Source organism: Pteronotus mesoamericanus, unplaced genomic scaffold (assembly GCF_021234165.1).
Source record: "Pteronotus mesoamericanus isolate MK-2021 breed Mesoamerican mustached bat unplaced genomic scaffold, CSHL_Meso_final contig_347, whole genome shotgun sequence".
Taxonomy (NCBI): Eukaryota; Metazoa; Chordata; class Mammalia; order Chiroptera; family Mormoopidae; genus Pteronotus; species Pteronotus mesoamericanus.
In genome coordinates this window covers 800,106-924,771 of record NW_026555137.1, presented here as the reverse complement: position 1 = coordinate 924,771, position 124,666 = coordinate 800,106, and the positions used below count along the sequence as shown (strand labels likewise).

General features: G+C 67.9%; 6 protein-coding genes across 6 annotated transcripts; 2 read left to right on the top strand and 4 right to left on the bottom strand.

Annotated features, from left to right (window-relative positions):
- Nucleotides 1-7,976: 7,976 nt before the first annotated feature.
- Nucleotides 7,977-30,851, top strand: IGFN1 (immunoglobulin like and fibronectin type III domain containing 1). Its single transcript, XM_054576427.1, has 26 exons — nt 7,977-8,056; nt 9,957-10,003; nt 10,325-10,438; nt 11,303-11,442; nt 12,124-12,223; nt 12,715-12,756; nt 12,975-13,014; nt 13,476-13,653; nt 14,276-14,389; nt 15,381-15,549; nt 16,479-16,751; nt 17,356-17,405; nt 18,458-18,462; nt 21,635-21,747; nt 22,126-22,250; nt 22,858-22,999; nt 23,348-23,647; nt 24,051-24,350; nt 24,758-24,931; nt 25,505-25,633; nt 26,374-26,676; nt 27,332-27,420; nt 27,679-27,874; nt 28,414-28,713; nt 29,359-29,685; nt 30,562-30,851. The coding sequence occupies exons 2-26, from the start codon at nt 9,997-9,999 to the stop codon at nt 30,573-30,575; spliced, it is 3,744 nt and encodes a 1,247-aa protein (XP_054432402.1). The 5' UTR covers nt 7,977-8,056; nt 9,957-9,996; the 3' UTR covers nt 30,576-30,851.
- Nucleotides 30,852-48,236: 17,385 nt separating this feature from the next.
- On the top strand, nt 48,237-76,437 carry PKP1 (plakophilin 1). Its single transcript, XM_054576426.1, has 14 exons — nt 48,237-48,438; nt 54,299-54,405; nt 65,271-65,653; nt 69,309-69,453; nt 70,265-70,472; nt 71,092-71,269; nt 72,274-72,388; nt 73,064-73,219; nt 73,323-73,499; nt 73,866-74,019; nt 74,291-74,477; nt 74,922-75,006; nt 75,170-75,276; nt 76,292-76,437. The coding sequence occupies exons 1-13, from the start codon at nt 48,237-48,239 to the stop codon at nt 75,242-75,244; spliced, it is 2,172 nt and encodes a 723-aa protein (XP_054432401.1). The 3' UTR covers nt 75,245-75,276; nt 76,292-76,437.
- A 5,967-nt stretch (nt 76,438-82,404) lies between these two features.
- Nucleotides 82,405-89,123, bottom strand: TNNT2 (troponin T2, cardiac type). The gene is given in 13 exon segments (XM_054576424.1): nt 82,405-82,615; nt 82,805-82,845; nt 83,570-83,660; nt 84,059-84,168; nt 84,460-84,468; nt 85,144-85,254; nt 85,630-85,707; nt 86,270-86,386; nt 86,569-86,629; nt 87,225-87,258; nt 87,894-87,929; nt 88,292-88,379; nt 89,082-89,123. Coding segments are annotated over 13 exon segments (864 nt in total). The 3' UTR covers nt 82,405-82,569.
- A 5,032-nt stretch (nt 89,124-94,155) lies between these two features.
- On the bottom strand, nt 94,156-103,853 carry LAD1 (ladinin 1). Its single transcript, XM_054576493.1, has 10 exons — nt 103,757-103,853; nt 99,413-99,553; nt 97,808-98,813; nt 97,307-97,411; nt 96,538-96,581; nt 95,359-95,422; nt 95,109-95,246; nt 94,814-94,900; nt 94,467-94,541; nt 94,156-94,161 (listed from the first exon to the last, which is right to left on the bottom strand). Exons 1-10 carry the CDS (start codon nt 103,789-103,791, stop codon nt 94,156-94,158), a joined length of 1,701 nt encoding a protein of 566 aa, XP_054432468.1. The 5' UTR covers nt 103,792-103,853.
- Nucleotides 103,854-110,181: 6,328 nt separating this feature from the next.
- LOC129072859 (troponin I, slow skeletal muscle) lies at nt 110,182-111,644 on the bottom strand. Its single transcript, XM_054576423.1, has 5 exons — nt 111,612-111,644; nt 111,177-111,308; nt 111,011-111,100; nt 110,567-110,743; nt 110,182-110,289 (listed from the first exon to the last, which is right to left on the bottom strand). The coding sequence occupies exons 2-5, from the start codon at nt 111,300-111,302 to the stop codon at nt 110,182-110,184; spliced, it is 501 nt and encodes a 166-aa protein (XP_054432398.1). The 5' UTR covers nt 111,303-111,308; nt 111,612-111,644.
- Nucleotides 111,645-120,679: 9,035 nt separating this feature from the next.
- Nucleotides 120,680-123,415, bottom strand: LOC129072941 (troponin I, slow skeletal muscle-like). The gene is made up of 5 exons (XM_054576539.1): nt 123,339-123,415; nt 122,783-122,914; nt 121,982-122,071; nt 121,068-121,244; nt 120,680-120,787 (listed from the first exon to the last, which is right to left on the bottom strand). Exons 2-5 carry the CDS (start codon nt 122,906-122,908, stop codon nt 120,680-120,682), a joined length of 501 nt encoding a protein of 166 aa, XP_054432514.1. The 5' UTR covers nt 122,909-122,914; nt 123,339-123,415.
- Between the last annotated feature and the right edge of the window lie 1,251 nt (nt 123,416-124,666).

The window sequence follows — 124,666 nt, the reverse complement described above, 5'->3', positions numbered from 1 at the left end:
CGTGCGGGGCCGGGGAAGGACTGGAGACGGATCTCATGGGGACGTCCGGGCTCAGACGCTGGCCCCGGGCCCGGGGCCGGGCGAGAAGCAAAAGGCTGCAGAAAGGGAGCTGCGGCGGCGGCGGCCTGGCCCCTGGGCTCCAGGCGCCGGCCGAGGCCTGAGGTCACCGCGGGCGTCCTCGCCAGCCGCCCCGGGCCGGCCGGTCCCAGGAGATAGAGTGGCGCAGAAACGCTAATCCACCTTTCATGCATGCTCACTTCACACTTGCGTAGCGCACACTGCACTCAGCTGGAGGGGCCGGCGGTTTGGGAGGCTTGATGCTTGGTGGCCTGGGCCCTTGAGGGTCTGAGCCACGGGCGGGGAGGCGGGGGGGGCCTGGCGGCCCGCGGACCCCAGAGCTGCCACTCACCCTACGCCACAGCCTCTCCGCCCCTCGGTTTCCCCACCTGGAAAATGGGTTCCACGAAGCCGCCCTCTGAAGGGCACACGGGAAACCCCAGGGAGCGTGCGGAAGGCAGACGCGGGTCGCGGCAGAAGCACAGCGGTTCCTTCCGTCCGAGAACCTCACACGCTCTCGGGGTGCACATGTGCCCACCCAGCCATGCCACGTTCATTAGTTACCCTCCCCTGGGGACACTTTTTCCTGGCTTCTAGAGAGAAGGAGGAAGGGAGAGACAAGCATCGATGGGAGAGAGAAACGTCGATCGGCTGCCTCCTTGCACGCGCCCCGACCGGGACGCGGACCCGCAACCCTTCAGGGACGAGACAACGCTCCGACCAACGGAGCCACACCGGACAGGGCGCAAGGTTGATTTTTTCAAAAAGCCTATCCCTGACTCGAAGGAAACCCACCTCATCACTTGGTCAGGAGGGTGGGAGGCCCACGGGGCCACGGGAGCGAGGGCCGCGGGATTCTCCCAGGGAAGCGGGGCCCGGGGGAGGCCTGCTGACCGGAGCGGGAGGCCAGGCGTCGTTCTGAGCTGAACCCCTGGATAACAGAGAAGGACGCTGGGGCCCCAACGGGCCGTGCTGCAGCCCAGGGTCAGCTCAGGGTCCCCCCTCTGAGGCTCGCGGGGCTCCGTCCTGCCTCCCCCGCCCCCACCCCCAAGGGAAACCAGGACCCAGGAGTTGGACCTTTTCTCCAAAGCGTCCTGAGCGCATCCTGAGTGCGTCCTGCCTCCAGGGAGTGCGGCCGCCGCTGGGAAAGCCACGCCTCCTGATGCGGTGTCCTCCAGGCCGCGGAGGCAGGTGTCGGGGTTCTGGGGCGCCCCCTGCTCTGGGCACTGCCCTGGCTTTACCACCCGCCCTAACTAAAGGCCACTAACCCCAGCAGCTGCAGTGGGCTCAGCCTGGGACCGTTCCCAGTAAAACTTTATTTACAAAAACGGACCACGTCCAGCGGGCCCCAGGGTGCTGAGCCTGGGGAGCGGTTCCGCCCCACCCTTCCCTTCGGGGCTAGATGGCAACGGTCAGTCATAGCCGCGGGCAGCGCCAGGCCTGGGACTGCCCAGCCGCGCTCAGGGTTCCAGGCTTTCGTGCCTTTGAGAGGATAACCTCTGAGAAATTCTCTTGGGGGGTCACTGGAACGAGCCTGTCTGCCGCTCAGCCAGGCCCAGGTTACGAGAAGGTCATGTGGATGGGACAGTAAAAATAGATTGCAAACAAATACATTGTCCCCTTTGCATTCCTGGCCTTTTGCCTCCGGTCTCTCCTCCCGGGGCCCTTGAGACAAGGGCTCGACAGGCCCAGATCCCCGTCGAGGCTGGGGTCTCTCTGATGCCCCGCCACAGGCGGCTGGCCACCGTCCACACTGGTCGCGGTCCCGCTCCTCCCCAGGGGCGGCCCCCGCAGGGGAGCCGGCAAAGCCGTGAACAGCCTGGCGGCTCATGAAACGCTGGAGCTGAGAGGTGCTAAGTCTTCCCCAATCCGTCAAGGGCACCCGCCCATAGACCCGTCAGCAGGCGAGGGCTGTGTCAGGCTCTGGCTTTGGCCTCGGTGGGTGAGGGGTTTAGGGCCAGCGCCCCCGGGTCCAAAACAGACGCCTCTTCCCATCCCGCCCAACCTGGGGTCACATGTGAGTGGGTGATGGGAATGGGGTGCTCAGGCCTCTGCCAAAGGGTCCCACCTCCCGGCAAAACCCCCCAGGGTGAGTTGTTCCCGGGCAGCACCAAGGGGGGGTCGCTACGGGGTCAGCCAGCGGGAGCGGGAGAAGGTGCTGTCCTGAGGGAGCTCCTAGGGCCCTGTGAGTGCGAGGGGACAGGGGACAGGGCACAGGGCACAGGGCACAGGGACGAGCCTCAGGCCTGAGCCCTGCCCGGCCTCCGCGCGCGTGTTTGCGCAGTAGCCGATGTGGGGGAAAGGCGGGGAGTCCCGAGGGCTGACCAGGAGGCTTCCCAGCAGAGAAGGGCCTTCATCAAGCAGCGGACGACGGCGCTCGGTGGAGAGCGGGCTGGCGAGGGCCCTCGGGGCCAGGGTGGGACGGGCCAGGGCCGAGGGGGCTCGGCCTGGGTGAAAACACAGCCGCGGAACCTCCTCCCCCAGGGAAGGCCTAGGGCCGGAAGGACTTCTGCTCTGAGGACAGAGCTCCTGGTGCCCCGGGGGTGTGGCCCCAGCAGGGGCTGACCCCTCGCCTCTCTAGCGGTCCCCCGCCCGCCCTCTGCCCGAGCCCCCCGGGCTCCCGGCCTCCAGTAGTGGACGTGGCATGTCCGCCAGGCCCCCGATCCGGGCGTCCACCCTGCTAACGTCGCCATCCCCTTCTGCAAATGAGGACACCGACGGCCTAGAGATTCAAGACGAGGCTACAGGCACACGACTCGGAAATGGGACTGGAAGTGCTCGTTGCTCGCGACTGTCTGCGCATTTGCAGACCCCAGGATAGTGGCCCCGCCTCCCTTGCCCCTTTACCTGGAGGGTCCCGGTCGTCCCGGAGGGTAGCCCAGACAACCAGATCGTTGGCGGTTCACGTCGCTCCCACCCGGTGCCCCTCGATTTTATTTCTACTCGGCCTGTGGTCTTGGTCCCTTGGGCCCACGTTCACTCTAAACTGATGTCGGAAAGCCAGCCAGGAACCGACAACCTGTCTTCCTTTAAACTCTCACGCTCCCTGTGCCCAAGGCCAGGCCATCTTCCATCCCCATGGTTTCTGTGAATCAGCCGAGGACGACCCCGCGGGAGGCCGGAGCCCAGGACGGGGCCTGCCCTTCTTGGGCTCCGGCCTCCCGCTGAGAGGTAAGCCAGGGCCAGGCCCGCGACGGGGAGGCCGTGGCAGAGCTCCTTGTGTCTCCGGGGAAGCACCGCGGGGGACAGAGGGCTGCCCTGGAGGGCACCAAGGGGCCAGCGCGGCAGCCACCGCTCACGGGGGGCGGGCAGAGCGTCCCCAGGCCGCGGGGAGAGGCGGGCCAGAGGGTCGCAGAGGATGTTCTGCAGCGCGGACAGGCCCGCCCAATCGCCTCCTCCAGGACGGAGGGACACAGAGTGGACTGGGAACGGCCCCAGGTGTCCAGGTCCCCGTCCCGTGGGGCTGCCACGCTGGAGCCCTGGCAACAGCTCCCTAACCGAGTCCAGGGGCCCAAGTCAGTCACTAGACAGCAAAGCCCTTTTCCGCCCGGGGCCTTAATGAGGCTCAGCCGCCCCTGTCAATCTCCCCAGAGCCAGCGCCCAGCTAACTACCTCGGCTGACAGGTGGCCCCTGGGACGGGCGAGAGGTCTCTGGGGGAGCCCGGCGCTGCTGCCGCCGGGCATTTTCCAGACGTCGCTGCGGGGCCGGCAGGCGCGGGAGTTTCCGAAGGGAAGTGGGGGTGGGGAGGCCGTGCCCTGGGTCCCAGACCCCTCACGGATGCTGGTGGGGCCGCTGGACGGTGTCGCTGAGCTCACACACCAGCAGGGCTTGCCACCTTGCTCCCTGCCTGGTGCGACCGGTGGTTCCCTGGTGGACTCCTCCCTTGCTCTCGCTCTCGCTCTCGCTCGCTCCCTTTCTTCCTCCCTTTCTTCCTCCCTTTCTTCCTCCTTCCTTCCTCCCTTCCTCCCTTCCTTCTCTCCCTCCCTCCTTCCTCCCTCCCTCCCTCCCTCCCTCCCTGCCTCCCTTCCTTCCCGTCTTTCTATCTTTCTCTCTTTCCTTCTTGGTGGGGTCTTCCCCCTCCTTTCTCGCTCCCTCCCTCCTGCCCTTCTGTGTCACGCTCTCCAGGGGGAGCCCAGCTCCCAGGGGACAGGGGACAGAACTGCAGTCGAGCGGACGCGCTCCCTCTCGTTTCACAAATGGGAGACACCCAAGTGGGGAGAGGCGCGCAGACCATCGGCCTGACCCCCCGCCCAGCTCTGCCAGCGTCAGGGCGGCCCGTGACCTAACGTCACCTCGCCGCTCGCTGTGTCCGGCTCCGGCTCCCTCTGCGGAAGCGGAGGGGCCCCCCGCGGCCGGCGGCTGTGGGAGTGAAGGGGCTCCGCCCGCGCGTGCCCAGCGCGGGGGGGCTGGCACCCGGCCAGGGCTCTCGGCTCTTCTGCTCGTAAAGGTCTCCATGTCCGCCTGACCGTTCCATCGTTCGCTGGAATCCGACCACAGCTCACACCTCCCGGAATGTGGAATTTAATCTTTGGACAAGAAAGGGACATTCATCTGGAGCCACGTTGAGAAATCAAACGGGTGGGAATCTGTTGCAGTGCAAACATTTGGAGGAGGTCAGAGAAGGGATGTTTATCTGGGACCAGAAGTCCTGGCAGGCTTGGCCTCTGCGCCCACGAGGGGACACCGAGCGGACGCCTCCCACAGGGCAGGGGCGGAGACCACCGACGGGCGGTCTGCGGCTGCTCCCGCGTCTCTGGGCGAGAACATTCGATCAATGGGCGGACCTCTGGGCACCGTGCGCCTCAAACCCTGGCTGGGCCGCCGAACCCCTGATTGCTCTTTCTGTACCAAAACCAATGGAAAGAAGCTCATTTGACCATTGGCCACGGTTCCCTTCCGCCTTCAGGTGTTAACCAACCCTCTCTCCGTGCGGAGCTGGGGGCAGGTGATCTGTGTGACCGTTTGGTGGCCCTGTAGTTCATGCTGACACCAGGAAGGGTCCCCCGGTCCATCCTCCATCTTGACCCTTGACCTCAGCCCCTGGCTTTGACTATGGCCAACCACGCTTCCAACAAGTTGCTTCCAATGGGCTGTGCGAGTTCCATTCCGGGTCTCATTGTCCCTTTTCTATGTCTGGGACCTCTCCCTGCTGTCCTATCACAGAGAGAACCACAGGCACACTGCAGCCTCCAGGCGGAGGCGGGGGACCTTCGTCCTGCCCCGGAGTTAGAGTCAGGGGTCAGGCACTCAAGCAGGGAGTGCCAAACCCTGTCCTCAGCTCAGTAAACAAAACAGAATCTCTCCCATGGGGTTGGCATTTCAGACTGAGGAGAGAACCAACAAACAAATAGAGGGAGGGAGCCCTTCGGTGCCAGCAAGTGGCAGCCACGCTACGCTGGATCGGTCGCAGAAGCTCCCCACCCAGCGACGAGGAGTCCGCGAGCAGAGGCAGGCGCCGACTCCCCCCCACACCCAGCGGAGGCAGTAAAGGAGGTCATTCAGCGACACAACCCCGCCAAGGGCCCAGCAACGTCGCCCACACTGGATGCGCACCGGGCGCCGCCTCGCTCGCCGCAGACAGCGGCAGGCCCACGGCCACAGCAACGGCGAACGCCATTTACGTGGGCACCACGTCCTCCGTGTCACAGAGCTGTCCCCGAGCGCTGGGGCGGTGCCTCGGTGGCCGTGGGAAAGCGGGGCTGGTCCCCATCAGAGGAGGGGACCCGGAGCCCCCGGGAGGGCCCGGTCCTTGCCTTTCTGAGGCGGGAGCCCGACGGTCCGCTCCCTTCCCCGGGGCTGGGCCTCCTCCCAAGGACGCGCTGCGCCCGGCGGCCGCAGCCCAGCCCCCTCCCAGCCCAGCCTGGGCTCCGCTGTGGTGCTCGCTCTGGCGCGGGGCCCCGGCCGGGCCGTGGGCAGGGATGGGGTTTCAGCCTGATCTTTGCCACCAGCTGTGTGCGGCCAGGCTGCTGGGAACCCGAGAAGCCGGTGCCAGAGGGAGGACAGCTGAGCCGAGGGGAGGAGACACTGTGCCCTCCAACCCGGGGCGGGGGAGCGCGGTGTCCCCGGGGTCCCGGTCTCTGCCGGCCCCTGGGAGCCGGGGGTCCCAAGAGCAAGTCCTGTCCACCCCGGGTGATGAAGGCAGGGGCCTGCCCTTCTCCCTCCCAAGGGAAACGCCCCACGGGGGCCGTGACGAGGCCCGGCCGCAGGGAGAGGCGGCCTGCGGGTGCCGCCGCCGGTCCAGACTGCGCCCTGGGAGGGATCACTGGAGGACAGTCAGGGCACCTGTCGTCGGCTCGAGTGGTAGCCTGGAGATTTCCGAAAAAGGCCGGGCACCCCCTTCCAGCGCCCCCCCCCCGGACCTGCCGCCCATCGTAGGCGCGACGCGGGCATCTGACCAGCACCCGCCACCCCGCTGAAGATGCCACCTTGGCACAGCGCGCATCCCATGTCCCCGAGGATGGGCGGGGGACAGAGGCGCATGAGAGCCACTTGACGCATCTCAGTTCCTAGAGGCCTGCGGCTTCCATCTATGGCAAAGCCTGGGACCCCAGCGTGGGGCGGGGCTGGGGGCAGGCCCCCTGGGGGCCGGGGGGCACCTCAGGACGTCCCCTGGAGCCAGTGCCCCACTGTGAGAAGGACAGCGGGGCCCCCGGGCCGCCCTGTGGGGAGCGGCCTCTCCCCCCGCCCCCCCCTCCCCTGCCCCGCGCCAGGGCGAGCCTTCACAGAGTGGATGGGACCCTGTCACCCCTCCAGCCGAGCCGGCCTCCTCGGTGCTGAGCCCGGGGACTGGAATTTCCGGGGGGCCTCTGCCTGGACCTGCCTGCCCCCGCGCCCTCACCCCCCGCACTCTGTAACTGGCCACTTGACATCTGTCGGCCCCAGAAGGGGCCGGGGTTTGGCCGCCTTTGCAGATGCAAGGTCCCGGGGTCTGATGCAGGGCAGACGCTCCGCGCACATTTTCTGAATCAGCTGAAACACCAGCGTCCGACACGCAGTGTTAGAAACACTCAGGGACACCCCAAACCCACGTGTGCGTGTGCACACCCCGCCCCCCTGAGCTCACACACAGCTCTGTGCTTACGAGGACGGGGGCCCCTCCTCGGCCCCCTGAAGGCAGCACTGGCCCCATTTTACTTCATTGAATCCTTTGTTGAGCCTGGTTTGTGGGCGGCGACACCCAGGTCTCCGTCCGTAAGGAGAGGGCAGATGGCCTTAGCCCCTCGGCCCCTTCTGGGCTGCCCCTGGCCTTCACGCTCATTAAGACGGTCCGTTACCGGCCATCTTGTCCCCAGTCCCCACTTTCCCTCCACACAGACAACCGTCTGCCCTGCTGGCCGGGCCACCCCTCTGTCCTGGGAAAGCTCACCTCCTCCCGGAAGGCCTCCCGGCTGCACGCAGCCCCAGGGGCGCTTTCCGGGGAGCGCGCCCCCTCAGAGCCTGTGGGGTTGTGCCCTCTGGTCTGGGTCTGTGACTAGGTCTCGGAATGGGCTGTCTGTTTGGTGACACTTTGGGTTGTGATTCCCAGAGGGGCAGGATCTTTACTGCGGCCCGTGGGCCGGCCGGTGTGCTGGGCCCCGGGGGCCGCTCCGCTGGGGAGCCGAGACCTCGGATAACACGCCGCCCCCGCTAGGAGGGCTCATCCCCGCGGCGCGGCCGGCAGCAGGCGTAACTGAGCCAGCCTGGTTCAGAGCTTAAAGCTTCACAAGATGAGGCGTCGGAGGTGCCAAATGTCACAGGGCCCTTCCATCTCCGACCTCCAGGAGGCTGGACATTGACCCCAGGGGCCCGGCCGTGCCAAGCTGGAGGAGGAGGAGGAAGGGGGCGGGGCAAGTGGGCGGGGCCGTGGAGACCAAAAAGGCCGCGGCGACCTACATCTGCCCCAGCACCGCCTGTCCACTGCAGTTCCTCCGGAGGCCCCGGCAGGCAGGACGCAGCAGCTGGAGGCAGGGAGGAGGGGGTCGACGGAGGCCGGAGGCCGGAGGCCGGCAGTGTGCCCAGGTGAGTGGGCGCCGAGCCCCGGGCTGCCCTCCCGGGGCCAGGGTGGGGCACAGAGGGAGATACCTGAACGCCCCCCGACTCGCCCACTCCAGAGGGGCCGGCAGGGGGTGAGGTCCGCCCAGGGCGCCCCCTGGGGCCGGCCACGCCCTGGGGTGCATGGCGCCCTGGGGACAACTGCAAGACACCGGAGGGGAGGACCTCAGTGACCCAGCCGGGCGCTCTGTCCCAGCTCGGCTTTTCCGGGCCGCGCGCGGCTTGGAGCATGTGACGGTGACCAGGTCACAGATCCAAGGAGCTGTCCAGAATGAGTCCTCGGGGCTGGACTCGGGGCATCTCAGCGCCCCCGAGAGGCTCCCCAGTGGAGGAGCACGAGGCAGCAGGCGCCTGGACCCGTGGGCTGAGGCCCCGGGAGGGCGGGGAAGGGGGCCGCCGCCGCCGCCGCCGCCGCCGCCGCCGCGCCAGGGGAGGCTGAAGCGAGGACACCGTGCCGAGCAGGATCGGGCCCTCTTGCTGGGAAACAGGGCGTGCAGACGAGGGTCCCTCCTGTCCTCCCACCGCCCGGCTGGGACCGCAGTCCCCGGTCTCCAGCCTGGCCCAGCTCTCGCCCACCCGTCGTGGACCTTGCACAGACCTGGCTCCTCCCTGAGGAGCGCGGGGGTCCTGCGGGTGACGGGGCTTCCCTGGGACCCTGCGGCCCCGTAGGTGGGGCTCCGCGCCGCTCCCTTGCAGTGGGGACCCGCAGGCAGGGGACTTGCAGACAGGACCTTGTGAGCATTACCTCCCCAAGGTGACAAATGGCCGTGTGAGTGACTGAGCTGGTGGCGATGATGACAGGTGATGAAGGTGACAACTAGGAGACCCGCGTGGCACGGCTGCAGGGTGGGGCTGTGGACAGGCGCCCGGTGGCTGCCCCGGGCGCGGGGGGTACCGGGGCCCCTCAGCCAGCTGGGCAGCTGCCCTCGCCCGCCCCGCTGCTCCCTCCTGACTCCCTGCTGCCCGGTGGCGATGCCGTGACCGCTCCAGACCGCTCCAGAACGCCGCGGCGCATGTGGCATTCCAGCGTGTCGGGGGGCAGCTGGGACGGGGCACATGGACAGGACCGTGCTCTGTCACGTGAGCCCACTTGGCGCGTAGGGCTCTTTGGGCAGGAAGCAGAGTCCCCGAAACAGAGCGCCGTGGCCGCGGGCCAACCGCGCTGGACGTGGGGTGGCTGGATGTCCCTCCGCTCCTGTTCAGGGGTCTCCTCCAGGGCCTCTCGCCGCCTCGAGCCCGCGCCCGCTCCTGGGGGCGCTCCCCGGCGGCCACAGCGGACAGACGCCCCGAGGGTGCGGGAGACAGCGGTGGTGGCTGCAGGAGGCTCGACGACGCTCATCTACCAGACATCACAGTTCGCTGGTCTCCCGGGGTGGGGGTGGGGGGCAGGCGGGGCTGTTCTCCTGCAGACCTGGCGTTCAGAAGGATCCGGACTGGCTGAGGGAGGGGGGCCAGGGCCGCTGGGAGCCGCTGCAAAGCCTGCGATCGGTCCCGGGACAGTCACGTCCGAAGTCAAGGGGGCCAGGCCGTGAGAGCTGGAAGGATCTGGGGTGGCCTCCTGAACTTAGGGACCCCCCGCCGCCCTCTGAGTGGCCCGGCTGCCAGCGCAGTGTGCAGGCTCAGCCCCTGGTGTCTCCTTCGCCTGGGCAAGGGCGGCGCCCGACCCCCGACCCCCGGCCCGGTCTCTGGCACATGGGTTGTGCTGGGGCCGCGGAACAGCAGGAAGCCAGTCAGCGTCCTCAGCTGGGGTTAGAGAAGCTCTTGGAGGGGGGTGGCGACTGTATCTGGGCCCCCCAAGATACGTTGGCCGATGCCCTGATGCTAAGGCAGCCGGCCTCCCAGGAGCAACTCCACCTTCTGTTCTCAGGGTCCTTCGCCACCTTCAGGAGCCGAAGCGGAGCCAGACCATGGCCGGTGAGCGGAGGGAAGGGCGGCATCTCTGTCCCCCGGGAGCCCGCCTGTCTCTGCTGTTTCTGGTTTCGGCTTCGGGTTTGGGGCCGTTTGTTGAGAAAAGGGGTCCGAGGCCCCCAGGCAGGTCCCGATTCCTGGGGAGAAGCCCCTCCCCCTGTCTTCCTCCAGCTCCTCCCCAGGGTCACTGCAGGGCTCCGTCCTGGCAGGAGCTTGAGCCTCTGTCCCGCCCAGTGCGGGGACAGGAGGGGCCCTCGCTCCTGCGAACAGTGGGTCAGAGCTGCACCGTGCTGAGGGTCACCCTCTCCCGCCTTCCCGTGCCCCCAGGGAAGCCCCTCAGGAAGCACGGGGTGACCGTCCGGCAGCTGGTGGAGGAAGTCCCCGAAGGGTGCAGCCTGCCGGACTTTGAGCAGAAGCCCGTCACCATGGCGCTGGCCGAGGGTGAGGCCGGGGTGCGGGCGGGGCGCTGCTGAGGGACCCCAAGTCTGTCACCAGCTGCACCACCTCTGCCTGTAGGGGGGGGCCTGCCTGGGTCCCCAGAAGGGCAGAGTGGGCCCAAGCAGTGAACACACGCCACGGTGACCGAGAGACGCCAGCCTGGGCGCAGGGAGAGGCTGTGCTGTGTCCGGCCGCCCGGCCTCCAAGCGGCCGAGGGGGCGCCGTTCCAACGGGATGCCTTCCCTTGGGCACCTGCACCCCCGCGTCCAGACGCCCCGGCACCCGGGCCCCTGAGCTCCCGGCTGGGCTGGGGCTGCCCTTCCTAAGAGACCCTTCCGGAGAAATGCCCAGAGGGGTGCGGGGACCAGGCCACCTGGCTGGGGTGCCAGCCGGTGCGTCCCCAGCCACACAATACATTTCAGTCTACGACCTCAAGAGCAGGAACCATGACAGGTTATTTCCCCAAATCCGACTCCACGTCCTCCCTCCACAAGGTCACGGGGAGGCCCTCTCGCCTTTGGGCGGGGCCCCGGAAGCGTACGCCCCTACGGAGCAGTTCCGGGGGGCCAGGTGGCCGAGCTCGGGCTCTTTCCGAGGCTGGAGCCATGTCGTTCTGGAGCTGCCACCCCTGCACAGAGGGTGACAGGAGACGCACAAAAGACGCGCCCTCTTCCGAGTCTTGGGACACTTGCAAAGAAAACCCCTCCCTCCCACGCCCTGCTCCCCGCGGACACCCCTCCCTCAAGGGCCCTGCCGTGCAAAACCCGGCGGCCGCCCCTGAGCCCTGAGCCGGCGGCGGGGTGACACGCACTGACGTCGACGCAGTCAAGTGTGCACTCACCCTTCCGCCCGCCTCTCCCACCGCAGGGAGAAATGCCATCTTCCGGGCGGTGGTCTGCGGGGACCCCAGCCCCGAGGTGCGCTGGGAGTGCAGCAAGGGGGGCCTCAGCAACTCCAGCAAGTACCAGATCTTGTCCGCGCCCGGCAGCAAGGACCACGCGCTGCAGGTAGGAGCCCCCGGCGTCCCCAGCGACCGGGCCCCCCGCCCTTCCGTCCCGCCGGCTCGGGAGCTGGGCTGCGGGGTGGCAATCCCCGGCCCACCGTCCTGGATGGAAAAGTTGTTTTCTTCTCTGTACCGGTCCTTCCTCATCGGGGACGTGCGGTAAAAGCCCCTGGCTCGGGGTCTCCACGGGCGTCGCAGGTTTAGGTAAAGGGACAGGTGGCGCCTTGACCGCCAGTGGGCCTCCGTCGGTGCCGGTCAGTATGAGTGATGTTTGTCACTGCCGGTCACGGGATGCCTACTCTGGGCGGTAAGCCCTCGGCATAGGTGGCGATGCCATTTAATCCTGGCCATTCCCTGCTTTTTGAGGCGTTGCTATCCTCGCCTTAGAAGGACAGAAACGAAGGTTCGCCGAGGTGAGGCACCTCGCCCAAGGTCACACACATGACAGAGGACATTGGACCCCGGGTCTGCCCGAGCTGGAACGCGCGCGGTCTTCCTCCGTGGAGGGAGCCGGCTAGTCCGCGCTCCGCTGTGGTCTGGGCCGGGCCGGGCTGTCTTTCCTGAGGGAGGCCGCCAGCTCTCTGAGCACGAGGACAGGTCTTTGCGTCCCGGGCCCATAGCCAGGTCCAGCGACGGAGGAGGGGAGAGGGCCAGCCCCACACCCCCGCCCTCGGCCTCTCTGCAGATCAACAAGCTGATCGGCGAGGACACGGACGTGTACCGCTGCATGGCCGTGAACCCGTACGGGGAGGCCCTGTGCTCGGTGAGGCTCACCGTCATCGAAGGTAGGCTCGGCCCCCGCCCGCCGGGAGCCCAGGGGGCAGGAGACCTGCGTGGGGGGGCGGGGAGGGAGCGCTGCGGAGGGCGTCGGCGATGGGGCGGGGCGGGGGGGTTACGATGGTTGCAGGACCAGCCAAACAGCTGTGGGGTGCGTTTGGCTAAACAGGGCAGCTGCCCCTTCAGAGGTGGGTCAGCTGTGGTCCCCGGGGACACGTCGCTCATGTGGGCCACCCCGCCCCTGTAGACCGGGGGGTGGCCGCTCCTGCGTGAGCTGCGGTGCAGGCGGGCGCCGTCTTAGTCTGCCAAGGCTCTGGGGCGTCGCCGTGTGGAAGGGACAGACCCTGCACCCTGCCCACCCCTGTGGCTGGGCTGTCCCCGCGCCTTGGGGGACGGGGAGGCCGGGCCCCGCGCCCGTGGTTCTCAGGGAGACCGTCGGGGTGCCGGGCTTCGCCCCGGCCCGTCCACACTGACTGCCTCCTCTCCCCCGGCGGCCCAGTCGGCTTTCGGAAGAAACGGAAGAGGGAGGAGCCCCAGCTGGGTAGGTGGAAGGACTGTCAGCTGCCGCCCTGGGCCTTTCGCGGCCGGGGGGCGGGGGGCGGGGGACGGCTCCTTGCCTGGTGCTCCCCACTTGGCCAGGCCCCCACGGAGGACTCCTGGGCCCGCAACCCCCACCCCCGCGGCTTCCTCGGGGAGAGCCCCGCCCCGGCCCGTGGACGCCCGCCCTCGGGCGGGGCCTCACTCCAGACCCTTCTGCAGACCTCAGGCAGGAGCTGATGGATTTGCGGAACATGCTCAGGTGGGTGTGGGCCTGGCGGTGGGGGCGCCGGTGCCAAGGCCCTCGTCCCTTGTCCTGGGTCCCCTGCGGCTTCCGCCCCCGAATCCGCCCTGAGCACAGGCGGGAGGGCCGGCTGCAGGTGCAGGTGGGGAGAGGGCGCAGGGAAGGGGGTGCTCTGGGTGCAACTCCGTCCCAAGTGAATCATCGCTCCCCTCTGGGGCCTCGCTTGCTCCCCAGTAAGATGGGGCGCTCCGCTCACACGGGGATTTTAAAGCATGTTTTAAGCAACAGGACAATTGCCCCCGGGGATACCTTGCTCGGAAACCCACGATACAAGCTGTTAGGCGCCAAGTTTCTCCTGCGGAGCTGGGGCCGGGCTTTGTGCTCCTTTCCCCGAGGAAGAAAGGGCAGCCCCCGCCAGCCCCTCGGGGTGTCAGCTCCTGCGGCCCCCGGGCCTCTGACCTCCCGGCCCTGCTCCCCAGGACCCCGCCGCCCTCCGTCCGGCAAACCATAGACCCGCAGCAGGTGTGGCAGCTGCTGCTGACGGCCGACCGCAAGGACTACGAGAGGCTGTGCCTCAAGTACGGCATCGTGGACTTCCGCGGCATGCTGCGCAAGCTGGAGAAGCTGCGCAAGGAGCAGGAGGAGAGGATGGCGCAGGTACCCCACCCCGCCTGCGCCCCGCCCGGGAGCCGGGCCTGGGGACACGCCCGCCATCACGCTAACCGCCAGCACCGTCGTCAACGTCCGCCATCACCGCAGACCGTGGGGACCTGCCTTGTTTCCAGAGGCTCCCAGTGAAGGGGTTCCACGGTCCCCGCTCTCATTCTAGTGTCGTACAAGCTGCTCAGGAAGTTCTTTCCTGGACTGAACCTAATGACAGCCTAAATCTAACTTTTGCTCTGGAAACACAGAACAGCTAGCTTCCGCCGTCCTGAAAATGGCATTTCCCCTCCCTCCCCGGGCCCTGCTCTCTCCCCCGGGCTTTCTCGTCCGCCTTGACACGGACCCGGCACGGGGCTTCCCGTGCAGCAGGTGCTCAGCCCGCTGCGGTGGGGTGAACGCGAGCCTCCCTGTGTTCTTGGAGCTCCCGGACGCCCGGGCTCTTTCTTGCTCCCCCTCCCAACCTCATGTCTCATCTTGGAGAATGTCTTCCTCTTCACAGGGCTTACGCCTCCCGCTTGTACAGGGGGGGGATGCGTGTTGGGCTGGGTTTGGGGGACCTGGGGCCGGAGGGGGTGCAGTGCCCGGAGTGAGCTCCCCTGGGGGTTTTCTTCTCTAGTACATCCACAGCATCTCCAACATGACGCAGATTGAAGTCGACAAGGCCGGGGTGGCGTTCTTCGATATGGAGCTGGACCTCAAGGATCCTAAGAGCAAGATTTCCCTGTCCAAGGTGAGGCTAGAGGGGCGCGGCAGGTGGGCTCCCCGGGGCCCCCTGCGGGGACCTCAGCCAGCAGGGCAGGCGAGCCCCGCGCCCCGGCTGCAGTCGGGTCGGGCGCTGGAGCGGATGCGCCTGGGGGCCCCCCGCCCTCACGGAGCCGCCAGGTTCTCCGCAGGAGGGAAGGGGCTCTGAGAAAACGCCCCTTCTCGCTGGGCTCTCTCCCCAGAGACTGGAGCACCCTGCTTGGGCTCCAGGAGTAGTCACCCCTCCATGGGGCAGGGCGAAGGGGCGGCAAAGCACAACCCCGGTCCTGTGGGCAAACTCGTCCTGGCTCTGCCACTTCCTGGCACTGCCTCAGTTTCCCTGTTTGTGGCAGGAGGGAACCGTAGGACCTATCGCAAGGCATCCACGCTGAGCTAACATGTGATGGGCCCCCTGTTACCCTGCCCCAGCCTCTCCCTGTTCCTGGGCTCGGCGAGCACCCCCCCGCCCCCGCCGCCTGCCACGCTCGTCCCTGACGCCCGCAGGGCCGTGTCCTGGCCGCCCTGTGGACACCGGCCCCCAGCCCCACCCTGGCACCCCTGAATCCCTCCCCTCCTCTCTCTCCTTCGCCCCTAGTTCTATCGTTTTGACGCCCCTTATACTGCTTCCTTCAGTTGTTTAGCAGGTGTCTGTCCGCCCGTGGGCTTCTAGCTCCCGGGAGAGGGGTCCTTGTCTGTCTCATTCCCTGATGTGTCTGTCCCAAGGAGCGACAAGAGAGCCCAGCCCACCGTGGGCATCTAAGTGTCCGGCAAGGACTCTGTGGTCGGAGTCGTGTGCGTCCCGAGAGAGATTGTTTCCCTCCGGGCCTGCTCTCCGCGCCCCTACCTCCGGGAAGGCCCAGGGGCAGGTGGCCCGGAGCCCGCGCCAGGGGAGACGACAGCTGGCTGCTGCCGGCGTGGGGCCGGGGCCGCAGGTTCTGAGGCCCCGCGGAGGCCCTGACCCCTCTCTTCCCCGGGCCCAGGACGGAGAGGCCGTCTCCTTCAGCTCCGACAGCCAGGCCAAGCGCAGTTTGCAGCAGCTGGGGAAGCACTACCACTTCCAGATCCAGGACCTGTGCCCCGAGGACGCGGGCTTCTACGAGGTCAAGGTGGAGGACGTAGAGGTCTTCTCCACTGCGCTGGAGGCCGAGGGTGCGGGGCCGCCCTGCGGGGGCTGCGGGTGGGCCCAGGGGTGCAGGAAGGTGGGCGTGATGACGCCAGCGGGGAGGGGAGCCCATGTCCCAGGGATTCCGTGGTGGCGACCCCTTTTCTGAAGTCTCCGCCAAGGTCGGCGTTCTTGACCTCGAGCGCCGGGCTGCGCTGGGCTGTACGGAGCCTCAGCGGGCACGCCTGCCTGGCCTCGCTCTGGACTTTCCAGCCGCGGACACCTTCCTCTGGAGCTCACTCCCTCCTGGTGCCCGGCCTCCTCTCCGCGCTCCTTACGGGGACGCTCTGCAGGGCCGCACTTGGCGCCTGTGCCCGCCGCCCGCCGGGGCCTCTCCCCGCTCCCCCATCACCTCCGGCCCCTCCCTCACCAGCAGCCGCGCGCCCGCAGCCTCTGAGGCCCTGACCGCCGCTGGGGCCGGAGGGGAGCAGAGGTCTGGGAAGGAAGCTGAGCTGGGCGGAGGGGGAAGAGGGGGCGAGGCCCGTCGCAGGCCAGGGGGTGAACACCAGCAGGGCCTCCTCTTAGCTGGATGAGACAGGCAGGTCCTTCAGCCTTTGAAGCCACTATTTATTTACCTGGAAAAGTGACGATGTCGTGCCTGCCTCGGAGGCGCCTGTGGGGGCCGATAGGGTGAAGCGCGTAAAGCACCAGCACGCGCCCCCTGCCGCGGGCCAGTGTCCTCAGGCCCCCACGTTGCCCCCCGACCCGCCTCGGGGTCTGGAGTAGCAGGGCTCCAGAGCTGCACACGGCCCCCCTGTCCGTAGCCTGATTAGCTCCCCCTCACCGACACGGGTAAGAGGGGACCCGCCCGGGGTGGCGCGGGGCTTGTGGCTGGGCTGGTCGGGACTGGGTTTCCGGCCGGCCGGTCGCCCCGCCGGGCCCCCTGCGGGCTGACGCCGTGCCCGCTTGCCCACAGACATCCCGCCCAGCGTGGTGGCCCCGCTGGCCGACGTCCACTGTGCGGAGGGCGGCGACGCCGTCTTCGAATGCGTCCTCTCCAGCTCCTGCCCTGGCGCCACCTGGCGCTTCCAGCACCGGCCACTGCAGCCCGGCGACAAATACGAGGTGTCTGTGTCCCCCGACGGCCTGACCCACCAGCTGGTGGTGAAGGCGGCCTGCGTCTCGGACACGGGCCCCTACTCCCTGGACACCGGGCTCCACGCCTCCACCGCCTGGCTGGTGGTTGAAGGTGAGTGGACCCCCGTGGCCCTGCCTCCGCCAAGGCCAGACGTCAGGCTGAGGGTGGCCCTCGGCCGCATGGGCTCTGGGCGGCGCCTCCACTCCCGAGGCCTGTCCTGCCCACTGCGCGAGGGGTCTTCACCGCCATCTCTGTGCCCCTCAGCGGCCTCTGCTCCACGGGGCCCATGGGACGGCCCCGGACACACAGGTCCAAGACGGCCCCGGGGTCCCGGTCAGGGCTTGGGACAGCAGCTCAGGTTCAGTCTATGAGAAGCCCTGGATCAGGCCAAAGGACCCCTTGAACCCCCAGGCTTGGGGCTCAAGGTGGTCCCAGGAGACAGGGCAAGGCGATCTCAGAGAAAACCACGCAGCCCTGGTGGCCTTTCGATAAGCACGTGACGGACCCACGTACTCCCTGCTGAAGTCGACCGGGGCCCCGCGGCGGGTGGGGGCGCGAGGGTGCAGGCCGGCTCCCCACCCCGGCGGTCAGCTCGCGTCTGGCCTGTGGACCCAGAGGGGCAGGAGGAGCATCTGGGTTTGGGCAACTAGCAGCCAGCCTGACCTCGCGGCTCTTTTCTCTGTCTCTCCCTGGGGGCGGCGACCTGTGACCGAAGCCGGGAAGGACAAAGGCCTTCTGCCCCCAGGCGCCGACCACCCAGCTCAGGCACCAGGAGCCCCAGTCGCTGCCGCTGCCGTGGAAGAGCCCAGCAGCCCCCGGGGCCGGGGCGGGGGGCCCAGAGAGCAGGGGGACATGAGGGTTGCCCTCGAGGGGGCCGGGCTGGCCTCTGGGCATCAGCTCCCGGCCGGCCTGCACGGAGGCAGCCTCGGGGCGCGCGGCCACTCCTTGGCAGGGGACGAGGGGACCGCTGACGCGGCCCGGGGCCCGGGGCAGGCGGGAAAGGGCTTCCTGGAAGCCGATGGGTCCGGGCCCACTGTTCTTGGGAAGGACCAGCTCCACGGGGAGGGGGGCTGGGGCACAAGCCTCGGGGGGGCGCCCCGTCCACCGGGAGAGGGCGAGGGGGCCGGGCTGGGCCGCGCAGAAGGTCACCGGCCAGACCAGGGCAGAGGTGGTGATGGGGACCGACGCGGGGGGGCGGCAGGCGGCTGGGAGGCCGGGTCCCGGGCCAGTGTGGTCGGGGGACCAGGGGGCAGCGGGGAAAGGCAGGGGCACAGTGAGGACAGTGGGAGCCAGCTGGACAGAGACAGCCAGGGACAGTTCTGGGGCGCTCAGCTGCGCCCTGTGGCGGGAGAGAGAGGGGCCCCCCTGCAGGGGGGGCTGACCAGTTCTGGGGGGTCTGGGTCAGGAGGGGAGGGGATGGAGAAGTTACAGCAGCGGGGCAGCCTGGACGGGGTTGGGGCCGGGGGTGGGCTGAGCAGGGAAAGCGGGGGCGGAGCCGGCAGTGGGGCTGGCCTGGGCGGGCCTGGCCTGGGCGGGGCCGGCAGTGCGGCTGGCCTGGGCGGGGCTGGCCTGGGCGGGGCCGGCAGTGCGGCTGGCCTGGGCGGGGCTGACCTGGGCGGGGCTGGCCTGGGCGGAGCCGGCAGTGGGGCTGGCCTGGGCGGGGCTGGCCTGGGCGGAGCCGGCAGTGCGGCTGGCCTGGGCGGGGCCGGCCTGGGCGGAGCCGGCAGTGGGGCTGGCCTGGGCGGGGCCGGCCTGGGCGGAGCCGGCAGTGGGGCTGGCCTGGGCGCGGCCGGGGACGGCTCCGCGGCAGCAGGTAGTCTCGGTTCTCTGGAGCCCCCAGGGGGCAGGGGCCCCAGCTCCAAGGCAGGCAGGGGTCCTGAGGCCTGGGGCGCTCAGGGACGGGGCGCCGGTCAGCAGGGGGAAGCCCAGGGCTTTGGGGGCCCAGGGCAGTCTGAAGGATGGACACCGGCCGGCCAGGGCCTCCCAGGCCCTACGGGATCAGGGGGCAGGGGTCTCCTGGGGCGCAGGGGTGCTGAGGGCGCAGGGCAGGGGGCAGGTGATTGGGGTCCCGGGGAGCATGTGGGTGCGGGACGGGACTACAAGCCTCATCTCGAAGGCCCAGGAGGTCCTGGGGTCTGGGCAAGGGAGGGCCAGGGGCCCGCGGGGGCCTCGGGCGAGGCAGGCGATGGCAGGGGGCCCCAGGGCTCCCCCGGCAGCACGGGGGGTCAGAGGGGAGCAGAGCACGGCGGCGGAGCGGAGACGGGGAGCCCAGGGCCTTGGGGCGACGCAGGGGCTGGCCTCAGCCATGCAGGGGCATACCCCGGGCCTGGGGCGCTGGGGCCCGGGGGCGGGGCGGGGGGAGTGGGTGGTGCCCAGGGGCCTGGGCTGATGGGGTCTGGCCCGAGGGACGATGCCAGCAGTCACAGGCTGGCTGGGCCTCCAAACCAGGGTGCCCCGGGGCCCTGGGGTGCACGGGGAGGCACGGACGCAGCAGGAGGTCTGGGGACCTCAGGGTCCGAGCTAGGCTCCTGCGACGGGGCGTGGAGCTTCGGGGAAGGGGGACCCACGGGCGGAGCAGGCCCTGAGGCCGGCCTAGCGGGAACCAGGGACGGTGGTGGCCCCAGGCATTTCAGGGGAACGGGTCCCGAAGGTGGGCCTGGGCACCACCGTGAAGGCTCAGGGGCGCCAGGGATGGGCTCCGCCCCCAGGCCCGGGGCCCTCGGGGGAGCAGGGTCCGAGGAGGGGGGTGGTCTCAGGGGTGGCCCGCGGGTGCCTGGGGCAGCGGGGGCTGGAGACCAGGACGGCAGCGGTCCTGCCTGGAGCGGGCCAGGGACACTCGCTGGCCTCCAGGGCGGCCCTGGGGGCCCTGGCGGAGCCGGGGTGCATCCGGAGACCTGGGAGGCGTCCCGAGCCCATGGGGGTGCCGGCCCTGGAGGGTGGCCTCGTTCCGACGGCGGCCCTGGGGGTGTGGGGACGGTGGGGCCTGGGGGGAGCAGGGGCCTAGGGACCCCCGCAGCAGCGGAAGCTGCAGGCGAGGGGCTTGCGGGAGTGGAGCCAGGGGCCTCTGGGAAAATGCAGGCTTGGGGTTCGCCTGGAGACAGCGGGGGCTTCAGAGCCCCAGGGGCGGCCGGGGCCTTTGGAGAGGGAGGCTCTGGGGGTCCAGGCGCCCTGGCGCCAGGCTCTCTGAGGGCAGGAGCCGGAGGGGGCTACGGCGAAGGGGCCTCTGGAGCCGGAGCGGGCGGCTGGGAGGGGCGGGGGCGCCCCGAGGCACAGGCTCCCGACACGGGGGTCGGTCCTGAGGGCTGGGGGTCCGGCGGGCCTGGCAGTACGCCGGGCTACGGGGAGGGGCCCGGAATTCCAGGGCTGCAGCGCGTGGAAGGCAGGGCGGGTTCTGCAGGGCAGTCGAGGGGTCTTGGGCCCGGGGCCGTGGGGTCAGCGGGCGAGGCAGGTCACGGGGATGGGACTGGCGCTGCTGGGGAAAGGGGGTCAGTAGACGGGGCAGGCCACAGGGGTGGTTCGGGGGGCCCTGGGGGAATGGGGGCAGGGGGCTCGGCAGGCTTCAGAGATGGTTCAGGGCCCCTCGGCGGCATGGGGTCCGGGGGCGAGGCAGGTCACAGGGATGGGACTGGGGCTGCTGGGGAAAGGGGGTCAGTAGACGGGGCAGGCCACAGGGGTGGTTCGGGGGGCCCTGGGGGAATGGGGGCAGGGGGCGAGGCAGGTCACAGGGGAGGCTCGGGAGGGTCTGCAGAAGCTGGGCCAGAGGGTGAGAAGGGCCACAGAGACGGTGGCGGGGGCCGCGGGCTGATGGGCTCCCTGGCGGCAGCGGGACAGGAGGGCGGAGCCCGAGGCCGAGAAGCCGAGGGGCCCGGGCCAGGGGGCTGGGCAGCCCCAGAGGGGCCTCATGGTGGCGCCGGCTCCGCAGGGGGCCCCACGAGGGGCCCGGGAGTGGGGCTGGCGGATGGGGCCGGCCCCAGTGTGGGCTCTGGGACGCCCGGAGCGGCGGGGGCTGCCGCCGGGCAGGGCCCCAGGGTTGGCCCTGGCGAGGGTGGGTCTGCAGACCGAGCAGGGGGCGTGGGCGCTTCTGGCTCTCTCGATGGTCGGGGGGCAGTGGAGGGTGACGCCCAGGCAGGGACCGCTGGGCCGGGATCCAGACGAGAAGGGGACTCCCGGAAAGCAGGTCCGAGGACGGCGGGCGGGCAGGGAGCCGCTGGCCCAGGAGGCCCGGGGCCGCAGGGAGCGGAGGACTCACTGCTGGGAGGCGAGAAGGCGGCAGAAGCGTCGGGGGCCGGCGCGGGCCAGGGCTTGGACGGTGGCCAGGCGCCCAGGGAGAGGGGCAGGTCCGTGTCAGAGGCTTCCACGGGGCCAGGGCTTAAATATGCGCGGGCCACAGGCAGGAAAGACCAGGGGCCTCAGAGGGGCCGTGCGGAAGCCGGGGCCCAGCCGCCCGGCTCTGGGAAGGACGATGTCTCAGGAGGCTCCAGGGCTCAGGCGGGGGCTGCAGGCCAAGGAGAGGCCAGTAGGGGACACGGCCCGGGGACCCTGGACAGCAAGGGTTCAGCTGCCGGAAGGGACAGGTCTGCTGGCCGGAGGGACTTGGATGGAGCCCGGAATGGCCTAGATGTTCCTTCAGGCAGCAAAGATTGTGGGGACAGATCCAGGGACATTGGGGACCTGGACTCCCAGCTTGGCAGAGGACAGAGAGGAGACAGGGGGCCCCTGGGGAAGCCGGCATCCCTGGAAGCCAAGAATGACAAGACTCAAGGCCCAGGGGACAAGGGACGGGGCGCGGCAGAGCCTGGAGGGTCGGACGGGCCCGGCCCATTCGGGGGCAGGTCCCGAGCGCAGCGGGGCGCCAAGGCCGGAGCCACGGAGGCGCAGGCAGTGGGTGAGGCCAGAGGCAAAGGACCGCCGCCCGGAGAGGGGGACCCCGCGAGCACGGGGGAGGCTCTGTGTGGCGATGGGAGCTGGGACCCCGCGCGTCCCCGGGGCGGCAGCAGAGGTCGCACAGAGGGCAGGTCGGACGTCGGTGGCCAAGGGGAGGACACCACCCGGAGCCCCCGGTCCAGACGCAAGCCCGGCCCTGCCGGCCTCTTCGAGGAAGCCCGAGGTGAGTGCTCTAGCCCCACAGGGACCCTGCACGCGGGTGCCTGGCTCGGCCCCGGTTCCGCCTCCAGCCCCAGGCGGTTTTCCCGGCCAGCGCCCCCCATTCTGGGGGGTCCCCTCCCAGTCCAGGAAGCAGCCCCCCCTCCTGGCCAGGTGGGATCCAGGCCAAGGGGCTGGGGGCCCCCGAGCATCTGTCCGGACACACGATGTCCAGAGCGGCGTGGCCCGCTCCCTTGGTGGGTCGCCCAGACACCCGTCCCTGCGGTTCGGGGGCTCTGCACCCCCGGCCCCTGGGCCTGCCGCACTGGCCGGGCCCTGCCGAGAAGCGCGGGGGCCTCGGGGCGCCATGTGGGCCGTGCCAGCCCTGTCTCTGTGTCTCCAGGTCCCCAGGGCCACTTCCTGCAGAGCCTGGCTGACACGGAGGCTCGGCTGGGGGCGGCGGCCGTGCTGTCCTGCACCCTCCGCCGGGACCTGGGGCCCGGCGCCTGGTTTAAGGATGGAGTCAAGGTACCGCCCCTCACCTCTACCGACCAGGCGGGGGCGGGGGCAGAGAGGGGAGAGGGGCGCATTTGGCCTCGTGTTCCCGGGGCCTCTGGGAGTTTCAAGGGCCAAGAACTCGGTGTGTTTACAACGCTCAGGATTTCAGACACCTGCGTCCCGGTCTTCCCCCACCACCCTGAGCTCTCAGCTGCCCCAGTGCCTCTTCTGTCCCAACACCTGTTGCATTCCGGGTGCCCTTTGAGGCCCCTACGACGGCCGTCCTATCAGCCTCACCAGGCAAGACCTCCTGGCCCCGGGTTGGGCCTCCGCCCTCCGGCCGGGCCGTCGGCTCAGGAGGAAGCACGTCACCGGGCCTCAGCGCTCGGGCTGGGCACCAGGGACCCCCGCTCCTGATGCCGCTAGGTAGCCTCCGGTTCCATCTGTAACACGGGCTAACAGTTGCACCTGCCGCGCTGGAGTGTAGCGACCGCCCAGCGAGGTGGCAGAGCGCAGGGCGTTGGCACGCGGCGGGCCCGCGATCACGCCCGGTTCGCGCCATCGCTCGGGCCCCTGGTTGCCGGGCCTGGGGGTGCCCTGGGCTGGGGGTGACCGGCTCCGCTGTGGCCTCTTCCAGCTCGGCGCCCAGGATGGATTTGACCTGGAGCAGGACGGCCTGGTGCACAGGCTCCTCATTGCCTGCGTGCAGGAGACTCACGCAGGGAGGTACACCTTCGAAGCCGGCGGCCAGAGGAGCGAGGCCACCCTGACCGTCCGAGGTGAGGCCCGGCCCGCCCGTCCACCCCGCCTGGCCGCCCGCCCCCGGTGGTACGCAGACACCCGAATGCGCGGCTTGTCCGTGTCGGGAGCGCAAGCCACGCTCCTTCGGAGCAGGCGACTTTAAAGTTCCTTGTCGGGAGGTCCCAAGCGAGGTCCCCAGTCCTTCCTGCCGGAGATGGGAGGCCCCAGTTAGTCCTCCAGAGGTGGGGGGATGGGCTCCAGCCTCGCAGCCCAGGTTCCGTCTCGGGCCCCCCTTGCCGGCCCCAGGAGCCCAGAGCCCTGGCCTCTTTGACCCCTGGCCTCTTTGACCCCTGGCCTCTTTGACCCCTGCCCTGTCGCCGCCCCAGACCCCCCGGTCATTGCTCCGGAAGTGACAGAGAGGCTGAAGGAGCCGCTGGTGGTCAAGGCCGGGAAGCCGCTGACGGTGAAGGTCGCCTTCCAGAGCCGCCTCCCGGTCCAGGCCTCCTGGACCAAGGACGGGGTCGAGCTGGACGGCCCCAGCGGCGGGGAGGCCCAGGCGGCCCCGGGCGACGGCCTCACGCGGCTCTGCCTCCCCAGCGTCAGCAGGAAGGACAGCGGCTGCTACCGCGTGACACTGAGGAGCACAGGAGGCTCCGCGCAGGCCAGCGTCACCGTGCAAGTCATAGGTGCCTGCCCGGCCTCCCACGGGCCCCCCACCCCCGGGCGCCGAGCCTCGCCTGCTGGCTGCTTAGGGTCCAGCCCCACGCGGCCCGCGCCCTCCCCCGTCCGCGGCCCGGGTGGGAAGCAGCAGCTCCGGTGGCTGGAGGGCTGGGGGGCTGGCTGTGCCGACCCGCGCCGGCCCTGAATGGTGCCAGCAAGGGGGGCGGGGGCGGGGCCGGCCGGCCGGGCTGCTGCTCCCCGCGGGGCCCACCTGGGCACAGGTGTGTGAATGTGTGCGACTGTCCGTGCGTGTGTGTGCGCGCGGGGGTGAGACCAGGGTCAGCCCTGGTCCGGCCCGAGGCTCCCGGGGCCCCCCCCGCCCCCCGGCTGTTCTGATGCCCCCTCTCTTCCTGCTCCCTCCCGCCCCAGACAAGCCCCGGCCGCCCCAGGGACCCCTGGAGGTGCAGTGCAGCCGGGGCGCCGGGGTCCACCTGCGCTGGCGGCCGCCACGCGACGACGGGGGCCGGGCCGTGGAGCACTACGTGGTGGAGAGGCAGCAGGCGGGCCGCAGCACGTGGGTGAGGCTGGGCGAGCCGTCCGCCGACAGCACCAGCTTCACCGACGCCGGCGTGGAGCAGGGCCGGAAGTACGCCTTCCGCGTGCGGGCCGTGACCTCCGAGGGGCCTGGCGAGGCCCTGGAGTCCGAGGAGGTGCTCGTGGCTCCTGACGGTGAGAGGACAGGCCGCCGGGGCCGGGGCGCCGGGGGACCCCCCCAGGCAGCAGAGGGAGGGTCTCAGGCCCCTGAGGGCCCTGTGGAGACTCCCCGCCTGTGTCACCAGGGACCCGGAGGCCGGGCTGACGGGGTCTCCCCCCACTGCGGCTCCCCAGGCGTGGGGGACCCTGGGAGGCTGGCGTTACCCGCCTTGGGTACCCCGTCTGGAGCCCTCGTCCAGGGCCTCCACGCTGGCTGCACCCCTCGGCCGCGGTGCTCGCCTGAGCAGCCGGAACGCTGTCCCCGAGCACCTGGCTCAGCCCCCAATGCCCCCGAGGAGGGGACAGAGTGTGCCCCCCAGACGCCCCGCTCCGCCCCCCGGGGCGTTTCCTGGGCCTCCGCTGACCGCGCCCTCGGCCCCCAGCGCTGCCCGGGCCCCCGTCGGCCCCAGCCATCGTGTCTGCCTCCAGCAAGAGCATCACTCTGACGTGGACAGCGCCTCGCGGCCCCGGCAGCGCCCACCTCCTGGGCTACCTGGTTGAGAAGCGCAAGAAAGGAAGCAACACGTGGGCAGCCGTGACCGACCAGCCCGTGCCCGGTAGGCGGCCTGCGCCCGCCCGCCCGCCCCGGGTCCTGTGGCTCCATCTCACCACTTCTCGTGCCCCGGGTGCCCTCAGGTGGCTCTGTCCCGGGGACGTCGGGCCATGTCGGGCCATTTTGGGCTGTCGCAGCTGAAGTGCGGGAACGGCATGCGGTGTGAGGAGGCCAGAGATGCCACCAAACACCCTGCAATGCACAGGGAGGCCCCTCCCCCTCAACTTCCCCAGTGAAGAATCACGTGGCCAAAGCGCCCCCCGTGCAGGGGGCGGAGGGCGGGGGAGACCCTGGGTGAGCGGGCGTCTCGGGAAGGGGCCGGGCCGGAGCGGTGGCCCGTCCCTCCGCCTGCCCTGGCGGCTCGCCCTCCTGCCCAGACCTCAGCGTTCTCATCCGCACGGGCGCGGGGGTGGGGGCCGGTCAGGCACATGCCCACAACCCCGGCATGTCTGCGGCGGGGACTCGGGCCCCACGCCCCGGCCGCACCCGTCCCCGCCGAGAGGCCTGGTCCCCCACCCCGCGTCTCCAGACCCTGCGGGCGGGTCCCCTCGGGGCGCTGACGGGCGGCCCCCCACAGAGCGCAGGTGGACGGTGACGGACCTGAGGCCCGACTGCCAGTACGAGTTCCGGGTCACGGCCGTGGCTCCCTCCGGCCCCGGGCAGCCCGGGCCGCCGTCGGAGGCTGTCTTCGCGCGGGACCCCATGCGTAAGTGGGGCAGCCCCGGGGGAGGGTGCGGGGCGTGCGGGGGGCCCTGGGGCCGGCGGGACAGGACCGTGGCCGCAGGCCAGGGACAGGGCCCGGGCAGGGCAGCAGGGCTGGACGAACCCCCACCCAGGGCCCTTCCCTCCCTCTTCACCTGGGCAGGTGAGTCCCAGGTGCGCCCGCCTGTCCGGCCCTGGAACCAGGAGCTCGCCTGAGGGAGGGGCCATGGTCCCCGCCGGGCGGGGTCGCGGGGAAGCCCTCTGCCCAGCTGTTGGCTCCTCACCCCCCGGGTGCGCACGGGACCAGGGGCCCTCGCCCTGCCGTCTGCCCCTGAGAAGCTTCCGGTCCACAATAGCGCTTCCCTGTGCTCGGTCTTGGGAACGGCGGGGCACAGCAGGGCACCTCAGACTCCGAGAATGACAGCCAGGGCCACAGGTCGGGGAACAAAGGTGTCTGACCAAACACCTCCTGAGCCCTCGCTGGGAGGTGCACAGGTTGGGGACGGCAGCTCTGGACCCTCCGTGGGAGGCCGTGGTCACCAGGGGCTCAGAGCTTGGGACAAACACACAGAGTGCTGGTCTCCGGGGTCTCAGAGCCCAGAGGGCGCCCACTGCAATGCCGGGTGTCAGGGGCCACAGACGGGTGCTTAGGGGAGGGGCTGGCAGGGGGTGGAGCGGGAGGAGCGAGTTGGGCAGGTGGCCTGGAGGGGGCGCCGCTCCTGACGCCCCCTGGTGCTCGGCCAGGACCCCCGGGGCCCGTGCGGGACCTGCACGTCACAGACACGTCGACTACCAGCATCAGCCTGCGCTGGGCCCAGCCGGAGGCGGAGGACGGGGACGCAGCGCAGGGGTACGTGGTGGAGCTGTGCGCCTGCGGCAGCCTCGAGTGGGCGCCGTGCCACGCGGGCACCGTGCCCGCCACCGCCTACACCGCCAAGGGGCTGCGGCCCCAGGAGGGCTACTTCGTGCGGGTTGTCGCGGTTAACGACGGCGGCCGCAGCCAGCCCGTGATGCTGGACACGCTCGTGCACGCCATGCCTGTTTCTGGTGAGTGCCGCGCTCTCCGGGGCCCTTCCTCCTCCGCGCCAAAGTCCCCTCCCCCAGTTTAATCAAAGTGACATTTCCTGAGCACCTGCTACGTGCCAGGCCAGCTGTTCTTCAGGAATGTTTTCCCGTGGCAGCTTGTGAAGACCTCACGAGGTTCATATTTGTAGCCCCAACGTACAGACAAGGTCCTTTGCCCCAGGTCCAGGCAGAGACCGGATTTAACCAGGCCGCCGACCCCAGAGCCCAGGCTGAGCCTGGCCTCGCGGCCGCGCGGCCACACAAGCCCCAGTCGGGAAGGCGCCGGCGCTGCTCGGCCCCTGCGGCTCAGGGTCCAGGAGGCCCAGCCGCCTGCGGTCGGCAGGAGGCCGGTCTCGTCCCCGTGAGCCGTGGAAGCAGCCGGGCTCAGGCTCACCCTGGGCCATCCCAGTGCCCCCTTGTTGTCCCTGTAACAATCAGGGGGACACGCACACTGAACTGCTCGATGCACCCAAGCCCAGGATGCTGGGCCTCGTCCGGGCCCTGCCCCGTCCCTGTGGGCTGAGGCGGGTCACCTCCTGCCTCTCCCCCAACCCTCGTCCCCTCGGGTCCCCGCATCCGCGAGGCGGGCCCGGGGCCCCCCGCACAGGGAGGTGACAAGCCGTCCGGTGTGTTGCAGTCTCTCCCAAGTTCCTCCTGGACTCCGGCTTGACGGACTCGCTGGTGGTCAGAGTTGGGGACACCATTCGCGTGCCCGTCCCTTTTGAGGTGAGTGTGTCTGTCTAACGGGTGTGGGGGGGCACTGTGCCGAGGGAGTCAGTCTCGGCCCTGTGGTTCCCTCCGGCTGCTGGGCAGGGCCGGGGGCTGGTGCTGGCCGTCCGGCCAGGGCAAGGAAGGGAGGAGGCGGCCCCTCTTGCAGGCCTAGCCCCCTCCCAGGACCCGCTCCCCGCCACGCCCCCGCCGGCCAGGCACGCAGCCCACGGCTGCCTCAGAGCCCCTTTCTCCCGTTTCCCTCCCGGCCCCCAGGCCGCCCCCATGCCGGAGGTGACCTGGCTGAAGGACGGCCTGCTCCTGCCCAAGAGATACGTGACCTCCACCCAGGACGGCCTCACCCAGCTGCTGGTGCCCGTGGCCAGCCTCGCAGACAGTGGCGCCTACACCGTGGTGCTGAGGGGCCAGCAGGGCGAGGAGGTCACCTACACCTTCTTCCTCAAGGTGGCAGGTGAGGCGGCCTGGGCGGCGGCCGGTCTCCGCTGTCCTGCCCCCCCGGGCCAAGCCACACAGCGACCTCGCTCCTACCCCTCGGTGCTGACGGCTGAAGAGGGGAGGCCGGGGGAGTCTGGGGGTTCACGTCCTTCTGCCCGGGACCTCGGGGACGGCGAGCCCCGGCCCCTGCCTGGGCTTCGGTTAGTCTTCCCTTTGAGCCTCCGAGGGCAGACAGTCACCTGCCGCTCAGAGCCGCTGGAAGACCTGTCCGTGTGCTGGTAGGAGGCGAGGCCGCTGTCCCCACGGCCCGCCGGGAGGCGCCCCCCGGAAGGCAGAAGCGAGCGGCTGACGGGGCTCCGTCGCCCTGCCCGAGAGGGCCCCGCTCTGTCCCCTCCTGGGTCCTGTCACTGACAGACGACACTGGGGCTCCCACCCTCCAGAGAGGACCGTGGCCCCCGGGGGGGACCCCGCAGGGCCGTGCAGGCGCCCCCCACCCCGCCTCGTCAGGCGCCCCGCCGGTCCCCCCAGCTGCACTCTTCCGCCTCTGCCCTGCAGTGAAGCCGATGGCGCCCGGGCCCATCAGCCTGAAGGAGAACGTGCCCGGGACGGTGACAGCCGAGTGGGAGCCGTCCCCGAGTGAGGCGCAGGGCGTGCCGCTGCACTACACGGTGCTGACGCGCAGCTCGGGGCAGGCGCCCTGGCGCGAGGCTGCCGGCCGCGTCTACACCCACCGCTTCACCCTCCTGGGCGTCCTCCCCGGGCACGAGTACTACTTCCGAGTGGTGGCCAAGAACGAGCTGGGGGCCAGCGAGCCCTCGGACACCAGCCAGCCCTGGTGCGTCCCGCGGCAGCGAGGTGAGCTCCGCGCGGCTGCTCCGCGAGCCCGGGCGGCGGGGTGTGCGGGGAGCCCGGGCTGCTGCGGCCGGGATGAGCGGAGCCCGTTTCCATGGAGAGTGGGGCCGGGGTCCAGCCCAGCCCCCTGCACCGCGGGCCTGCGTGTCCCCAACTCAGGGCGTCCCCCACTGTGGGAGGCGGGGGCAGGGCTGAGGAGGTCCGGACTCCGGGGTGCCTTTGGGTGGCAGGGATGAGGCTGATGACCCCTTGAAAGCAAAGTGGGTTCTGTGGCCTAAGAGATGGGTCTACCAAGCCGCCACTGGGAAAGCAGCTTCCAAAATCCGGCGCACGGTGTCCTTTTCTAAAGAACAAGTGTCTGGAAAGTTCTGCACTGAAGAGGGAGGTTGTGCTTGGTTTTTCTTCTCTCTCCTTCTGACTCACTCTGTGTTCTAATGTGTCCCCAATGGATGGGCGTCCGCTTATCGTTAAAAACAAAGCCAAACAAAACCCTAAAGCCTCTATAGACAGGCTAAAAGAGTGAGAGGAGCCTCAGGGACCGAACTTGCAGGGAGGAGATGCCCGCGTCCCTGCAGGAACGTCCCGCCCTGCTGTCCCCAGCCGGCCCGCCTCACCTCTGACCCCCGGCTGCCCCCGGTCCCTCCGCAGACACGGTCACCGTGAAGGCCCCCAGCCACCGGGAGCCCAACCTGAGCCAGAAGCCCTCGTTCGCGGTGGGCCTGCGCTCCCACCTGCTGCCGGCCGGCTGCGAGTGCCGCATGAGCTGCGCCGTGCGCGGCTGGCCGCAGCCCCGCGTCACCTGGTTCAGGAACGGCGAGAGCCTGGAGGGCAGCCGCGCGGTGTACAGCACCGACACGCTGGGCGTGTGCTCCCTGGTCATCGCCAGCGTCTCTCCCGAGGACAGCGGCCTGTACAAGGCCGTGGCAGAGAACACGCTGGGCCAGGCCGTCAGCACGGCCACCCTCATTGTCATAGGTAAGGCGCCGCCCCGGCAGAGGCTGGGCGGGGGCGGGGGGTCAGAGGGGGTGCCACCTGCCTGCCTGCTTGCCGCCCGCCCGGGGCCCGCAGGGGACCCGTCCTCTCTGGAGTGATGGGCCCCGATGCAGGTTCTCCCAGCAGCCGCCCGTGGACCCTGCCCTTGAGCCTGGCCGTCACCGGCTGTCACCAGCCCTCCTTGGGCTCCGACGGCTTCATCTGTCAGCGCGGCATTTGCGCTATGTCATGGATGAGCAGCTCTCGGCTAAGGGGCTCCATGTCACCTGCTCCGGCTGCCCAGAAAGAGCTCGTGACACCTTTCAACAGGGGGGAGCCGGAGGGGCTGTGTCTGTGTTGCGCCTTCATGAATGTGCCCGAATTCGGACACTTGGCGCCCCCAAAGCCACTCTGATCCCTTTGCTGGTAAACTTAGGGGAAAACAAGTAACATACATTCATAAGACAGCGTTTCCCCCAGCAGTACTGAAACATCCCGTGGGAATCGGCACATGAATCACTAGATAAGTCAGGACCCTGAAACGCTTTTAATTATACAGAATTGTCCTTTGTGCGACTGGCCCAGGACCCCCTCCCGTGGCCCTGCGCCCTCGGTGCCCAGCACTCGGGAGCCCCCTGGGAGATGCCGCCGGGGCAGACACCACAGCCTGGGCGGCTTGGTCTGCCCAGGGACCGGCAAGGGCTTTGCCTGAGCTCAGCGCGCCTGGTGGCTGGGGATTTGAACCCACACCCCCGATGGCAGTGCCCCCGGGCCTGGCCTCCTCGCTGTGTGACCTCCACACGGACAGGTGTGGGGGCGGGGGGCGGGCCGCTGCTCCTCCGGGACCAGCTGCGACACCTGGTGCCCTGTGTCTTGCAGACTCCAGCTCGTAGCCGGCAGCCCCTGGGATGGCCCTGCCGGCCACGCAGCCACCGAGGGCGCCGGTGCCCGGAGGCTCCAGCCCGAAGCCCTGGGATGGCCCTGCCCGCCCACGTGGGCCCGGGAGCCGTCCTCAGGACCAGGGGGCGCTGCCCGGAGCCCCAGGGAGGCAGGTGTGAGGGGTTGCTGCGGGGAGCCCCCCCGGGAAAGCGTGGAGTCCTCGGGGAAGAAAAAGAAGAACCGGGACATTGGGCCCGGCTCCGCTGAGCAGCGCGCGGCGAACCCCTCCTGCCCCCGGGGCTTCTTTGTCCTTCACTGAGGAGCCTGCGGGGAGCCTGCCTGTCGGGTGGGGGACAGGGCCTGGGGGCATGCGTGTGCGCAGGAAGGGGCGCTGCTTTCTGTACTTTTCCTCATTAAACCATTAGACGAATGCAGGCAAATCCGTTTCGAATGAGCTGGAGGTCGGCGTGCTGAAGGGTGTGCTTCAGACGGGGCTCCCGGGGGCGGACGGGGGAGGGGCTGCGGACAGATCGGGGCGGACCAGCCGGCAGCCGGGCCAGCACAGCGCACTGGGGGCCCGGGCCGTGCTCCGGCCGGGCTGTGTTTCCGAGGCTCCCTGGCCTTGGTGGGCCTGGGCCTCCCCCGCATTTCCCACAAGCACAACCCCCAGCTGTGGGCTCTTGGTCCCAGGACATCCGTGACCGGGGTGCCAGAGGCCAGCAGCTCAGGCTGCAGGCAGGACTGGAGGGGCCCTCAGCTGCAGCCTCTCCCATCTGCTTGCGGGGGGGGGGGGGGGGGGCGGCGGCGGCAGGGGCCTCAGCCTCCTCCGCGCGTCCCTGGGTCAAGTGGCCTGCCGTTCCCGACTGGACCACCAGGGGGTGCCACAGGCTCTGTTGTGGCTGGGAAGGTGGCCTCAGGCGAAACCTGGGGAGGCCAGAGGGGCGGGGGCTCAGGGAAGGGGACGAAAGGCAGGCTGGGACAGGCGGGGGCCCCAGCAGGCCTCCCTGGGGGGCTTTCTGCCGCACACGGGAGGCCAGACCTGCAGAGCAGACCCCCTCTCCCTGGGCCCAAAGCGGGGGCCCCCCCGAGGTCGGGGAGCGGGGCTGGGGGTGCAGCCAGGGCAAGGAGGAGGGGGCAGGGCTGGGGGCGCCGTGCTGCCTCATCCGGGAGCCGGCCGGGAGGGAGGGCCTCGGGCGCGGCCCAGCTGCCGACAGCTGGTTGCCTCCCAGGACATAGTGTCCCGGGTCAGGTGCCTGGGATGTGGGGCGCGGGCCGGGCCCAGGCCCTCCAGCGCCCCTGGAGGGCAGCCAGCCCCGGCCCATGAAGCCCCAGACCCTGAGCATCCTCGGGGGGCTCTGCACCCCATGGGCCCCCCTAAAACTCAGCCCTGTCCCTCTGCCCCCCTCACCCCCTCTTCCCAACCCCCACGAAGAGCTCCCACACACAGGCCTGTTCCGCAGGCCGGGCTTCCGGGGCGCCCTCACCGCTCGGCCTGGGCCACGGGGAAACGCTCAGGTGCCCCTGAGGCAGGAGCCCCCTCACCTCGCCTGCCGCTGCTCGGCGACCCACGGGGACCACGGCCGCGGAGCAGGCCTGAAGCCCACGGGGCGGGGGCTCGGGGCCCCGCTCCCCTGCACTGGGCTGTCCATGTCTGGGCAGCCAGCGTGCCCAGCGTGCGTGTGGGGACAGCGTGCGCGTGGGGACAGCGGCGGGGCCCGTGGGGCCTGGACGCGGCTCCGAGGGCCCTGCTGGCTCAGGTGAGTCCCTCCCTCTGCCTCTTAGCTTGGGGGGGGGGGGGTCCCAGTGCTGCTGAGCTTCCCAGCTTTCCTCCCCTTCCTGAGAAGTTTTGTGCGTTTTCATGGTGGAGGCGTTGGCCGCTGCCCGCTCCCCCTGCCACACGCCAAGCCCTGCGGCTCGGCCGCCCGGGCCGCCCCGGCCCAGGTGGGAGTGCTGGCCCCACCGCGTGCGGGGCCGGGTCTGTCGCGTGAGCACGTGAGCAAAGGTGGCGGCGGCGGCCGCGGGCACATCACACTGGTTCCAGGAGGCCAAGTCGGGCGGGAGCGGGTTTGGCCCGGGGTGGGGGGGTGCTCTTCCGGCAGGTGAGAGGGTGTGGCCGGGCCGTTCCCTGGAAGCTCTGGCCTCGCCCAGGGAGCTCTCACCCGGGGCCCCTGTTGTGGGGCCAGGACGGGCTGCTTGTCCCGCCGAGAGGCCCGGCCTGGCTGTGGGGTCCGGGTGCCCTGGGGAAGGGCACTGGGTTCGCGGGGCGCACCCCCCGAGGCTTCCCCCACCTCTAGGCCTGGGGAGGCGGCAAGGTGGGGGGGCTGGCAGCCACACCTCCCCCCCCCCCGCCTGCGTCAGGAGAGCTGCCTGCACTTGCACCGGCTTCCCAAGCGATGAGACAGCTCCCGGCAGCCGCCCCCGCCGCGGGCTGCTCCAGGGCGGTCACCTGGGGCTGCCCGAGACCCCTCTGCCGGCGGCCCTTGGGATTCGGGTCCCCAGGCCCTGGCCTCGGGGGACCATGAGGAAGGCCCAGGCCACGCGCTGCACAGCGGGTTGGCCAAAAAGTTTGGGCGCTGCGAGTATTCACCTGGCCAAAAAGTCCGTTCGGTTGGCCAAAAAGCCCGTTCGGTGTTCCATTCACTGTCTCCAGTAGCATTTAATTGTCTTTAACTTTATTTGCAACAATTTTGTTCGGTTGTATTGTGATGGCTGTCATATCAGCATGCATTTTAAATAAAAACTTAACCAAAATGGGTGAGTTTGTGTGTAGCCGTTTTAATATTGAAGATGGAAGTAGATAAGCAACATTTTTGGCATGTTATTATTACTTTATTATTTCCAGACATCAAAAACGCAACTGAAACCAAAAAGAAAAGCATTTCTGCTGTGTATGGAGAAGATGCTGTGATGGATTGAACGTGCCAAGAGCGGTTTCATGAGGGAGATTTCTCACTGGATGATGCTCCCCCATCGGGTGGACCAGTTGAAATCGACAGCGATCAAATCGAGACGTTACCTGAGAACAATCGACGTTATGCTGCAGGAAATAGCCAACAACGCAAAATATCCAACTCAGGTGCTGAAAATCGCTGCACCAGCGGGTTCACGTTACTCGCTTTGACGTTTGGGTTCCACTTAAGTGGGGAAAAAAACTCCTTGACCATATTCCCGCATGCAGTTCTCTACTCAACGTAACCAAAACATTCCATTTTTAAAACAGATTGTGACAGGTGAGGAAAAGTGGATACTTTACAACAGCTTGCGTCTGTGGGGTACTTGGTCCGTCTTGTTTAATTGTTGAATTTATTTGTGTCACATTGTCTCATCTTTTCATTGCGGGCAGGGTCTGCAGGGAAGTGCTCAGTTTCATTTCTGAGACGGGTAATTCATGGCTTCTCTCCCTCTGTCGGTCTTGCTGGAGGCTGGTCGGTCCTATTGGTCAATTAAAAAATCAGCTCTGGCCCTGGCTGGTGCAGCTCAGTGGATTGAGCTCTGGCCTGCGGACCAGAGAGTCGCCGGTTCGATTCCCGGGGCAGGGCACACGCCTGGGCTGCAGGCCAGGTCCCCAGCAGGGGGTGCATGAAATGCAACCACACATGGATGTTTCTCTCCCTCTCTAAAATAAATAAAACCTTTTTTTAATTTTAAAAAATTAAGTAAATAAATAAAATTTAAAAATCAGCTCTGTTAAATTGGTTTTCTTTATTGTGTTTCTGTTTCACGTTTACCGATTTCAGTTCTTTTCTTGCTTCTGCTTGGTTCAGGTTCACTTTGCTCTTCCTTCTCTAGAGGCTTGACATGGGTGCTTAGCTCCCCGAGCTGCGACTTCCCTCTTTTCCCATGTGAGCATTTTAGTGCTGCGAGTTTTCCTCTCAGCGCTGCTTTACCTGCATCCCACAGAGTCTGATGGGTCGTATTTTCATTTTTATTCAGTCCAATGTATGTGTTTGTTTCCCACAAGTTCCTTTTTGACTCTTAGGTTATTTAGACGTACGGTGTTCATTTCCACGTACTTTGGAGTTTCCTGTTTTCTTTTAATTGCTGATTTCCAGTTTCATTTTTTAAAGATTTTATTTATTTATTTTTGGGGTGGGGAAGGGAGGGAGAGAAACATCCACGTGGGAGAGAAACATCGATCAGTCGCATCCTGACCACGGACGAAACCCACACCCCAGGCAGGTACCCTGACTGGGAATCAAACCGGTGCCCTTTTGTGGACGATGCCCAACCTGCTGAGCCACGTGGGCCAGGGTGGTTTCTAGTTTCATTTCACTGTAGTCAGATAACATGCTCTGTATAATTTTGATTCTTTTTCATTTGTTGATGTTTGTTTCGTGACTCAGGATGTGGTCTGACTTGGCACATGTTCCAAGGGCCCTTGAAAATGCTAGTTCTGCTCCTATCAGACGGAGTGTTCTATACACATCCGTTCTATGTTATTGGCTACAGATGTTGAGTTCTCCCCTCCCATTGCTGATTCCTGTCCCATTGTTCTGTCGACAGGTGCTGAGAGAGGAGTGTTAAGTCTGCAACCATCACTGTGGACTGTCTGTTTCTTTCCGTTCTCCCAGTTTTTGCTTCATGTATTTTGCTGTGTTTGTTTGGTGTGTGCGCAGTTTGGATCGTGACTTCTTGGTGGATCCATCCTTTATCCAAACATAACGTCCCTTTCTGCCTCTGGTCATTTTCTTGCTCTGAATTCGACTTTATCTGAAACAAATGTAGCTATTCCTGCTTTCCTTCCATTAATTTTGCCTGGTAATTCTTTCCCCTCCTTTTATGGGCAACCTGCCTATGTGGTTGTAGCGGTTTGTCCAAAAAGTTCTTTCCGTTGGCCAAGAAGTTCTTTCCGTTGGCCAAAAAGTCTGTTCGCTTCCCTGGGTTGGCCAAGAAGTCCCCTTGCGTTTTCCGTATGCTGGCTCTAGCAGCTCTTAGTTGTCTTTAATTTCATTCAAAACAATTTTTTAATTGTGTTGTGACAGCGGTCATATCAGCATGCATTTTTTTAGAAACATCAAAATTGGTGAATTTTTGTGTAGCCATTTTAATATTACAGATGGAAGAAAGTAAGGAACACTTTTGACCTATTACGCTATATTATTTCAAGAAAGGTAAAAATGCAGATGAAATGCAAAAAAAAAAAAAAAAAATGGCCAGTGTGTGGAGAAGATGCTGTGACTGATTGAACGTGTCAAAAGTGGTTTGCGAAGTTTTGTGCTAGAGATTTCTCCCCGGACGATGCTCCAGGGTCCGGGAGACTGGTCACAGTTGATAGCAATCCAATCAAGGCATTAATTGAGAACAATCAACATTATATCACACAGGACACAACCGACATATTCAAGATATCCAAATCAATAAAGTCAGTGGTGAAAACAAAAATATGTATCTTTTATCTTATGGGAAAACAACTAAACAGAATTTTTGGCCAGCCCAGTAGAAGCAATTGCAGATTAGAGAGGGGCTTGGAGGACAAAAACTAAATGAAGATCAGCTGGTCTGAGAATAATTAGTATCATAGAAGTAGCGAGCCCAACAACCAGAAGAGAAAAGACATTCCAGGCAAACCAGGAACAAATCACAGGATGCGCAACACCGAGGCGCGGCCTGTGGACGTTACTGGACTTCAAGGCCTTGGGGCTTTTCCAGGTGTCTGGGAAGAGACAGACAGGCTGTTAGAAGAGGAAGCCCTCAGGTAGGCCTCAGGCCTCCCCGCTTTCAACGCCGGGAGACTGTGAAGTAATGTCCACAACAGATCGAGGAGCAGAATCTGGACCCACACAGACGTCCTCAGGCCTGGGGACCCGCCTTCAAAACACCATGGGACCAGAGGAGGCGGAAAGCCATGGGCCATCTGAGCGAGGAGCTCAGGGATGGAGAGCAGTGAGGAAGGTGCTGGGAACATGGCAGTGTTTAGGTGTGGAGTGTTAGACCGCAGCATATAGACAGTAAAATCCCAGCAAAACAGATGCCATGTAAGCGCCCAAAACCAGGCCTCGGGTGAAGGGGAGGGGCGGAGACAGGGTGCTGATCGTCTCTCACGGCCGGAGTCAGCCGTGTGGTCGGCAAGTGGAGTTTTTTAAAAAATCCATGACTGCAACATTTGAAAAGGATTTTGAAAAATAACTCATTGTTTCATCTTTAGAGGAATCTTACAGGTACCAGCGTCTCCCGTGATTAAGAAATATTTTTTTATCCTGGCTGGTGCAGCTCAGTGGGTTCAGCACCGGTCAACCTGCAAACCAAAGGGTCGCCGGTTCGATTCCCAGTCACGGCACATGCCTGGGTTTCAGGCCGGGCCCCCAACAGGGGGCACCTGCGAGACAGCCACACATAAATGCTTCTCTTCCTCTCTCCCTCCTTCCCCCCTCTAAAAATAAATAAATAAAATCTTAAAAAAAAAAAACCACCATAGAATCATGCCTTCGGCTTTATTTTTCATTTCTTTAATCATAAGCACAAATAAACAGCACAGCGACGTCAGTCCTTTCTGGGGAGCGGGGTCTGCACTGCTTTCTATGTGTCGACCTCGATGTGGGTTGCATTTCTTAACAGGCACGGTCCATTTTGACAAAAATCAAACTTACTGCATAGGACAAGGAAGGCGTCAAACAGGCAGGCGTTGCCTGGAGTGAGCCCAGCCCCCCTCCCCCGCGTGGGTGGCCGTGGGCGGTGGCACACAGTGCGGTCAGGCGAGCGCGAGGAGCGCTGAGGGCAGGCCGGGCGGGCAGGGCCCCGGTCTTGCCGGGCGGGCAGGGCCCCGGTCTTGCCCCGCGAGCCTAGATCAGCTTCTTCCGCCTTCCGGGTCTGGGGGGGACGCGGTGCCCCACCCATGGCACTAAGGGGTAAACTGAGGCGGGAGGGAGGAAGCGCGGGCGGCCAGTCAACCGGCACAGAGCCCAGGTGGGGCAGCCAGGCGCCCCCGCGGTTGGCAGCGCTGGGGCGGCCACAGGTCCTCCCCGAGGTCCCCGACGCATGAGAGGGGCGGGGCGACAGGGGGGACAGAAGCCCCGGAGCCGACAGAGGTCATGGTGGTGACCCCGCCCACTGAGACTGCGTGCGCGCGGAGCTCAGCGCTTCCCGGCCAGGCTCCCAGGGGCCACGCGTGACCCCTAGGACCTCCCAAAGCCATTACATCATTCAGTAGTGGGCGGCCAAAAAGTCCGTTCGCGCTCCTGGTTTGGCCAAAAAATCCGTTCGGTCGGGGCGCTGGCCAAAAAGTCCGTTCGGGCGGAGCGCTGGCCAAAAAGTCCGTTCGGTCGGGGCGCTGGCCAAAAAGTTCGTTCGGTCGGCCCGCTGGCCAAAAAGTTCGTTCGGTCTGACCGCTGGCCAAAAAGTCCGTTCGGCGGGCAGTAGCGCTGGCCAAAAAGTCCGTTCGGTTCTGCCATAACGTTGACCAAATGGTCCGTTCGCTTTGGGCCTCATGTTGGCCAAAAGGTCCGTTCCTTTCAGGCCTCACGCTGGCCAAATGGCCCGTTCCCTGGGGGCCTCGTGGTGGCCAAAAGGTCCGTTCCCTTCGGGGCCTCGCGCTGGTCAAATGGCCCGTTCCTTCGAGCCTCACTCTGGCCAAATGGCCTGTTCCCTTCGGGGCCTCGCGGTGGCCAAAAGGCCTGTTCCCTTTGGAGGCCTTGTGCTGGCCAAATGGCCCGTTCCTTCAAGCCTCACGCTGACCAAAAGGTCCGTTCCCTTCGGGGCCTCGCACTGGCCAAAAGGTCCATTCCCTTCGGGGCCTCGCGGTGGCTAAATGGCCCGTTCCCTTTGGGGGCCTCGCGCTGGCTAAATGGCCCGTTCCTTCGAGCCTCACTCTGGCCAAATGGCCTGTTCCCTGGGCGCCTCGCGCTGGCCAAAAGGTCCGTTCCCTTCGGGGCCTCGCGCTGGTCAAAATGTCCGTTCCCTTTGGGGCCTCGCGGTGGCTAAATGGCCTGTTCCCTTTGGGGGCCTCGCGCTGGCTAAATGGCCCGTTCCCTCGAGCCTCACTCTGGCCAAATGGCCTGTTCCCTGGGCGCCTCGCGCTGGCCAAAAGGTCCGTTCCCTTCGGGGCCTCGCGGTGGCCAAATGGCCTGTTCCCTTTGGGGGCCTCGCGCTGGCTAAATGGCCCGTTCCTTCGAGCCTCACTCTGGCCAAATGGCCTGTTCCCTGGGGGCCTCACTCTGGCCAAAAGGTCCGTTCCCTTCGGGGCCTCGCGCTGACCAAAAGGTCCGTTCCCTTCGGGGCCTCGCGCTGGTCAAATGGCCCGTTCCTTCGAGCCTCACTCTGGCCAAATGGCCTGTTCCCTTCGGGGCCTCGCGGTGGCCAAAAGGCCCGTTCCCTTTGGGGGCCTCGCGCTGGCTAAATGGCCCGTTCCTTCGAGCCTCACTCTGGCCAAATGGCCTGTTCCCTGGGGGCCTCGCGCTGGCCAAAAGGTCCGTTCCCTTCGGGGCCTCGCAGTGGCCAAAAAGTCCGTTCTGTTCGGCCATTGCTTTGGCCAAAAAGTCCACTCGGGTTGGGGGAGGGGCCCTTGTGCCGGCCAAAAGGTCTTTTCACTTTCCCCATGAGCTTGTGGGCTGATCTTCATCCAAGCGTCCTGTGCCTTCCTGCCTGGGTCGTTTTCTTGCTCTGCGGTAGATTTCACCTCGAAGCAACGGAGTCGTTCTTGCTGTCCTGTCCTCAATTTTCCACAGGGGCTCTTTCCCCGGCTTTTATGGTCAAGCTGCCCGTGCGGTTATAACATGTCTCTGTCTCTTTCTGTCGGGTGGGTGCCAGCGGTTCCAGGCCTCTGTGACCCCATCTTTAGCTGGCCCTGCGCTTTCCAGCCTGTCCTCAGGTGAGTGTGTTTAGCTCTCGGTTTGTTTTCCTCAGCTGCCTTCGCTCTTTGCCGCGCTCAGCCGTATTACGGCCTCGTCTGAGTTCACACGGCAGCAACGTGCTCTCTAAAGCGTGGACAAGGGCGAGGAATTTGTTCTGTGTTTCGCTTGCATTTTTTTCCCCCCCAGGCTAGACTCTGCCCACTTCTCCCGCGGGCCCGCCCACCCCCAGGCCACCCTTGGGTGGGTATCGTCATAGCTGCTGCGCTGTTTCTTTTTTGTTGGCTCAGCCAGCGGGGCACCGTGTCCACACCCGCTGTGAGCTTGGAGAAAAAGCAGGTGAGTCACGCTTACCCTCCATTGTTCCCGGGACTGCCTCATCCACGTCAGTCTTGTCCCCCTGCCTCGGCCCCGGTTCCCTGGCCCTGCCGGGCCCAGCCCTCTGTCCAGCCCGAAGCCTGTGCGCATCCACCCCAGAGCAGCCTTCCACGGGGGGGCCTGGCTGAGAAGAGGCAAGGGTGGGACCGGCGAGGCGGGGTCCAGGGGGGCTGTTCCAGGCAAGCGGAGCCACTGGGCAAAGGAGCAGAGTTAGGACTGAGAGAAGCGGCCACACTGGACCCAAGAGCACTGAAAGCAGAGGTTCGGACCAATGTTTGTCACGCGCATTCATACCTGCGTTATTCACAACAGCCAGAGGTGGAAGCCGCCCAAGTGCCCACCCAAACATCCACGGGCAAACAAAGGGAGGCCTGCGCGTCAACAGAATATTACTCAGCCATAAAAAGGAAGGACGTGCTCAGACAGGCTGCCGCACGCATGTGACCGGGAAGGCATCCGTCTCGGTGCAATGAACCAGTCACAACGGGACACGTGTGCCCTGTGTGGCTCCACGTAAATGCCCCGGCCTCGTCGAATTCAGAGAAACGGCATGTCAAAGGGCGGGTGCCCAGGGAGGGGAGAGCGCCCCGGGTATTTTTAATGGGGATGGAGTTTCTGTCTGGGAAGGCGAGAAAGTTCTGGAAGTGGCGGCGGTGCTGGTTGCGCAACAGGGCGAACAGGCGTTTGCGTGCCTTTGAACGCTGCGCTGAAAAACGGTGAGCAAGGGAAACGTTGTGTTAGGCGTTATCACAGTGTCTAAAACAGACCAAAGCGGCCAGGCCTGGAGAGCGCCCCAGAAGTGACAACCCCAAGCTCCGCCCCAGGCTTGGGGGCGTCCCCAAAGGGAGCCTTGGGAGAGAACTTCCTGGTGGCTCTGTGTTCTCCAGGGTGCGGTCACGTCTGAGCAACGTGGTGGCGGCTGGGCTGGCAGGGAGGCGGAAGAGGCCGGCATTCCCTTCTCCGCCCCGAGGCCGGGGGCTGCCTGGGGGCCTGCAGGGAACCCCGCATTTCAGTTCCAACTCTCCCAGGACCACACCCCCGCGCCCCGCAGACTGACCCTGCACCTGTGGGGTCTGGGAGCTGGTCCACTTTAACTCTGACCCGACCCGCCACCTCCAGGGCTGTTCCCTGCGGCTCCGTGACCCTCCCACACCAGGCACAGGCTGACGCGTCGTCCGCGCAGGCTCGTCCGCGGGGAAGTCTCCGCAGAAGCGCGGGGGGTGGCCCCCGGCCGGCGGCCCAGAGGCCGTGCGGGTCGCGGGAGCCAGGGCGTGTGGCGATGCCAGGCACGGGCACTGCCATCGGTCCGTGTTCTCCTCCCGGCCGGGCCGCTCCCCTGCTCCGGACAGGCGTCCTCAGTTACCACGGGTGCCAGCCCCGGGAGGCCGCGGAGCCAGCTCACCTGCGAGCCGGCGCGTCTGCGGGGACTGTCCCTCCTCGTGTCTCTCCCGTCCACGGTCCCTGTGCACTTGTCCCTGCTGGCCAGTCCACAGGCTCTTGAGCAGGACCCCACACCGTGCAGGCCCCCAGGAGTCCCACACACGGGGTGTGCGTCACGTGAACATCACACGGCCACAGACCTAAGCCCGGGAACGGGCCGGAGCCCCACGGCCCGGAGCATGGTGGTGGCCCCACTCAGGCTCCCGAGCCCCCTCTCCAGTGGCCGCCCATGGGCTGACCGGGCCAGGCCGGGTGACTAACGCCTCTCCCACCGTCGGACCCATGACGGCCGGGCACTTAGCACAGACAGCAATTAGGGTAATTGTTCTGTTGAGACACAACCGATGTCACTGTTCAGTGGGATCTTCCCCAGGCAGCCTGTCGGGGGCCACAGGCCCTGTGCCGGGCTCACGCGGGGGGGCCCAGCTGGGGGAATCCCTGCCCTGGGGGGCTGGGAGCTCCGAGCACCCCCCGCAGCGTCCTGCAGGCGCCCCGCCTTGCGGAGCGGGGTGCTTCCAGCACAAACCTCATTGCCATGGAACCTAGGGTGCAGCAGGTAGCTTCACGGGGAAGCACAGCTCCATCCCTGGCCCCGAACTCGGGGGGTCGGAGCTCATGGGTTCCCCAGATGCTGCGGGGGCGGCCCCTCACTCGCCGGGAACTAGGCTGGGGGCGCTGCTGGTCCGGCCTGCAGGGGGGTAGGAAAGCAGAGGCGCTTGGGTGGGACCTCAGGAATCCTGGGGACCGAGTGGCTAGTGTCCCAGCCGGGCAGGCTGGGCTCTAGGATGAGAAGGAGGAGGAGAGGTGAGGGCGGCGTCCGGGCCGCTCCGGCCGCTCCCGTCCCGTGGGGAGGAGGGGCGCTGCGGACGGCGCGGCTGCGCTGAGAGAGCTTCGGGGACCGGCCCTGTGCGGCCTGCCAGGCAGCGCCGGCCCCGCTTTGCTCAGGCTCAAAGGAACGAATGCCGGGGCCCTGAGCTGGTGGCAGGTGCGGCACCACGTCCCCTGGCCCCAGATCCCAACCACACCGACAGCCGGCTCCGAGACGGGGCCCTGAGCGACCTCGGAGGACCCGCAGCCCCGAACGCAGCGGGGGCTGCTGGGAATGCGGCGCCTCGGCCCCGCCCCAGACCCCCGGAGGCGGAATCCGCGAGGTTCCCGGTGACTCGTGCACGCTCAGATCTGAGAGGGGACCCTCCACTGAGTGAGAGCCACCACCCCAACCCCTCGTTTTACAGGCGAGGGAACTGAAGCCCAGTGAAGGCAACGACTCACCCAAAGCCTCACAGCGAGTCGGCGGCTCAGCCGGGCCCAGGGTCTGCCTGGTACCGGGTAGACGGAGGCACCGCAGGCCCCAGGGCACCGCCTTCTCCCTCGGGACCCGCCCGCCTCCCTCGGCGTGGGCAGTGGGGCTGAGCCCCACACGACCCTCTCCAAGAAGGTGCAGCAAGCCCTGTGGACGCCTCTGGGAGGAAGCCAGGCTCCCCATGGAAGCCTAGCAGACGCGGCTATTGGGGGCAGCCAGCCGGACCTTCAGAGCCGAGCTCTCGGCCCGAAGACTGATCGATAACTTGCCCGAGCCCCGACCCGCTCCTCCTCCTAGACGGACCCTCAGTTTACCCACCTCGGAAGGGAGGATGGCCCCCCAGGCTTCCCCGCTCTCAGAACAAAGGCCTGTGGAAAGACAAAGTCCCTTTGTGTGTCCTTGTTTAATTGCCACCGCGCTGTGCTGAGCGCCAAGAGCCACCCATTCGGTGAGAAAGAATGGAAGGGGGCCCTCCCTGGTCACTGGGGGCCGGGCCCTCTGACTTGCGGGCGGGGGCGCAACGGCTTCTAAATCCCTCCGCTGGGGGGCCATGCCACCGCCCCTGCGGCCCCTTCCCCGGGCCGTGGGAGCGTCACCCCTTCTCGGTGAGAGGCTGGCTGTCCGGGGCGGCGCGAGTCAGCGGCCCCTGCCCATCGCCGTTTCTGAGAGGCTGCGTCACGCTGGTGTGTCCCCTGGGGCCAGCCCCGGGTCCCAGCCCCGGAGCCCCGTGCTGAGTGAGTTTGCGGAGAGAGGCTGACGGCTCCGGCCAAGGGCCCGGACAGTTTCGCATCCGCGGCTGTTTCCTGGGCCAGAGGCTCTGAGGGGGACCCCGTTCCTGCAGCCCCCGCGCTCCGGGCCCTGCCTCTGGCTTCTCCTCCCCGTCTCGGGCCCCCCCATCTCTCTCTCTCAGAAGGACACTTGCCTTTGGAGTTGGGGCCGACCCTAAACCCGGATGATGTCATCGCGAGACCTTTGTAGCCACGAAGACCTTTTTCCAAATTGGGTCCCGTCACAGGTTCTGGGGGCTGGGCCGTGGGCAGAGTGTCGCTGGGGGAGGCCACCACCCCCCCGGCAGGACCTTGGTTCCGGCCGCTCCCTCCGCCCCCGAAAGCTGGTGGGGCGTGTGCCGTGTGGGTTGCTGGGGACGCACGTGGCTTGCGGTTGCAGGAGGAACCTGACCGTGACTTGTGTGCCCGTGGAGCGTTAAGGCCAGAGATGGTTGGAGGGTCAGAGGGTCATGGAGCCCACCCCCACCCCAGTCCCTCATGGGCTCTTTGTCAAAGTGGGCCCCGGTCCAGCCCCAGCCCAGCCGGGCCCGGACTCGAGGCCTCCGGTGGGAAGACCAGCCTGGAAAGAGGGTGGGGGCGGGGGCGGGGCGGGGCGGGGTGGGCACCTGGTCGCAGCTCCGGCCGCTTGGGCACGTCGGAGGCCCCGCGAGCCCGCAGCGAGCGATGCCTGCCGGTGGTGACGCTAGGGCTTTCTGGGTGCCGGGGGCTGGCGCGCTGGGCGCCCACAAGGGGCACCGGGCACCCGAGGGTGGGGGTGGGGAGCCCGCCCAGCGCTGGCTGTCGGGCAGCCTGTGCGGGGGCGGACGGGCAGGGATGAAGCAGTGTCGCCGGGCCGGGCACCCCACGCCGGACGCGCGGCCTGACCACAGGCCACCATGGACGCTCAGCGGCCACTTGAAGCCCGCCCCGCGGAGCCTGGGCCGGGAGGTGCCGGCCAGTGGCGGGCGCTGGGCGGGCGCGCCCACAGGAGGGCGGCCGTGGGCTGGGCTGTCCAGGGGAGGCCTGGCCGGCGACGGGCAACACCGGCGGGAGGAGGCCCTGCCTCTCAGCAGCTCCGCAGCCCGGCCCACGGCCCGGGGCGTCTTGGCTCCTGTTGGTGCCCTCCACCGCCTGGCAGGCCGCCGCCCGGCAGCTCCGAACAGAAACGCCGTCCTGGACTGCCAGCCGCCCTGGGCGTGGCCGCCTTGTCTGCAGGCGCGGGCGGGTGACTCACCGAATCACCACGAGGCTGGGCAGGGCTGGGGCCGGGGCCGGGCAGGGGAGCGAGACACAGGCCAGAGGCAGCAGCCCAGGCCCTGCTCCCTCCTCGGCACACGCCCCTCACTCCCGCCAGCGCTGCAGCGGCTCCCACGGCCTCCCCGGGCCCGGGCGGCAGCGGCGACGCCTCCAAGGAGCCCTCTCGGATGCCTCCCCCGCCTGCCTCCCCTCTGAGCCTTGCGCTTGTCACCAGGTCCCCATTCTTGTTCCCCCGAAAGGGGGAGAGGGGACCCATGCCCCCATGGAGTGGAGGCGGGGCCCGACACCCAGGCCCCCACGAGGCCCCGCCCCCGTGCCCCTCAGCGCCCAGTGCATCTCTAGCAGATCGAGGGCTAGGCCAGCGGTGGGCGAGGCCCCTCCCCCTCTGAGGGTCTGAGGTTCCCACGGGCAGGAGTGACCGGGCCATGGTGGTCGCCCACGACGCGGGGCCGAGCCAGGAGGACAGGCCGGTGGGGGTCCTGGGCCCAGGGACGGGGGAGTCCCGACGAGAGGGCAGCTGGAAGGCGGGGGTGCCGCTGGACGGGAAGTTCTGTGCATTACTAAGCTCCCGCAGTGTACCAGACACTCTGCTAGGCAGTTCATATGTTCTTAAAGACACATTTATGGTCACAGGAACCCCGCGAGGGATTACTAAGCTAGTGTCACAAAGGAGGAAACCGAGGCACCAAGAGGCTAAGCGGCTCGTTCAAGGCCACACAGCCAGCAAGGGTGAAGCTGGGGTACACCTGTGCCCGTTTACCTGGCCACCTCCCTGGGAAGGCCCTGGAGCCTGTGCCCAAGCGCCATTTGGCCCAGCAGAGGCTGGAGGCCCCGAGCCCCCGTGCAGCCCGGGGAGGGGCCGGTGGGAAGGCAGCCTGGGCGCGCCGGCTTCGGGAGGGCAGAACTGGAATTTTGGGTTGGCAGGGGGCGGGGCGCACCGCCAGCCCAGCGCTGACGGCAGCCAGTTGGGACGGGGCTGGGCCGCTGCCCTGTTATTCATCGCTGTCCCGGCCGCCGCCCCGCCCGGCCAGCCTGGAGAGACCAGAATGGCAGCTCGGAGGGGGCGGGCGTGGCCGAGGCCCCCGTGCGCGCCTGGCCTCACTCCACGCCCAGGCCCTGCCTGCTGCTCCCCGACCCTGGCACAGGCCAGGCTCCTGGTCTTGGCCCCCACCGGCCTTCTGTCGTGGGCCCCCCACCCCCGCTTGCCGGGCCCCCCTGCTTCCTGGGGCCCATCGCACGTCCCTGCCACCAGAGGCTCAGGCCGCCCCTCTGCCTCCCCGCGGGGGCCGCTCCCACAGCGCTGAGACGCACCGTGACCCGTGAGGGCTCCCCACCTCCTCAGGTGCCCACGACAGGCGGACGCCGCCCCGGCAGCGTGAGGGCTGGCGGGGGTCTGGTGAGCTGGCAAAGCTCCCGCGGGCACGCTTGCCACTGGGCTCGAGGAAGGGGCTCGTATAGCCCCGCGAAGCCCTCTAGGGACACCCAGGTGGCCCTGCTTTCCTGCCTGGAGAGGGGACTGGGCGCTGCTGGGACTTGTCCGCAGAACGTCCACCGCTTGTCCCACGGACACCGCAGTCGGGGGGCGGCCCGGCATCGGGGCGGCCCGGACCCAGGCAGCGAGCACTTGACGCTGTCTGCCGCTGAGCCGCAGGGCGGCCTCATCTGAGCGAGGGAGGCGGGGGCAGCGGTGCCCGCCCCCTCGGGTCACTGCAAGAAGCCACCCGTGACGGACGCTCAGGGCCGGGCTCCCTGGACTCTCGGGAGTCCGGCCGCCGCGGGTCCTGGTCACCGGCCCCTCAGAGTGGTGCCGCTGGCCAGGAAGAGGAGCGCCAGCCGCAGGCGCAGAACTGCGCGCCTGGAAACAGTTTCAGAGACACTCCGTGCCAGCGTCCGGGGGCTGAGTGTGGCCTTTTATAGCCGTGTGGGCCGGCCCAGTCGCCTCCTCCGGGCCCTGCTCCATCCTAAAAGCAGCAAAATTATCCTCTTTCAAGACATAATTAACACTTACCGTGCCGGCACATTAGGTTTTGGATAGGCCACATGCGTGACACTAGGCACCTGCATTGTAATGTGTTGTCATTTGGACTTTATAGTAGTTTGGGGCCCTCACGTAACCCGTGTGCAAGGACCTTTAATGCCCACTTTATGGGACTTTTATAAGGGAGGCCGTGCTGCCGAGGAAGATAGTGGCTTGCGAGTCACCAGGCCTGATTGGAATGGAGGCTTTGCACGTGTTAACCGGCGCCACCGGAACGAGGCGGGGGCAGGGCAGGGTGGTGCCCAAGGCTCCGTCGCCCTGGTGGTCTAGGGCTAGACGCCGAGCCTTCGCGTTCTGAGGATGAGGGAGGCTCACGGGTGTCGAACTTTTGTACCCACGACGACCTACCGTGGGTCACATCCCTGGTTTATTTGACACTCACTTCTCAGGCACACGGCCCTCAATTAGAAAACTATTTCTATTGGACACTATAATGGGCTTTATAACCTTCCGCTCAGCACGTGGGGACCAGGAAGACCTCCCAGGGAAAAGCGCGGCTCCCGGTGTAGGAGCCCCCTTCCCAGGACGGGGTCCCCGAGGCCCCCTAGGCTGCTCCATCCTTCATCGGCATCAAGTCCCCGCAAGCGCGCAGACTCCGAGGGTCCCTTCCTCGGCGGGTTAGAAGGGGCACCGAAAAGGCAGGTGCGAGCGCTGTGCGCGGCGATGGGAAAGCACCGCCGGCGGAGCCCCAGACCTGCGGGGTTGACCGCCGGCGGTTCGGCCCCGCCGTCCACAGCAAGGACGCTGAGTCGGCCAGGAGCCCGTGCGCTTGTCCAGGGTCTTGTGCTTAAGAAGGTGACGCAGGGCGGGGCGCCTTTTCCGAAAATTTCTGTCCACGTTGTTTAAAAAAATACTCAGCCCGTCACTCACCCAGGGGCATGAGGTGGCCTCCCGGCGCCTGAGGACGGTGCCACGTGAAGGGCGTGGCACCACACACAGGTCCCCGGCAGGGGGAGGGGGGAGCACGGGACGATGCACAGGGTAGTCCTTGCACCTGAAGGCCACCCCGGGACGCTGTGGGGGCGAGGCAGACGTGGAGTGTTTCGGGGGCATCTGGGTGGGATTCCTGCTCGGCTTAATTCACCTTCTGTGGGTCCTTGGCCTCCGTCCATTCAGAAGTGTGTGTGTGTGTGTGTGTGTGTGTTTTAACTGAGCCCCTAATATGGAGGCTGCCTGCAGGAGAAGGGACTGTCCCTGTGAAGTGGAGGACTCCCTGTGGACGGGGGCCGCCCTTCTGCCACCAGGCGGGGAGCCCCTCCCCCCCAGCAGGGCTGGCCCGGGCCTCAGGACAGAGAGGGATGGGCGTGTGCCTGTCCCGGGCTCCTGGGAAAGACTCCTTCCTCGAGAGAAGCCTCCGAGTTCCTGTGCTGAGGACAGTGTTTCTACGCGCAGAGACACCGGGCAAAGGGGCGGAGAGCGGGGACCTCCCCTCCCGCCCGTGGGGGAGGGAGGGAGGGAGAAAAAGGCAGAGCCGGCAGCCCCGCTCGGGAGCTGGCGGCCGAGTGGGTGGTGTGCAGGAGCGGTATATCCAGTCGGACGGAGGGCGGGCCCGCCAGAGCCTGGGGAGAGACGAGCCGGGGCGGAGGCCCAGGAGCAGCGGGCAGACGCACACTCTATGGGCACACGGCGCCGCTGAGCGAGAAGAGCCCTCCGCGCCCCACGCACGTCGCGCCTCCCGCTCTCCCGGCCCGGCCCGCGCCTCTGCCGCCATGAACCACTCGCCGCTCAAGACGGCCCTGGCCTACGAATGCTTCCAGAACCAGGACAACTCGACGCTGGCGCTGCCCTCGGACCAGAAGATGAAGATGGGCGCGTCGGGCAGCCAGCGCGTGCAGGAGCAGGTCATGATGACCGCCCGGCGGCACAAGACCAAGTCCTCCCAGTCGTCCACCCTGAGCCACTCCAACCGAGGTAAAGTCTCCCAACGCGCGCGCGTGCTCCATGCGCCCCCGTCGGAGGCCACGGCGCAGGCACGGCCGGGGCGGCAGCGAAGAGGCCGCGCGGCTTGGCTAGGGCTGCGCCGGTGCGAACCCACAGCCCCCCGGGGCCCGGTCCGGCCCGGCCCGAGGGGTTGGAGCTGCTGCTCCAACCGATGGGGTGGTCGGATCCAGGAGTCAGCGCACGCGCCCGCGCGCGCCAGGGTGGGTTCCCGCGTCGCCGCCGCCACAGACCGGTCTCTCCACGCGCCGTTCATCGTGTTCTCTCTCTCTCTCTCCCCCCCCTAATTCTGCTCCTTTCTGCCCCGGCTCCCCTGTGGGCGGCGCCCCAGGGCTCGCCCTCGCCTGCCCCGTCCTTCCCGAGCGTGGCGTTCCTGCGCCTTCCACGGGCAGCCAGCGCCCACGCCGGTGGGATCCCGGCCCAGGAGGGGCAATGAGTTGCAGCCAGGCAGCAACGGTGTCACCAAACCCAAACGAGGGACAGGAGTGGCGCTGTCGGGGTGGGACAAGCTCTCGTTGCCCCCGCAGCAGTTTAGCGGGCGCCCCACACCTGGCAGAGGCCGCCCCAGGGCGGGCCCGCTCCCTGGGGGCCGCAAGGGGGGCTGGGGACGCCCGCTTTCCCTGGTGGGCAACGCGGAGGCTCCCTTCCCCATGGGGTCTCCCTGCTGCGCTCAGCTGAGCTGGGGACAGCGTCTTGGGGAAGGGTAGGCACCGAGGTTGGCGCGGGGACACTTGTCCAATCCGGGTGCTCATCTGACCAGACAGCCCCCCACAGGCCCCCCCAGAGTGCGCCTCCTGGGTGAGGTACAGGGGGAAGGGCCAGGGCCCCGGAAACTCAGGGAGGGCGATCCCGGATCTGGTGGGCACTGCGGGGGGAGGGGTTCTTAGACCAGACACTTTAACACCAACAATTCGCAGTAAGAATGACACACAAATTTGAGGACTTTTATTTCTGTAGCTGGATTTAGTCAAATGTGAATAAAGACTGAAGACTGCCGGCGGGTAGAGGTCAGCCGGGATGTGCGTTCGGGGTCAGCCCTTGTGGCAGAGGAGGGTGGCGGCTTCCGGGGCAGGGAGAGGAAGGGGCCAGGCCCCTGCCCACCTCCCACCGCACGCACACAACACGCACTCCCAGGTCACACTCGGCGCCTCCGGCGTCTGTCGCCTTTCTCGCTGTCCTGCCCCCGAGCCCGGGGGAGAAGTGGCTGGCCGAGGGCGCCCGCAGCCCTGAGCGAGCAGCCCAAAGCCTTCCCTGCGCCCCCAGCCCTGGGCCGGGCGCCCGGCTCCCCGCCTGCCGCCTCCACGCAGGGCCTCTTGCCTGTGGCGCCTCCGTAGCTGCTTCGCAGCTTTCCTGGGACAACCAAGGGCCCTGTTTCCGGCCGCATCCGTCACAGCTGAAGCCACTCAGCTCTCGGCACGAGGGCCCCCTCCCTCCCCACTCCCACTCCACCTCTGGCCTGAGCTCCGGGCCCACAGCTCCAGAGGGACCTCAGACCAGCCACACACCCCTCCTTCCCACCTGCCCGGGACCGGCCACCCCGAGGCCCTCCGGGGCCCTCAGCCAGGGGAGGGGTGGCTCTCGGGGCTGCGCATGCGTCCACAGAGCTGGGGGCTCCGCCGGGCCCGCCCCTCCAGCTCCGGTGAGGGTCCCACAGGGCCAGCTCCCGCGGCACCAGAGCAGGAGAGGCGGTGAGGGAGGCCACTTGGAGCTGGTGCTTCTGGTTTAGCTGGCGCCCTTCACCAGCGCCGTCCTCCGCGCCTGGGCTGCCCCGGCGCTCCCTGCCTGGCTGCTCGCTCCTCTCCCTGCCCCGGGCGCCCACCCTGGTCCCGGGGAGAGGGGCTTGGTGGCTGCGGAAGGGCCACTCCCCAGGCCGCGGGACAGACGCGAGCGCTGCTTCCGTCCCATCCACGAGAGGAGCAGGTCCCTCTGGAGCCTTTGCTTCTCCCGGGCCCCTGGCTCCATCCAGGGCCCTCCCAGTGGAGCGGCGGCCCTGGGGCAGCCCGGCCACACCGCAGTCCCCAGACCCCAGGACGGACAGGACAGGCGCGGGGACTTGTGGGCGCTCTTCAGTCTTGTCTGTGGGGGGCGCCCAGGGCTGGAGAGAGAGCGCGCTACGCAGAGGGGGCTGAGGCCCGCCTGCCGTCCCTGTCCCCTGCCCCCGCGGACCAGGGACACGCCCTGGAGATGGCCCCTCTCCCTGGCCAGGCAGCCCCCGGGGGCAAAGGAGGGGCCCTGGGGCCGGGAGACCCCACTGAGGAGGCTGCTCTGAGCCTGCCTGCCTGTGTGGCTCTTTGTCTGAACTGGCCCCGGCCGTTCCAGAGGGTCCCGGCGCGCACAGGGCGTCTCCCAAGCTGTGTGGGAAGCAGGGGGCGTGGCTGCCCAGACAGGTCTCCGCAGGGCACTTGACTGCCTGGCTGGGAAGTCCCGATAGGGCTCGGTCACCCGCAGTCGGTTGGGGGTAAAGGAGACAATTTCCCACGTGTGGGTTCTTCTAGCTCACATTCCTTTTGACCCTCCCTCCGCCACCCTGCTCGGTGATACCACCCACGGAGTGTGACCGGATCCACTGTCCCCGCTCTCACACCTGAGCCGGGACTCCTAGCGCTCAGAGAGCTGCGATTCTGGCCGTCCGCCTTGGGCCTCACGTCCCCCTGCTCCGAGGCATCGTTTCCGTCTCCAGTGGCCAAACCTGTATTTCTCCCCGGTCAGAGACGGGGTGGGTGACAGCGGCTGGGCGGTGCCCGTCTCCCCCCCGCCCCCGGGCCGCGGTGCCCGCGGCCCCCTGGAGGGAGGCTTGCGCTGGGCCCGCGCGTGCGCATGCTCGTTGGGGGGTGGGGCGGGGCCCCTGGCGGCGCCTCGCGAGCCGGCCGTGCACGTCCACGTCTCGGCGTGGCCCGCTCGCCTTCCTCTCTTCCCAGTTGTCCTTCCGGGGTCAGGCCTCGCGTCTGGGGTTGTGTTTTCGGGACCCAAGCCGAGATGGGGGATGGGAGAAAGGTGCTTGTGCCTTCGCTTGTTCCAGCAGCGAACCACTAATTAAACTTCAAATGATCCGATTTTTGTTTCTTTACATTGCACCTTGGCTGGAAGTGGAGGTTTGAACCGGAATTTCCGTTGGCCTGTTCTGACACGTGCAAAAACGTTGGGCATTCCAGGGTGTTTCACAGCAAACGCTGTTTCCCTGGGTCTGCTCCTTGGCTCGGCTCCCCGGGCAGGTTTTTTTTTTTTTTGGTTGTTTAAACACAAAATCCTCTCCCCACACAGCAGACTGCAAACCTCCACAAGTCGCTGTTCTAGGTTTAAAATCTGGTCGGCCCGCCTTCTGCGATGGCGCACGACAACCAGAGGGCGTGTGATGTTTGAACAAAAGAGGACAGCAGGACGGTAGATGTCCCGTGCCACGTCCCTCCTAGGCTCGCCGCACGTGCACACACACCCACAGGCACGTGCACCCAGCCCGCCTGCCCAGGTGTCAGGAGACCCGAGCGCCGTCTGGCTCTACCGCTGGCTGATCTGGGCCAGGCACCGCCTCCCTCGGGTGTCTGCGCCCGGGATGGGTGGGATTAGGTCACCTCTAAGGTGCCGGGGGCATGGTGACGCCCTGGGAAACAGGCTGTGGGCTCCCTGCCCCTGCTCCCAGCCCGCCCCACGCCCCCCGCTGGCTGCAGGAGGGCGCCCCCCGGAGGCAAGCCGCTGGCAGTTTCTCTCTACGAAACACCTGCCCACAGGAGTCACCTGGGAATTTTTTTTAAATGTCAACACCTGGCTTTGCCCCAGAGACGCTGATGTAGTTAGTACTGGAGGCGGCGGGGGCATCCGGACATGCAGCCAAGTTCAAGAGTCCTGGTTCTCAAGTCCTCCTGCACGCGTACAAAGACCTGCACGGGGACCCCCGGGACACGCACCGTCACGCGCTGGCGCACTCAGGCACGCACGCACGCACGCACGCACGTACGTTCCCAGGAACGCTCCAGCGGACAGAGTGCTGCCCGAGCCCCCTGTGGGGTCCGCGGCGCCCAGAGCTGGGCGGGTCGCCTGCAGGGTTCTGTGCAAGGGTTTGAGTGCAAGGAGGAGGCTTGGCGAGAAGAGGAAGGCGTTCGGGTGGGGTGAGAGCTCGGAGGCGAGGGGGCGCGTCATCTCCGCCAAAGCTCGCCTGTCCCCACTGCAGAGAGAGTGCCCAGCGAGGGAGTTGCTTGCGTTTTCCAAGCGTCGGTGGGTGAGAAAGTGAGGGGCGTCGGAGGGAGGCAGACGCCGGGGACGGAGCCGCCTGAGCGGCAGGCTCCTGAGAGGGCGTGGCCGGAGCACGGACAAGAACGACGGGCGCTCTCGCTGTTACACTAGGGAAGCAGCGTCTGTCTCCCTGAGACGTTTGCTGTTGGATCTTGGGGTTCCCTGGGGGGCAGAGGCCTCCTGGGGACGGCGCGCAGCTCGGGCCGGCAGCCAGCGTGCGTCAGGCGTGCCATCCGCGGCCTGCGACATGTTTGCCCTTTGGAGAGGCAGTGGGATGCAGATGCTCACGTGGGGGGCGGGCTGCGTGCCGGGGTCACCTCCCGGCCAGTCCTGGGCCTGGAGCCCCCCAAGGCGGTGGCCTGGGTTCTGGAACAGCGCCGGGCTGCGCCCGCGTCCTGGTCACGGACCCGCCTGCAGGAGGCCCAGCTGGGCAGAGTCACGGACCCCAGGCCCAGACGCTCGCCCTCAGGTGCTGAGAGGGCGGTCGGCCGGGGCGAGGGGAGCAGGCGCATCGAGCCAGGAAAGGCTTCCGGGACGTGGGGAGCAGGCAGAGAAGTGGAAGCGGTCACCCCGGCCCCGCCACTCTCGCAGAGGAGCCCCGTGTGTGGCCATGGAGCCTGACATGTGGTGGGCAGGGCTTACCAGCCAGGCCCCCCGCCATCCCGCTCACAGACGTCCCTCGGACACACCGCGAGGGGGGTGGGGACGGGCAGCAGGGCAGCGTGTGTTTCGGGGAGGCCGGCCGGTCGCAGGCAGGGCTGGGCAGGGAGGCTTCCCGGAGGGGCCGAGCGGGGAGCTGGCCTCCAAAATGCGGGCGAGAGGGGTGGCTGAGTCCGAGGAGACGCGGCTGACGCGGCGAGGGGTCTGGTGAGCAAGGCTGGGGCCTGTCGCCGTCCGTCCTGTTTCCAGGACAGTAAGGACCGTCCGGTAGGCCCCCGCCACCTGCTGAGGGGGGGGGGGCGGCCCCATCGGAGCCCATGTCCAATCCGACTCCTTCGCCACTTGGCCACTGATAACCCTAATGACACTCTGCCCTCCCGCACAGCCTCTCATTTGTGGGTCTCCAAGGACTCAGAAAACAGTAATTAGTCCTCACTGGGGCCTTTGAGGGCGGGGTCCCCCCTTCCCCAGGTGGAGCAGCTAAGAGAGGCGGGAGGGGGGGTCCCCTCGGCAGCGGTGGGGCGGGCTGAGGCTGGAGGCAGAGGCCCCCCCGGGGCGGACCGCGGCCAAAGCCGGCGCTGCTCTGCGGCCGGACCTCACCTGGGGGCCCGAGGCTGGGCTGTGCAGGTCCTACCTGCCTTCCCCGAGGGACGCGGGGTCACGACTCCCTGGAAGGGCACTGTGGCGCCCCAAGGCCCCGCAGGCCGGCTCCTGACCTGTGGGTGCCGACCTTCGCTGAGCACGGGGTCCCCCGAGGGGGCGGGGGCGCTCCCCGTCCTTGTGGGGCCTGCCGCAGGAGGACGCAGCACATGCCACCTGGGCCCCGCCCCCCTCTGCCAGTGCAGACCCGGACCCCGGGGGTGGGGGGCGGCGGGCGGCGCGCTGGCGGGCGAGGGCCGGGGGACCAGCACAGCCAGCCCGTCCTGACCCTTGCCTTTGCCCTCAGGCTCCATGTACGATGGCCTGGCCGACAACTACAACAACTACGGGACCACCACGCGGAGCAACTACTACTCCAAGTTCCAGATGGGGAACGGCTCGTGGGCCTACCCGGTAAGGCGCTGCGGCCGCCCCAGGCGCCGGGGACGTTTGCGGGGGTCGGGGTCTGCGGTGCGGAAAATTGCACTGTGACAAAGGGGGCGACGCGGGGAGGGGGCTGCCCGAGATGGGCCCCCGGTTCTGACCAGGTCCCTCGGCGTGGCTGGTGTCTCATGAGGCTCTTAATGTACTTCCTGGTGGGGCTGACGGGACATTTCTGAATGTCTCCAAGGAGAGCCACCCTCACAAAACATCAAGGAAAGAATGTTGTTCACGTCCGCGTCCCAATGTGCGACCCGATCACATACAGACATGAATTCTTGCGGTCCGTTTGTGGATCAAATTAGACCTTTGCAGGAACACCCTGGAGGGGCCTCTGTCTTCAGCATGTGCTGAGGACCGAAGAGGGGGCCCGAGCGGGTCCCCTGAGGCCAGAGAGCACGGCTGCCCAGTGACTCTGGACAGAGAGGGTGCGGGCGCGAGGGGGCGTGGCTCGCGGCTGTCGGTCGGACGCCCGGCTTCCGAGTCCAGCTCTGCGGCTCCATGGAGCGCGGATGTCGGGCAGGACCCCCCGCCCCGGGCCCCAGTTCCCTCGCGCACACAATGGATGTGACAAAGTCTGCCTCATGGGGTTAGTGTCAGGATTAGAGGGAATAACATGTATAAAACACCGATTTCATCTGTCCTATGGTTTTTTAAAAATTAACATGGGTAGAGATGATTCTAGACCCTTTCGGCACGGCCCCCACTGTCTTTCTATGTGGGTGTCACATTTCTTTTGCCATTTGCAACATGAGACCTCTTTCACGAGGTTCTGGAAGCATCACGCAGGTGGCGGTGAAGGCCGCTGCTTCCTTCTCTGTGGGGCGCCGGGCACGCTCTTTGTGGGGCTCCCTGGGCTCTCGTTGGCGGTGTTGCTCCCAGGCACCCCCAGCCACGGGGGCCCTGGGCCGGGGCGGCGGGCAGTTCCCGAGCCAGGTGTTCCTTCGCTGTCAGCCTGCCTGCTTCCTCCCCAGGTTCTTGCTGGGGCTCATTGTGGAGGACTTGGGTTTCTTGCCTGTGATTGGTTAGGGATTAAAGGGAAAATTAACCAGGTTGCTGAAAATTCACTTTCCTCCATTTTTTTTCTGCTTCTTAATGTCGATTGAGAGCGTGGAGAACAGGTGACTGAGCACAGCTGGCTGAGACAGCGCGCTGGCGTGTCAGGCGCAGGTGCGAGCCGGGCTTTGGCGTGGAGGGCCGAGCTCAGGCTCTCAGCGCAGGACCTGCTCGTGCGGAGGGAGGGTCAGGCGAGACCAGGGAGGGCGGACGGCTGGGAGGGGCCGGCTCTCAGGTGACCGGCTGTGCTGACGGTGCAGATGGTGCAAGAAGGCTTGGTCCTGGCTCCATGACGCCAGCTACACCTCCAAACCCCTCTGGGTGCCAAGGTTCTCATCTGGGAACATGAAACCGGGGCGTGTGCTTCGCTCGTAGGTCGATACCTTGTTGCATTAATGCTGAAGTGTTACCGACGTGGTTATAAGCTCGAAAGATTGTCACCAAGCACCACAAACAGGGCCACCGGGCCCATGGGGAGCATTTCTTCTGCTTCATTTACTCAAACTCACCGGCTCTCGGTGCTCCCAGCTGCCCCCCACCCACCCCCCACCCCCGCCCCACACCGCCTGGTTTCTGTCCAGCAGGGACAACCCCTTCCCTTTCCCGCACCCGAAGGCCCACCCTCCTTGCCCCTCCCTCGCTGGCAGGACCTCAGACATGACTCACCTCGGGGCAGCTGCTGGGGCACGTCCCGTCTCCTCTGCGTTCAGGGGAGGCTCTGGGAACAGCGAGGAGCTGAGCACACACGGGGCTTTGGCAGGGGGGGGCCGAAGGGGGAGGAGGTGGAACCGCGGATGTTGGAGCCAGGCCTACAGTCAGACAAGCGCTGGGCGACCACAGGGGCCGGGGCTCAGGGACAAGGAGAGCAGGGCGAGCGCGATGGAGGTCGGGGCCGAGAGGGGCCCCCACCTGTGGGGTTTCCTGGCGTGGACAGCGGGCACGGGGCAGCGCGCTGCCCGCCCTGCTGAGCAGCCTGGCGTGGGAGGCCGGCAGGGGTGGGGGGTGGGGGCCCGGGGGAGGGGGCGCGGCTCCTGCCCAGGCCGCCTCCTGCCTGCGAGTCCTGAGCAGCCGCAGGCCCTGCCACAGCAGGTGGGCACAGATGCAGGGACAGCCTCTGCCCCCATGAATGGGAGCTCAGCTGGGGGCAGGTCCCCTGGCAGACAGAGCCCGACAGCCGCCTTCCTGGACAGACGCTCCAGCACTCCCGTTGCCCCGGTCCTTTCTAGACCCTCTACCATGTTTTAATTGATAACCCCCCGTGCCACCGCAAGAGCCAGGATGGCGGTCTCTTCCTGCCCGGCCTCAGGCTGGAGGACTCGGCCATGAGCACGAGAGGCGTCAGAGGCGGGTTTCCAGATAAGGCGCAGTATTTGGGGCCCAGTGGGAGTTGCTGGTTGTCTTCCAAAGCTCAGCTTATAACGGGATGTTTCATGTGTGTGTTTGCTCTGGTACCTGTACGGCAGGGCATCTTCCCGCTCATTCCTGGTGGCAGAAACAAGAGCCCTCCACATGCCCCTCCCTGCTCAGGAGCTGCTCTGCAGTCAGCCCAGCGCTTGGGGCCGGCGCCCAGCGTGGCCGCTGCGTGATGTGGCCCACCCGGCCCGGCCCGGCCGCAGCCACAGCCGGTGCCCTGAGGGACAGGGTCCTGAGGACCAGGCTGGTGCTCTGGCTCTGTCCCGCTCCCTGGCCTCAGGTCTCCACGTTAAGCCAGGGCTCACGAGCGGTCCCTCTCCCAGCCCTTCTCCACTGGACAGGACAGACGGACACAGCAGCATTGGATGATCCCACTGTGAAAGGGCTTTGAGGGGACCCAGCGCCACCTGGGGAGGAGGCCCAAGCTCAGCGCGCTCCAGGTAGCTGCGTATGCGGAGTGTCCCCAGGGCCCACTGCCCGAACAAACCACGCAGGCCCCGGGCCCATGGAGCAGAGATAGAAAGGGGTCAGCCCGCAGTTAACACAGCTGGGTCCCAGGAGCGGCCTGGTGCGGAGGGACGGGCCCTGGACTTCGGCCAAAAGCGTTGAGTCCAGGCTCGGCTCTGCCCCTGGACTCGCTGTCTGACCCTAGGCGCCGAGGGCCCCCGGCTTGCCCGTCTCTGAAATGAGTGGAATCCCTACTCCAAAGGGCTGTGAGGTTGTGGGTACAACACATCAGGTCGGCGGGGGGAGGCCGGCATTCGGCCCCGCGGGGCTGCCCCAGGCGGGGCACCTGGGCGGCCTCCGCCTCTCCACACCTGGGCTCGCCGTCCACGGAGCGGGCGGCGGGGCCAGATCGCAGCCCAGGGCTCAGAACCCAGACCCTTTCCAGGGTTCTGACTGCGGAGCGGGGGGCCTGTGGCCCAAGCCCCACGGTGGCCTCCCCGGTCTCTCGCAGGGACGCCCCCCTCAGGCCCGCGCTCCCTCCCTGGCCTCCAGCACCAGCAGAGCAGCAGCTAATTAACCCCCACAACAGGACCAGGTTGGACAGGGGCGGGCTCACTTCCTTTCGGTTTGTAGAGAGAGCAGGGCCCCACCCGGCAACACCCCGACTCGGGCCCCCCACCCCACCCGACCGCCGCCCCTCCTCTCTGGCTCCCCATCCTGGCTCCGAATGCCGCCCCCGCGGGGCAGGGCCTCGGCCGTCCTCTTCGGGCGCAGGGCAGGGAAGCGAGGGGCACGGCCCCCTCTTCCTCGTCGGGGCCCTGGCTGTGGCCCCGCGAGCGAGCGATGGATGTGTCTGCCAGCTCTGTGTCCCTGTGCCAGCGCGTGACTCACTGCCACCCATCCCTGGGAGACAGGAGGGCCCTAGGCTCTCACCCAACAAGAAGAGACAGGGACCCACTTGCCGAGGGACAGAATGTGCCTGAGAGAGGAGAGTGGGGGAGCTGGCAGGAATGGGCTGCTGCCAGCCCTCTGCGCCCCCAAAGCAGCAGCCTGCTCTCGGCGTGTACCCACAGCCTCCTTGCTGAGGCAGGGGCCACGCCCGGTGTTTAAGCTGTGGCAGAAGCCAGGGGCAAACGCCCAGGTCTGGGTGTTCCCTCGGGGGTGGGGGGGAGACCCCTCCATTAGCGCCATCCCCGGGGTGGGGGGAGGTGCCTGCAGGCAAGAAGCTGCCGCTGCCCTGGGGCTGCATGGGAGGAGCTTCCTCTGGGCTCGGACCCACAGCACCCCCTCCCGGCTGAGGCCGGGGCGAGGCCGGGCACAGGGTCCTCCCTCTGCCCAGGTGCCCTGCTGGCCACAGGCGCATCGTCGGTTGCTCAGGCCAGCCCCTTGCAGCCCTGGCGCCCCGTATCCCGTGTCTTTGCTTCGAGGAGTGCCCCCCTCCAGCACCGTGGGCTTGAAATGGGAGGGGGCGTGGCTCCAGCACACAAACGCTGGTGGTACCTGAGGGCAGGCTCCGGTGCAAGAGACCAGACAGGCTCCTGGCTGTGGGGACAGGTGTGAAGGGGGGGCGCCTTAGCAGAGAGCAGGGGAGGGGGCACAGGAGAAAGGGCCCCCCGCCCGGCGCTGGGCTTGACAGTCGCCCCGGGACCTCCTCGCTGACGGTTGCCGAGGAGGGCAGCTGGGGGCCCGTCGCCGGCTCCCTGGCCTCCCGTAGCCAGGGCTGCGGGAGCCCCGGTGCCCCTCTGGCTGAGCGTGAGGGCCCCCCCATTCTCCCCTGCCCCACGAGGCGCACCCGCCTCGGGAGAAGGCGGAATCTCGCCCACCACTGCAGGGCCTCGGGAGTCCCCAGGGGAGAGTGGGGGAGCGGAGGACAATGGCGAACGTTTCTGTTTTGCTCTGGGAGAACACGAGGGGGCCTTCGTTCGGGGCCCTTTCTCCCTCTGGTCCCGACAAGGACTCGGCTCCTCAACCCACGGGTCTGCCAGTCCCTAGACAACAGGCCGAGTCGCCGACCTCGTCTGCAGGTGGCAGGGAGACCGGGGGACGTCCGAGCCTCGCCCAGCCCCAGCCCCCATGCCCTGGGGACGTGGGGGTGAGCCCTGGGGTCTGGGGCAGGGTGGCCCCGCCCCACCCCCGTCTTCAGGGGCCCTCCTGTGGGGGCTCTGGTCTGCAGCCCCCCATTTACTAACCCGCAGGGGGCGCAGCATTTTGAACGCACACAAAGCGTCCTGTTCTCCCCCCACTTGCACTTTCCGCCTTGGTGAGGCCGGCAGGGGGCCAGGGCCGTGGGCCAGGCATCATGTGCGGGAGGCCACACCAGGGAGGCAGGCGGGCTCACGGGAGCCTCCCGGGCAGGCCCGGCCTGGATGAGCCCAGGGCCCGGCGGGCTCTCGGGGGGCGGGGGGCGGCGAGGAGCCACCAGGGCCCCGCGGGGAGCGGCTCGCTGTGTCTCCGGCCAGGCCAGAGCGGGTGCGTCAAGGCCGGCACCAGGGACGTGACCGCAAAGCTTGGCGGGCCTTCTGGTGCCTGTTTTCCTATTTGAGACTTCCTTGTGCCACCGGGCCCAGGGAGGCCCAAGCGGGCAGGAGAGCCGCCCCGCCCTGCGAAGGCAGAGGCTCAGCTGCCCGGGCAGCGGCTGCGTGTCTCTGCAGGGACTTCCTGCCGAGGGAGCGCTGGCTCAGCTGAAAATAAGACCAGGTGGGGGGCGGGGTGAGAGAGAGCCGGGAGGGAGGCAGCTCCAGCTCCCGGCCGCCCCGCCGCCACCCGCACCGACAAGGATGGAGGTGGCCGGGGGCCCTGTCCCCAGGCACTGAGCCAGGCCCCCGTCCGGGCAGCGCAGTCCCCTCGCCCGGCGGAGCAGCCCCAGGACCCCGTCTGTAACGGGGAGGAACCTGGGCCGGGGGCTCCCTGCAGGGCTCCCTCAGACGGGATTCATGGCACCCGGCTTGGTGGCCGAGGGGCTGGAGGATGGACATGGGAGCGGGGAGGCTGGAGGCCCGGGTCTGGTTCAGGGGCCACCGTGTCCTTGTGTGTGGCCTAGGCCCAGCCTTGTGGTCCCCGGGCTTCCTGCACTCAGAGGCACGGACACTGGCCGGGGGCAGTGGGCCCTCCGTGGCCCCCACAAGGCAGCGAGCGGGGGGCGGAGGCTCTTCGTGAACCGCGAGGCATCACGCCGGCCAGGGTGGATGTGCTCAGGGCACCCCCCTCCCCGGGTCCGCACGCAGCACACTGGATGTGTGTCCGTGCGGGCAGGCGCGCGCACCGCTCCGTGGGGGCGGGGGCCACACCCTCGGTGCCCAGCAGGCAGCAGGACCTCTGCGCGGCGGGGCTCCTGGGTCCTCTACGCTCTCCATGCAGGGAAAGAGCGAGGGCCCCCCATGGGGGGACGCAGACTCTGGCCACAGGGGAGGTGCTCAGGAGGAGACAGGGACCGGCGTGCCCCCCGCCCTCGTCCCACCTGTGGTGACGCAGGCCCAGTGGCCCCCACGCTGCCTCGCGCTGCAGAGCCCGCAGCATCCCCGCCCCCGCCCCGAGCTCCCTGGCCCGGCGGTGCTTGCTGAGAGGAGAGAGAACCTGGGCCCCCCAGACCGCTGAGGAGGGCGGAGCAGCACGACCAGCCGTGTGCCAGCGGCCCCCCTTGCCGTCCTGCGACCGGCCGGCTCTGCCCAGACCGGGCCCAGATCCCAGGAAGGTCCCCGGGGCTCGGAGCAGGGAGCAGCGGGACGGCGGGTCCTGTCCCCAGGGCGCCCCCCTCCCGGCAAGGCCCTCTCTCCGCAGAGCCCTCCCCAGGGCCCGGAGGCAGGAGGGTCCGAGACATGGGGGGCGTCGCTCTCCGGAGGAGGGCGGCGGACATGGGCTCGCGGGCTCGCGGCTGGGCGTGCGAGCAGGCGAGGAGGAGCAGGGCGTGCCCCTGGAGAGCTGGTTGGGCGGCCCCGCCTTGCTGGCACAAGCCTGGTTTCACGTGGGCTGACCCCTGGGGACCAGACGGCCTTTTCATCAGGGCCTGCCCAGCACACACCCGGGGCTGGGCAGCTCCTGCCCGGTCCGCCAGGGCTGGACAGAGCTCCCCGGACATGGCCAGCCCGCAGCTGTCCCCCAGGTCAAGGGGCACAGGGAAGGCTCGTGGGCCACGGCAGCCCGGTCGCGGGCCAGGCCTCCAGGCCGCACACGCAGTGCATGGGGGTGCCTGCGCCCCCAGGCCGAGGTCAGCCAGGCAGCCAGCAGCCCGAGTCCCACGCCCCGGCACGGACGGCGGCTGAGCCCCTCGAGCCCGGCCCTGTCCTGGCTCAGGGAGGGACCTCTGGGTGGGGAGTGTGGGGCGATGACAAGGACCGACCCTCACAGAGGGAGAGCACCCGGGGCCGCCGGTGACCGCGCTGAGAGTCGCCCGAGATGCCCAGAGGAAGGCTCGGTGTTGGGGGCGTGGCAGGGATCAGAGCAGCCTCTGCAGAGGAGACAGGGGAGCGCGGCCTCGGAGGGACAGGGGCCAGATGTCAGAGGAGGGGTGAGGGGCGATCGCCCGGATGGCAGGCGGTCTGGGCCGGGGCGGGGAGGCCGGGGCGGGCGGAGTTGGGCCGGTGTCCGGGGCTGCTTAAGCAGCGGCTGGGAGGGGCCCTGCCGGGCGTTTGTCCGGTCCCTGGCAGAGGCGAGGGCTAATGAAGGCTTTGTCCGAGGGCGGTCAGGGTGCCGGCCCCACCAGGCAGGCGCCAGGCCGGCCCGGGCCCCGGCGGGGCACGGAGGCCAGAAGGAGCGGTCCCTTCCTGCACGCGTGGTCCTGGGTCCTGTCTGATGACCTTGATCCGGTGGGGGCCCTGCAGACTGAGAGGGGCCGCCTCCAGCTCCTTGAGACCCGGGGTCTGACGCTGACCTTGGGTCACACCTGGGACTGTCCCCGTGCCTGCACGGTGAGGGCTGGCATCCGAGGGCTCGCTGGCGGAAGAGGAGCAGGAGGGGGAGAAGGCGTTGGGCGGGGGAGCACTCAGGTGGGGGTGAATCCACACATCCGAGGAGGGGCGCAAGGGCAGACACGGGGGAGTCACGAGGGCCCGGTCTTCAGCAGAAGGGGGCGCAGAGCGGGGCCCACCTGGGAAGGTGGAGCCTAGGGGCGGCTCCCCCGGGACAGCCCCCGGGTCTCCCAGGCGGGGACACACTCCGGCCCCCCTCGCTGTCCAGCCAGGCTGCTCCATGACAGAGAGGTCAGCCTCTCGCCTCTGGAATGTTTTGATCCACGGCTCCTCCCACCGGAGGCTGAAGTTTCCCAGGAAAGCCTGAGATAACCAGTCAAGAGGTGTGTGTGTATGTCTCACTGTCCTTTGTGTTCCAAGTGGGGACAGTGCCAGCAGATTGGTATCTGTGTGTGGGGGTGGGCTCCCCTGCCTGCTGGGCACAGGTGCGCCGCCTGTGGCCGCCGCCCCCTGCCACGCAGCTGCTCAGGGGCCTGGAAGGCAGGGGTTGGGAGGGAGGGGGCCTCGTTAGTCACCGTGACCACATAGTGAGGCGCTGTCCTCCCTGGGGCCTGTGCCGTCTGGGCGGACCACCAGCTGTCCACCTTCTCAGCAGTAGCTGCTGGGGGAGGCCACCCGTGTGGACCCCTTTCCGGGGCTGTGCTGGCTTTGGGGTTTGCCCCGCCCGTACCAACCTGGCAGCAGCCGTGGGCGGGGCTGGGGCCATAAACCCTCAGCCAGGGCCTGGAGGCAGCCCGCCTGCCCCGGTCAGAGTGGCCGCAGGACACTGACAAGCCCCTGTGCAACGGCCGCGCGCACGGCGCCCCGTGCTCCGTGGACGCGTGTTCACGCCTTCTCCGGGCACACAGTCACTACAGCGGCTTTACAGAGGAGGCCGCAGAGGCCCGCCGGGTCTGAGTGACTCGGGCAAGGGGTGTAGCCAGCGCTGAGCCCGGATGGCCGGGCCCCAGAGCGACATTCACGAGCCCCGGGCTCCCTCTGCTGTGGGCAGCTCAGGGATGTGCCGAGCCCCACGGTGCCACTTCCGCCTGAGGGATAAAGGGGAAGAACCGCAGGCACCAGCCAGGACCGAGGCCGCCTGCGCAGGGAGGGCTGGGCGGCCGCTGCCTCGGCCACCAGACAGTACAGCCCGCCAGCAGCCCAGAGACCGGAGCGGAGCTGGGGCTCCCGGAGCAGGCGAGGCTGCTGGCGGGGGGCGGGGGCGCTGGGAGTGCAGGCCACAGGGGTGTCCCTGCCTGCCCCGCCACGCCTGCCCCCTGCGGGGCGCGGCCGCTCCCCGTGGGCAGGGCCACCCTGCTGCTTCCCCAGCTGGGAGAGCGAGGCCCCAAGGCCTCCGGGAGCTTACTCAGCAGGATCGCCAGGCGCTGGGTCTGGGCCAGGACCAGGCCCCGGGCGCCTGGTCAGGCGGCCGAGATGACGACACGGGGTGTCATTTACTGAGAACAAGGGCGCTCCTGTTGCATTGCCATTTAAGGCTTCGCCGGCTGTCCTGCTGGGGAGCCCTTCGCTCCCCCGCCACTTGCGGCCGACACCTCCCTCCCCTGGGAGAACGGAGGCGAGGGGGCGAGGCCTAATTGCATCCTTTGCGTGTTATCTGCAAGGTGTGCAGGCCCAGTCCCAAGGCTCCCAGAGCTGCCCCTCCCCGCCCCCCCTCCCGTCCTGCCCCTTTGCCCCCCCACGCCCGCCTGCCCGCTCCCGCCCTCGGGGGAGGCTGGTTTGACCCAATGCGGGAAGGCGGCTGCTGCCCATGCCCAGCTGGGTTCCCCCGGCAGAGGGTCCAGGGCTCCCACATCTGGCAGCCACGTCTGACAGGCAGCTGGACCCACGGGTGGTTTCTTGCTCTCTGAGGCTCTTCCTCCGGGAGCCTGTGTGGCTAGATCTGGCGTGGGGGGGAGTTATCCTGCTGCCTGAGTGCCCCCCACACGCTCACACGTACACTCACACACTCACCCACACACATACACTCATTTACACACTCACCCCCACACACACACTCTCACGCACTCACACAGACACTGACAGACACACTCCCACACTTGCACGCAGGCCCCCGCACGGGCAGAGGCGAGTCCCAAGCCGCACCTGGGTGCAGACGTCGCATCAGGCTCCGCGCCGATCCTCCCTTCTCGGGGCGAGTCAGCGCAGGCAGCACCCGCTGGGCTCGGGGAAAGGCCCCTAGGCCAGCCGTCTTCCCAGCTCGGTTCTCAGCTCAGCCGAGGGCTGGGCGGGCTCCCAGGTGGGCTCCCGCAGCCCTGGGTAGGGAGGTCACTGCTGTGTGGTTTCCTGTTGGGCTGAGTTTCTGCTCGGCCTCCCACCGCGTGCCTGACAACCAAGCCCCAGAGCCCCAGCCCCCCACACCGCAGCCCCCTACCTCCCTATGAGCAGGCGCCCCCAAAACAGAAGGCCCTGGAGCGGGAGGCCATCCCCCCTTCAGCCTTCGGTGGGGACCCCTGGCTCGCCTGCCCCAGTTTGCTTCTCGCCATGGCAGAGAGGGGGTTCGGCCAAGGAACAACAGTGGGACGTGGCGGTGGCCGGCACAGCAGACATGCCCCCGCGGTGGGGACGTGGGCGCAGGTCCCGCTATTGCCCTTCCCTGTGGGAGCCACCGTTGGAAGGGCCCTCTTCTCTCTGGGCCTCTGGCTGCCCCTCCACGTGTAACCAGAGGCATGAGGTCAAATATTTCTGCCTTCAGCCCACAGTGAGAAATGCACTTCTCGGGGCTGCCAGCACTGTGGCATCCTACGCTCCGGTTCAGATTGTTCTCGTCGCGTCCTTAAAGCGGTGGCCGCCGTCTGCTGAAGGGCTTTCATGAGACGTAACGGGCCGCAGCCTATGGCTCGGAAAGGATCCCGTCCGATGCCGGCCGAGGGGCCTTGCCCTCCAAAGCGTCTGGGGCTCCGTGAGCATCGGTGTGGGGGCCGGGAACCCCCCTGAGCCTCTGTCCCTCTCTCTGGCCAGCTCTACAATGGGACCCTCAAGCGGGAAGCTGACAACCGGCGCTTCAGCTCCTACAGCCAGATGGAAAACTGGGGCCGCCAGTACCCCCGCAGCAGCGGCCACGCAGGCAGCGACATCTGCTTCATGCAGAAGATCAAGGCCAGCCGCAGCGAGCCGGACCTGTACTGCGACCCGCGGGGCACCCTGCGCAACAAGAACACGCTGGGCGGCAAGGGCCACAAGACCACCCAGAGCCGCTACAGCTTCTACAGCACCTGCAGTGGGCAGAAGGCAAAGTGCCCCGTGCGCCCGCCCTCCTGCATCTCCAAGCAGGACCAGGTGTGCATCCCGCCCACCTCCTGCAACAAGGACATGTCCTTCAGCCACTCCAGGGCCAGCTCCAAGTGAGTGCGCTGGGTGGGGGTGGGGCTGGGGGCGGGACCTTGGCATGGGTAGAGGAGAGGGTGCAGGGGTAGGAGACAGGAAAGACACAGCCCCTGTGTCTGGGGAGCTCCAAATTCCTCCCGGGGGCATTCCCACTATGAAGGAACCACCCACGGAACGCAGGCCGGGAGCAAATATGCTGACTGTGTGGGCTTTGAACGTGTCGCGGGGAGGCTGGCTGGAGCAGGTGAGCGAGGCCAGCAGTTCACAAGGTGTGCACCTGCATCAGCAGAAGCAGCGGCCCTGGGAACGTGGGAGAAATGCTAATTCTCAGGCCCCGCCCAGGCCTGCTGACTCAGAGCTCTGGGAGCGGGGCTGGCACCCTGCCCTGCGGGGACGTGACTCATGCGCCGGCGTGAGGGCCTCTGATCTCAGGCACCTCGATCCACCTCTGAGAGCAGGTCGGGCCGTGACCGAGTGCGGAAGGGGCACGGTGAGGACCAGCCTGGTGGGGGCGCGCCCTGTGAGGGGCTGGGGAGTCCGGCACAGGCGAGCCCAGTGACTCAGTTAAAAATAGGAAATTGCTGCATCGGTGGCTCCAAAAAGGTCCGCTGTCAGCCACTTCATAGGGTTCAGCCTCACAGCCGCCCGTGGGTAGCCGTCTAAATCGTCTGCCCTGGGCACTGCAACACAGAGAAGACACGGAGGGGACAGCTCAGTGCGCAGGGTTAGGACGCCTCAGCTGCGCAACGGGGGTAAGGTGGGGGATGGGGGAACGCGGAGGACAGAGCCAGTTGCGGGGTCCCTTCCTGAGGTCTCCGTGACAGAGGTCAGGGTCGGAAGGAAGGCGGCAGCCCTGAGGGTGGGAAGAAGGAATGGGTGGGAGGATTTTTGTGTAAGGAGAGTTAACTAGACTTGGAAATGGAAGGAAGGAGAGAGGAATGGACAGACGGATGGATGGATGAAGGGAAGGAATATGGACGGACAGAGGATGATGGATGGATGATGATGATGTGTGGAGGGAAGATGGACGGATGGATGGACAGATGATAATGGATGGATGATGATGGTGTGTGGAGGGAAGATGGATGGATGGACGGACAGATGATAATGGATGGATGATGGTGTGTGGAGGGAAGATGGACAGATGGATGGACAGAGGATGATGGATGGATGATGGTGTGTGGAGGGAAGATGGACGGATGGATGGACAGAGGATAATGGATGGATGATGATGGTGTGTGGAGGGAAGATGGATGGATGGACGGACAGATGATAATGGATGGATGATGGTGTGTGGAGGGAAGATGGACAGATGGATGGACAGATGATAATGGATGGATGATGGTGTGTGGAGGGAAGATGGACGGATGGATGGACAGATGATGATGGATGGATGATGGTGTGTGGAGGGAAGATGGACGGATGGATGGACAGATGATGATGGATGGATGATGGTGTGTGGAGGGAAGATGGACGGATGGATGGATGGACAGATGATGATGGATGGATGATGGTGTGTGGAGGGAAGATGGACGGATGGACGGACAGATGATGATGGATGGATGATGGTGTGTGGAGGGAAGATGGACGGATGGATGGACAGATGATGATGGATGGATGATGGTGTGTGGAGGGAAGATGGACGGATGGATGGACAGATGATGATGGATGGATGATGGTGTGTGGAGGGAAGATGGACGGATGGATGGACAGATGATAATGGATGGATGATGGTGTGTGGAGGGAAGATGGACGGATGGATGGACAGATGATGATGGATGGATGATGGTGTGTGGAGGGAAGATGGACGGATGGATGGACAGATGATGATGGATGGATGATGGTGTGTGGAGGGAAGATGGACGGATGGATGGACAGAGGATAATGGATGGATGATGGTGTGTGGAGGGAAGATGGACGGATGGATGGACAGAGGATAATGGATGGATGATGGTGTGTGGAGGGAAGATGGATGGATGATGGTGTGTGGAGGGAAGATGGACAGATGGATGGACAGATGATGATGGATGGATGATGGTGTGTGGAGGGAAGATGGACGGATGGATGGACAGATGATGATGGATGGATGATGGTGTGTGGAGGGAAGATGGACGGATGGATGGACAGAGGATAATGGATGGATGATGGTGTGTGGAGGGAAGATGGACGGATGGATGGACAGATGATAATGGATGGATGATGGTGTGTGGAGGGAAGATGGACGGATGGATGGACAGAGGATAATGGATGGATGATGGTGTGTGGAGGGAAGATGGACGGATGGACGGACAGATGATGATGGATGGATGATGGTGTGTGGAGGGAAGATGGACGGATGGACGGACAGATGATGATGGATGGATGATGGTGTGTGGAGGGAAGATGGACGGATGGATGGACAGAGGATGATGGATGGATGATGGTGTGTGGAGGGAAGATGGACGGATGGATGGACAGAGGATAATGGATGGATGATGGTGTGTGGAGGGAAGATGGATGGATGATGGTGTGTGGAGGGAAGATGGACAGATGGATGGACAGATGATGATGGATGGATGATGGTGTGTGGAGGGAAGATGGACGGATGGATGGACAGATGATGATGGATGGATGATGGTGTGTGGAGGGAAGATGGATGGATGGATGGACAGATGATGGATGGATGATGGTGTGTGGAGGGAAGATGGATGGATGGATGGACAGATGATGGATGGATGATGGTGTGTGGAGGGAAGATGGATGGATGGATGGACAGATGATGATGGATGATGGTGTGTGGAGGGAAGATGGACGGATGGACGGTCAGAGGATGATGGATGATGATGGTGTGTGGAGGGAAGATGGACAGATGGATGGACAGATGATAATGGATGATGATGATGTGTGGAGGGAAGATGGACGGATGGATGGACAGAGGATAATGGATGGATGATGGTGTGTGGAGGGAAGATGGATGGATGGATGGACAGATGATGATGGATGGATGATGGTGTGTGGAGGGAAGATGGACGGATGGATGGACAGAGGATGATGGATGGATGATGGTGTGTGGAGGGAAGATGGATGGATGGATGGACAGAGGATGATGGATGGATGATGGTGTGTGGAGGGAAGATGGACGGATGGATGGACAGATGATGATGGATGGATGATGGTGTGTGGAGGGAAGATGGACGGATGGATGGACAGATGATGATGGATGGATGATGGTGTGTGGAGGGAAGATGGATGGATGGACGGACAGATGATGGATGGATGATGGTGTGTGGAGGGAAGATGGACGGATGGATGGAGAGAAGATGGGCGATGGGTGAATGACGGACAGAGGGACAGATGGAGGGAAGAGGGAAGGTAGGCAAATGGGTGGCTGGGCAGGCTCACGGCCACACCCTTCCATTGGCCCAGGACCAGGCACAGGTGCGCGTGATGGCAGAGGAGGAGGGGAGCGTGCCTCGAGAGCAGGGCAGAGGTCCCTTACCCACTCAAACATTGACCTGGGCCAGGGCCTCCCCCCAGGGGGGCAGTCCCACAGGGTGTCGCCAGGTGGGCCTGGCTGCCTCGTCCTGACGCTCTGGAAGGCAGACGAGGCTGCAGCAGCTCGGGTGTGCGAGGGGGACTTCTGAGTCCCTGCAGCAGGGCCCCTGTCACCCACGCCGTGGCCATTCCTTGCAGGATCTGCAGCGAGGACATTGAGTGCAGCGGGCTGACCATCCCCAAGGCAGTGCGGTACCTGAGCTCCCAGGATGAGAAGTTCCAGGCCATCGGGGCCTATTACATCCAGCACACCTGCTTCCAGGACGAATCGGCCAAGCAGCAGGTACGTGCTCCTCCTGGTCTGGGCACGGCCTGAGGGCCTCGGCCTGAGCCTGCATTTAGAGGCGAGTGGGGGCATTAGCCATGGGCTGCTTCTCACCTGCGCAGCAGCCTGGGGTGAAGGTCAGAACCGGGTAGCTGAACCCTCTGCGCAGAGCAAAGCCCTCTGGCTGAGTGGACATTTCTCAGGTGTCTCCTCATCGGTCACTGTCACTTCACCGACAGCCACGGGTACAGCAGAAACCCCCTGACTCAAACCCCACCAATGAACACGACGACGCCCCCCCCCAAGTCTGTCGCCCCCACCTTCTCTTGGTCTGTCTGTCTTTCTGTGCTCTCCAAACCATGGCCGTCCGTCCCCGGGCTTCTGTGGCGGGGCCAGGGCTTGTCTGTGCCCCCCAGGCTTTCTCGTGGGGGGACCCCTGCAGGACTCTGCGTCCAGCCAGGGCAGGTCGTGCCACGTGTCTCCTGGAGAGTCCAGGATTCGTCTGCTCTGAAGCTTCCAAAGTAGAGAAAGCTTTTCCGGGAGGGTCTCCGTTAGGTCCGTCCTGCTTTAAGGTCTTGAAGTGCCTTTATCCCCCTTTTCTCCCCTGGTCCTCGCCACCGGACCCCAGAGGAGGAAGGCTGGGCGCAGGTGGGAGGAACGCCTGGCTGAGGGTCTGCGCTAGGAGGTGGCGGCATCGGGCTCTGAGCCCCGGCCCCCGCTCCTGGTCTGGGCCATCACCACTCCGTCACGCGGCGTGTTCATTTGGGCTGGCGTGGTTGCTTCTGAGAGTCCCCTCCCTGACCAGTGACGTGGCACCCCTGTCCCGCAGGTCTATCAGCTGAGTGGCATCAGCAAGCTGGTGGACCTCCTGCGCAGCCCCAACCAGAACGTGCAGCAGGCCGCAGCCGGGGCGCTGCGCAACCTGGTGTTCCGGAGCAGCACCAACAAGCTGGAGACCCGGCGGCAGGGGGGCATCCGGGAGGCCGTCAGCCTCCTCAGGAGAACCGGGAGCACGGAGATCCAGAAGCAGCTGACCGGTAGGGAGCCCGGCCGCCTTGGCCTCAGGTGGGACCAGGCCCAGGCACAGGCTCAAGTCCTGGGCGCCCACCGCACCAGCCGATGCGAGGCCCTTGGGGTCCGGGCGGTGACCCGGGCACTGTGCAAAGTCACAAGGGGTTGAGGTCTTGGAGGAGAGTAGGCAAGGAGCGGAAGGCTGGTGTCCAGCCGCAGTCTGTCCTTAGCAAAGACCTTGGGGTTTGTAGGCCCGGGGCCAGGGGCCAACATGTCTTCTGCATGTACCCTGTGTCCAAAAACCATGCTAAGCCCCGAGGGTGGGGCTCAGACACAGCCACCCTGTGGCCCTCGGCCGCGCTCAGCAGGCCTGGACCGTCGGGGATGCTTAACGTTGCAATTCCTGCTGGAAACGCCCGGTCAGTGCCCTTGACCACCTTCCACGGGCATCAGTGCGAGCCATGCAGAAAGCTCTAGATGGGCTCACGAAACGAGGACAGGAGACAGGATCGGCCAGGCCGAGCGGGCGGGTGACGGACGCCCCCAGGAGGCTCACAGGCAACAGCTCACGGGGGTGGCCCCTGGGCCGCGGGCGTCCTCCTGAGCCCGGCCGATGTCTGCCAACGGTCCCTGCCTGACCCACAGGGCTGCTCTGGAACCTGTCCTCCACGGACGAGCTGAAGGAGGAGCTCGTCGCGGACGCCCTGCCCGTCCTGGCCGACCGCGTCATCATCCCCTTCTCCGGCTGGCGCGACGGAAACAGCAACATGCCCCGGGAAGTGGTGGACCCCGAGGTCTTCTTCAACGCCACCGGCTGCCTGAGGTGAGGGGCGAGGGCAGCGGCAGCACCGCTGGTCCTCAGGGCCGACTCCGGCTTCCCGCCCCTCTGCGGACCCGGCCAGCTCCGGCGGGCGTCCCCCGCTGTCCGAAGCGGCGCGGTTCCCCTCCCCCACCAGTGCGGCGCGGCCTTTCTCCCCTGAAGGGCGTCCCCCCAGACAGAAGTCTGCTCTGATCGCTGCGTCGCTTCCGGGCTGCGGGGGGCAGCCCTTTCCACATCCACTGGGGGGCAGCCGGCACTTCTCGGTGCAGAGCGCCCTGAGTTCCTCCCGGGGAGCCGGGGTGGGGGGGCGGGGGGCCCTGGGTGGGGGGCGGAGGGCCCTGGGTGCGCCTCTTTCAGGACAGGTTTACAAGCCGGGAGTGGGTGCTGGTCCTGGGTGGCCAGTGCTTTGGGGTCACGCCTGCTCTCGGGGGAGCCCTGTGCAGGCCGGGGCACAGCTGGCAGGGCTCCTGTCTCTGCCCCCACTGGCCTCCATGGCAGCCTCCAGGGAGCAGGGGCTGGGAGCGCAAAGGGCAGGGGCTTCGGGCTTTACGTACGGGGCGCCCCAGGCCGGCAGGGGTGGGGGGGGCGGGGCGTTGGGGAGTGAGCCCACTGCGGGGAGCAGAGCGCAGCTTCGTCGGGGGCAGGGGCCTCTGGCCCCAGTCCCAGATCCAGCACCGTGCCCCCCCCCCGCCCCCAGAGGGAGACACGGTGGGCAGGAGCCCCAGGGCCTGTCCCCCGAGGTCCCAGGGCTGCCCCGGCGCCCCTGACGCTCGCGGGAGTTGGGCTGGGGGACCGAGTGGGCGGGTAAAGGTGACGTGAGCTTGCGCAGCCTCAGCCGGGGCGGCCGGGGCCAGCTCCCAGCTCCTCCTCTCCCTCCTCCCTCAGCCCTTCGTCCCTCTGCACCCCTGTTTGCGGCTCCTCCCCCCAAACCTGCACGTCCGCAGTGCCCTCTGTCCCTGCCGCCCCGCGCATCCCTGTCCCCGACCACCGCCACTTCCCTCCCTCAGGAACCTGAGCTCGGCGGACGCCGGCCGTCAGACCATGCGGAACTACATGGGGCTCATCGACGCCCTCTTGGCCTACGTGCAGAACTGCGTGGCAGCCAGCCGCTGTGACGACAAGGTGAGAGCATGTCCCCAGGCGGCCCCTCCGCTAGGGCAGAGCCTGCCCGCTGGCTGCTCGGCCTGGTCCCAGGCGGCAGCTCGCCTTTCTGCTCTGCGGGGAGCAGCCCCCTCTGCTGGGTCGCCCGGACCCCGGAAGGAGGTCCCAGCAGGTCCATGCACCCTTCCAGGGCAGCTCGGCCACTGGGACCGCAGTCTGTTCCCCGGAGGAGTGGTGGACCTCTGGGGACAGTGGTGCGCGGCTGGTGCTGGGCCTCCTGTTCCTGTGGATGGGCCAGCCCTGTGGTGTTGGGGGCTGAAGACCAGCTGCGCAGAGGGGCCAGTGGGGACGTGGCGCTCGGTGGCTCTGAACCTGCAGAGGCCAGGCCGCTCCTGAGGGCGCCAGTGCCCGGGGGGAAGGCGCACCATTGCATGACCCCATCTGACCGCCCAGTGCGAGGCCCCCTGATAGGTAGTTACTGAGCCCAGAAGCAGGCGGCTTCAGCCCCTGTGTACGGTCAGGGAGCCCCAGGCCCTGAAGGGCGAGACCGGTTCCTCAGCTCGCACCGGCGGGCGTGGCGGTTCCGGGTGCGAGGCCAGGTGCCGAGGGCCCAGGGGTCTCTGCGGGCTGGGGTGAGCCCGGAGCCGGCGGCTCCAGTGACGGCTCAGGCACGTGCCCCCTTGCCCCCCACCCCAGTCCGTGGAGAACTGCATGTGTGTGCTGCACAACCTGTCCTACCGCCTGGACGCCGAGGTGCCCACCCGCTACCGGCAGCTGGAATACAACAACCGCAACTCGTACACGGAGAAGTCCTCCACCGGCTGCTTCAGCAACAAGAGCGACAAGATGATGGTGCGCGCCCCCCGCCGCCCCCCAGCCTCAGGGGGGGGGCAGCGCGCGCAGGTCCGGTCCCTTCCGGGGGGGGGGGGTCTGCTGACCTGCCCTTTGTCCGCAGAACAACAACTACGACTGCCCCCTCCCCGAGGAGGAGACCAACCCCAGGGGCAGCGGCTGGCTGTACCACTCGGACGCCATCCGGACCTACCTGAACCTCATGGGCAAGAGCAAGAAGGACGCCATCCTGGAGGCCTGCGCAGGGGCCCTGCAGAACCTGACGGCCAGCAAGGGGCTGGTGAGGGGCCCGTCCCGCCCGCGCCCCCGCCCCCGCCCGCGCCCTGGGCGTCCAGCGCGGGGCTGGCTGCCCCCGGCCACCCCCAGCCTCTCCTGGGTCATGTCAGACACGTGGGGGGCACAGAGCTTTGTCCTGCAAATAAGGATGCGGGGCCTGCCCCGGGCCAGGCTCTGGGAGAGGACGGGGGACCAGAGGTGGCCCTCCGGGGACAGGGCCTGGTGAGCACACGGTCACCTGTCTGTTGTTGTGTGGCCGACGTGAAGCGGGGAGGGTGCCCGGCCTCTCTGTGGGGCCACCTGTTCCCCCGTCCCCTCCTTGGGGCCCAGGGAGCTGCGGGCCAGGTCCTCACGCGGTCCCTCTGTCCAGATGTCCAGCGGCATGAGCCAGCTGATCGGGCTGAAGGAAAAGGGGCTGCCGCAGATCGCCCGCCTCCTGCAGTCGAGCAACTCGGACGTGGTGCGCTCCGGGGCCTCCCTGCTCAGCAACATGTCTCGGCACCAGGCGTTGCACAGGATGATGGGTGAGGCCCCGCAGCCCAGGCCGCCCCCTGCCGGGCGACACCCGGCGGACCCCCACTTCCCAGAGGCTGCTGGGAGGTCTCCCCCGCACCTCTCCCTGGCATGAGCCTTCGTGCGGGGACGCTTGGCAGCAGGACAGGGCAGGTCACCAGGGACAGACGGCAGGCGGGCAAGGTCTCACCCGAGCCCCGAGCCCCCAGGGGTGCTGGAGGGGAGCTCGGGGCCGCGCTCCCCAGACCCCTGACCCCGTGCCCGCCCACCCCGCCCTTCCAGGGAACCAGGTGCTCCCCGAAGTGGCCAGGCTGCTCACCAGTCACACTGGCAACACCAACAACTCAGAGGACATCCTGACCTCGGCCTGCTACACTGTGAGGAACCTGATGGCCTCCCAGCCGCAGCTGGCCAAGCAGTTCTTTTCCAGCAGCTTGGTCAACAATGTCATCAACCTCTGTCGCAGCAGGTAGGCAGGCCGGGACGTCCCCGCCCCACGGTGCAACCCCCAGCCCTGCAAAGCACGTGTCCCCAGGCAGGGCGGGGAGGGTCTGAGCCCGGAGCCCCGAGCACCTTGTGGGCCCAGCAGCAGCCAGGCCTCAGGGCAGCGCCCTTCTCCACCAGCAGTCCCCAGGGGACCCTGAGTCCTCCGAGGGCCAGCGGGAGGCAGGAGCAGCAGACCAGCTATGTGCGGGCTTTAATCTGCTCCACGGGGCTCACGCCCCCCAGGACAAGGGACGTGGGGCTGTACCCACTGTGTAGAACGGCCAGCCGGATGCTGAGTGCAGTTCCTCTCTTGTGCACCCCCGGGGCTCCCGTGTCCCCAAGACCTGGAGGTGAGGGTGGGAGGGGGAAGGACCTGGCTGCACGTCCCCTGGAGCGTCGCCCACTAATGAACTTCCCCTCTGCCCAGCACCTCATCCAAGGCTGCAGAGGCCGCCCGGCTCCTCCTGTCTGACATGTGGTCCATCAGGGAGATGCAGAGCATCCTCCGACAGGTAAGGCGCACACCTGACCCTGCTGGCCAGGTGTGCCCGCACTGCTCGGGCGCGGACTGAGTCCTCGTGGATGGAGATGGGCGGGAAGGGAGACGGGGGCCAGCGGTCTGCAGGGCACACCCACCCTGGGGGACCCAAACGGCGGTCATCTCTCCCCTTGCAGCAAGGCTTCGACAGGAATACGCTGGGAAGCTTAGCTGGGGCCAACAGCCTCAGGAACTTCACCTCCCGCTTCTAAGACCAGGCTGCCTGAGCGGGATCAGCTTGCAGGTGAGGCTTGCCCCTCCTCCCTGGTCGGGGGTGGGGGATCCCAGAGCCCTGCCGTCTTAGGCTGCAGGGCCAGGCCTGAGCTCCCCAGGGACCCAGATGCAGTCCTTGGCCTGGCTGACAAAGGGGGCAGCTGTGTGGGTCGCATGGCAAGGGCGCTGCGTCTGTCCTGGTCCAGACGTTGGGGGCACGCAATGTTCTTGCGTCAGTGGGCCGAGGTCCCGGCAGAGCGGTGGGTGTAGCGGGCAGCTTGCACGCGCCCCTCCCCCCGCCCCCGCGCAGGGGTGCCATCCCCAGGGTCTGCGTTGTGAGGGCCTGCAGATGCCACACATCACTTCGGGATGGAGCAGCCGCTGCTCAGACCTCGACGCTTCTACAGTCCACCCCTAGCCTCTGCACATCGCCAGGGTGGACAGAAACTCTGAGCCAGTGTCCGTGATAGGCGTGCAGCCCTAGCACACCCAGGATGGCTGCTTGAACACACGCCCTGGCCCATCCCCAGGCACACTGCCTCATAGCTCTGGAGTGGATGGGCACTTGTAGGCAAACAGGCAAAGTGCTGCTGACACAGGGCCACACTTAGACACTCCAACAGACACCAGGAGGTCACCAGAGGCGGCCCTGATGTGGAGCCTCTGTGGAGAGCCAGGGCTGAGGACAGGGGCTCCAGAGCAGAGCCCCCCAAGCTGCCAACCCCCAAGTGCCAAGGAGGGTCCTGGTGGGGAGACAGCTGCGGTGGTAGAGCAGCAGCCTGAGGGTGGAGGAGAGGGAACGAGATCCGCAGATCTCAAATGAGCAGCCGGGGTGCCTGGTGGGGCGCTGGCACCCTGGGGGGTGTGCAGGGGGGCATGGCAGGAGGACGGGGCTGACACGCTTCTGACTCTACAGCAGCCCCAGTGAGTGTGTCGCGCTCCTGTGCGCGTGCGTCAGTGCGGTAGCGGTGGGCCTCGGTTTTCCCAGGACACGGGCGAGGGAGCCAGCTGCCGCCCTCACTCACAGAAAGGTCTTGCTTTTGCAGAAACGACACGACCCTGAGGAGGGGCCCTCAGGCCTGGCTGGAGGGTGGTTCTGGCCACCTGTGCAGTATTTGGAAAAGTCAAAGCAACAAGAACAAACCTGGAAACTGCAGATGATGGAAATATTTTTAGATTCTTTTTTTTTTTTTCCTTGGGGGAACTGGCAAGCAGTGGGGGTTGGGGCGGGTGGGGACTGTTGTTAAGCGGGCTTTTTCTGATGTCAATACTTCCTTTGCTCAGAGATGATATATACATACATATGGTATCGTGTACCTTTGTCAGCACCCGTGGGTGTGCATCAGTGCCCACGGGCATGGTCATGGACTGCTGCAGATTGCAGGTCAGATGTGGGAAAAGTGGCTCATGTTTGTTGTTCTTAGTCAAGTGTGCGTGTGCGGTTAAAGTGTCTCATGTTTGTTGTTCTTAGTCAAGTGCACGTGCTTTGTGCGCTTGGCCACTGGGTCCCACAGGGGGACCGCCTGCCAGGGTTGAAACTCCCCCCTTCACAAGCGACCTTGCAGGGTGGGACGCTGGCTGGTGTGTGGAGGTCCGTGGGTCCCCTGGGAAAGACTGGTTGTCTGACAATGCCACCGTCCTGCAGTGCCCCAGGCCTGGGCTGGACAGGGTTCAGGGCCCCAGGAGACAGGCCAGGACAGCCACGCCTGTTCTGCTCCATGAGGCCACTCCCGGGGGAGCGGGCTGGGTGCCTCAGGGCAGACTCAGCCTGTAAGTGTCACGATTCTCCGGAGGGCTGGTCACCCACCTGTTGCAGGAGAAAGGAGGCAAAAATGGTGCTCAGAGCCAAAGAGCTGTCCAGGGAGTGGCCTGTGGGGCTGGAACAGGCTGGGGCTGAACAGGGGCCATTTGGGGACTCACGGGAGGACATGTCCCACCACACTTGGGTACCTGGGAGACTCAAGTGAAGCAGGGCTTGGGGCTCAGGACCCTCGGGGGAAGGGAAGGACAGCCCAGCAAAGGGTCTGTCCTGTCAGGCTCCCGACAAGCCCACGCCCCCACCAGAGACCCCCACCTACCCCTGAGCCCCAGCGAGGCCCGAGGCCCGTGCAGGCCACCAGCTGCCCCTGAGAGCCTGGCCTCCTCCCGTGCATTTCAGGTGGGAAGTGGTAGGACGCCTCCCTCCCCCCTCCCCGCTCCCCCCCCCCCCCGGGAAAAGCTTGTTGTAAATAGGCCTCAGTGTGACAGTAGATAGAGCAGGGGGGCCGCAGGTTCCTGTCCCAGCCTCCAGGCGTCAGTTAGGGACTCACCGCCTGGCCCGTGTCCTCCTCTAGCAGAGCGTGAGGGGCCCCTCGCTCCCCCGTCCCCACCCCCTCGGCACCATCCCAGTCCAACCCGCAAGCAGGACGGAAATCGCCTTTCTGGGCTGAGGCCAGGCCTTATCAGAGACGTGACACCTGGGACGGACCGGGGAGGACGGCCGTGTGACCAGGTGTCCTTGGTGCTGCTCGTCTGACGGGAGGCCCTGGCTCACCCCCGTCCCGGGGCCCACGTGTGAGCCTGGTCCCCGGAGGGCGTCCCGGAAGGGGGTTTGGGGATGACACCCTGCTTGTCACTAAGGCCCAGAGGAATTCCTTTCTTTAAAAATCAGGACACATGTGGTCAGAACAGGCGACACCCTTGTCCTCGTGGGCGGGCGCCGTCCTAGAGGAAAGAGGAGATGGGAGTCCTGCCGTGAGGGGTCCTCGGGGTGACAGGATTGTCCCATCCAGCCAAAGGTGGCCCATGAGGCCCGGCCTGATTTTGGTGGCTTCCCTCACACCCCCTCAGGCCAGCTGGCGGGCCCGGTCACGTTGGGAGAGGCAAGGCTGAGAAGGGGCAGAGGGAGGACGCAGAGCAGCTAGGGTGTCCCCGTCCCTGCCCCGACCGCTGGGCCTCCTGGGCTTAAGGCACACCTCGTCGACGGCCAGCAGCCCTGACCGGCGGGGACCGGACAAGCGGTGCTGCCGCGCAGCAGCAGGGACGGCTCCCGCCCTCACCTCGGAGCCTGGCGGGGGCGGGCCGCCAGGTGGGCGGTCAGGCAGCGGGAAGGCGGGGCCGTGCGCGAGGTGTCCGGCGCCCCTCGTCCCCCACGCCCAAGTCTGTGTCCCAGGCCAGGCCCCGTTCGCCTACGAGATACGCTGTACATTTGCTTTTTCGGAAATAGAGGAAATCAATAAATTGCTGGCGTTTCTGTGAACCTTTGAAGCACTGGATTATTTGGGGCGCTGTGGAAGGAGGGCAGGCTGCTGGCTTCCTTCCAGGGTCCCCTCTTACCGACCCCAAACTGTGTGAGGATTGAGAGCGCCACCCGCAGGGACAGGGATGCCACCAGCCCGACACCTGCTCTGTCTCGGGGTCCGCAGGCGCGCTGGGTCCTTGCGGACGTGCGGGTGGAGGCTACCTGGAATCTCCCTCAGCGCTGCCACAGAGCGGGCGCGGCCCTTCCCGTTTCCCGAGGTGCAGGGGTGGAAAAGGGGGGCGGGGGGCAGCTCAGGGTCTCGGCTGAAAAGCCAGGGCCCTGTGTTTGCTTCTGCTGCTGCCCCCCCCCGGGGAAACTGAGGCAACAGGAGGAGGGGCTTTGGAGCGTCTTCCCGGCGCCTCCCGGCCCCCTCACTCCGCCCCGCCCGTCCTTGCCCGGGACTCTGGGAGTTTAAAACCTGCCGGAGCCAGAGCTGCTCCGCTGGCTGCTTCGGTTTGTTTGCTTTTGAGAAACAAAAGACAGACAAAGGCTAAGGCAGTCCCCACCCACCCAGCCGCCCAAGCAAGAAACTCATCGTCAACGCGTCCTTTCCCATCCTGGCACCAAGTCTGACCACTCCATCATGTCACCTCGTCTCCACGCCCACTGCCACCGTCCTAACCAGGGCCACCGCCCGGGCCTTCCCAGACACGACGACGCGGATTGTGTCCTTTCTTGCCTAAAAACAGCGGCGGAGGCCGTGCACCCTCTCCCTCCGGCTCCTCTTCTCCCGCCGCTCGCTCACGCCCTGCCCTGCCCCCCAGCGGGACAGGTCCCGGCCACAGCGCGCCCATGATCCCACCATCCTGCCCAGCACGGCCCCGCCTGTCCCCCCCCCCCCGGCCCGCTCGCTGGAGCTCCCGCCATGGGACTGGGGAGCTCACGCCCCTGCGGAGGCCCCGGCCGGGCCCGGACTTGCGAGCGTGTCCATCTCTCTGCCTGTGCAAAGTGGCGTTCCCACGGACCGCACTGTGTCGCGAGAACCCGAGAGTCCCACGTAGGGCTGGCCTGAGCGCCTCCCAGGCCTCGCTCCAGCCAAGGAGCCTGAAGGCCCATCGTCACCACCGCCTCCCAGGTGGCCGAGCAGCCGCCCGAGCCTCCGGGAAAGTCAGCGGAAGCTGTCCTGCCCTAGACACGGCTCCCGCGGTTTCCCCTCGCTGGCCCTGGGCCGCAGCCACCGGGGCCTCGGAGGACAGGCCCAGGCCCCTTCCCCACGACCACCCTCCCACAGCCACCCTGGCTCTGCGGTCCCGCCGCCCACCTAACCTCAGCGTCAGCCCGCCGTCAGGGGCCGGCGGCCGCCCTGCGCTCTCCAGGCGGGCAAGGCGTGGAGCCATCCCGCAGAAGCTGGGCCAGGCGCAGGGGGTTGCAAGAGGCCCCCTCTCCCTGCCACATGGGTGGGGCTGCCCCTTCTCCTACAGCGGCCATCGGGCCTGGGGCAGCCTCCTCCCTGACCCGGGACTCATCCCCAGGACTATAGCGCTGGAAACCCGGCATTACAGCAGGCGAGGGCAACCGGCCGCAGACCCTGGTTCAGGGGACAGGGCAGCCGCTGCTTGGCCACCACCCAGAAGCGACAGGAGAGGGGCTCCACCAGGCCCCCGCCTGCAGCAGCGGCTCAGCTCCCTGCCTCCGGAGGAACCCTGGCACGGGGCAGAGGGCAGGGGGCAGGGGCAGGGGTGGTTCCAAATAAAGGTTCCTAACAGCCCCCTCCGTTCTCCCCTCCCGTCTCAGCTGTAAGGCCCCACACTAGTGCCCTGCACACCCCACCTCGTGTTCAGTCCCCAGACGGACAAGCCTTGGGGAGGGGCGGGGGCGGGGCGGGCGCCTCCCAGGGCCACCGCAGTGGAGGCCGTGGCCCCGGCGCCTGTCGACAGCCGCTGCTGCCCCCCGGAGGCTGACGCGCTATGACGCGCCACCTGGAACTGAGCAGCAGAGGAGCGCCCGATGGGTGCTGAGTGTAGCGGACGTCTGAGGCCACAGACGACGAGCCAGAGGCCGGCGCTGTGCTGATGTCACACAGGAATGTCAACCGTGTCCCTGCTCTGCCGGGCTCTGCCGACTCCGAGGTGGCTGTTTTACGCTGTTTCCCTCCCTGTGAACACCTGTTGTTGCGACGACCGAATCCCGCCCGAGGTCCCTAAACAAAGATGCCTTCTCCTCCGTGCCTTCAGCACATGTGCAGGGGCCAGGGCTGTGGAGGAGCAGGCAGGCGCCCCGCCCCCTGAAGCACCCCATCTGCACGGGGCGGAGGGAGGACGCGGCTCACCCCGGTTAGCGGTCGTGTTACCCGGGAAGACCAGCAGCAGCGCCAGACGCCCCGCTGGGCGGCCCACCCGCGTGACTGCGTTTGCTGTAGACGGATGTGAACGCTCACACGCTTTGCACTGTAGAGGCAGAAGCTATTCTACTATTGGTTGGCTAAAGCGCAGTCGCAATGTCTGTAACATGGGCTTGTGCTTGTCTCTATCAGCCACCGGTGGAACTGGGTAGAGAGTGGGCCGTGCAAATAAAAAAATAAAACGTAAGCAGAACAGGCAGAACCCTGCACCGTGACCCCGGAGGTCGCCACGCGTCCCTGGGCCTCAGTTTCCCCAGGTGGAAAATGGGGTCCTTGGTGTAGGCCCTGACTGTGCAGTTACTGCAGGTTGTGCGTGTGAAGTGCTCGACGCTGCACCTGGCACCCAGCAGGCCCTCGTCAGGGGCAGATATGGGGTCAGAGGGGATCCCCGTGTCAAGTTTGGAGGGAAAAACTGCTTGTCCTTTACCCTCGGCGGCAATGAAGTGGCGGCACGCATCCTGGCGGCCGTCTCCTCTGGGGAATTGGTGGGTGGGGACAGGAGAGGGGCGCGGCCCCTTGTGCTCAGCAGGTGCCCGACCCCACCCCACCCCGCACGCCGTCAGCACTGCGTCAGCACCGGCTCAGCCCCGGGGGCGCCTGGGAACCGAACCGCCTCCCGGCCGCCTCCCTCCCTGAAGAGCGGCCGGCCCCACCGCCTCCCTCGGCTTGGCGCTGCCCGGGCCTGATTTTCCGGGAGCCTGCGTGGGGGCTGGGGTGTGTGGAGGGTGCGGCTGCTGTGGCCTGAGACCGGGGCTGTGGGCGGGGCACCCCGCGGCCTGGGCGCTGCACACCCGTGTGTGTGAAGGCAGCGTTCTCAGAGCCGCCACGGACCTGAGCTTTCCTCCCGGTGGCTGCTGGGGAGAGGGGGGCTGAGAGCTGGGAGGAGCCAGTGAGCAGGACCAGGAGAGGCGGGCGGGCTGGGCACCCAGACCTGGTTCCTGTGAGTCACGAGCTCTGGGAAAATGGGCCTTCAGTGCGGGTCCTCCAGGCGGCGCGAGGGGCATGGCCTGCGGAAGCCAGAGACTTCTCAGAAAACCAGGGACGTGAGCAGGCCCTCAGGGGTGGGCCAGGTGTGCCAAGCAGAGAGGCGGGGGCGGGGGGCGTCCTGGGGGCGGGGACAGCAGGGACAGGCTCCCGCCTGGCCTGCCCCGCCCTCTGTCCACCCCCATCCCGGCCTGGGACACGGGAGAGCCTGGCCCCGGGCCTGTCCCTGAGAGAGGACCCACCCTTCCCAGAAACCAGTGCCAAGCCAGAGGCGGCGCCCACCGAGGAGGGGTTCTGCCCCTCCCTCCTGCCTGGGCACAGACTGGGGCAGATGCCGGGGCGGGGACGGACAACAGCAGCAGGTTCCTGACTTTCCCCTCCTCGCCCCTTGGCTTGGAGTGGACAGCCTCTCTTCCAGAGGCCGCGCGTCTCAGGGACTCAGGCCCCGGCATCCGGCAAGAGGAGCCGCCCCTGCCGGCCGGGACAGACCGGGGGCTCACCTCGGCTTCTCTCCCTCGGAAGGAGAAGCGACACAAATGCCGTGCGGTGTGCAGTGGCTTTTATTACGGGCACGGTGTGGACTCGTGGGGCAGCCGAGCGTGGCGGCGTCCAGCTGGGCCCGCCCTGGCACCCGAGCAGGAGCCGCCCCCCACCCCCGCCGGGGGCCCCGGAGCTGGGGGCATGCCGGGCGCAGGCGCAGCGAGGAGCAGGTCTGGGCTTTACTTCCAGCGCCCGGTGACCTTGGCCTTCCCGCGGGTCTTGGAGCTGCAGGGGAAGAGGACTCCATCAGAAGGGACCCGGGGCCGGGCAGAGGCCTCCCCAGGGTGGGGGCCGAGGGCAGAGAGCGGCAGGCGGCCTGCAGGGGGCAGAGGCTGGCCGGGGGCAGGGAGGCCCTGAAGGGGCCCCAGGGGCACACGAGGTCGGGAGGAGGCGGAGGCACATTCGGGTACTCACACTTTCTGGTTGTCATTGATTCTGTTTCGGAGAACATTGATCTGTAAGAGAAGTGAGCACGACAGAGTCACCGGGAGCTCCTGTGGCTCAGTCCCAGGTGGCCGGGGCCTGGACCTGGGCTGGGGGGCCAGGAGGACATCTCTGTCACCCTCGCGACGACCCGGTGAGGAGGCATGCGTGTTGCCTTGTCGAGGGGCCGAGCCAGAGACTCGGCGCAGACGGTGCGGCTCCCGAGTCCTCCCTGTCACCAGCGGAAGTGGGGCGGTGACGCTGTGCCCCAGGCCTGAGCTGCGCCAGGGGGCAGTGGGGCACACGCGGGGCCTGGGCTGGCTGGGCCGTGTCCTGGCCCGGTGTCTGCCCTCCGGGGACCCACAAGGCTGTGGGCTTGCGGCTCAGCCCAGCGCTGCCCCCGGCACAGTGACGTGAATGTCTCTGGTGAAGCTTCCTCCCCCCAGGAGGCCTAGCTCCCTGCATCCTTGTCCCCGACCTGGCTTAGGGCGTCTGGGCTGCTGCCCCCGGCCCTCAGGGCCAATCGCTGCCCAGCGAGCCGGGAGGGACACCCAGGCTGGAGCCCCAGGATGGTGCTCCCGGTCAGGCCCGGCGAAGCCGCAGCCCGGGGGTGACCGATCCCTGGGGAGACGAGGCACCTGGGCAGGTGCGCGTCTCGGATGGGCGGTGGGTCAGGGGACAGGCGCGACTCTGCCGCTCGGCGGGACCCACCCGGTCTGAGGAGCGCGCGGGGGGCGGGGCTGCGGGCCGGCTCACCTCGTACTTCTGCTGCTTGAACTTCTCCTGCAGGTCGAACTTCTCAGCCTCCAGGTTGTAGACGGTCTGCCACAGCTCCTTGGCCTTCTCCCTGCGGGGCAGCAGTCGGGGATGGGGGAGGGGAGGGGCGCCGAGGACGACCAGGACGCGCGCTCCTCTGCCTTCCTCCTCATCCTCACCCAGCCCCAGGGGCTCAGGCCGCCGGCCCGCCTGCCCACTTGCCCGCCGGCGCAGCGCGGGGCCCAGAGGGCAGGCTCCCGGGATGGAGACCCGTGCGGGGGGGCAAGGGCAGCCTGGCCCAGTGAGATGCTGCTCAGACCCAGAGCCGGGCAGGGGGCACCGGGGCCCCTGCGGACTCCAGCCCCGCCCGTCGCGCCCTGGGAGGATGCGTGGGGCGCCGGCGCCCCCTGGTGGTCGCGGCGAGAGCGCGCCCTCCCGGCGCCTTCCCAGGGCGCCCGCTCGCGCTCGCGCCCGCGCGGCGGGCCACACCTGAGCTGGTCTTCATTCAGGTGGTCGATGGCCAGCACCTTCCTCCTCTCGGCCAGAATCTTCTTCTTCTTCTCCCTCTCCGTCTGCCTCTTCCCACTTCTCCGCTCCGTCTGGCAAGCGGGGGGCGGGGCATTAGCTAGAGGACTTCCCCTCCTGTTCCCCAGCCCCGAAAACCCACTGGGGAGTGGGCATGGCTGTGGAGGGGCCACGTGCTCACCCTCTTCCCACAACGGCCACCCCATCCCTGCCCGGACCCCGGAGAAACTGAGGCACGGCCAAGGAGGGGCATTGGGGCCGACTGCCTCGGCCTCACCGGGATCTGTCCCCTCCCCGCCACCCCCTCACTGCGCGGGTCCCCCGTCCAGGGAGCCCCCAACACCAAGAGGAGGCTTGGTACCCACCTGTGCCTGCTAAACCACGAGAGAAAGACCCCGAGAGAAAGGCGAAGAAGACGACAGAGACAGAGAGAGCGCAGGCCCGAGGGGGAGAGACGGGGGGAAGAGAAGGCTCAGACATAGCCGGGGCGACCCCGGACGCTGGGACCCCAGGACGTGAGGCTGGGCCAGGCCGGGCCAGGGCCTGACGGCTGGCCCGGCTCTGAGCTGGGGCCTTGGGAAAGCCATGAGTACCAGCCCCCCCCCCCAAGCCATGAGAGCATGTGTCCCGCAGGCTGGGTGTGGAAGTCAGGCACGGAGAGCGCGCTCCCAGGGCGAAGCCACGTCCCCAGTGCTTCCCGTGTGGGCGTGTGGGCTCGCTGGGCCTCAGAGCGGCAGGCGGGCAGATGCTGCCGATCCCGCTTCTCAAACGAGGAGACGGAGGCCCCCACGTGGCTGTCCCCAGCCATGGTCCCCTCACACCGGGGCCCTGAGCCCAGCCTCGGGGCGTCTGGGAGCGCAGGGGTGTCCAGGCCCCACCTGCAGCCTTCACCGCGGCAGCCCCCGTCCCCACTGCTCCGCCGCCGACCCCCTGAAGCCACAGTCAGGCCGAGCGCCGAGGGGCGCGGGCAGGAGTGCGGAGGCTGGGCGGCTCCCCCTGGACCCCCGGTCCCTCAGGACCCCGCCCCAGGACCACCCCGGCCGGCCCACCTTCTGGATGTAGCCTCCGAAGTGCATCATGTTGGAAAGGGCCTTCTTCTTGCGGGCCTCGTCCTCCGCCCGCCTCCGGCTCTCCTCCTCCTCCCGCCGGGCGCGCTCCTCCTGGTGGCAGGGGCGGCAGCCGGTCAGGCCGGGGCCGGGCCTGGGTTTGGGGCCTTTCTGACGGGCGATGGACTGTGCTTTCTCTCCCCCGGGGCTGGGAGCTTCTCCCCTCAGGGCTGTGAGCCCTTCGCTTGTTGGGCGAGGGAGCGAATGAACGAACGAGGCCGTGAGCCCTGAGCCAGGGCCCCCGGCCTCGCTCGAGACGCGACCGCAGGGCCGAGCTCCTCCAGGCTGGGCGTTCCTGCCTCGGCAGAGCCCACACGTGCCCAGCGGTCACGAGCTGCTCATTGTCTCTCGGCTGAATCCGTGTCTGAATAGAAAGGGGCTGGGCCCAGGAGCTGGAGCGTGGGGGTGCCCGGGGCGGCGCCTGCTCACCGCCAGCCGGGCCTGCCGCTCCTTCTCCCGCTCGCTCCGGATGCGCTGCTGCTCGGCCCGCTCCGCCCGCCGCTTCTCCTGCAGAGACAGGCCGAGCCCCCACAGTGCGTGACCTGGAGCATCCTGCTTAGACAAGCCAGGCCACACCCGACGCCCACAGGCAACCCCGCCGGGCGTCGGTCACTGTGGGCTGGGCCTCAGTGATTTGAGCGAGACCCCTGGCCCACCCCCCGGCCTCTGCACCTGGACCTCGGCCCTGCGCTCGGACAGACGGCCACGTCCCCAGCTGCCGGCCACAGAGAAAAAATAACCAAACTACCTCCCCGCTCCCCAGCCTGCCGAGGTGGGATTCCAGACTCACTGCGCCTTCCCTTCACAGGGGGCGAGCTGTGCCCAGAGGCGGGAGGCAGGGCGGGACAAGAGGCGCTGGCCCGTGTGGGGCCTGGCTGCCCTCAGCTCCCGCCCTCGCGAGCGGCCAGGCTGCTGGGGGCGGGCGGGCGGGCGGGGCTCCTGATGGAGCGTCCACGCCAGCAGGGTGCGGGGCTTCGGGGAGGCTGCCTGGAGGAGGGGAGGCCGACGGACGGGGTGGGGGACAGAGGGGGCCTCGGGAGCCCTGGGGGGGAGGCAGCGGGACACCTACAATCCGGTCTTTGAGCGAGATGAGCTCCTCCTCCTCCTTCTTGCGGTTCTCGAAGTGCGCCTCGATCAGCGTCTGCAGCTCGTTCAGGTCCTTCTCCATGCGCTTCCGGTGGATGTCCTGCGGGGGCGCAGGGCTCCAGGGCGGGGCAGCAGGCCGCGCCCCTCCTCCTGGCCTGGGGCCTGGCCCTGCTGGACACCCTGCCCTGCCCCCTTCCCCAGCCCACGCAAGGTCCCCCTTTCCCACCAGGGGCCCTGGCGCCCCCCCGGCCCAGGCCTGCCCTCCCCGCAGCCCCCGCTCACATCGAAGTCCACTCTCTCTCCATCGGGGATCTTGGGCGGCACCAGGTTGGGCATGAACGGCCTGTGGGAGAGGAGGAGGAGCCATGAGCACCCCCGGGCGGAGGGGCCGCGGGGCTGCGCCCGTGGAGCGCGGCCGCCTCCACGTCACCACAGGAGCCCCCACACCCGGGACGCCCACGGCGTCTCCTGTCGTTTCCTTCTGTCCTCACACGGTCGCCATGAAATCTCTCGCGAGTGCCCTCAGACCCTGGGAGGGAGTGGCTTGCTCAGAACCACGCCACCGGGACGTGGGGAAGCTGTGGCCGGGGGACGGGCTTGTCTGACTGCGGGGCCCTGTGGCTGGCCCCCCAGAACCCCCCAGGAGCCCCGGGGGCCTGCGGCGTGGCGCTGACCCAACGCCCCCGTGCAGGGACGCCGGCCCGGGGCCTGTCTCCCCACCTGCCCACGAGTCTGCGCGGGGCCGCTGCGTGCACACAGGACGGCACTGGGCACATGACGGGCCGGGGCATCCAGCCGGGCTGGGGCCGGTCCCAGTCTGTCCCCTGAACCTGGCCGTGTGACCCCGGGAGTGTGCCGGCCGCACCCCGCCCCCGGACCGGGCCGCCTGCCCTCCACGGCCCTCCGCGGCCAGGGCCTCCCTGCAGGCGCCTGCTCACCTGGGCTTGGGTTTGGACTCCTCCACGGGGCCATCTGGAGGGAGAGAGGCAGGCGGCCACGGGGTCATGGGCCCCGGATCGGGTCCCCGCTCTGTCCCGGCGAGCGGGGTCCCGCGGGCTTCTGGGTCCCCGGAGGCGCGGGGGCCCCGCCCCCCACTAGGGCCCCTGGCTCCAGGGGCACCCGTGGGAATTACGGCCCTGGAATTGGCAAACTCTACACATCCCCCCAGAGGGGCTCCCAGGGCCCGGGGTCCCTGGCTCCTTGGGGACAGGATTCCACGCCCGCTGGCTGCACCCCCCCCCGTCCCGGAGGCGTGACAAGGACCACAGCCGAGACCCACCACCTGGACTGGCTGTGCCTTGGGGGTTTACCCTACAGACCTCGCACCCTGCGAGTGGTTCTGCCTGAGCCCCAAGAACCTCACATGTGGACACGGCTCCTGGGGGCCCTACCCCGCGTGGGGAGCCGCACATGGGCCCCCCCACCGCAGGGCACCACCAAGGCAGCTCCGTCCCTGGAATGAGGAGGGCACAGCCCCCCAGACCCGCACCGGCACCAAGCCTGCCTTCCCCCCGTGAAACCCTCCCCCCACCACGCGCCGTCTCCCCAAAAGCCGCGGGAAGGGGTGCCCCGCCGCCCCGACCTCTCTCTGCGCCAGTAGGGCTCACCTTCGGCCTCCTTAACTTCCTCTTCTTGTCTGTCTTCTAAACAGAACGCGAGGAGTTAACGAAGCCCCAGGTGCTCAGCTCAGGTCCCTCTGCCGAGAGCCCCCATTGACAGGGCGGTACCCACGTGCGCCCTGCTGAGTTCTGGGGTCACGGAGCTTTCTGTTCACACACACAGGCACACACACACACACCCATGCACACACGTGAGCCCACATACGTGGTGTGTACACACACACACCCCCTGGGCCCGGACTCGCCCAGCACAGAAGGAGCTCAAGGTCAGGGTTCCTGGATAGACAGTGGACCGCCGAGTCCCAGCCCAGCCCAGGTGGGGAAGCAGGTCTGTGGACGCCTTCCTGCCAGAGGGCGGGCCAGCAGCCCCTCCCCCGGGGCCGCACCGTCTGCCTGGGTCTCCTCAGGCTCCGCCTCGCCTTCGGCCTCCCCTTCGGCCTCCCCTTCCGCTGCCTCCTCTTCCTCTGCCTCCTCCTGCTCTGGGTGAGCAACAGACAAGGTGAACCCCCAGGCCCGCCTGCGCCTCGCGCAGCTCCTGGGGCGGCGGGGCGGGGGATGCGGGGGCGGGAGGCTGCAGTCGGGGGCTCGGACTCCTTACCTTCCCCGACCTCTTCTGCTCGGGGAGGCCGCAGCCGCGGGAAAGGAGACAAGAGGTGGGTCGGTGTCAGAGCAGGCGGCCCCGTCCCGAGGCGCGCCTGGGCGTGTGCTTACCTTCCTGCTCCCTGCAGGGCACAGGGAGACGCTGTTGGGGCCGCGTGCACGCGCACACGCACACGCTCATGCCCGCGCTGCCTGGCCCCGTGGCTGACCCCGGCCCTAGGCCCTGGCTGCTGACCGCGCGCCCCCACGGAGCCCCGGGCTGGGGGCCTGGAGGCGCGATCAGCCCCGCGACCCTGGAAGAGTCGCTGCTGCATCTCTGGGTCCGCGTTCGGGAGGCCCAGCCTCTGGGCTCCCCTGCTGCGACCCGTCCCCCAGCGAGTGCTGGGAGGGGCCGCCTTTACCTCCCAAGTGGCCCAGCCCGCGGTCGGCCTGCGGGCAGCGGCCAGGAGGCACAGGGCGGAAATGAAGGGGGCTGTCTCTCCTTGGTTCCCCAAAACAGGCAGAGCCACCCCCCGACCCCCGCTGCCCCCAGGGAGGCTCCAGGGGCAGGTGGGAAGGCACAGGAGTCTCCCACACTCACCCCTCGTACTCCTCCGCCGCCTCTTCCGTGTCAGACATGCTCTCTGCTCCCCCCAGGAAGAGAAAGGCGTCAGGGAGGGCGGAGGGGTCGCGGCCTCCTCAGCTCAGCCCCGCTGTCAGGCCAGACGGTGGGGCTAAGTAGCAGGGAGGCCGTAACAATGTCTGTATCCCACCTGCCACTCGTAACATATCGGGCAAATGTTGCCACGGGGGGAATCGGGCAAAGTGCACCAAGGAGCTGCGCCCTTTGTTACAAATGCTCCCGCGGCCCCCCTGGTGGGGTGAGGCGCCTGTGGCCCACGAGCCCTGCCTGCTGCCCGGGCCCCGGGGAGCCGCCCGAGTTGGTGGCTGAGAACCGGGGAAGCCGCTCCCGGTTCCTGGGGCTTCTCCGTCCTCTCCTGCCCTGGCCCCGCCAGCTCAGAACCGCTGGCCCTGGGATGCAGCCCATGGGGGGGCCGCACGGAGCTCTCTCCTGGCTCCTGGGAGCACCTCCCTGCTCCCCCACACAGCCCGCCAGCCCCCGGGGTGGGGAGGGCGCTCAGACGAGGAGGCTGCCAGGCTAGCTGCCGAGGGCCGGACGGATGGAGGGGCAGGGGCAGGCTGAGCTGGGGGACAGTTGAGGACCTGGTGGAGCGGGGTGACGGTGTCCTAAAGCAACCCCACCTCTCACCCACGCCCCACCCCGCGCCCGCCTCCGCAGAGGTTGGGGCCACTTTCTGGGGGACTGCAGCAAACACAAGGGGCAGCGGAAAGTATAGTGGCCACGGAGCCCAAACTCGGGGCTTAAGAAAACCTAGTTGCTGCTGTGGGGCCTTAGTCCAGTTCCTTCACCTCTCTGGGCCTCCGCTGACCTCCCTGTGAAAGAGGCGAGATTCAGGTCCTAGCCTGGCAGGAAGCCTGAGGTTCTGAGGGACATTGTCCCCGGCACCCAGCAGGGACGGACCAAGGCTAGGGCTGCAGGCCCTCCGGGGGAGCCAGGGGCGGCTGGGGGCAGAAGGGAGGGGCGACTCGATCCTCACAGATGCCTCTTCTTCCCCGCCCCCCGCCCCCACCCTGGGAGGACGGGAGGACGTGCCCTAGAAGATCTGGGTCAGAGGAAGAACTTGGGACGTCAGGGGCCTGGAATGTGCTGGAAATTCCTGACACCCCAGGCAGCCCTTTCCCCCAATATTCTCTCCACCTGCACAGGAGAAGCCGAAAAACCAAGGGGGTATCTCTCTGGGGGCGTGCGGGGGGGGGAGCCGGACTCGGGGACCCTGTACTCCAGCGAGCTGGGCTCACACTCCCTGAACGGACCTCCCCTCCCTGGCCAGGGGAGGGCGCTGGGTGTGGGGTGCAGGCGAACTCCGCCCGCTGCTGGGAGGGGCTCGGTCTGCGTCCCTGATGCCCCCCTCTCTCAGCCCTCTGGGCATCAAGAAGGGCCTGCCGGACAGCCGCGGGGGCGTCAGCCTGGAGGGAGACGGTCCGGGCGGCCCTGGTGTCAGAGCGTCGCGGTATTCAGGGCAGGCAGGGATCTCGTCCGCCCCGCGGACGAGGAGGCTGAGGCTCCCCATCCGAAAGGCTGCGGGGCAGGCCTGGACGCCCCCACGGGCCCCTGGCGTCTTGGAGCCCGACCCCCGCACCTCCGCGTCCTCAGCGTGGCCTCCTGGAGGCAGGCCCTCGTCCCTCTGCTCCCCGCTCCAGCGTCTCCCGGAGCCTCACCTACGACAGGAGCCGCCGGCAGCCGGGATGCCGCTCTCTCGGGGCAGGAACTGGCCAGGGCCGGGGTGGGGTGGGCTTTAAGCAGCACCGGGCGGGGGCGGGTGAGCCCGCCTTGCAGAGGGAGGAATGTGCGGGGCGTGGGGGCTGGGGAGCGGGGGGCGTCGGCCGCTATGTCGGCAGGTGCCGGAATCGGGGCTGACAGGGCATGTACTCCTCACCATATAAGCCCATGTGGTGGTCCAGCTGCCCAGATAAGCTATTTAAAACCAGACCAGATATGCAGGGGACGCGGCGGGGCGGTGGGGGGGGCAGCTGGCGTGTAACAGAAGCCAGCTGTCCCTCTTGACAATCCTGATAGAGCAGGTGCCACGGCCCAGGCCTGGGAGGGAGCCTGGGGGTGGGGCTTGGGGCAGGAGGCAACCCCGAAACACTCCTGAGTGCCCGGTGGGCAGAGATGCCCCCCAGGCCACACCGGCTGCCTCTCATGGGCTGAGTGGCCTTCTCAGGAAGCGGGTCTACCGGCCTCCCGAGGACGTCTGCAAAGCGGGGCTCCTCCATGACCCTAGAGCCACCCGGCCCGTCCGGGTTCCAGGAAAAGGGCTGGCTGGACCCCAGGAGGTCAGGCAGAAGGTGGAACTAAGTAGCCGGAGGGGCGGTCCCGCTCGATGGCGGCCGGCTGCGTGGGGTCCTCGGGCTCGTCCTCCAGGGCTTTCAAACGAAGCCGCGACCCGCGGCCCCTGCTCTTCCTTGAGGCCCCCACGGCCGGGGCCCGGGGCCTCTGCCGTCTGCTGGCTGGTGTGTGCGTGGCCCCAGCCCAGCGCCCGGGACCTTTGAGGACTCGTGTGTGACCAGCGCGAGCGAGCGGAGGAAACCGAGTCTGGGGCGGCTGACCCCTCCCTCCGCCTGCCCACGCAGTGTCCCAGGCCCCCGTGCGCACTCGGAGGGAGGGTGGCTCGCGCTTGGACCGGGCTTCTCCTCCCAGTGTCCCGGCCCCAGGCCCTGGGCCCTCCAGGCTTGCCCGCCCGTGACTCGCTCTTTTCTGTGGGCAGAGCAAGCCCCTCCCGGCCTCTGCCCTCTGCGCCCCCAGCCTGACCACGCGTCCAGCCTCCCAGCCCCGCTGCCTCGGGGACCGCGTGCTGGGGCTGCCGAGGGCACCCTCGAGAGGCCGCCCCGGGCCGGACGGCCGCTTCCTTCTTGCGCGTTCTGCTCTCAGACTCCTGCCTGTCACTGAGCTGAAACTGTCCCCTCCCTGGTCCCCAGGAACATCGGAGCCCAGTGGCCTGATTCCACCCCACCCCACCGCACCCAGGCTTCTCCCCTGCCGCGTGGCCCCCCCGCCCCGCCTGCAGGACAAGCTCGGGCCCTGTGCCTACCAGCCAGCACCCCGGGGGGCGGGCCTAGAGACAGGCGCTGGGGACAGAGCCCCAGAGGCACGGTGACAACCAGGCTCAGCCATGTGACCCCCCCCCCAGGGCCCAGCCTTGCTTTGTGCCCAGCCTGGCATCTCCCGGAACCTAGGAGCTGTGTTTGTTTCAGAGACCCCCCCACCTTTGATTGGAGCTGCTTCCATGGGCTGTGGTTTCTCACAAGCCCAACAACACTCCAAACACACCCCAGCCTGTCTGCAGGGCCCCGCGGAGGCCCGCGCGTTCTTGCGTGAGTGTGGGAGGCTTTTCCCGATGGTTCGGAGGCAGGGACGGAATTCGGAGAGCGGGGAGGCAGCCCCTCAGCCGGTGTGGCCATCCAGCAGCCTCCAGCCGCCGCACGGGGACCCATGGGGTTGCTCCCAACCTTCCTCAGTGCCCCGTCCCTGCAAATGGGCGTAACGCCGCCAGCGCGGAGAGGACGGAGCGGTGGTGCCCATCAGGGACTGTGCTGGGAGAAACACAGGCTGGCATGTGCTGCAGACTTGAGGGCCCACAGAGAGGACGGTGCCTGGCGGGGTCCTAGGCCACGGGGGCAGGAAGGCGGACCCCGGGGCAGCCTCCGAGGGCCTCGTCTAGGAGCAGTTGATGTGAAGATGGTGTGCCTGCTGGACAGTCTCACGGCCGGGGGCTTTCCAAAGTTTACGACATGAGCGTTCAGACCCCCGAGGCCCCCTGTTTGAACCCGGAGTCTCTGAGCGGGGCCGCCCTCCCTCTCTGCGCCCTCACGTCTCTGCGCCCTCCCGTCTCTGCGCCCTGGCCAGCTCCCCAGGCTCTCCAGGCAGAGCCCGGTCATGGGCGGCCGGGGTGCTCAGGGCAGGCACGAGGCCAGCACAGGAGACCCGCCAGCTGGGCACGGGCCAGCCGGTCACACATGGGGCTCTGAGGGCCTCCTGTCCGCCGGACCACGGGACCCAAGACAGAAGCTGTCACCCTGAAGGGCCGTGTTCTGAGACGCCCTCGGCTTCCCAGGCATGCGGAGGCGGAGGCGGGGGCGGGGGGTTGGGGACGGGTCTGGGCACCCGTATATGCACATTTTTAAAATTAGGTTGTGAGGAGGTGGGACCGGGCACCGGACTGTCATAGTCTGGTTTGCCCTGGATTCTCAGATGGCCCAGCGTCTCCAGGTTCACAGAGGCCGTGGCACTGGGGGGCTGGGAAACGATCTCGGGAGGGTGCGTGTTGGAGGGGGGCTGGCCGCTCGGCCCCCCAGAATCACTATGTAGGGCCGCGGGATGCCACCCGCCTTCATGTGAGGAGAAGTGGGGGCTGCTGGGAAGAGGTCGGCTCGTCCCCGAGCCCAAACAATCCCCCCACGTCGCAGATGACCGCTGTCAAAAAGCAGAGCCTCCAGCGAAGAGCTGGTCGGAAGGTATTTTTAGTCACTTACACCTGAGAGTGAGCGGGTTTATCAGAGCTTCCTGAGAACAGCGAGGAGTGAGGGGCCACCGAAAGGCACTGGGGTCGGCCGGGCAGTGAGGGGCGGGCGAAGCGGGCGGGGGGCAGTGCGGCTGCCCCCCACCCCCGGGGTCGGGGCTCAGCCAGCGGGGGCCGGCCCTGGAGGACGGTGGGGGAGCCGGGCCTCCCCTGGGAGCACACCGGACAGGGGCCCCGGAGTCCTTGAGGGGCAGCGCGCCCCGCTCCCGGAACGGAGCAGACACAGGCGGCGTCCCCGGCCAGGGCGCCGCGGCCCCGGGGATGGGGATGGGGGCCCGTGCGGCGGCAGCGCTGCTGTGGGTCCCGGCTCCGGGGTACCTGCCTCGGGGGGCGCCAGGGCCCACCTGCCCTGAGGCTGGCCGGGAAGGAGCCACGGGCGTCTCCCGGACGGCCCAGGCCTCAGGCAGAGAGGGACCGGGTGGCAGGAGGCAGGGACGTGGCTGCAGGGGGCGGGCCCGGCCTGCGGGAGGGCCCTGGACGCGGCGAGCGGCCTGTCCTGGCGCAGCCTGTCATGCCTGTGAGACGAAGGTGCATTAGATCAAGGGAAGGGGGCCCCCAGGGCCGGGGCCGGAGGGGCCTCTGGACCGGAACACAGCCCTTTGTCCAAGCGCCACGCCCACACTGGGCCAGAGACCCCCGGCCGTGGGGTGGGAGGGGCTGGAGGCTGGAGGCTGGAGGCTGGAGGCTGGGGCACAGCAGCCTGAGAGCAGGACCAGGGCATTCTGGGTATGCGGGCTGGGCCACCGCAGGCCAGTTGGCGTGTGCGGGCGTGTGCAGGCGTGTGGGGCACCTCCCAGCCAGCCCCCTGCGCTCCCCTCACCTTGGCATCTGGGGAGGAGTCTGCTTCCCTCCCGCCCTGGGTCCTCTGGGCGTCTTCGGACTCGTTCTGCGCCTCCTGGGTGGGGGAGTCAGGTGGGGACCAGGGACTTAGGCAACTGCAGAGGGGCTGGGGACCCTCAGCACCCCCCTGAGGGGGGCTCCAGGCCCACCCTCCTCTCCTGCACGCCCCGCCGCCACCGCTGACCCACAGGCGTCCACACAGCCCTACCCGCTCCCACTCTCCCCCCAGCCCCGGCTCAGCCCGCACCCCCAGGGCCCCTCTGACCCGCCTCATCCCACCACGGAGCGTCCCTGGGGGGGCCGGGGGCCTCAGCGGGGACCGGGCACCTGGAGGTCCTCGTCTCTGGACTCCTGGGTCCGGCTGATCCACAGATTGAGCCTTGATGTCACAACCCCAGAGAGCTTCAGGTTCTCCTGAGGATGGAGGCTCCCATCAGGCTGTGGGGCCACCGGCACAGCCACAGAGACCCGAGGCCACCGCCCCGCCCCCCGGGCGCTGGGGCGACGCGGGCTCAGGACACGAGCGGTAACCCAGGTCCGCCGGCACGGGCTCCCGGAAGCTGGGCCAGGGCCGCGGCCCAGCGCCCGGGCCCCGCAGGCCTCCCGAGGCCGAGCCCCTCACCTTGCGGCCGCAGGCTGGCTCCGCGCGGCCCGGGCTGGCCCGCTCCTTCTCAAAGAGGTGGCGCTTGCTGGCGACCCCCACAGGAGCCACGAAGAACTCGGTGCGGGAGGAACCCAGAGACTTGATGGACTCCGATCTCTGGGGACAGAGAGCACCGAGGCTGACCCTGGGGCGGTGGCGGTGGCGGGCGGGGCGGGGGGGCAGACGCACCCATGCACCCACCCAGCACAGGAGCTGCCGCTCGGCCCACCTGGATGGCTGACTGGTATCTCTCCAGCTTCTCTCCCAGCTTGACCGGGAGCCTCACGCTGGCGCTGCAGCAAGAAGGACAGGGTGACGCAGAGCCGGGGAGCCCTCCTCCCAGGGAGACCCACGTGCCCCGCCCCCGTCACTGGGGGAGGCTTCCACGAGCTGTGCCCGGGAAAGCCTGCAGACCCAGGACGGCCCTCGCCGCCCTGGAAACAGCCCGCTCAGCAGGACCAGAGCTCTCTGCCACCCTCCCCGCGCCTGTCACTTCTACCCAAACACGTTCCCTGAATCTCCTCCCCATCTGCCCCACCATTGCGTGCCCCCCCCGCACCGCCCGCTGGCCACGCAAACTCTCTCCCCACACGAATCCCATCCTATGCTTCCGGCTCGAACCCTCAGGCCCCAGGACAGGGACCAAACTCCGCGCCCAGCCGACAAGCCTCCCGGGACCTGGTCCCCGCCTCCCCTCCCAACGCTGCGTCCCCTCCAACCCCCTTCTCCACGTGGTTGTGGGCCCCCAACCAGACGCAGCACGCTCTTCACACGCGGCCTTTCCACAGGCTGCTCCCTCCAGCGAAGACGCGCCGCCCACCTTCCACCTGGAAACCGGGAGTCCGGCGCGGACGCCGACTGCCCCGGAGCCGTCCTGCACCCCCAGGCCCGCTGGGCCGCTCTCGCAGGGTAATCGTGAGGCGAGCCTGCGCCTCACCGGTCCCTGTGCCACCCCCCACCCCCAGCCGGCCGAGGACGGCAGGCCTCAGCGACGGTCCAGGGCAGGCGGACCCGCCTGGGCGCCTGAAGTTCCTGCCGCGCACGCCAGCTGCTTTCCAAACCCAATTCCGGGTTGTTCTGTTTTTTTCAACACGCAGTCCTCACTTGGCTTCTGTCCACGTGGGTGCTGAACACGCAGGTTCCCAGGCCCCCTCCTGCCTTCACGTCAAGGCCAAACCCTCCTCTGCCTTCGCTGCCCCACCCGAGCCCTCCTCCTCCCCCTTGCTCCCCCCGCCACGATCTGCCCCTCCCGCGGCCTCTCCCAGGGCCACGGCTCCCCCAGGCGTAGCGCCGTGCCGCCCCTGAGCCCTGGGCTGGCACGGTGCCGGCCCCGCACGTGGTCTACGCAACAGCCTGGCTGAAGGTGGGAACACGCCAGACAGGCGAGGCGGCACGCCCAGCCCCGGACCTGCGGGTCAGGGTTCCTTCGGAGCTGTTTATCCTGGGGCTCATCTGCAACGAGAGAGAGGCACCGATGAGCGGGGTCCCCAGGGAGGCCTCGGCCCCTTCAAAGGAGGGCTCAGCCCTCGGAGCCATTCCCCCTCCACTGCGCAAGCCCCAACCAACCCTCTGTGGAAGGCCCCCCGTGTCTGGGAGAGGCCTGTGCCCACCAGCCAGCCTGGGGCAAAGCCTCTCTCTGGATCCCTGCGGGTGTTCGAGGGTGTTCTGCGACACCTGCTGACGGGTCTGCCCCCCGCGGCCCGAGGGCCCTGTCAGGGCTTCCGGCCGCCTCCCCAGAGCCCCCGACAAAACACAGCGGAAAATGAGCAAGTCACCCAGAGAGCACAGCGCTGAGTGGGTGGGTAGAGCGTCCGCAGGGCAGACCATCTGCACTACGGGGGCCCTGCCCCCCTTGCCCCGCGGGGTTGGACCGGAAGTGGTGAAGGCAGGTGGGTGGCCCTGCCAGCATTCCCCCCACCCCGCATCCCACCAGCACCCCAACGCGGCGCCACCTTCCTGCAGTCCCGGCTCTCACCACCAGGGGGCACTGCCCGCGTGTGTCCATACGCTCCTTCAAGCCGCTAGCTGCCCCCCTCTGCTAACTCAGCCTCCTCTGCTGTGATCCCGGGGGGAATCCAAAGCCTCCCCTCCCCATCCGGACAGGCCCCTGTGCCCTGGCAGACGCTGCTTCCCCGCGCTGCCCCCCAGGGGACAGGACGAGGGCCCTGGGCTCTCACCCGGAAGGAGATGGTCCTGGGGCTGGAGCGCCGGAGGGAGCTGCTGTAGGTGGCCCTGGGGCCCGAGGACGAGCCCTCCGCTCCCTCCTTTCTAGGAATCTTCACCTGGGGGGAGGGGGAGGGTCACACGGGCAGCCTGGCAGCCCCGAGCCCGAGCCGCGGCGGGGACGCCAGGTGGCCGGGCCCCCCTCCCCCCGCCGGGGCTGCAGGAGGAAGGGGGCAGTAGGAAGGCCTCTCGTCTGCCGGGGGGCGGTGGGCACGGATCCGCAGAGCCAGGCCGCCAGGCGCGGGGCCGGGCCCCTGAGAAGGACGCGGGGTCTGGGGCCCTGAATCCCTTTCAGCACCAGCCCCCCTCGGCGTCCCCTGATCCGGCAGTGACCGGGAGCCATCGCGGGAGAGGACACGGCCAAAGTCAGCGTGAAGGAGGGAGACGGGAGACAGCAAGGGGGCCGCAGACACCGGGGCAGGACTGGGGGGCGGGGCGGGGGCGGCACTGCCAACCTGGACTGTGATGGTCGGGAGGCTGGCAGCCGCGGGCGGAGGCTGGCAGGTCCCTGGCTCTGCCGAGGACCGCTGGTTCTTCCCGGGGGGAGGGGCTGCTTTCTGGCCTGCCCCTGCCGCGGGCTGCTCCTGGGCCGGGGGCTGCTCCTGGGCCGGGGGCTGCTCCCTGGGCTGGGGCTGCTCCCTGGGCTGAGGCTGAGGCTTCTCCCGGGGCTGAGGCTGAGGCTTCTCCTGTGCCTGGGGCTGCTCCCTGGTCTGAAGCTTCTCCCGGGGCTGAGGCTGCTCCCTGGGCTGAGGCTGAGGCTTCTCCCTGGGCTGGGGCTGCTCCTGAGGCGGAGGCTTCTCCCCGGGCTGGGGCTCCTCCTGAGCCTGGGGCTGCTTCGAGCCCAAGGCCCTCTTTGGGACCACCTTTGCCTCTGAGGCCGATGACTTCTCAAAGAGCAACGTTCTCTCAGACACCAGTCTCCTCTCTGAACTTGACGTCTTCCCTTGGGTCGGCAGCTTCTCGGAGACGCCTGTTTTTTCTAAAATTGGTTTCTTGTCCTCTGCCACGTCCACCTTCTGGGACAGTGCTGTGCTCTCAGTGATGGAGGCTGCCTGAGAGCCCGGCCTCTTCTCCAGCGCAGCTGCCCCCTCTGGAGCAGAGGGCTTCTCCTCTGAGCCTGGGGACTTCGCCGACACCCCCTTCTGCCCGCCTCCTGGCTCTCTGCCCACCTCCTCCTGGGCCCAGGGGCCCCGCTGCTCCCGGCTCAGTCTGCGGCGGGGTGGCGCCCCCACCTCCTTCTTGGGCGGGAGGGTCTGCTGCCCGGCCTGCCCAGGGCCGGAGCTGTCCCTTCCCTTCTCCGCCTCCAGCCGCTCCCGGACGGTGGCCTCTGACACTTCCACCAGCTGCCGCCTCTGTCTCCGCTCCTGCCGGGTCCTGAGGATGGCCTGGACGTCCTCGGTCTCATCTCTGGAGGCTGGGGATGGTGGCTTGGGTCCCTCTGCTTCTTCGACACTCGGCAGCCTGAGCCAGAAGGTGGGGAACAGAGTCAGAGGACGTTGGAGGAGGGAGGGAGCCTGGCCTTGCTCGGAGGGCAGGTGAGGCGCGACCCAGGGGAGAGCCCAGCACAGACCCGGCTCACGGGAGGCTCAGGAAACCCTGGCCCTTCTCTTGCTGCCCTCGAACCCCAAAGTCGAGGGGGCCAGACCAGTCCCCGCATCCTTCCCCTAGAAGGGAATTCCGGAGAGTCCGAGTTAGGGGCTCAGCCCGGTTTAGTGGGAAGGCAGAGCCAGGAGCCTGACAGACCAAGCAGGCATGTCAGCGCGGCACCCGTGTTCTCTATGACTCAGTTTCTCCACCTGTAAGTGGGTCTGTGGTGCCTCTCTGGGGGATATTGTGAGGGCTGAGTTACGCCCACCACACGCCCAGCCATGCTCCGGCCCGCAGACCGAAGCGAGGGGCCGGGGCCGTTTGAGCCGTGCGGTGAGCAGGCCAGGCAGGTCCAGGCGGGCCTGGGGCGGCGGGGCAGGGGGCGCTCCTCTTCGTGCCCTGAGTCACCCCCTGGGCCCCAGATGCCGCGCTGAGTCCTGACGTAACACCCGGCCCCCGCCCCAACCGCGCACCTGGCCGGGGCCGGCTGCCCTGCACTCTGGGCCAGCCGGGGCGCCTCGGCGTCGTCCCCGGTGGAGCTGAGGTTCCGGTGGCGTCGGCGGCGCTCGCGTTGCTGCTCCTCCTGGTCCTCCAGGCTCCACTGCTGGGCCAGGCTGCGGGGGGGGGGAGGCAGGGGGGCACCGGTCAGAGGTCAGCGAAGCCCAGGAGCCCCCAGACCCTGGCCGGGCACCACGGGCGCTGAACCCGCAAATGTGCACTGTGTGTGGAAGATGGTGCAAAAGACCGAACGGAAGACATCTGAGACATAGTTCTGTGTGGGGGTCGTGTATTTTGGATATTTTGGACTAAGTCCGATATGATACGAAAATTAAAATCACCTGTTTCTCTTTACTTTTTTGATGGGTCAACCAGAAAGTGTCACACTTTAAATATGGCTCCTATTCTACATCTATTAAGTGTCTCTTAAATTTCTGCCACAGCTGCAGGATTTGGGTTAGCTCCTCGGCCGCAGCTCAGCTGTGACGCAGGGACAGGTGAACTCCGTGGGCAGGGCCGTCCTCATAGTGGGCGTCGAGCAGCGCCCAGCCCCGCCACTGGGTGCCAGGAGACTCCCTGCCCCCCCCCCCCCGATGGAACAAAGATGCTCCCCGACGTCCCTGGGTGTCCGTGGGGAGAAAAAACGACCCTCGCGGAGACCTATCGGGTCAGCCTTGGCCGTGGACCCCACAGCGGAGTGGGGCGGGGAAGGGGGCAGGTGGACTTGACAAGGTCCCCTTCGCTCTGGGCTTGGGTTCTTGGGCAGCGACAGACATTGCCCAGCTTTTCAGAGGAGAGTCTCGGGAAGAGGACCTCCTGCCCTGGGAAAGCTCGCGATGCCGCCGCCCCTGCCTTTCCCAGGGGCTCCTGGCCTCTTTCCCCTCCAGCGCCAGCTCCCACCGCTGGGGAGCAAGGGGACCCCGTACCCCTTCACTCTCACAGCCGCGCCGCTGCCAGCCGCCCCCTGCCCTCTCCAGCCATTGACCCGCCCACCACCTGCCAATCAAGCACCCTCAGCTGTGGCCCCGCCCACCGCCCCCGCCCACCCGCCGGATCCACCCGTCCTTCCTCCCAACCAGAGCAAACACTCCTGAGCCAGCTCCACATCAGGATTGTGGGGTTCGCCAGGCGAGACTGGGTCCCCGCCCCGACACACCTCCTCCCCGGCAGGCTCGGGGCGGGGGGCGGGCCCAGGGTCGACGCAGCCCTCCTGCCTCGAGGGGCGCCTCTGCTCCCCCCAGCGGAGATGGAGGCTCCAGTCGGGGCTGCGGAGCCTCGACCACAGAATGAGGACAAGATAGCCGTGGCCTCCGCACGACCCCGCAAGCCCTGCACATCTTTCATTCATGGGTTCGTTCGTTCACAACCACGAACGAGGGTCTCCTAGGACCCAGGCCCCTGGCTTCCTTGTTCATACCCAGCGACTCCAGGGCCAGTCTGGGCTGTGTTCCCGGCTCACTCCCCCTCGGGCCCCTCCCTGGGCCCTCGTCCACGGTCTGGGATAGACGCCGAGGCACCCACCCTCCGGGGAAGGTGACCCCAACTGAGTGGAAGCTCCTGTCCCCTGACAGCCATGGAACCCCCGCCTGTGGTAACTATGGGCTGAGAAAGGGGCCCACTTGACACTGGAGGACACACCAAAACCCGCACAGGTGCAGAGTCGGCGCGCAAAGGGCGGCGGTGGCGGCGAGGCCCTACACCGGTGCCCCACGCCGCCTGGCCCTGCCCGGCTGTGCCCCTGCCCTGTCGGCCTCAGGCCCCCGCAGCCCTGGGGGGCGCAGCCTCGTCCTGCTTGCAGAGGAGGAGGCTGAGCGTGCAGGGGTTAAGGCCTTTTCCAAGACAGCGCAGCAAATAGAAAGGGGCTGTGATGCCCTCCCAGGACAGCCGCTCAAAGCCCAGCACCCAGAGGGCCGCCTTCCCGGGCCGGCCGCTGCGGGGAGGAAGGAGCGGCCGCGGGCCGACGGGTGGGATTCCCCGCCCAGGGCAGGCTGAGCCCGCGGACAGCCCGCGGGAGCAGGGCTGGGGAAACCCAGAGGCTGAAGCACTGACCTTTCGGGCTCCAGGGCCCGGCCCAGGGTGGAGCCCGCGGGTCCCGGCGTCCAGGCGAGTCCCGGCCACTCTCACCGGCTGACGGCCGCTCCCTCCCGGCGGGCAGCCCTCCCCGCCGCCTCCACCTTCTCCGGGGACGTGCGCCCCGTCTGCCTCCCTGTGGGGCTGCGATGCCCAGCTGCCCCAGGCGGAGGAGGGCGGTGTGAGGCTGCCCCAGCGGCGAGTGCCCCGGGGCTCGGGAAGCATGAGCTGCCAGCCTTGGAGGCGAGGACAGGCAAGGGGCGCAGGCCGGGGCTGAGGTCCAGCCCCACTGGTTGTGTGACCTTGGGCCAGTCCTCCGCTCCGAGGGTTCCACACAATCAGGGTCACCCGGGGGGTCCCTGCGGCCTCCCCAGGCCCTGGTGGTCTGGGAGAGGTGTGGGGGAGGCCGAGGGCACATTGGGAGGTGGGGGCTGCCTGAGGCCCGGGCAGGAGAATGATTAACCACGGGCTGCTCAGGACAGGAATTCCCAGATCCACCTTCACCCCCCGCCAACGGGCTCGGCCCGGCCCCGCCCGCACCCAGGCCGGCCCAGGGAGGGGAGGACGGGCCGCTGGCCAGGGCCCCCAGCTGGCCGGCCCTGCGCTGCCCCGAGCCAGAGCCGGCGCCTCGGCACCGGCCCCCCACGCCGAGGGTGGGCTGCAGGCCGGCCCTGCGCTGCCCCAGCCCTCCCAGCCCCGCGGGCTGACAGTGACTCACAGCCCCCTCCCTCCTGCCGCCGGGCACGTTCGCCAGGGAGTGGCCCTCTGCTCCCGGCACCTCGCCGAGGCCCCTGGACACTGGTGGGAACGCGGCCCCGCCCCTGCCGCCAAGCGGGGGACAAGCTCAGACCAGACCCCTGGGCCCACCTGAAAGGCGCGGTACCCACAACACACACACGCAGGCGGGCGTGCCGACGACATGCCCCCGCCCCAGCAGACAGCTCCCGGGCAGGCACGGCTGCTTCGCGCGTCCGACCCAACGTGCTGCGCTGAGGTCTCCGGCCACCACTCAGGTGGGCCCTCCTCAGACACCCAAGACCCGGGCGCGGCCCCACGAGAGCCTGCCGCCCTCACAGGCATCTGCCCGTGCTGCAGGCCGCGAACACGCCCGTGGGCACGCGTGTGCGTGCCCATCCGCCGATGCACTCGTTGCTGGAGTGGCGGCACACCCACGCCCTCCCCCGGGCACGCTGACCCACATGCAGAGTCCAAGGCCGCGCCCGCAGCCCCGCCCGGAGCACATGCCACCCCCGGGGCGTGTCCAGCCTCCCGGGGGCCTGGGTCCCTTTCCCAGGGCCCTGAGCTCCCTCCGTGCCTGGGGCTTAGTGCCCCCCCCCCGAAGACCCAAGGGCCCTGTTGTGCGTCAGAGCAGCGGGAGCTGGACCCCCCACAGCCCAGGGAGACAAGTCGCCGGGGGGAGGCTGAGGGAGGCCCCGGAGGGGCTCTGGACACCCTCACCCACGGGGGGCGGAGAAGGACACCCCAGCGCCCCCTTAATGGGGAAGGCCTGGGAGGCAGCACCGGCCATATCCCGGTGCCCACCGGGGAGGGGGCGGAGGCCAGCTTCTGCCGGCCAGAGCCTGTGGGCGGGGGCGCGGGGGCCCGGGTCCGAGCTCCGTGGGCCTCCGTCTCCACCGGGGCCAAGCCGTGCGCGGGGCAGGGCTGAGACGGTGACGGTGCTCGTGGGAGCATTTACGGGATAAGGGGGTGTGGGGCAGCCCTGTGGCTCCGGCAGAAGCTCCCCTTCTCTGACCCTTAGGGGACGCCCCGCAGGCAGGGGCCAAGACACCCCGTCCCCAGCCCCCTGGAGGGCCCCACTGACAAATGAGACACACGCGCAGGGACAGCACCAACCCTGAGGTCACCTGGCCCAGACGGCGCCGAGGCCGCCGCCCTTGATCTGAGGCGCCCACTCCGCCTCGCCGAGAGCGGCCGAGGGACACCTCACCGGGGCCAACAGCCGCGGGCAAGACCTGTCGGGCCGATGGGTTCTGGCCACCGGCCACCTCCCTATCCCCAGGCCCGGGGCTCCAGGCCGAGGCCCTGGCCTCCCCGGACACCCGGGGGCCGGGGGTGGGGGGAGGAAGGCTGGGCGAGCAGGAGCACCGCTCTGTCCCCGGGGGTCCCCCTGTGGGCTCCCAGGCCGCCCCCCGCCAGGGGCAGCCAGGCCGGGTCTGGCCTCAGTGCCAGGCCCCCCAGACAGGCCCCTCACAGGAGCGCGGCTGCCCACCTCCGGCCGCCCGGCTCACCTGGACAGCGCCGACCAGTCCTTCCTGCCGGACATGCTGCCGCCGAAAACCCGCGCGCTCCGCGGGGCCGCCTCACCTGCGTGCCCCTCCCCCGCCGCCAGCCCAGGTAAGTCACCTGGGCTTATATCCCCCGCCCGCCCCGCGGCGTGCTCTGATTTGCCGCCAGGAGCGGCCCGGGGTGTGGGCTCCCACGTCGCCGCCCTCGTCCCCGCCCCCGGCCCCCGCACGCCGGACAGACGGTCGCTCGGACCCGGGGACGGACGCCCGGGCGGCGCGGGGCGAGGGCGGCCAGCTTCCTGCTCAGAACCAGTCGGACCAGCTCGGCGCTGGGCGCCTCCTTGCGCAGGTGTCGCGGCCCCGGGTGCCGCGCGGGGGGCGGGACCCGCAGATCGGGGTCAGGCTGAGCTCACTGCCGGGAACGGCTTCGCCCGCCCGAGAAGCCCAGGGCAGGAAGCCGGGGCGGAACCGGGCGCAGGTACCGTAATCGCTGGAGGAGAGCGCCCTGCGCGCGGCTCCTGGGCGGGGGCCTGGGGCTGCTGCGCAAGGGGCCGCCCCCGAGCTGGGCAGCGCCCCGCCCGGGACGCGATTCTGAGCTTCCGCTCTGCCAGGTCGCAGCGCCCGCACCACTGGGAAAAGGGGAAGCGGTCCCAGGCGCTGTTCCCGGTCGCGGGTGATGGACTTTGGGCTGGAGGGGCGGGTGTGTAACAGGCCAGAAGAGGCCTCGGTTTCCCCAGAAGGAAGATGTGGACCCGGATGACTGGTTCTGGGGCCACTCGGGCAGCGGCCGCACCGGCTCCCCGCACCTGCCCAGCGGGGCTGGTGGGTGCGACTGCCCCCTTGCCAGGCTCAGCACGGGGAGCACTGCCTCCCCAGATGGGTCAGAGCTGCAAGGGCGGCGGAAGCCTCCGCGGCCCGCGCACCCTGGTGAGGGGGCCTGGTCCTGGGAGTGTCCCTGGGCCTTGCTCCAGCCTGGCCTCCCCGGGGCACTGACCCAGGGCACAGCGTCCTGGGTCTCCCAGCGAAGGAAACACGCACAGCGCCCGCCCGCTACGACCTCTCTTTCCCCAAACGCCCCCTCCTCCAGGGAGCCTTCCTTCCTGGCCTAGGAAGCGAGGCCGGGGTTCCAGGGCTGAGTGCTGGCCGGGGCCTGGCCCTGAGCTCGGATCTGCCACTTGTGAACCCCGGGACTTGGGTGCACATCAGCTGCTTCTTCACCGGGGTCATGGAAGGAAGACCTTGCCCCGCCTGCTTCCCGGTGGGGGGATGGAGCGAGTGGTGGCTGGGCCCGACTCCGGAACCTGTCTCCCCAGGCATGTGGGGAACGGGTTTCCCGTGGCGTCTGCGCTGGCACCTCAGCTCGGCAAGAAAAATTCTCCAGGCACGTGGAGCCTGGCCCCTCCGAAGGCATTTCCTGAGGCCACGGGCCAGTCATGTACGTGCCTACCTGTCAAAGTCTGACGCTCTCTCTGCGGGTTTTTATCTGCAGAGAGAGCGTCGGACTTTCTCTGCAGACACAAAGCACAGGAGGCGTGGACGGTAGGCGTGCGGGCGACACGAGATGTGGGGACAGGCCAGTGAGGTTCGGCACGTGTTGTGTGAGCACTTTCCAGCTGCTCTGTGCCCGCAGCAGCCCTGAGGGCACGGTGGTGACCGAGGGCCACCAGCTAGAGCGCCGTTTCCCGCGGCGGACCTCTGGAAACCACGCGCACATCTCTCAACAGGAAAAGGGAGCCCTGAACGATGGCCTGTTTGTCCTTTGTTCCTTTGAGCCGCCGGGAGCACATCTGTCGGGACGACGAGAAGACGGGAACGGCCGCGTGGGGGGGAGGATTCATACACGGGCGCCGACGTTACACAGAGGGAACGGGGACAGGTACACACGCGTGGACCGTGTTCGGCCGTGCGTGGAGGGGAGGGGCCCGGGGGGAGGGGCCCCGGGCGTCCGAGGCAGGTGCACCGCCGGTCTCCAGGTGTGAGATGCTCATTCTGTAACTCTCCCCTCTATACGTCCATTAAACGCTGTCCGGTGTGTGCTGCTCACTTCCTCTGGGGGATCCGCGAGGACACGCGATCCCAGGGGGAGCCCCAGGGCAAGGCCACGGGCTCCCCAGACTGCGGCCCGCGGGGGAAGGGGCCCCTCTCTGCTGCCAGAAGGGACGGCAGGCCCTGGAATCCCCCGCCCACCCCCGCCTTCACAGGGCCGCTTCTCCTTCCCCACGGCGGCCAGAGCGGGGATCCCGGGGGTTCCCTGTCCCCACAGCAGCGGGGGTGGCGGTCGCGCCTGACAGTCACAAGCACACGCGCGCGCGCGCACACACACACACACACACACACACACAGAGTCCTCCCTGGGGGATCTGCGCTCACAGCACCTGCCCAGGCTCCCAGGTGAGGCCATGCTTCTCTCCTGAGGTGGAGCAAAGGGCCAGGTCGCCGAGCCCGCGGGAGAACCAGGTGTCAGCACTGGAGCCAGGCACGTGCGGAGAGGGGCCCGGAGTCGGCCGCCAGCCCAGACGCCAGGGCACCTGCCTCCGGCTGGGACGCCAAGCTCCGCCCGCACCCGTGTCCTCCGCGCACTGGGAGTCGAAGGACCTGCGTCTCAGTCCCGGTTTAGGTCAGTGACCGTCCCTGTCCCTCTCTAGGCCTCCAGACCTTGACTGCCATGCTCCTCAGGGGGGCTACGGAGCTCACGCTGCTCGGCCCTGGCCTCGGGGGGCTGCCCCCCGGGGCCTACTCAGGAGGTTGTGTGGGTGGGGGCTTGTCAAGAGAACAGCCTGGCCTCGCAGGCAGCGGAGGGCCCGCGGGCGGCGGCTCCGGGGCTCGGTGGGGCAAGCGCCCCGCTGGGTCTGCGTCGATCCCTGCAGCCCGGCCCAGGCTCCGGGAGCTTGGTCACCCACCCGGAACGAAAGTGCCCTCCCGGCGGTCCCGCCCGGAGTCTGCGGGGAGTCTGGCTTGCTTCGCAGGGGGCCACTGGGGCTAATGTTTAACCGGCACCCTCCCCGTCAGGGCACTTCACCCGAGCACCTCCGTCCCTGCGCCCCGAGCCTGCCGCGAGGCGGCTGCAGACAGACAGGCTCAGCCCCTGCCCCCTGCCCCGCCGGCTGGGGAGGGGCGGCAGCTGGCCGCCCGAGGGCGCAGACAGCCAGGGGCGGTGGCAGGTGGTGGCATTCAGCCCTGGACGTCCCTTCCGAGGAGCCCCAGGCCCATCTCCAGCTACAGAGGGCCCTCACCAGCTGCTGGGGGTGGGCTTGCCGCAGGCACGCCTGCAAGCGGCCCCGCCGCTGCACCCCGCCTCACATGTGATGTCCTTTGCACACGTCCCCTCAGGTGGGGCTACGGGCACTTGCCAGGCGCAGGTGCAGGGCGCTGACCCCAGCTCCGGCCCCGTGGAAAACAGCAGGCTGGGCTCTGCGGGCCCAAGTCTGTCCCCCGACAGGGCACCCCAAGGCTGGCTGGCCGAGGTTCCGCTTTCCAGTCTGCAGCCACCGAGCCCTGGGTCGGAGGGTGGCGGAGGGGAACTCCCCTCGCCTGCATCCCCTCCCCTGTCGGTCTGAGGTCGCAGCGTCCCCCTCCGGCCGCTGCGAGACAGAGGGCGTGACTCTGACAATGCTCACAGCCCCGTCTGCTGTGATGGAGGCAGGGACTGGACGGGGATAAGGGCGGCCCCGCGGTTTCCTGGCTGAGCGGCCCTGGGGCGCGTGCACCGCTCTGTGCCTCGGGGCCGCCGTCGGACCTCCGGGGGTCGCCCCAGTGCCTTTCCCGGGGGTGGCTGCGAGGGCGGAAGGCGTTCCGTGTCCGGGCGTGGCCGGGGCTCAGGGAAAGGGGCTGCCGCTCGCTGTGCTCCACGTCCGGCCTCCGTGCTGCGGGCCCTCGGGGTGACGGGCGGCTGCAGTGGAATCGGGACCCTCCCCGGCACGCGGGCCCCCTCCGCGGCGGAACTCCAGTCCCAGCCCCTCCCAGACTTGCTTCCCACCCACGGGTCTGTGGGCCTTCCCCAGAAGGCCCTGCCTTGGGTGCGTGCAGCTGCCCCGCCTCCTCCGCCCACAGGCTCCCTGAGCGGAGGTGTTTGTTTTGAGTCAGGCCCCGGGCTGGTCGCTTGTCTGGTGAGGCAGGGTGGGGAGCCCAGAGGGCGGGGGCCCCAGCTTACTGGTGAACTAGCAGAACGGAGGTTTGGCTTTGGGACCCAGGGCCCGGCTCCCCCAAGGGGCTGACAGGAGGCAGAGCAGGGAGACCAGACTGGGGCCCCGGCCAGCCGGGGGGAGCCCTGGGCAGCAGGGAAGGGGGCTCCTTGGCCTCCTGGGGAAGGACCCCTCCCCATCCTCTGAGGCAGGGAGGCCCCACGGGTCCTTCTGCGCAGTGTGTGTGTGTCTGCACAGCAAGGCTACTGGCTGCGGCAGGGACGGTGTTCTCTGCACGCGTCTCCCTTTGTGCCCATGAGCTGTTTGCAGCGGGAACCCAGGGCACGTCGCTGCCGCCCCAGGCCGGTCCCATTGAGGGCCCCTCGCCGCTGGCGCTGAGGGGCCCCGGGGACAGACCAGCCCGGAGAGCAGCTGGCACTGCACTTTGCCCCCGGCTCTGGCATTTATGGCAGACAGCACGCGGGGACAGAGGGCAGAGGGCAGAGGGCAGGACAAGGGCCGCAGGTGGTGGAAGGGGCTCCCCCTGTCCTGGGGTCAGGAGGCCAAGGGGCCCAGCTCGGGGACCAGACACTTGCTCTGAGGGCTGAGCTCAGAGCCTCCAGGACGCGCACTCTGTGGGGGAGGGCGGGGGAGGGGCCGCCGCACCCCCTCCCACATGCAGCCCGCAGGCTGGCGCCCTTGCTGGGCTTTGGGTCCAGTGTCGGGGATGCAGAGAGGACCTGACCCAGGGGCCGGACCAAGCTGCCCACCGCAGGGGGCGGGACGTTGGACCATCCGGGAGCCGGGAGGGAATAACCGGGGACCAGGGCAGATGCAGGCGAGGAAGCCCCTGGACGTGTGGAGAGGTGCCACCTGGCGGCCAGATGTGCACCTGCCTCGGCCTGCAGGCCCGGGGCGTCCCTCAGCCCCGGGAGAGGGCCCGCCTCTGAGAGGAAGGGGACTGAGGAGCCAGGCCGCGTGGGCTCCGGGTGCTGAGCCTGTGCTGGCGGCTGGAGCAGCAGGTGGGGGTTGTGGGGCCGGGCTGCTTCCCGGGCCCGGGCGGGGGAGCTGGGTGAGGCCCCAGGGATGGGGCGGAGGCCCCCAGGATGGGGCGGAGGTCCCGGGGCGCCGCGGCGGCCCCGCTGATCCCTTAGCCCTCATGCTGACTGGGCTGCTCGCTGGGGGGACGGGGACGGGGGAGAGGGCCAACGAGCCCTCTGGTCACACACTCCCCGAGACGCTGGCGACACTGGGATTTTAATGGAGAGGCAGCGAGCCTGTGGCCGCCATGCAGGTCACAGCGGCGTGGAGGGCGGGGACATCAGGCACCGGGGTTCTGCTCTGTGTGTCCGCTGGTCCCGGTTCCAGGGGACCGCATGTCACTCAAATTGGCGAGGGAGGGGCTGCAGGGGCTCGGAGGTGCGGGGACACGCAGAGGAAGGACCACGCGGGGCACCCAGAGCCAGCGCCGCCGCGGCCTGTGGGGACAGAGAGGCGGCCGTCAGGCCCTGGGGCCTGGGTGCACCCGATGCGTCCCTGACTCGCCCGCAGTACCCGCAGCCCAGGGCCTTCTCACCCCAGCGCAGCCTGGGCTGCTCCACCACCCACAGGGGCCCCCGCGAAGCCCCCAGGGACGGGCTCAGGGCCCTGAGCCCCTCCCTGTCCCAGTCCCTGTCACGGGGCTCCACACCTCACCCGCCACCCCTCCCTGTGGCCGGCTCCTGCCTGGGTGTCCACAGCCAGCTGTGGGCCACCTTCCCCTCTGACGCCCGCCCGTGGCTTCCCGCAGCCCCGCCCCCTGGCACAGCCCGCCCCCCGCAGGGTCTCCTGGGGGCTCCTTTGCTGCTCTGGCCAGTTTCCCCAGAGGGTGGGAGTCTGTCTTCTCCCCACGGACCCTCGGGGCAGGGCCTGGAGGGCAGGACAGCGTGCAGGACTCCCCGGAGGGAGGCAGTAGGAGGAGCTCAGCCTCCCGAGAGTCGGAGCCCGAGGGCCCTGGGTCAGAGTCCCGCAGAGGGCCGGCCCGCCCGAGTTCTCTCTCCTGCGTTCCAGGCGGGCGCGTGGTTTGCACTTTGTGTGCCACACTGCTGTTCTAGGCCACGCATCAGAAACACCTGCGGTCACAGGTGAGGGCACCACCTAGAGGTGACCTGCCCGAGTACTCAGGGTGCTGAGCCGGGATGGAGCCACAAGGGATGACCTTATTGGCCTTCCTCGCCCTGCACCGTGCCAGCCAGCCCGCCAGCCTTGCCCAGGGTCCCTGTCGCCCTCAGACCCAGGTGGGGCCCGAGGGGAGGGAAACTGGTACCTCTAAGGTGAGGTTGGAGTCTTGGCGGCGTCAAACATCTTTTTCCGGCCCTCCATCCCGGACATGGCCTCCACGTTCTTCCTCCAGTCTCCCACCTCCACGGGCCGCTCCTGCCGGGAGAACACGGGCTCAGAGCCGTGCCGGCCACACCGTGCTGCGGTTCCACAGGGCACCGCGGGGACACGGGCCTGTGCCCGCCCAGGAGCCAGAGCCTGCCTCACCTCCAGGCCCCGCACCCCCTCCTGGTCCCGCTCCAAGCCCAAGGTCACCGTCTAAGCAGCCTCGTTCCTGCCAGTCTGGCTCCTGTTCCATCCATGGGCCCACTGCCCGCCTGGGCTGGGTGGGGAGGCGGGCGAAGGCCCAGGAGGGAGAGGCTCCAGGACTCACCTTCTCGGAGTCCTCCTTCTTCACCGACTTCAGGTTGGCCCGCAGGTCCATGGACACCTTGTGCTTGGAGCCCAGCAGGGCGCGCAGCATGGCGTCGGCTGAGACGCGGACCCGTCGCAAGGGCGGGCGCTTGAACTTCCCGCGGAGGTCCTGCACGGTCAGCTTCAGGTCCTTAATCTGCCGGAGGCCAGGGCCCAGCGGTCACGGGGTATGGACTGAGGGCGACACTCCCCTGGGTGGAGGAGCGCGGGGCCTCGCGACGCGTCTGTGTTGTTCATCTCCAGGTCCTGCCCTGTCTGCCAGCTCCAGCCCTGGGGGGCCTGAGCTCTGGGTGGGGGGCCACCGCGTCCTGCCGAGCGACGGGCCCGGACCCTGGGGCAGGACGGGGCCGGTCCACAGCGGTGCGCCCCGCCCCGCCGCCTCCGCCCCGTCCCGCCGGCTCACCTCCCGGGTGTTGTGGAGGCACTTGGCCTCGATGTCGTATCTCTCCTCGTCCACCGTCTCCGCCTTGGCGTGCAGCTCCCGGCACAGGTCCTGGGGGAGCAGGGGTGAGGAGGGGGCGGGGGCCCTGTGCGGCCGCCCCGCCCCGAGCTCCGGCCGCCAGGCTCACCTGCAGGGCGCTGAGGGACAGGCCGCGGGTCTGCAGCGTGGGGACGCGCTCGGCCAGGTAGCGGGACTTCTCCGCCTCGCGCTCCTCCTGCTCCTGGTCCCAGCATTCCTTGGCCTTCGCCAGCATCAGGCTCTGGGCAGGACGGAGCGGGTCAGGGGGCCGGGCGGACCCCCGCGGGGCCGGCTCCTCTCTGGCCTCCGCGGGCTCTACGGGCGCCCTGCCCTCACGCCCTGGTCCCCAGGGCCCGCTTTCCCTCCCAGGCTCCTTCCAGCGACTTCCATCTACTCCACCCACAAAGCTTCAAAGAGAGACTCTTAGCAAAATAGAGCCAGTCCCTCTGCCCCGCCCTGGCCTCCCACCCTGCCTCGGGTTACTGCCCCCTCTCAGGACCCCCGGGCCGGGGGGGACCACCCTGGCCCTGGCTCCAGAGCTCACCTTCAGCTGGAGTTTGCGGGAGGCGGAGATTTTGGATTTTCCCTGAGGGTGAGAGGGGAGAGATGGGTAAGGTGGAGGCTGCAAACCAAAAACCCTGCCCCGAGGGCCAGCCAGGGTCATTGTCACCCGCAGAGTCATCGCCTTCCAAGCTCCTCGCTGTGACTGGGCCAGAACTATCCAATTCAGAGAGGGCAGCGGCAGCGCCCTGGACCAGAGGCTGGGCCTGCTGCCGGGCACCAGGCTCACGCGGCCTCTGGGGACACTGCCCGCCTCGCCTGCGGGTCAGGATGCTGGACGCCCATCTCTGAGGCCAGACATTCACAGACCAACAGCCGCGGAGCGATGCTCCGGATGCCACCACCCGAATCCTGGGCTGGACACGCTCCAGCGGGGGCGACCGAGGCTCATGCCGGCTGAGGGTGCAGGGCTAGGACAGGGTGCTGAGTCACAGCCAGCTCTGCTCCGTCGCAGCCGCAGCACCGCCGTCCTGGGACCCTGTGCGCTGGACACCCCTCCCCACCCCTGAGAAGCCCCAGGTCTAGATCTTCGCCCTCAGTTTCTACTGTGGGAATTTGCTAAAGCCACGGGGGGTGGGGGCCTGAGCGCGACCCAAGCGCTCCCTCCGCTCCATTGCCCACCCCACCTTCCCCCGCCCAAGACTTAACGCGGACAGAGATCCCCCAACCCGACTCACCTCGCTTCAGGCGTCCGTCACAGAAGGGCCAGGGAGAGGGCAGAAGAGAGAGAGGGCGTTACTCCCGCAGCTGCGTCCCACGCGGGCAGCTCGTGCGGGCAGGTGGGGGGACCACGGGGCAGCAGGAAGACCCGGCCCCAGGCACGGGACCAGTTCAGGGTCCCCGCCGAAGGGAATAAGACAGACGGCTGTCTGGGTTTCCCTGCCGGGGGGCTTCCCATTGTAGGGGAACAGGGTAGAAGGTCAGGGGAGCCCGGGCCGGGGGCCCCGCAGTGAGAAGCTTCATCCCTGGACTCGCGGGTCAGTCCTAAGCGTCATCTATCTATGGGGCCAGCGGCGGTCGTGGCCTGGCGCATGCCACCCATGTGATCGGTCAGACAGACAGACGCTGGCACAGGCCAGGAAGGTCTTCCCAGGCAGCCTGAGGCCTTGCGTTCGGCTCAAAGGCCCGGAGGACGTTTGGGGACAGGGCACCCCGGCACTGAGGGCTGTTTCTGTTTTAGGATCTGGCCTTCTGGGGGTTGGTTTCGGGGGGTGAACAGAGGAGCCCAAATCTGGGGCTGAATTCTGCTGGGAGGGAAGCGGCCTGCAGAGCCCGGATGCGGGGCTGTACTTACACTTCCGGCATGGTGGCGGTGGGCAGCACCTGCGGGCACAGAGGACTCATGAATGAGGCAAGTTTCCGCCCAGCGCCCCCACCCCCACGAGAGGAGCCAGACCCCCGGAAGGAGAGCCAGGCGGATGGACTCCCGCGGGCGGGGCTGCGGCGGAGCCTGCGCGTTCTCCGGGGGGGCCGTCCCGCTGCCTGCAGCGTCGTCGTGCCGGGCGCGTCACCCGGACACGGTGTGGCGGCACCCTCGCTGGGGCCGAAAGGAGACCCTGGGGGGCGGCTGAGTCGGTCGGGGGGCGGGCAGACCTGTGTTCACCCCGGTCTTCATCACGACCTTCCCCCGGCCCGTCGGCCTCTCTGCAAAATTAGGGGCTCGGGAGTTCATTTCCACTTCACGTTGAGCTCCTGAGCCCTTTGTTTGACCCAAATGCTACTTGGGAGCTGAACAAAATCCTTCCTGGAGAGCAGATGGCTCTGGTTGCAGGTGTGACAGGGGAGCTCAGGGTCCTCTGGGATGACCCCTGTCCATGCAGACGGTTTGAAGCCCCTGACCAGGGAATCCTGGCCCCTTCAAGCCGACAGTCGGGGTCCAGACCAAGGAAGGGTCCTTGAGGCTATCGAGGGGTCTTCCAGGTCAGGCCTGGCCACTGGAGGGGTGGGGTTGAGCAGAAGGTCAGGGGAGTGAGGGGCCAGCTGGCGACGGCGGGGCGCGGGCAGGACAGCAGCCCTGACTGGGGCAGGGAGGGGAGGAGGGGGAACCCACGTGTCTGGGGTGAGGAGCTCGGGCCCAGGAGTTTGGATTTGGTCCAAGCAGCTGGTTTATAGCAGGGAGGCCAGAATCGAAAGGACACCTGCCAAGTGGCCCCCCGTCTTTGCCTGGAGCCTCTCCTTTCCATTTGAGCCCTTGAAGTGTCCTCTCTGCTCCATGAGGTGGGCTGGACTACGTGTCCTGTGTCCCTCCCATCAGGCTCTGGCCCCATCTTTGCCTCTGCTTGGTGGGGGGTTGGGGACGGGAGTACAGCCTGGGGGGACGGGACAACTCTGGAGTCTCAGCTGTCACCCTGGGCAGAGAGGGAGAGGTGGGCGCCAATCCACCCCTACATTCCTGAGATGCTTGGCTGAAACTAGATTTTTTCACCAGCTGTTGGTCCTGAGGCTCCACCCCTCTAGAGACACTGGGAAAGTCTTGAAAAAATCTTTCTCAGGGGCAGATCCCCCAAGGTCTGTCTGTCCCTCAACGCTGCCCTTCCAAACGCCAGTCCAAGTGCCGGGCCTCAGCAGCGCATCTCCTGTCTCCTTCTAGGAATGGGCCTCCCGCTTGGTGAGCACCTGGACGTGCTCACATGTGTGCGGAGAGCCTCTGTCACCAGCGCGGGGCCCACCGGCCCGCCCCCGGCCAGGCCGGGCCTCCTGCCAAGCTCCAGGGCCTGCCACACTGACAAATGCCAGACCGGGGTCCCCCGCCTGTGCTGTGATACCCAGCAGACAGGACCCCTTGACAGGTCCCGGGGAAGACAGGCAGGGACCTGATAAGGCGTCAGGATGCAGACAGTGGCCAATGGGAGGTGGGAGGCCAGCATTCTTGTGCCCCACCGGTGGCCCACAGGCGGGGGGGGTGTCGGGGTGTGGCCGGAGCCGGGCTCGCCCTCCCTGAGGCCCCTCGGTGGGACTGAGGGTGTAAGTGTGGGTGTGCACGTGGCCGTGTGTGGAGGGGAAGCAGCTGGTCCCTTTGCACACCTGGTCACCAGGGACGCACGTTTCAATGTTCTTCCTCCTGCTCCCCACCCCCGACCTTGGACCCAGCACAAGGGCATCCGGGCCTTCCTGACTGGCCGTGAACACACATCGCCCCTCCAGTCTCCTCTCAGGACCCCCGAGGGGCTGTGTCCGAACCGGGTGGATGCGCTGCGGGGGCCCCCACCGCTGACAGAGGCCCCGCCCTGCCCCCAGCCACGCACCCCCCCGAAGGCGCCCCGCGCGCAGACCCTCACGCTGCTGCCCCCGGTGCCAGTGCGCCCCGCGCCCACTCCTCAGAGCAGGAGCGCGGCCCCGGGCCTGGCCGTGCGCCCTCGCCTGCTCCTGTCCTGCCGGTCCGCATCCCGCGGCCGGGACATCCCTCAGAGACAGAGAAAACGGGGCGAGAGTCTCCCAGGCTCCGGGTCCCTCTGTCTCCGCCCCAGGTGCCGCTCACTGCGCTGCCCGCCAGGCTCCGCCTGCGCTTCCGCGTGGAGCCTGCGCCCCCGACCCTGGTCCCCACGGCCGCCCCTCCCCGAGGTGCCCGTCGCCTCCTGTGGTCCTGAGCTCCCGGCTGCAGACACTCACCTGGGCGGCGGCGGGGAGCTGGGCTGGCTGTGAGCGGCGGCGGAAGACAGACTGCGGGGAAGCTCGCAGGGCAGGCTATGAGGGCTGCGGCCCACAGCGACTGGCCGGTAAAAATAGAACAGACCTGCTGGCCCTCCCGCCGCCCCCTCCCACCCGCACCTCCCGGGCCCACAGGCAGGCTCCCGCGCAGCGGGCCCACGGGCTGCGGTCACGTGTCAGTGGCTTAGAGGGCACAGATCCTGTGCACACAGAGGTCACCACCGAGTGACCCCCAGGGAGCCAGGAGCCAATGAGGGGAGAGATTAAACAGGCAGACCCTTAGGAGCTGGAGCAGAGCAGCGATGGGACCAGGCAGGGCCACCAGGAGTCCTGGAGCTGCAGCGAAGGGACCTGTCTCCTTGACCCAACACCTCTGTCATGGGAAGGGAGAAAGGAAGGCCGGGACCCGAACCCACGCGCCTCATCTTCTGGGACCGCTGTGGTGTGAGCATGTGACTCCAGCAAGTGTGCGGGGCTCAGCTGGCGTGGCCACAGCCCGTTGGTCTCTGAGGGTCTACAGACGCCCTGCATCCAGACCAGGTGGACCTTTCGGAATCCAGGTTTCCCAGGTACCGAGGGGCCCCCCACACCCCAGGCCTGGACGGTGGTGAGACTCTCTCCCCTCTCCCACGGCCCTTGCCCCAGGCACTTGTCGACAGGTCTGCACCTGTCTTTGGGTATTTTTAGGATGGTTGAAGAACACATAATACCCACCCTATAGTCAGGGAAAGACAATGCCCGCTATGTTAATCCTGTGGCTATTATTGTCGGGCATCTCCTGGGGCCGGACCCAGGCTGAGCCAGGACAAGCGGGACACTGGCCCCTCTCGGAGGCCCGGGAAGGCCTGGCCAGCAGCCGGACATTCGGGAGCTCCGCGGGGCCCTGACTTGGTGGGGGGAGAGCGGGCAGACTACCTCTAAGCAGACGCGCCCACAGTGCCCAGGGAGGGGTAAGGCCCTGCTCTCCGCTCCAACGAGGGCAGGAAGTGGCGAAAGCAGCTGCATGGCCCCACCAGCATCCCGCCAACATTCCCGGCAGCATCGCCAGCAACAGCCCCCTGCATCCCCCCACCCCCGCACCCCCAACGCGGCGCCACCTTCCTGCAGTCCCGGCTCTCACCACCAGGGGGCACTGCCCGCGTGGGTCCATACGCTCCTTCAAGCCGCTAGCTGCCCCCCTCTGCTAACTCAGCCTCCTCTGCTGTGATCCCGGGGGGAATCCAAAGCCTCCCCTCCCCATCCGGACAGGCCCCTGTGCCCTGGCAGACGCTGCTTCCCCGCGCTGCCCCCCAGGGGACAGGACGAGGGCCCTGGGCTCTCACCCGGAAGGAGATGGTCCTGGGGCTGGAGCGCCGGAGGGAGCTGCTGTAGGTGGCCCTGGGGCCCGAGGACGAGCCCTCCGCTCCCTCCTTTCTAGGAATCTTCACCTGGGGGGAGGGGGAGGGTCACACGGGCAGCCTGGCAGCCCCGAGCCGCGGCGGGGACGCCAGGTGGCCGGGCCCCCCTCCCCCCGCCGGGGCTGCAGGAGGAAGGGGGCAGTAGGAAGGCCTCTCGTCTGCCGGGGGGCGGTGGGCACGGATCCGCAGAGCCAGGCCGCCAGGCGCGGGGCCGGGCCCCTGAGAAGGACGCGGGGTCTGGGGCCCTGAATCCCTTTCAGCACCAGCCCCCCTCGGCGTCCCCTGATCCGGCAGTGACCGGGAGCCATCGCGGGAGAGGACACGGCCAAAGTCAGCGTGAAGGAGGGAGACGGGAGACAGCAAGGGGGCCGCAGACACCGGGGCAGGACTGGGGGGGGGGCGGGGGCGGCACTGCCAACCTGGACTGTGATGGTCGGGAAGCTGGCAGCCGCGGGCGGAGGCTGGCAGGTCCCTGGCTCTGCCGAGGACCGCTGGTTCTTCCCGGGGGGAGGGGCTGCTTTCTGGCCTGCCCCTGCCGCGGGCTGCTCCTGGGCCGGGGGCTGCTCCCTGGGCTGGGGGCTGCTCCCTGGGCTGGGGCTTCTCCCGGGGCTGAGGCTGAGGCTTCTCCCGGGGCTGAGGCTGAGGCTTCTCCTGGGCCTGGGGCTGCTCCCTGGGCCAGGGGTTGCTCCCTGGGCTGGGGCTGCTCCCTGGGCTGAGGGTGCTCCTGGGGCTGAGGCTGAGGCTGCTCTTGGGCCTGGGGCTGCTCCCGGGGCTGAGGCTGCTCCTGGGGCTGGGGCTGCTCCGGCCCCGGGCGGCGCTGCTCTGCTCTGGGGCTGAGGCTGCTCCTGGGGCTGGGGCTGCTCCCGGGGCTGAGTCTGAGGCTCTCCTGGGCCTGGGGCTGCTCCCTGGGCTGAGGTTGCTCCCTGGGCTGAGGTTGCTCCCTGGGCTGGAGCTGCACCTGAGCCTGGACTGGGGCTTCTTTAAGACTCTGGCCCTCTTTGGGACCAGCTTTGTCTCTGAGACCGATAACTTCTCAAAGAGCAAGGTTTTCTTAGACACCATCCCCATCCTGAACGTGGCGTCTTCCCTGGGGCCGGAGCCCGCCTGTTCCCACGGCTCCTGCGAGCCCTCGGGAGGCAGCTTGCCGGCAGGCCCTCTGCGGGGCCCTACGTGGCGTGTGGTCCATCAGAGCCTGGTGTTCTCAGAAACGACCCCCTCCCGGCGTGTCCTAGCCCTGTGCGGTCTCCCAGGTGTCCTAAGTGTCCCCCAGCTTTGCACCAAGACCCGCGGCTGGCCCTAGGGGATGTGGCCGCCCCACGCCCTGCTGCTCAGAAATGTGTCCAGGCCCTGCTGAGACCCCGGCCCAGTCCCTCCTTGTCCCACCCGGGCGTCGCTGTCCCCTGAGAGGAGGAACTGCATAGACGGGGGACGAAGCAGGGATGAGGGGTGGTCTCCTGGGGGGACGTCGGCGGGTGGGATTGTGGAAACTCCCACAAACAAAAGGGTGACTAAGGACTGAGAAAGGGGCCTACTTGACACGGAGGAGGCACCGAAATCTGTTAGACGTGTGTACGTGGGCTTGTGACTGTCAGGCGCGACCGCCACGCCCGCTGCTGTGGGGACAGGGAACCCCCGGGATCCCCGCTCTGGCCGCCGTGGGGAAGGAGAAGCGGCCCTGTGAAGGCGGGGGTGGGCGGGGGATTCCAGGGCCTGCCGTCCCTTCTGGCAGCAGAGAGGGGCCCCTTCCCCCGCGGGCCGCAGTCTGGGGAGCCCGTGGCCTTGCCCTGGGGCTCCCCCTGGGATCGCGTGTCCTCGCGGATCCCCCAGAGGAAGTGAGCAGCACACACCGGACAGCGTTTAATGGACGTATAGAGGGGAGAGTTACAGAACGAGCATCTCACACCTGGAGACCGGCGGTGCACCTGCCTCGGACGCCCGGGGCCCCTCCCCCCGGGCCCCTCCCTCCACGCAGGGCCGAACACGGTCCACGCGTGTGTACCTGTCCCCGTTCCCTCTGTGTAACGTCGGCGCCCGTGTATGAATCCTCCCCCCCACCCCGGCCGTTCCCGTCTTCTCGTCGTCCCGACAGACACGCTTGCTCTCTGCTTTGTCCGCGTGTCTGTCCCAGCCTCTGTGTGTGTCCCCAGAGCAAGGCTACTGGCTGTGGCAGGGACGGTGTTGTCTGCACGCGTCTCCCTTTGTGCCCATGAGCTGTTTGCAGCGGGAACCCAGGGCACGTCGCTGCCGCCCCAGGCCGGTCCCATTGAGGGCCCCTCGCCTCTGGCGCTGAGGGGCCCCGGGGACAGACCAGCCCGGAGAGCACCTGGCACTGCACTTTGCCCCCGGCTCCTGGCATTTATGGCAGACAGCACGCGGGGACAGAGGGCAGAGGGCAGGACAAGGGCCGCAGGTGGTGGAAGGGGCTCCCCCTGTCCTGGGGTCAGGAGGCCAAGGGGCCCAGCTCGGGGACCAGACACTTGCTCTGAGGGCTGAGCTCAGAGCCTCCAGGACGCGCACTCTGTGGGGGAGGGCGGGGGAGGGGCCGCCGCACCCCCTCCCACATGTAGCCCACAGGCTGGCGCCCTTGTTGGGCTTTGGGTCCAGTGTCGGGGATGCAGAGAGGACCTGACCCAGGGGCCGGACCAAGCTGCCCACTGCAGGGGGCGGGACGTTGGACCGTCTGGGAGCCGGGAGGGAATAACCGGGGACCAGGGCAGATGCAGGCGAGGAAGCCCCTGGACGTGTGGAGAGGTGCCACCTGGCGGCCAGATGTGCACCTGCCTCGGCCTGCAGGCCCGGGAGAGGGCCCGCCTCTGAGAGGAAGGGGACTGAGGAGCCAGGCCGCGTGGGCTCCGGGTGCTGAGCCTGTGCTGGCGGCTGGTGCAGCAGGTTGGGGTTGTAGGGCTGGGCTGCTTCCCGGGCCCGGGCGGGGGAGCTGGGTGAGGCCCCCGGGATGGGGCGGAGGTCCCGGGGCACCGCGGCGGCCCCGCTGATCACTTAGCCCTCACGCTGACTGGGCTGCTCGCTGGGGGGACGGGGACGGGGGAGAGGGCCAACGAGCCCTCTGGTCACACACTCCCCGAGACGCTGGCGACACTGGGATTTTAATGGAGAGGCAGCGAGCCTGTGGCCGCCATGCAGGTCACAGCGGCGTGGAGGGCGGGGACATCAGGCACCGGGGTTCTGCTCTGTGTGTCCGCTGGTCCCGGTTCCAGGGGACCGCATGTCACTCAAATTGGCGAGGGAGGGGCTGCAGGGGCTCGGAGGTGCAGGGACACGCAGAGGAAGGACCACGCGGGGCACCCAGAGCCAGCGCCCCCGCGGCCTGTGGGGACAGAGAGGCGGCCGTCAGGCCCTGGGGCCTGGGTGCACCCGATGCGTCCCTGACTCGCCCGCAGTACCCGCAGCCCAGGGCCTTCTCACCCCAGCGCAGCCTGGGCTGCTCCACCACCCACAGGGGCCCCCGCGAAGCCCCCAGGGACGGGCTCAGGGCCCTGAGCCCCTCCCTGTCCCAGTCCCTGTCACTGGGCTCCACACCTCACCCGCCACCCCTCCCTGTGGCCGGCTCCTGCCTGGGTGTCCACAGCCAGCTGTGGGCCACCTTCCCCTCTGACGCCCGCCCGTGGCTTCCCGCAGCCCCGCCCCCTGGCACAGCCCGCCCCCCGCAGGGTCTCCTGGGGGCTCCTTTGCTGCTCTGGCCAGTTTCCCCAGAGGGTGGGAGTCTGTCTTCTCCCCACGGACCCTCGGGGCAGGGCCTGGAGGGCAGGACAGCGTGCAGGACTCCCCGGAGGGAGGCAGTAGGAGGAGCTCAGCCTCCCGAGAGTCGGAGCCCGAGGGCCCTGGGTCAGAGTCCCGCAGAGGGCCGGCCTGCCCGAGGTTCCATTTCAGGTGGGGCCCATGATTGCACTCCTCGCCCTGCACCGTGCCGGCCAGCCCGCCAGCCTTGCCCAGGGTCCCTGTCGCCCTCAGACCCAGGTGGGGCCCGAGGGGAGGGAAACAGGTACCTCTACTGCGGGGCCGGAGCCTTGGCGGCGTCAAACATCTTTTTCCGGCCCTCCATCCCGGACATGGCCTCCACGTTCTTCCTCCAGTCTCCCACCTCCACGGGCCGCTCCTGCCGGGAGAACACGGGCTCAGAGCCGTGCCGGCCACGCCGTGCTGCGGTTCCACAGGGCACCGCGGGGACACGGGCCTGTGCCCGCCCAGGAGCCAGAGCCTGCCTCACCTCCAGGCCCCGCACCCCCTCCTGGTTCCACTCCGCAGCCCCAGGCCACCTCGTCTAAGGAGCCTCGCTCCTGCCAGTCTGGCTCCTGTTCCATCCATGGGCCCACTGCCCGCCTGGGCTGGGTGGGGAGGCGGGCGAAGGCCCAGGAGGGAGAGGCTCCAGGACTCACCTTCTCGGAGTCCTCCTTCTTCACCGACTTCAGGTTGGCCCGCAGGTCCATGGACACATTGTGCTTGGAGCCCAGCAGGGCGCGCAGCATGGCGTCGGCTGAGACGCGGACCCGACGCAGGGCCGGGCGCTTGAACTTCCCGCATTGGTCCAGCACAGTCAGCTTCAGGTTCTTAATCTGCAGGAGGCCAGGGCCCGTGGTCACTGGAGGGAGGCCACCAGAGAGCGAGAGCTGCGCCCGGGTATCCCAGGCCCCCAGGACACACTGACCCACCCCTCCCTCTGCAGACGGCCACATGTCGTGTCGATAAATGAACGACGAGTAAACGGACAGACGCAGCTGCCTGGCCTCCCCGCCCTGACACGCATGGAAGGCGGGGGTGTCCTGCTCCGAGTGCGGTGCCACCTCCTGGGGCCCCGCTCCGAACGCACCCTCCCCGCCCCGCCCTGCAGCGCACAGAGCCGCAGGGGCCCTGCCGTGCCCGCCCTGAGCAGCGTGGGGACGGCCGAGGGAGCCGGAGCTGAGGAGTGTGCGGCCGGGCCTCTCTGGCCCTCGGTGTCCTGCTCTGTGAGGTGCTGGTAGGAGCACTGGACCCCATCCACGGGCACGAGGAGGGGCAAAGGCACAGGCAGACCATTCCCACAGGAGAGGAGTTATTCGCAGGCACGTGCGCCTCTGTGGGCATCGCGGGGCCACGCCACTGGATGGAGGAGCGCGGGGCCTCCAGACACGTCTGTGTTGTTCATCTCCAGGTCCTGCCCTGTCTGCCAGCTCCAGCCCTGGGGGGCCTGAGCTCTGGGTGGGGGGGCCACCGCGTCCTGCCGAGCGACGGGCCCGGACCCTGGGGCAGGACGGGGACCGGTCCACAGCGGTGCGCCCCGCCCCGCCGCCTCCGCCCCGTCCCGCGGGCTCACCTCCCGGGTGTTGTGGAGGCACTTGGCCTCGATGTCGTATCTCTCCTCGTCCACCGTCTCCGCCTTGGCGTGCAGCTCCCGGCACAGGTCCTGGGGGAGCAGGGGTGAGGAGGGGGCGGGGGCCCTGTGCGGCTGCCCTGCCCCGAGCCCGCCCACCCGAGCCCCTCTGCCGGGCCGTGGGCCCAACAGCAGCCCCTTCTGTCTGGGGCTGGCGACGCGGACGGCCGGGAGAGGAAGCCGGAATGTGCCTTTCTGAACGCGCGGGTTTCCTCTAAAGCGCCTTCTTACGGTAAAATCTCACAGGCTGATGGAGACATCGTAAGGGCTGCATATTACACAAAAGCGACTGGCGCAAAGGGACTGGCCACGCCACCGCAGGGGGGTGAACCAAGGCCCATGTTGCTCTACTTCCTTCTCAGCAGCTGCTGGTCTCGGACCAGAGACCAGTGCGTGGACACATGAGAGGCCCCTCTGCGGGCGGAGGGGGCAAGTCTTTGGAGACGTGGGGCTTCCCAGGTCCTGCTGCCTCCCCACGCGACACCGCCTGCACCGTCCCCGCTGTCCACACGGTCCCCACCACCCACACGGTCCCCATGTGGCGCCAGCTCAACCCTGCGGGGACATGCCCTCTCCTGCACCTGTGAAACGGGCCCTACCCGCGCCACGTTCATGGAGAACGGGGATGAAATGAGGAAAAGCCACTGGTAAATTACAGAGCTGGGAGCCCGGTTGGCGGCACTCCGGCCACCTGGTCCGCGGTGTCGCCCTACGGCGGCCCCTGCACCCGGCCGCCAGGCTCACCTGCAGGGCGCTGAGGGACAGGCCGCGGGTCTCCAACTTGGGGACGCGCTCGGCCAGGTAGCGGGACTTCTCCGCCTCGCGCTCCTCCTGCTCCTGGTCCCAGCATTCCTTGGCCTTCGCCAGCATCAGGCTCTGGGCAGGACGGAGCGGGTCAGGGGGCCGGGCCGGCCCCCCACCCGCGCCGGGCCTGAGGGGAGGGCAGACCCCCACTGGGCCGGCTCCTCTCTGGCCTCCGCAGGCTCTGGGGGCGCCCTGTCCTCACGCCCTGGGAGCCTGAACCCAGGACAGGCGCCGAGCGAGGCGGTGCGCACCAGCCCAGCGAGGACAGCCGGCCTATGATCTCACACGCTCATGGGCCCCTGGCCCGTTTTCCCTCCCAGGCTCCTTCCAGTGACTTCCATCTACTCTACCCACAAAGCTCCAAAGAGAGACTCTTAACAAAATAGAGCTAGTCCCTCTGCCCCGACCTGGCCTCCCACCCTGCCTCGGGTTACTGCCCCCTCTCAGGACCCCCGGGCCGGGGGGGACCACGCCTGGCCCTGGCTCCAGAGCTCACCTTCAGCAGGAGTTTGCGGGAGGCAGAGATCTTGGATTTTCTCTGTGGGTGAGAAGAGCAGAGATGGGGTGAAGCAGAGGCTAAAGAACCAAAAATCTTGGCCAGGCCAGGACGTGGGCCATCCAGGGTCACTGTCCTCCCCAAGTCCTCGCCTGACAGTTCCTTCCAAGCTCCTCGCTGTGACTGGGCCAGAACTCTCCTATTCAGAGAGGGCAGCGGCAGCGCCCTGGACCAGAGGCTGGGCCTCTGCCGGGCACCAGGCTCACGCGGCCTCTGGGGACACCGCCCGCCTCGCCTGCGGGTCAGGATGCTGGACGCCCATCTCTGAGGCCAGACATTCACAGACCAACAGCCGCGGAGCGATGCTCCGGATGCCACCACCCGAATCCTGGGCTGGACACGCTCCAGCGGGGGCGACCGAGGCTCATGCCGGCTGAGGGTGCAGGGCTAGGACAGGGTGCTGAGTCACAGCCAGCTCTGCTCCGTCGCAGCCGCAGCACCGCCGTCCTGGGACCCTGTGCGCTGGACACCCCTCCCCACCCCTGAGAAGCCCCAGGTCTAGATCTTCGCCCTCAGTTTCTACTGTGGGAATTTGCTAAAGCCACGGGGGGTGGGGGCCTGAGCGCGACCCAAGCGCTCCCTCCGCTCCATTGCCCACCCCACCTTCCCCCGCCCAAGACTTAACGCGGACAGAGATCCCCCAACCCGACTCACCTCGCTTCAGGCGTCCGTCACAGAAGGGCCAGGGAGAGGGCAGAAGAGAGAGAGGGCGTTACTTCCGAGCTGCGTCCCACGCGGGCAGCTCGTGCGGGCAGGTGGGGGGACCACGGGGCAGCAGGAAGACCCGGCCCCAGGCACGGGACCAGTTCAGGGTCCCCGCCGAAGGGAATAAGACAGACGGCTGTCTGGGCTTCCCTGCCGGGGGGCTTCCCGTTGTAGGGGAACAGGGTAGAAGGTCAGGGGAGCCCGGGCCGGGGGCCCCGCAGTGAGAAGCTTCATCCCTGGACTCGCGGGTCAGTCCTAAGCGTCATCTATCTATGGGGCCAGCGGCGGTCATGGCCTGGCGCATGCCACCCATGTGATCGGTCAGACAGACAGATGCTGGCACATGCCAGGAAGGTCTTCCCAGGCAGCCTGAGGCCTTGCGTTCGGCTCAAAGGCCCGGAGGACGTTTGGGGACAGGGCACCCCGGCACTGAGGACTGTTTCTGTTTTAGGATCTGGCCTTCTGGGGGTTGGTTTCGGGGGGTGAACAGAGGAGCCCAAATCTGGGGCTGAATTCTGCTGGGAGGGAAGCGGCCTGCAGAGCCCGGATGCGGGGCTGTACTT

What these genes read in the sequence shown, in the direction of transcription:
- IGFN1 (XM_054576427.1), top strand. An exon ending in GATTTGCGGAACATGCTCAG is followed by an intron (nt 13,015 to 13,475) that starts GTGGGTGTGGGC and finishes CCTGCTCCCCAG; the next exon opens with GACCCCGCCGCCCTCCGTCC. An exon ending in GACCGACCAGCCCGTGCCCG is followed by an intron (nt 24,932 to 25,504) that starts GTAGGCGGCCTG and finishes GGCCCCCCACAG; the next exon opens with AGCGCAGGTGGACGGTGACG.
- PKP1 (XM_054576426.1), top strand. Translation starts at nt 48,237, where the DNA reads ATGAACCACTCGCCGCTCAAGACGGCCCTGGCCTACGAATGCTTCCAG. An exon ending in CACTCCAGGGCCAGCTCCAA is followed by an intron (nt 65,654 to 69,308) that starts GTGAGTGCGCTG and finishes CATTCCTTGCAG; the next exon opens with GATCTGCAGCGAGGACATTG. An exon ending in ATCAACCTCTGTCGCAGCAG is followed by an intron (nt 74,478 to 74,921) that starts GTAGGCAGGCCG and finishes CCCTCTGCCCAG; the next exon opens with CACCTCATCCAAGGCTGCAG.
- LAD1 (XM_054576493.1), bottom strand. Translation starts at nt 103,791, where the DNA reads ATGTCCGGCAGGAAGGACTGGTCGGCGCTGTCCAG. An exon ending in GGGCAGCCGGCCCCGGCCAG is followed by an intron (nt 98,814 to 99,412) that starts GTGCGCGGTTGG and finishes CTTCTGGCTCAG; the next exon opens with GCTGCCGAGTGTCGAAGAAG. An exon ending in TCCCGACCATCACAGTCCAG is followed by an intron (nt 97,412 to 97,807) that starts GTTGGCAGTGCC and finishes CCCTCCCCCCAG; the next exon opens with GTGAAGATTCCTAGAAAGGA.
- LOC129072859 (XM_054576423.1), bottom strand. Translation starts at nt 111,302, where the DNA reads ATGCTGGCGAAGGCCAAGGAATGCTGGGACCAGGAGCAGGAGGAGCGC. An exon ending in TGTCCCTCAGCGCCCTGCAG is followed by an intron (nt 111,101 to 111,176) that starts GTGAGCCTGGCG and finishes CTGCTCCCCCAG; the next exon opens with GACCTGTGCCGGGAGCTGCA. An exon ending in AGAAGGAGGACTCCGAGAAG is followed by an intron (nt 110,290 to 110,566) that starts GTGAGTCCTGGA and finishes TTCTCCCGGCAG; the next exon opens with GAGCGGCCCGTGGAGGTGGG.
- LOC129072941 (XM_054576539.1), bottom strand. Translation starts at nt 122,908, where the DNA reads ATGCTGGCGAAGGCCAAGGAATGCTGGGACCAGGAGCAGGAGGAGCGC. An exon ending in TGTCCCTCAGCGCCCTGCAG is followed by an intron (nt 122,072 to 122,782) that starts GTGAGCCTGGCG and finishes CTGCTCCCCCAG; the next exon opens with GACCTGTGCCGGGAGCTGCA. An exon ending in GCCTCCACAACACCCGGGAG is followed by an intron (nt 121,245 to 121,981) that starts GTGAGCCCGCGG and finishes GGCCTCCTGCAG; the next exon opens with ATTAAGAACCTGAAGCTGAC.